The following is a 106,971-nucleotide window of genomic DNA, read 5'->3' as shown; positions in this document are numbered from 1 at the left end:
TACGCTGGCGTAGTAGGGTAGAGGTGATACTCCCACATGGCGCGTCCCAGGTGGCGGATAGGGTGGTCCTAATCGGCTTGCCAGCGGACTTGAGGGAAATAAAATACCTCTCGCGGACCAAACGCACAACCCCCTGTGGATGGGGGACGCAAGCGAAAAATACACCCACGGTATCCTCTGCCTGTCGTAAGAGGCGACTAAAAGGGGCTACCAAGGGATGATTGTATTAGAACCATGGAAGGACTTGTGATTAGTACCACGCAGGGAACACCATTGGTCGCTTTTCCTTGCACGTAGTACCACAATGTTGGCTACCAAATAGGTTTGTGATTAGTAGCAACCTGTGATTAGTAGCAGAATCTGAGCGACACCATGGGACACCCCTGGTTCTGGCTTGCCTATGATTAGTTCCCACTATATGAAGAACACCATGTGATAGTATGAGTCCCTGTGGTTAGTACACTTAGGTGATGAACACCATAGGTTTGCATTGCCTGTCAATGGCGCTGCAATGTGCGAAACACAGGAGGTCTGTAATACATGTGCTAATTTCATTATCTGTGAGTAGTACCATAATGTGTGGAATAACGCGAGTCTACACTACTCTTGATTAGTTCCGCAACATGACAAATACCATAGTTCTACTTTTCTAGCGATAAGTACCATTATGAGGGGCCGATGACTTGGATTTTGGACTCCTTTCGACTACAAGCATCATCAATTCAGCATCATGCTATAGAAGCAGTCCCTTGGTCGGTAATACTATTGTTTTACGCCGGCTTCTGTGCATGTGAAGCACTGTGGGTCGGTTCCACTGATCGTTTTAAATTCATATCCATCCATCCATTCATTCTTCGTCCTCACGTTTTAAATTGTGGTCAGTGGAGGATTTTGGGTTTTTAATTTGTCATTTCATTTCGTACCATTAGGGGCCGATGACCTAGATGTTAGGCCCTTTAAACTACAAGCATCAATCATCAGCTAATGTCATTCCATGCCATCTCTCCATGGCTCAAACATGCTGCTTAGTCGAGCAGCTAATCTCCTTACTCCAGAGTCTTCCCAGCCCAGATTTTGCAATATTTTTGCAACACTACTCTTTTGTTGGAAATCACCCAGAACAAATCAAGCTGCTTTTCTTTGGATTTTTTCCAGTTCTCGAATCAAGAAATCTTTGCGAGGGTCCCATACACTAAAACCATACTCTAATTGGGGTATTACCAGAGACTTGTATGCCCACTCCTTTACATCCTTACTACAGCCCGTAAATACCCTCATAACCACATGAAGTGATCCGGCAATGGCATGGCAGTGTTTTATTTGAAATCCTGAAAGCTTTGTCTTGGCTCCATTTGATCTTTCTCACAAATTCCTTTATGAAAAATTAAGTAATATTAAGTAAGATTAAGAAGTCAAGTGTACATGATCTTATTTTTATTTTATAAAAATTACAGAGTTTTCTCATCATCCTATCTGAAGAAAACTATTCGCCTACTCCAGATCTGTCTGTTCATTATAGTTTTGCCCCGTTCTCTAGTCAGGGTTCAGCCATCTGTACATCTCCAGACAGTGCAATAACTTCAATCTTCACTTTGGCTCCCTGTGAACAGAATACAAATGAACACAACTTCAGAGTTCACAACTTCTAAGTTTATTATTCTAATGATGCACATTAGCAATCCAGTACTACAGCTATTTTGTTCCCAAATATTTTCCAAATTTTAAAAGAATTCAGTGTGTTGCTAGTGTTTCCTTTAAGACCCTTGGAACATCCTAAACAGCAGCCTCTTGTACAAATCCAAATGAGACCTTTTCAAAATTCTGAATCCTTAAGAAGCGTCAAAGTTGTATGATATTTCATGGACTACACTATGTAGACAATTTACTCTGCCTTCTGTAGGCCTACCAAGGAAAAAAAAAATTCTTGCAGATGTCTTATTGCACTGATGACTAAAAGTGACTTCTCCACAACATATTATAGGAAGAAAACAAAATTAAACCCCATCATAAAACAGAAACGTGCATAGTGGTATAGTGATTTTATGTATGAAAAGTGCTCATAAGCAACATTTTTATCGGTGGCCATATTACAAGACTGTCTTCTAAAACGGCCTATTATTGTGCCCTGATACACAAGGTTTACAAAGAAGCAGGAGAATTTGAGACTCGGTGAGCTGAACAGGGCCATAACATTAGGGCCTACAATGCAGGCAGGCCCAGGCCTTTAAGAGGCCCCGCAGACTCCTTGCAAAATAATAAAAAATATACCAGTAGCCTAATGTCACTCTGCACGGAAATGATGTAGGCGCTTTTGTAGCACCAGTCGGATTTTTTTTTTTTTTTTTTTTTTTTTTTTTTACATTGAGGAATCGCCACTTGGTTGCATCTACCAGCAGTTTACTGTGTTGAGTATAAAACAGCACAGCTGTAAACATCTCTCGCAACACCACGACACGCTCCTCAGGAAAGACCTGCTCCAAATTATTAAAGATAATTACAGCAATGAAAATTTATACAAAAATATCACATTTTAGTAAGGAAATGTTACTTCTTGGTGTGTAGTGCACCTGAGATTGTGTTATGCACAAATTTTGCAAAACATTTAACTTTTATCACACATTTGACAACAGCGTATAATGCTAACAAGAATTTGGCGTAATGGCAATCAGTCAACTCAGTTTCGAACGAGCTCTCTTTGAGAGAAGTAAATAAATTACAGGCTTATCAGTTGTGTGGCTTGATATTTTTCAAACTTTATTTGAACAGTTTTTGATTTAATTTTGTTATATTTTTGTGTGTTGTAATTGAATTTTATGCGTAAGAGGAGACTGGGATTTTTTGGACATATCAAGAGGATGCAGGATTCAAGACTTCTGAAACAACTAGTACAACACAATCTCGTCTCAAAAAATACCACAACAGGATGTAAATGGATCAGAGAAGTAAGAGAGGATCTGAAAGAAGTAGCCCTTACAACAGAAGACATCACAAATAAGAAAAGATTTAATACAAAACTCACAAATACAAACCTCCGCTTTACCCTTACATGAAACAAACCAACAACACGCATATTTTCAACCGAGGAAAGGGCACGAAGATCGGAGCGTCTGAAGAAGTACTAGGAGGACCGCAAAGCCTGAACAGTCCCTTCAAAGAGACTGAACGATGGACTGACTAAAGAGATCATATGTGGTCATAAAACAACAAGAAGAAGAAGAATTAAATAAATTATTGTAACAGAGACTTCAGTATCGGCTACAAGCATAGTTCTGTAGTTACTGAAAAATGAAACCAATTAAAGTTAACTATAAACATTTAAGTGGCTCATGGTTGGCAGTTCAGCAGCTTATCCATTGAACCATGGAGGCAGTCAAATAAAACCTATTAAACGTTAATTTATAGTAATCTTACAATAAGGAATAATCCCTTTGTTCATATAACTTGACAGTGTAATGCATTATTTCTACCTGCTGTAATTAAATGAGTTATTGAGTTTCGACATTTTAATAGAGGGGGCCCAAATTTTTATTTTAGCAGACGGGCCCGTATTACATTTGTTACGTCCCTGGAACTGACATATTTATCTTTGCTCTTCAGTTGTGTGGATGGCTCTGCTCTGACCGATAAGACAGTGTCCGCCGGTACTGGGAGGTTCTGAGGGCTGTACAGATTTCCTTGCCTGAAATGATCTATATCCTCCACTAATGTCTCCACCATTTTCCATTGCACTGGTACTCTCTTACTGAAAGGATGTTGGACAGCTACGTAGCCAATAGCACATAAAGTCTTGTTCTTCTTTGTCATTGGAAAATGATTTGATTTTTTTTTTTTTTTTCCAGGGGTAATCAGATGGTAGTGGGGCAATCTGAGCATTCCACTGCATTTCTTCCAATATGGCCTTCACAGCAGCAGTGGTGCGAGGCCTAGCCTTATCATGAAGAAGCAGGGCGTAGCAGATCAGAAGCTCATTCATATTTGATCCACACGGGTTTGATTAGTAGTACTAGCTTATCTGCTGGCTTCTTTCCACACAGACAGCTGAGGTCTGGTTCCTGGTCGATCCCGAGTTAAAATTCTCACTTGAAACATGACGTAGTGTAAGGAAGGCTTGCTTCCTCCTTGTTTTATATTGTATGAAGACAGAGAGGTCTTCAGGTAACGAAAGGATAGGACAGGAAGGTGCAGCCCAGCATTTGCCTGGTGTGTAAATGGGAAACCATGAAAAGCCATATGAAAATGGTAAAATAATTTATATCTGATCGTACTTAGTGCTCGTAAAACTTATTTCTACTGGTTTGTGCAGATACAGAAATATTCTGTAGTTGTTTTACAATGCAGATGATAAAAGCATTATACCAAAGCAGTGAGAGGCGTGAAAGAATGAAGTTGGGGTTAATAGAATGGTTTAAAATTGAGAAACAGAAATACCGGTATGTTGTCCCCCTTGATATTCATTATCATAATGGATAACACTACAGTGTACTCCTGATTATTCAGGCTAATAAAGTGGAGAATGTGCCCAGAAAATCAAAAAGCATGGATAATCCAATTTATTGGCATCAGAAAAAAGTACATGTAGTATGTATTTCAAAACACAACGTAGAAAGAAATTACTTTGCAAAATACTTTGTAATTATCATTTGTTTGCTAGAGGAGTTTACATTTTTCTTCACAATACTGTGCATTTTCCTTGCTGCTAAAATGTCACTGCAGTCATAGTGTCACAACACTAACACAGTGCTGTTGCTCAGAGCGCACCCACTATTGTAATCTTCTTCCTCTGCTTCACTGACTAGGCTGCTTGTAGCCACCGTGCGCACAATGTCATGCGTTAGAAACTTTGCTTACAAGAGTCTATGTTCAATCACTCCTCAATATTTTCTCCCAATCCTTTCATATTGGAGGTTACGTCAGTTATGTCCGAGTTCATCAAATCTTCCTCTGTGAAATCTCGGAAGTAATTCTCTTCTAGTTTTGGCAGTATTTTGCGCCATGTCCTCACTAATGATTCCTTTAAACTTTCCTTGTTTAAGTTTGCTTTAAGTTTTACTAACACACCGAGTAACATGCAATACGGTACTCAAGATTCTACACATTACTGAGATATAAGAATTGCTTCTATTTTGTGAATATTAATGTTCCAAAGTTTTATGATAAGGAGAGAGTCTTATATATTTAAGAAAAGTTAGATGCCAAAAAAGTGACAAACATCAGATATAAAAGCAGAAAAAGAACCCAACAACTCTATTAACCCTGAAAAGCCACACTTCTAACTTAATCATTACATAGTAAAGGTTAGGCCTATACAGATACCACCACCCCTATCATAAATATAAAATCTAGTTATGTTACACCCCTGTGGATGGGAAAGGTAGAACACATCCACAGTAACCCCTGTTCATCCTAAGAGGTAACTAAAAGGGGAACCAGGGGCTCTCAACTTGGAAGGATGAGTCGGTGACCATATTTCCCCTAGCCAAATCTATCCCCTGTGGGTGGGGGCGATAAAATAACACCCACAGTAGCCCCTTCCTATCGTAAGAGGCGACTAAAAGGGGTCCCAGGGGCTCTTTTAACTTGGGAGCATGGGTTAGCATCTACAGGGACCTAGAGTCCTGGCATTGCTTCCACTTGTGCTAGGCTCCGATCTGACCTCTCTTGGTTAACTCGTGTTCTTTTCTGATCTCGACGGTATTAGGTTACGAGGGCTAGGGAGTCTTTCATTTTCACGACCTTCGTGGCCTTTATCGTTCTTTGGCCATTACCTTCATTTTTCAAAGTGTTGGTTCCCTTCCACATTTTCTCTCTGATTAGTGTTATATAGAGAACGGTTGTCTAATTATATGGTACTTACTCATCACCACCATCATCTAGCTGGGCCTGGCACTATACTTGTTTCAGACTCCTCAGTCTCATCTTTCCAATCTGATCTCCCAGGTCAACTCTTGTTCTTTTCTGCTGTTTCTTGTATATCGCACTTTGAAAATAGTTGATGTACAAGAGAGTTAACTTTTTGCCAACTAAGTAGAGTGATATATACCAGGTACTATACTCTACTCATAGTAAAAAGTGTCATAATAATAATGTCCCATAGGGCAGTATTATTGGACCTGTATGTTTTCTTATTTATACATATATATAATGTGATACAAATGGACTAGGAGTAGGAAGGAAGTTGCCATGGGCTTAATTAAGGTACAGCCCCAACATTCGCCTGGCGTGAAAGTGGTAAACCAAGCAAAACCATCTTCAGGTCTGTCGACAGTGGGGTTCGTACCCACTATCTCCCAGATGTAAGCTCACAGGTGCACGCCCCTAATTGCACGGCCAACTCGCCCGTTGGATGATGTTATACTGTATAGAGTAGTAAATGAGTTGCTAGAGGCTTTACGTCGCATCGACACAGATAGATCTTATGGCGACGATAGGATAGGAAAAGCCTAGAAGTTGGAAGGAAGCAGGCATGGTCTTAATTAAGGTACAGTCCCAGCATTTACTTGGCATGAAAATGGGAAACCACGGAAAACCATCTTCAGGTCTGCCGACAGTGGGATTCAAACCCACTATCTCCAGGATGCAAGCTCACAGCCACGCGCCCCTGACCACACCGCCAACTCGCCCAGTAGTAAATGAGTTGCAGGATTGTGAGCGACTGCAGGGGGACCTAGACAATGTTGTGAGATGGACAGCAGACAATGGTATGATAGTAAACTGGATGAAGAGTCAGGTTGTAATTTTTCCAATGGGGAAAATCCTCTCAGTTTTAATTACTGTGTTGGTGGGGCTGATAATACCTAATGGGGATCACTGTAAGTATCTAGGTGTTAATATAAGGAATGATCTTCATTGGGGTAATCATATTGTAAAGAAAGGTTAAAGATCTCTTCACATGGTTATGAGCGTACTTAGGGGTTTTAGTTAGGATGTAAAGGAAAGGGCATATATGTCTCGGGTAAGACCCCAATCAGAGTATGGTTTCAGTGTGTGGACCCACACTAGGACTACTTGATACGCCCGGGATGGCTACAGGAGGATTGTGATGCAAAGAAGCAGCAAGAAAACCTAACCCCACAGAGCCACCTCAGGGGCCTACCCTTGCTGTGATGAGTCAAGACAGATATGAGAAATGTTGCGTCCACTACAAGTAGGTGTGGAGACGCCGCGCCTCCTCAACGGGACACCTACTCTCATGATGACACCAGGATTGAAGAACCAGACTGTGCAGATCAATGGAAACAGTGGAGACAGCTGGAGACCTGAAGGCATTCGAGGTACCAGAAGATGAGAGGGTCTTCCGGCTTGCTGAAACCTTGAAATACCTCACTTTATTTTTTAAAAAATTTGGGTTGAAGTACCAGGTTGTACAGATCAGTGGAGATGGGTGGTACTCCCTACATACCTGAAGGGATTCGAGATACCAAAAGATGAGAGGGTCTTCCGGCTTATTTTTAATTAATTTTTTTCTAGCAGTCTTAACCCTTTATAGGTTAGTGGCTAAATATGTAGCCACCACTTTTGTCTCTATATGCTCAATTTTTCCCCCTAGTCTTCAAGATATTGTGTTAGTGCAGTTTGTGTAATTTTGATCAGACAAGTGTGTTTTGACTGCTTATTATCACAGCTGTTCCAGTGTTGGGTGGCTAAACATTTAACTACTATTCATCCAAGTTCAGTATGTGAAAGATGGTCAAATATTTGTGGACTAAGTGTCCACACAAACCATCTCAAACCATCCATGCAAAAAGGACATGAAGAAATGTGAGCGTTAAGGGGTTCTGGAACTAGAAATATCAAACATAGCACAGATACATTACACTTATAATAAATCAGACACACATACTGTAAGTATTCAATGTTAGGTTGTCAGCACATCAGCATTGTGCAAATACTGTGTGGCTCCTCCAACCACTACTCTTATACCTTCATCTCCTTCACACAATATACATAACATTTGTTTGAGCGCTAGTTGCTTTTTAAATAAAAACAACAAAATTTGGTAGAGCATACCTCTTATATCAATTATCTCAAGGCGTGAGGTGATAAACTCACATATCTGGCAATATACAGGGATATGGATCAGGACAATATTAAATTACTGTTGCATTTCCACAATTGAGGATTGTACATGGAACTGGAATCACTTATTATAATTAAAATAAAACCGAGTTTATGACTATAATTTACGTCACAATGAACAAGCATTGATGTCTTTTAATTTAACAAAAAATATATATAGTGAGATTTGTGGTAATATTAAAAAGAAAATTTAATCTAAACAAAAAAAGCTATTGGCATGAACTTGAAGTGAGATGTGATATCGCCGCTTATTACATTCTTCTTCATGTTATGAATGCATAACATGTCTGATGCTTTCATTACCTGATGTCTGCATACACCGCAGTTGAACTTGAAATTCTTGGGAAAACCTATGAGCTGAAGTCGGGAGCCGTCTGCTGTTATCTTCTTATATAACAAGGAGTTGGCCTACATACCATGTACACGTGTAGGGAGCTCCAATGTAATTACGTCCACTCAATATATTATAAGAAATAGGAAAATATTATTGAAACATCTTGTGAAGTCCATCCTCACAAGAAGATGATGTTTCTTTATCAGCATAGCACCCGTCTCTGCTCGGATACAACCACCACTTGTAGACTCGATTATTACAAGACTTCTTCAAACACAACTCTTAGCTCTGACCATCACTCTAAGACCACTTCTTCCATTTGATACATCTGACTGATATATATGATCTGATACCTCTCACCACCGTTGCATCGACTTTTATAACCTCGCGATGACGACTCATCTCCCTACTCTCTGTTCATCCCTTCCACCTCAACATACAGTAGCTGGCGAATACTGACTCTTGGTCGCAATCACGTGCCCACGCACTGATGTCATCAGTCATGTGTCGTATAAGCGTACCCAAGCGGATTACAGTTGACTATGCTGCATGGGTCATCGGAAAACCTACTTGCACATAACATTCTCAGTTAAACATAGCTTCGATTGCAAAATACTCTGCTAACACATCTGGCTAGAGTTACAAGCCACAGAATGACTATATCAAACCAACAAATCTCACTTACTAATATACAGCATAATTACAAACAAATTTCACTTAACCTATGATTAAATACAATAATATGCGTGATACCTAATTATTACAGTCTAAATGATGAGAAACAGAATATAAAATCTCATGAATCGGGTGAATAATAATAATAATAATAATAATAATAATAATAATAATAATAATAATAATAATAATAATAATAACAACAAATACTGAATGGAATCTGTAACCCTGTTGTACGGTTACAGAATGCCTCCCTCATGAAATAATCGATTAAATGAATCGATTGATTCATGAAATATATACATAATCACCTGAAATCGAGTACACCATAGATACATGTATAAAAATGCCCTTTCAAACTGGGTACATAGTATCATCCATCCGGATGTTCGTTGTTACACATATAAAACATTGATCAATTATCATTTTCTCTTTGATAATACAGTATTATTTACATACAGAGATCACATTTCTTTCTCACTTCTGTCGTTTCAAACGTTCATTTAGTGTCCAAAAGTAATTCTCGAAGACATTTCATTATATAAACTTTCTCCAAGCACTGGAGTTTATTGCACCGCCGTGCTTCACATATTTTCACAACACACGCTAATTTCACTGAAGTCCTGTTCACAATGCCAGCTTCATAAAACATGGTGAATTAACATAGTAATGAGAATTAATCAACAAACTCACATGATATATTTCTTAAGATTTCTTATATTGTATGTGCCTACGATATTTCCTTCCTTGTCTTCTAATGAATAAGCACATTTCCCACTCCATTTCACTACGGTGAAGTATCCCTGATATAACAAGAAAAACTTAGAAAATTGACCAGCTTCTGCTGATGACGGGAGTGGCACTCTGAGTAAAACCTTGTCACCAAGCTCAAATTCATCCAATGTAATCCTACAAAAGTTATCATGAACATAAATTTGTGTTCGTAAAGATGTGTTCTACCAGGCCGGTCACTAAAAACATCACAATGTGATATCAACAATTCACACAATTCGTCCTGACTTTCCGCTAAATTACATTTCTCCACTGTCTCATACAATTCATCTCTAGAATCTTTCTGTATAGACACATGGCAGACATCAATATTTTTCCTAATATTAGGAATTTCACAAGACCCTTCCGTACTAGAACACACTTTATTCGCACTAATTTCTGACAAAACATCATATGGTAACCTGACTTCCCTGCTACTCTTTCCCCAAATAAGATTGACATTACACAGATCAAAATTTAATTTAGCCTTGTGACACGTTAACCAGTCGGTACCTAAAATAACGGCATAAACTAAATTAGGCACAACTAAGCATGGTTGGAAAATACATTCTCCACTTATGTTAATGGGGACAGCTATTTGTTTATTCACCCTTTGAGACTTGTTTCCAACAGCTGTTACGATGAACGTATTCCTCACTGGAATTTCCGCTACATCATACTTCTCTCTCAAAACTTCCTCATACAGCTTGGAATTTACACACGACTTCTCACTACCAGAGTCCAACAAAATCTTAACTTTTCTGCCCCATATCAGCAGTTCAATCGTCGGTGTAACAGAAACACTACTTAAATTACCCTCATTACATAATATAAGATCACTTAACAAATCTTGCCTTATATCTAAATTTAAATTACACTTATAAAATTTATTGTCTACGATTAAGTCGTCACTTAAAACATTTGAATTATTGCTACTTAGGTCACAATCATGTTCACTTACAACTATAGGCTGGTCGACATTAACATACTTATCTACCTTATACGTGAACTCACCATTTACAGACTGTCTCAGTGACCTGTTTATACAGTCCGTTGCGCGTTTAAATTACTTGGTTCGGTTACGACTTGTTGGTTACACACCTCAGTCGGCCTCCCCTGTTGCCTATTTCCTCTAGCTTCATTATTATTATGGCCTGTATTCTCCCACCTCCCAGCTTCTGGTTGATTTCCATAATCACGCCTCCCAGTCCTGAAATGTTCCGAACTATTTTGATAATTTCTCTCCCTGTGGAAATTATTATTAGGTCTCTCCTGATATTCTCTTCTGTAGTTACGATTATTCATAGGCCTGTCCTGATTATTAGATTGGTTACCCCTTCCTTCTACATTCCTATTTAGTGTCCTACTATTATAGCAGCTACTACCTAAAGCATCAAAACTTTCCAACAAAATCTCCATTTCCTCAATAGTCTCCACTCTTTGCATACAAACAGCTTCTCTTATCTATCGGGATATTGCTTAGCCATAAGTCTAACTATATCAGCCTCAGGTCCAATACATTCTAAATTTCTCTACACCAAAACATGAGCCAAAAAATATTCTGTCATTCTAACACCCTCGTTAGAATTATACCTGCCAAACATTACTCTCTCTCTCTCTCTCTCTACTCTGAACACCTTCACTCCAAAATTTAGCTATGAATTTTCCCTTAAATTCAGTTAGATTAGACATCGAGCTTTTATATACCTGAAACCAAGACTTAGTCTCTCCTACGAAGGCATTAGCTAAGATCTCCAATATAGTTTCCCAGCTAATAATATTGTCTCTTAATTGGACAGCAAATTTCTTCTCTACTAAAATAATTCATAAATTCCATCGGGTTGAATTCTTTCCCAGAAAACTTAGGTATATCATGATCTCTAGTAATTAAACCATTATTTACAATTATTCCACGTACATTTCTACTATCATGCACTTCTTTCTGGAGTATTCTCTGGCAACTCAGAAAGTTTTCTTCCAATGTTTCCTCAGCCTTTTCTTCAATTTTTCTTAATTTCTCCTGTAATTTTTCTTCCGATTCTCTCACCTTCTGTGATAATGACTTTTGTTCACTCTCTAGATCACCTACTTCTCCAAGTTTTCTTTCCACATGTTCTACCCTACTAATACATTTCCTAGTTTCTTGCCCCACTGTATTGGTTATCTTTTCAAACCTTTCTTCTACTAACTTATTGATTTCTCCTTTATAAGACTCTATCTTGGCGCCTAATTCATCAATCTGTTTGATGCATGTCTCACTAATTTGCTCTATTTCCATATGGAGATTGCTCCGACCCAATTCCATCTCAGCTCTGATGTCACTACACTCCCTATTTACCTTACTTTCTAAATTATTAATTTGCTTACTTATTTCTAACACCTTATGATCTATCTTATTACTAACATCATCAATCTTCTTATTAATACTATTCATGGCATTACTCTGAGCTTCAATTTCTTCACTAATGACCGCTTCAATTTTCTCACTCATAATATTATTCTGAGATTCAATTTTCTCACTCATAATATTACTCTGAGATTCAATTTTCTCACTAATGATATTATTCTGCTCAGTCATTTTGGACATCAGCAAATTAAATAAACCAAGGTCAATCACCCCTTTACTTTGATCTTGCGTGACAGTGTTTTCCTCAGTCTCTACTATTTTCTGACTTTCAGCAGGTCCCATCTTAATCACCAACTTCCTATTCATGTTACCACCTTGGATTTCCTTGGACACAATAACATCAGCCTCATCACCTGACTGCATATTGCTATCCTTGTCCATCTTCGGTTTCCTACTAATTTTTCGCGATCTCAAAGCTATTTCCCCTTGCACTTCCTCTGACATTACCCCTTAAATACAAACTTCAACAAAATGACCTTCCTAACATTACTCGGTGAATTTAACATGTGCATACTCATTAAAAGAACTGATCCATGTATATTGCCATTCAGAATCACTTTTTCTGAACCTTTCAAGTCCCACGTTGCTGGCGACTCGTTGTGGCTCCTCCAACCACTACTCTTATACCTTCATCTCCTTCACACAATATACATAACATTTGTTTGAGCGCCAGTTGCTTTTTAAATAAAAACAACAAAATTTGGTAGAGCATACCTCTTATATCAATTATCTCAAGGCGTGAGGTGATAAACTCACATATCTGGCAATATACAGGGATATGGATCAGGACAATATTAAATTACTTTTGCATTTCCACAATTGAGGATTGTACGTGGAACTGGAACCACTTATTATAATTAAAATAAAACCGAGTTTATGACTATAATTTACGTCACAATGAACAAGCATTGACGTCTTTTAATTTAACAAAAAATATATATAGTGAGATTTGCGGTAATATTAAGAAGAAAATTTAATCTAAACAAAAAAAGCTATTGGCATGAACTTGAAGTGAGATGTGATATCGCCGCTTATTACATTCTTCTTCATGTTATGAATGCATAACATGTCTGATGCTTTCATTACCTGATGTCTGCATACACCGCAGTTGAACTTGAAATTCTTGGGAAAACCTATGAGCTGAAGTCGGGAGCCGTCTGCTGTTATCTTCTTATATAACAAGGAGTTGGCCTGCATACCATGTACACGTGTAGGGAACTCCAATGTAATTACGTCCACTCAATATATTATAAGAAATAGGAAAATATTATTGAAACATCTTGTGAAGTCCATCCTCACAAGAAGATGATGTTTCTTTATCAGCATAGCACCCGTCTCTGCTCAGATACAACCACCACTTGTAGACCTCGATTATTACAAGACTTCTTCAAACACAACTCTTAGCTCTGACCATCACTCTAAGACCACTTCTTCCATTTGATACATCTGACTGATACATATGATCTGATACCTCTCACCACCGTTGCATCGACTTTTATAACCTCGTGATGACGACTCATCTCCCTACTCTCTGTTCATCCCTTCCACCTCAACATACAGTAGCTGGCGAATACTGACACTTGGTCGCAATCACGTGCCCACGCATTGATGTCATCAGTCATGTGTCGTATAAGCGTACCCAAGCGGATTACAGTTGACTATGCTGCATGGGTCATCGGAAAACCTACTTGCACATAACATTCTCAGTTAAACATAGCTTCGATTGCAAAATACTCTGCCAACACATCTGGATAGAGTTACAAGCCATAGAATGACTATATCAAACCAACAAATCTCACTTACTAATATACAGCATAATTACAAACATATTTCACTTAACCTATGATTAAATACAATAATATGTGTGGATACCTAATTATTACAGTCTAAATGATGAGAAACAGAATATAAAATCTCATGAATCGGGTTAATAATAATAATAATAATAATAATAATAATAATAATAATAATAATAATAATAATAAATACTGAATGGAATCTGTAACCCTGTTGTACGGTTACAACTGCAAAAGGAAATTACTGATGCATGAGGGAAACATAAGCATGAATACCACACAGGGGTTTCTGGGAGCCTGACCTGTATTTGTTTGTCATCAGAATGCCCCTTGCAACTAACAGGTTGGAAAGGATTGGAAGGTCTTGTTGTTGCACATAGAGTGAGGTACTGGCCTAATTTACATGGGTGAACAAAAGTAAGAAAGATGTGCAATGATGTATGTCACATCAGATTTCTCAGACTTCATTGTGGTGTTCTAGGTTAAACTAATAAAACTAACTTGAGTATGAAGCTATATTACTAAGGACAGGTAGAGCTAGGAAGGAGACATTTAACACACTAAAGAATAATCAAGAAAGCAATTCTCAAGAATGATCCCCACAGGAATTGTGCATTCCCACCCTGATACTGGATGGGGGCTGAAAGGAAAGAAATCTGATAAAACTGATATTGATAATGGGAGAGTCCATCTATGAAGATGATAGTGGATAAAGATGTGGAATTTGTCCTTGAATGTTAGCCCTATGTATCCTTTCTGGTGGTTCTTGTGTCCCTACTAACCTGCCATTATGTTTGTCCTTTTTGTGTGTTTATATCCTACTTCCTTATCTTTAATCATTTATGTGGTTCATTATGCTAATCAGGATTTCTGTGTATCTATCCTCCATATTATATCTTTGGGATCTTCCTGGTCAGTATGTTTGGTACTTAACATAATTATCAAGTTAAATTATGAGCTTAAAACAGTCCCCTCCTGTGGAAGTGGACCTAAAATATATCCATTGTGTAATATCCTGGACTCTGTTAGATACTAACTAGAGATCATGTCTGGCCCCACGGTGTAGGGGGCAATGCATCCGCCTGTCACCCGGCGGCCCCGCGTTCAATTCCCGGCTGGGTCAGGGGTTTTAACTGTAAATGATTAATATCCCTGGCCTGGGGACTGGGTCTTTGCGTCGTCTTTAACGTTCCTTTCCTCACATTCAACACTCTACACTTCCTCCATTCAAATTACACGCAGGTTCATATCACATGGTGCAAGTAGGGGCAAAAGATCTCTATAGGTCAACGCACCGAACAAATAGCATTTAAATAAAAATTTTAAAAAATAAAAAAACTAGAGATCATGACATGTTAAGAAAACAGTACTGCTCTTATGGACCTACAAGGAATGAATACACCCCCTCTTGGACAGCCATAATTCCTCGTGATTACGGAAAATTATAATGCAATTTATATTGTATTAAGAAAGAGAAAGGATGAGATTTTTCTTTTCCCGTGAGTTACTAAATAATTACTTAACCTTATCTATTTCAAAAATACATTCGCCGGGAGGAAGCACAATGGTGGGAACAGCCATCACTTTGTTGCCTTGCATAATTTTTCTTTTGAGAGTTGCTCTGGTTAGGTACATATAACGCATAATCCGTTATGCTGTACATCGCCGGCAGCTTATCTCTGTTGAAGACAAGTCATGTGTATGTTTTTTTTAAATATTCTTGTACTGTGCTCTATAGCACCTGTTACTGATGATTTTGATACTGCGGTGTGCAGCGATATATCACGACATTACTTGTACTGATACAGAAATTCGCTATGATTTTTATATGTGCTTGATTTTGTTATTTAGCTGTTGCTTCATATGTGCATTTTATTTTTACAGCTTTTTCCACAAGAACATTTCACTTTTACCTTACTTTTCGAAGGGCGATAGGATGGGACAGTAGTACCCGGTTTTGTCTGGATAAATTGATTAAATGCAATTAACTGCATATAAAAAGTCTGTTAGCTATTTTCTCACCCAATTTGCCTTGAAGTTCAATACTGAGGTTTAGTATGTGCAGTAGAAATATGTACAGTACAGCAGAAAGCTTTGCTCTATGTCTAAATCACTAAAATAAAGAATAGTAAACAAAAAACAATACTGTACTCTTAACAAAAATCCAATCCAAGAGTTGAAAGGGAAAGGAAGAGGAATTATGACCACTGGAGAAAATATGATGTTTTATAGCTGTGGGGATAGAGTGCAAGGTGGCTGATTATCGCTGATATGCATAAGGCAGTCAGTCATATTGAACTTCAAATCTGTTAATGAGAGGATGTGTAAAGTAGAACTAAAAGCTTGCTGCTTCAATATATGGCCTATATATATTTATACGAATGTTGGGGCCTAAGTTATTGCAACAATTTTTCTTACACATTCACAATGGTCACATGTCCTGGAAATCACAACACTCATAGTACACGGACATAGCACAAGATGGCAGTGCATTGGACCGGTACCACGCACAGGGCGATGAGACTGCAGTAGTGAGTCAGGCTCCGTGCAGAATGGATGTGACGAGATAACTTCACGGACGGGCATGGAAACATCAATCATACTCGCCAGACCTGCCTCCGTGCAATTTTGACCTCATCCCCAAACTATCGCATGGGACGTGGTTTGGAACATGAGAGGACATTATCAACGCTGAGAAACATGAAATTGCAAAATTCACACGTGGTGAGCCGACGTCTCCGCATTACTGTCACCATGCAGTAGACAATCTAGGGGACTGCTTTGAAGATTTACTGTTCGACGGTTACTTTACTCTCTGAGAATAAACATTATATAATCTATGGATTTCATCCAGCACCATACGCTCTCCACTCTCATCTGTATAATTCCATTTGTCTGGTAGAGCCCGCATTTGTGAGGAAAAAAGTAGTTGCAATGACTTACGCCTCAACCCTTGTATATGTTTATGCACCAGCAGAGGAAGCTGAGGAGATGGAAAAGGACCTCTTGTATGAGCAACTGGAGCAGGAACTAGCACAGGTAGCAAGGTAGCAAGTGATCATGGGTTACTTCAATGCTAAAGTAGGAAACGAGATTGCTTTTCAGAAAACATGAGGTCTCCAATGATAACAGAATTTGTTTGATTTGATTGATTGATTTTGCAATGGGCAGTAATACGAGTATCGAAAGCACCTGACGCCAAAGAAAATTACAAGGAAGTCACTTGGAGTTCTCCTAATGGAGACACAAAGAACCAAACAGACAATGTACACATAGACATTTTATTATTCATCAACTAAGGATGATGACATGTTAACTGAATCCTTTCTCCCAATCATCTATGAAGTTGATCTGGCCACTGGATATCTTTGCAAATTATGAAGGTATACTTCTTCTGTCTTGAGACAGGCATCAACTGGACATCCACCATGATTCTCTGTCCTGAGCATCTTGTTTCAGTTGTTCATAGCTTCTCCCTAGTCCGACATCTGTTAACATTCCAAACCTTCCTCCTCCTCCATCTTTTTTTCTCTCCATAACCGTCTGTTGAAGACAATTTCTACATAGTATGTTACCCAATCAGCACATTTTCCTCTTCCTTATCATTTTTATCAAGTGTTTCTTCTCTCCTATTTTTCATAGCACTTTATCTGTTCACTTCACTTTGAGACTTTTTAATACTAAAAGGGTGTGGGGTAACAAGCTTACTTTTGACAACATATCATATAAGTTCTGGGAAAAGGAGATTGGCGTTCGGTTTCCCCATTAATTTTGAGGTTAAGATATTTTACTGTCATTGAAATAAAACTATGAATTCGTTTGATAGAACAAAATATATTCTTTAAATAATATATATAAAAAATAGTGAGTCTTGTTGCGATAAAACAGATGAGAATATGAAATTATGAAAGAAACTAGGCATGAATTTGAATTCTTCTTGACCGGACATTTAACAATTTATACGAAATATTTCCCTCACTGTCCGCCTCAGTGGTGTAGTGGTTAGCGTGATTAGCTGCCACCCCCGGAGGTCCGGGTTCGATTCCCGGCTCTGCCACGAAATTTGAAAAGTGGTACGAGGGCTGGAACGGGGTCCACTCAGCCTCGTGAGGTCAACTGAGTAGAGGTGGGTTCGATTCCCACCTCAGCCATCCTCGAAGTGGTTTTCCGTGGTTTCCCACTTCTCCTCCAGGCGAATGCCGGGATGGTACCCAACCAAAGGCCACGGCCGCTTCCTTCCCTCCTCCTTGCCTATCCCTTCCAATCTTCCCATCCCTCCACAAGGCCCCTGTTCAGCTTAGCAGGTGAGGCCGCCCGGGCGAGGTACTGGTCATTCTCCCCAGTTGTATCCCCGACTAAGAGTCTGAAGCTCCAGGACACTGCCCTTGAGGCGGTAGAGGTGGGATCCCTCGCTGAGTCCGAGGGAAAAACCGAACCTGGAGGGTAAACAGATGATGATGATGATGATGATTTCCCTCACTGATTCACTTGACTGTACCTTCAACACTTTGAGTGTAATTACGACGTATTCCTTTGATCTGGTGTTTACTGTAGATGTGTCACGCCTAACTTGGTGATACATCCTTGTGACTGCTTCTTCTCCATATCATCTGACTTCTTTGTAAGTCAATATGGTATTACCTCATAGCAGGTGGTATCCCTCTCTGACTCCATGGTAAGCCCTTGCGTCCATGTCTTCAACTAAGTAACCTCTGTGGAGCCGTGGTAGAGTGTCGGCCTCCGGATCCCAAGATAGCGGGTTCAAACCCGGCAGAGGTAGTCGGATTTTTGAAGGGCGGAAAAAAGTCCATTCGACACTCCATGTCGTACGATGTCGGCATGTAAAAGATCTCTGGTGATACATTTGGTATTTACCCGACAAAATTAATTAAATCTCAGCCATAGACGCCCAAGAGAGATCCGGTTTACTCTAGGTCCGCTAGATGGCAGACAGAGTAAACCGGAACATCGAAATTGACGAGCAGACAGCCAGATGGCGTCAAATCGAAATGTCTGCAAACGGTAGCTGAGGCCATACGATTATTATTATTATTATTTAGTAACCGACCAACTAACTTTGGCCTCACTCTCTCAATGACCAATGATTAATGGCTCACTGAGTCTTCTCCATCTCTCGTTCACACTCGTTGACTGACCGACTGAGGCCTCTTCATCTAGTAGACTTCTTCACTGTTCAGCTTCCATTTAAATAATGACTGACGCTACAATATGCATCCACCTTTCATAGACGTTGGTTGACACAGCTACGTAATCTCCAGAAATAACAATGACATACTCCCACAACGCCTCAAACCGTGAGCACGATGACGTAGCCATGACGTGGCGATGACTTGGCAGAATCGCCAGCATTATTGCACAATGTAACGATGCCATATCCAACATCTGACATATAACAATTCTCACTGTACATGTATTGAGTGTTATTTTACACACACGTATATATGCATACATCTAAGTACAATCCTGCAAGCGACAAGCTTTGCAAAATTGAATTGAATAAGAATTATAACAAAATAATAGTAATCTCACAGATAAAATAATAATAATAATACGGGCATAATAATAATAATAATAATAATAATAATAATAATAATAATAATAATAATAATAATAATAATAATAATAATACAGATATTATCTTGTAACGGGATTTGAACCGTTACAACTTTTTCCATTTTTCTCCACAACCATGTTTCAAAACTTTCCAAATACTTTGTTTCTTTCTTAATTTTCATGTTTTAGCTCCATATAACACCACACTCCACAAACACTTTGCGAACCTCTTTCTTAAATCAGTAGGGCTTGGCTTAGATGTCAAAATACCTCTCACCTTTCTGAAAGCTTCTTTTCCAATAGATATTCTGCTTCTTACTTCTTCTGTACAGCTTCTATTCCACGTTAAAAAACTTCCCAAATATCTGAATGACTTCACTTGTTCCAATTTCTTTCCCTCTAATGTTATATTAACAGCTATCTCCTCTTTTCCTATTCTCGTCACCTTAGTCTTTCCAATGTTGATCTTCATTCCAAACTCCTTGCCCACTCTCTCAATTTTTTCCAACATGACTTGCAGATCTTTTACTGATTCTGCTAATACTGTCACATCTCTGCATATTTTATAGTCTTGATTGGTTCTCCACCAACTACAATGCCCCTTGACTTTTCCAGGGCCTTTCTTTTTCCTGGTAAAGAGAAGTATACACTGGTTCTAATATTATTTATATCATGATTTGTCTTCAATTGCCCAGTTGTGGTAAAGGAGTGCTGTCCACTTCTTAATTCATTTCTTTTAGGTCTGTTGCCTCAGAAGACCACATGTTCAAGGTCCTGTTTTATTTGATAAGATTTCCTCTTTATATAGAAAGACCCAAACAAATAACAGGAAAAACACAATGACAGTTCAGTGTGAGAAGAGGGAGGAATAAAAAAATGTTTAAAAAATACAGTTCTTCCACATCTGTTTCTTCTCAGACTCCAGTGACCTCATTTCTGCTTCTTGGCTTTATCAATAATAATTTTTTTAATGTTATCTGTTTTATGTCCCACTAACTACTCTTTTACGGTTTTCGGAGACGCCGAGGTGCCGGAATTTAGTCCCGCAGGAGTTCTTTTACGTGCCAGTAAATCTACCGACACGAGGCTGACATATCTGAGCACCTTCAAATACCACCGGACTGAGCCAGGATCGAACCTGCCAAGTTGGGGTCAGAAGGCCAGCGCCTTAACCGTCTGAGCCACTCAGCCCGGCCTTGGCTTTATCAGGAGGGTGAACTTCAACACTTACTGAGGGACCATCTTGACGGATCTACAGTCTTGATGTGTGAAGTGTAGGAAAAAAGAAAACACACACATTGTGATTTCCAGCCCCTGTCATTGTATAGCACAAGAAGTTGAAGTAAGACCCTGGGATCCAAGCTATATAAGCGCTATTTCCGTCAGCTGGTGCGACAGACAGAGCAGGACGGGTACAAGACAGTAGACAGTGAACGTGCTGTTGCTATCTCTCTACCTTACTATGAACAACTTTGCTTTTAGCACTTGCCATTACTTAACAAATGGAGATAATATATTTCTGATAGGATAGAATATATGCAAGGTTGGTAGATACAGAGTAGGTCTCGGCCCTCAAGTGGCCATGGCTGGTCCGTGGTTCTACGCCTCTGCATCCGGGAGACTGGACAGGGCTGGACCTCACGGCTGGCCCCAACTGTCGGCTGTCCTGAGAATGGTTTTCCGTTCTCCTGCCCTAAGGCGAATGCCGGGACAGTTCCTAGTATAGGCCACGGCCGCCAACCCTCTCACCTTCTCCATGAATCTCCTTCACCGTAACAAATCTCCTGGCCTGAGAGAAGACGTTACCATCTAAGAGGCACGCCACTCCCTTCAGGGGATGAATGAAAACATTTTAATAATAGTATATATTTAAATAAAGATCAGCAAAATATCTCGCATTCAGAACAGTGCAACACTCAATGTGCCAAAACCGGCAACACTGGCAATCGAGGCCTCAGTGTAGCCAAGCCGTGCGCAGTGACAGACAAAGTACGGAGCTTCAGCACTTCAATGGGCTACAGAAACGTCTCCTGTGAGGGCTAGGCAAAAACTGATCTGTGGGCATATTCAACACTTGAGCCATCTTCACTTCGATTTGTTCATGAAGAAACACACTTTTCCACAGATTAGAAAGCTATTGGTTTTGCATGACCGGGAAAACAGAAGGGCAGGAGGGGGTTGTTCAGTGTTTGCATTTCTTGGGGGGTTTCATTTTGGAGTTGCCGAGTTCTAGTTATCAAGTAAAACTGTTGTCTGCCTACCCAATTTCACTGACAACAAAAAATTCACAGGCTTCCTTACTGACAATAAGGTTCTCAGATCTAATATCAGTATAGATGAACATTCTACAATGTGACAGCTTCCAGCAACCATTAACCTTTAACATTTACCAGGCAAGTTGGTCATGTGGTTAGGAGCGCGCAGCTGTAAGCTTGCATCCGGGAGATAGTGGGTTCTAATCCCGCTGTCGGCAGCCCTGAAGATGGTTTTCCATTGTTTCCCATTTTCACACCAGGCAAATTCTGAGGCTGTACCTTAATTAAGGCCATGGCCACTTCCTTCCAACTCCTAGCCCTTTCCTATCCCATCATTGCCATAAGACCTATCTGTGTTGGTGCAACGTAAAGCCATTAGCAAAAAAACCCAACTTTTTAAAATCCAAATCAATTCATCAACAGGTAGTGTCACAAATATTCATCTAATAATGAGAGATTATTTTAAAGACTTTTAATTAATTACATTTATTCACATATATTTTTACTTTTTATAATATTTTAATATGCATTCAGTACTATAACATGCCAATTAAATGGCTACTAATTTGTAAACATTTCAAGAGTAATTGAATTTTTCTAGCTGAAGATGCTTGGTATGAGCCAAAACTTGTTCTAGTTTATATAACGACTAGACTCCAGATTTTTAGGCACTAATAGGTTAGATTGCAAATTAACTTGATTATTAGGAAGTGTACTCTAGTCCGTTCTTCCATTATGTAGCAAGAGTAACATAAATTCTGATGTGCCATACCCCTAATGTTTATGCAATACTCATAATTAGGGCCCGGATTCATATGCACTAAAAACTCCAAAAATATGCATGCATGTATGCACTAAAAATTTTGAAAATATGCACTAAAAATAAAACAAAATATACTTACCAAATGCATTATTTAATTTTACCTCAGTGTAAAATTGATAAACATGTTTCATTCCTTGTAAAATGATTCATGGCAGTAGGTTATTAACAGTTTTTCAATGTTTTCAGGGGTCAATGACTTTCTGTTGTTGGGCAGAATTAATTTATATGCTGAAAATGATCGTTCTATGTCAACACGCGTAACTGGGCAATACTTGTACACTGGCACCAATTGCTTGGAACATTTTTTTGGCAAAGACTGCCTGATTCTATTTATGTAGTTGCTTATGGATTGAAATGTCAGGAAGAAGGAAATAGCTGTTGTGAAAAGGGTCATTATCCGTCTGCAACACTGAAAGCACTGTTCTTGATCAAGGAAGGCTTCTCGTGTTGCCAAGGGATGTAAAACATATACAGAGTTCATTATATTTTTTATTTCATTCAGAAATCTCAGATAATCGATCACATATAAGAGAAAAATACATCTATGTACGCACTAACATTCAAAATATGCGCTAACGTACAAAATATGTATTTGCATATGTATTTTTAAGAATCCAGGCCCTACTCATAACATAACTATTTTGTCGGGTAGACTATACTTCTATACTTGTTACTAGCTTCGGGAAGTTTGCATTCTAACCTATTACTGGCTAAAACTCTGGACTCTAATTATGACCATTTGAATATGAATGGTCTAATGAAGAAATGAATAGATGGATCTGGAAGTTTATATTCTATTAAGGGACAAATTTGTTTAATTCCGATGGCTTGGGGACTGGGAATGTGTGTAATCTTCAGTATTAGAATGCATCGTAGGAAGGGCCTCATTTTTCTCACAGAAATGCAGGTCGCCTACATGACCTCAACTCAAAAAACCTGCACCAGGCCTCTCAGGAAGCCACATGCCATCAACTTCTTCTTTTTTTTTTTTTTTAACTGATACAAAAGACAGAGGTGCCAACCTCTGACATGGCTCAGAAAATGTTCAAGTCAAGTCCAAAGCATGCTCCTTCCTTCTCAATGACACCCATTTGCTCTTCCCAACAGCAATCTATTCTAAAGTATATCATACTATACAATAACATTTGTACATTACCTGTCAGTTCTGTGTAGCATTCTTTCGCACCCAGCAGCTGCTTTTCAGTGTAGGTTTTCTTCTCCCTGTGATGATATCTTAGTCTTCTAAACTATGAGCAATTCCATTGTAGATGTGCATAATGTAGGCCTCAATCCTGTCCGATTTTTCCTCTCAACACTGAAAACCTCTTTCTGAGGGACAGTTAGTCGGGTACACTTAATACTGCAAATACCACATTACTTTAAGGTTTTAGAGTGGAGAAGCTGAGTAGAGCTCCTTCATTCACAACGCTTATGGGTAGCAAAAAGAAGCAAGGACCAAGTAACTACTCTTGCCAACCCATAAACATTAAAACAAGAAGTGTTAAGCGGCAATGCTCAGAAAGGCTGAACATTTTTCTTCTTTCCTTCATTTCTGTAGAAAATTATATTTTCGTGATAATGTCTCTGTTACACAATAACTTCCCCTTTGACTGCAATCATGAGATGAATTCCATAATAATTGCAGACAACCTGTAATAGTTGCCAGTTCTGAAAAAAAGATACCTCCATGAAACTTGTACAGTGTCTCAATGTAGTCACCAGCACTGTGTAGAACCTGGTACTAGCAAAACAGAAATCTTAGTACACATGTTCCAATGCCTGTGTACTTAGGTCTACCACCTAAAGAATATCTGGAACAATTAAGAAGCATTTCATTTAAGACTGAATCAAATCAAAATCACAGGGGCTTAAGTCCAGAGAATATAGGGATGGTAGAGTATGTCTTAGCCCCACCGAGCATCTAAATCTGCCACCGGTTGCACCACACTCGCCCAAGTATTGTCCTGCAAAAAATGAGAGGATTTTGAAGAAAGTGTCACTGCTTCTTTCATAATGCTGGTCACAGGTTATGTTCCAAAATTGGACAGTAATAATATGCATTCATGGTCTATTCTTGGAGTGCAGTATGCATTAGGATGATGCTATCACAGTTGTTCATCAGAATTGACATCACTTCTTTTTGGGGATAGTGTTAAAATTGCTTGCCATTACATCAAAAAGAAGTTTCAGATGGACCCATAATGTATTGTTTTGGCAACATTTATTACACAATCAAACCACTGACATTTTATTTTTGGCTCTATAATGGGGCCCATGTCTCATCCGGCATAATGATATGCACATTTTTTTTTCTACTGGTTTTATGTTGCACCAAGACATTAAAAAGGTTTTTGGCGACACAAGGATGGGGAAGGTAGTGGCCGTGGCCATAATTAAGGTAAGCCCAAGCACTTGTGCCAACGGCCGTAGGCGTGTTGAAACACCGGATCCCGTGAGATCTCCAAAGTTAAGCAACATTGGACGGGGTTGAAATCTGGATGGTTTGCCACACGCTTTTTGTGAGGGGCAAGGGAATGGAGGAGCGGAAAGGAACGGGCCGCCCTACCGTATGTAAACTCCGGCTCAGGCACACCTCTGCAGAGGTTCAGACCTGCCTTCGGGCAGAATATACCCTTACCTTTACAAGTACTTGTCTAGTGTAAAAAGAGAAAACACGAAAAACCTTCTTCAGGGCTGTCAACGTTGGAATTCAAACCTACCATCTCCTCAATGTAAGATCAGTGCTATGCAACCCAAACCGCACAGCTAACTCACTCGGTTATAGCACAGAAAAAGCCTTCCATTCACATTCATAGCACTCCACGTACGTTCCCTTTTCTACAATTCCATCAAATTGTGCAGAACCCATTACCTCATGTCCAAGTGGCCCTTCAGGACACAGCCTTCAGTTAACTCTTGAATTATCTGGTTTTTATCCATCACCAGCAACCTGCACATCCTCTATATAGGCTGCCAAGCAATGTTGGTCCTACATTGCTGTCCATTATTGAAGGACATCACCTAAGCAGACCCTGCCACTGTGTGGGAATAATGCTAAGAAGATAACAAAAGGATGTCACCTACTGTGCCACTGTTTTGTAAGACAACACCAATTCCTCGCATGCCTTGCAAAGACCTTGATGATTTTGCTGTGGGCACATTCAGTCTTTATCCAACTGCACTGTTCCTCTGTCAAGAACATCGTGACTACTCACCTTTAGAATATCAGCTTACAGGCGATGCTCTTCTTTACAAAACGGCACACGCATGGTGCATGTACATTTCATTTCCTTGCTTACAAACAAAAGTGTTGCTGCTATTACAGAACCAATCCTTGTCATCATCATCATCATCATCATCATCATCATCATCATCATCATCATCGATTCTTCAATCTACCAGGCGGTGCGTGAGGCCAGTGCCCTGCCCGTCACAAACTAGGACAATAAAAAAAAAGAAAGGCGAGTGATAGAGGAGTGTATGTTTACCACTTTGTCCCTTTTATTGATATGGGGTAGAGGATGAGATGAGATGAATTTATATGGAAAGCATTTACGGCTGGATGACTTTCCAGGTGCCAACTTCAGTTGGGGAGCTAATGAAGATGAAATAATAATAATAATTGTATGGCCTCAGCTACTATCTGCAGACATTTTAATTTGATGCCATCTGGCTGCTTGGTCTTCATTTTTGATGTTCTGTTTGACACTAGGCCTACTAGACGGCAGAGTAAACCGAATCTCTCTTGGCCATCTATGGTTGAATTTTAATGGATTTTGTCGGGTAAACACCAACTGTTACAATTAAATTGAAATAACAAATAACGTGTCACTACCAGAGATTTTTCTCATGCCATCATCATATGACGTGGAGTGTTCAATAGACTTTCTTCTGCCCTTCAAAAATCCGCCAGGTTTGAACCCGCTATCTTGGGATCCAGAGGCCGACACTACCACTGATCCACAGAGACAGCTGAAAGAGGAAGATGAAATGAATGATGGTGAGTGGAAATTGGGTACGGAGGTGGAAAGAATCTGCTGTGGCTTATGAATAGGAACTGTCCTGGCATTTGCCTGCACGTCAAAAGCAGAAATCACAGAAAACCATTCTCAAGAGAGCTGGCAGTGGGGATCAAACCCACGCATCTTCCAAATGCAGCTTGGCTGCCGTAGTGCTTTAAATACATGGGACCACTCTGCTCGGTGGTGAATGATAGAGGAGTAACACCTCTTTAAAGAACATAGGTCCAGCTGATCTAGCTGGTAACAAGTATGGAGATTGTCTTTTTGTGTCTTCTTGTTTGTCCTCATCCTATGTCAACCGGCCCATGCGGAACACTGAAAATTTGTTTGGTGTCTCCATTTTAATGAAGAGAATGGGGCTTTCTAAAGAGCCACCACATTTGCTGTTACCTCAAAATAAAAGATAACGAAGTCCCTTCTTTTCCCTACCCTTATCCCAATTACCTGGGGCCGCTCCAGTTTTACAGCTGGATCCCCTTCCTAACAACAACCCTATGTGAGGGTTGTGGTGCTATTGCGTGTTTCTCTGGTTATTGTAGTGAGATGCATGTAAATGAAGATGTGTGTTAAGATTAACACAAGAACCCTGCCCCCCCCCCCCCCCCCCGAGATTAATGATTTAACACTCTCCTTACCAAGCCTGTACTTCTACCCGCATTTTTTCTGAAAATACCCAAGTCCATAGTTTATACAGGTTCCCTCATTTAAATTAATGTTGATTTTCCTGAGCGGCATTTCAACAGGCTTATGCCTGTACTGTCGGCTGGCACCTGATTAGTACTACTATGTGAGGACAACCATGGGTCTGCGTTGCCTGAGAGTAGTACAATTATATGAGAAACACCATGGAATTGTGTTGCCTGTGGACATTACCATAATGTGTGATACACTGTGGGTCTACATTGCCTATGATGAGTGCCATTATGTGAGCGAAACCATGAGTATACATGGCCTGTGATTAATTCCACCACGTGAGAAACACCACAGGAATACCGGTGCACGCGATTGTCCCACTATGTGAGGATCACCATGGGTCTGCGTTGCTTGTGAGGGGTGCCCTTATGTACCAAACACCAAGGGTTTGTGTTACCTGTGAGTGGTGCCATTATGTGCGACATACCATGGGTCTACACTACCTGGGATTAGTACCACCATGCGAGAAACACTGTGAGTCTATGTTACCTGTGATTAGTTTCACTATAGGAGGAACACCACGGTTCTGCTTTACCGCTGATTGGTACCATTATGAGGGGCTGGTAACCTAGATTGATGCTTGTTGTTTAAAGGGGCCTAACATCTAAGGTCATCAGCCCGGTAACCTGGATTTTGAATCCCTTTAGATAATACATATTATCACAGTAATTAAGGTATTGTGAATTAGATCCACTGATTGTTTTTGTTTCATGATCTTTTTATCACCATTCATTTCATTAGGGGCCGATGACCTAGCTATAGGCCCCTTTAAACAACAAATATCATCATCATCCTTACACTGTGGGTAACAACCCTGAACAAGAGATGTCACTCTGAGTTATTTTCAAAGCTACGGTTTTCTCACGACAGGGCTATGGTGCTACCACGCCACTTCTCTGTGCACATGTGAGAAGAAATGGAAGCCAGCCAAAGTTTATCGCGGCATGATACAGTATTGAGGATTGTAGGAAGGCTAATAATACGGCATTTTATACAACATATACTTTCTACAACAAAGATGTATGTTGCTAGGTTATGACAGGTTTGAAGCGTGAGAAGTAAGAAATCAAGCAGGAGAACATCTCATACAGAGACAGGCTACTAGTGTGAGCTGAGCGGTGTTGCTCTGCGTACGCAGCTATGCTTCAAAATCTATCACACAAAGAAACCATGTGAATATGTGCAATAATGTACCTAAAACTAACAAAAATTGTGTACAGCATGGTATAAATTCAATCCATAGTGATAATAAGGGAAATGATACAATATTATGAACAGAACCCTGCACGGATGCGGATATCCACGACGTTAGTGTCTTGGCGGATGCAAAGTGTATGGCAGTGCAGATAATTTTTCTGGTAATTTCTAAATAATGAAGTTTATTGATTTTCACTCAAGTATACTTTTTTGTGGTTAGGCGACCCTTGACAGTGGTATGGGAGAATGGTGATATATATATAAAGAGCCTTAAGACCATAAAGGTTCGAACCCCACTGTCGACAGCCCTGAAAATGGTTTTCTGTGGTTTCCCATTTTCACACCAGGCTGTACCTTAATTAAGGCCACGGCCGCTTCCTTCCCACCCCTAGCCCTTCCCTGTCCCATCGTCGCCATAAGACCTATCTGTGTCAGTGCGACGCAAAGCAAAAAAAAAGACCATAAAGCTGTGAATTTGACCTAAGTCTAACTTGTTCCTGCCCGCAGTTAACGGTAGGAACGAAGAAAGGTCAATACGTCGGTAGATGTCGCAAGAGAAAAATCCCTCATAACCTTGTGACTGTAGGGTTCTGATGCTAGGTATCAGGCCTATTGTATTATGTTAACAGATCTATCTGTTTCAATACCTTGCGTGTAATATACTCTAGTTAAATATCTATAATATCTAGAGTTATCCATTCGTGGATACGGATAACCATCCCCGGATGTGGATAATATTTTGTATATCCGTGCAGGGCTCTAATTATGAACTGAGATCCTGTGTTCGACTTTTTTTTGCGTGACATCATCAATACTACATTCATGATCTTGCTTTCAAATGTGTTTATGTGCTGTTACTTATTTAAGCGTTTGTGTGCTGATGAAGGCTCCAAGAGCCAGAACATGTCCACTTTTGTTTCATAAATAATGTATTTAGATCGTAAAATTGTGTATTGATTAGGTGGTTGATCTATATACAAGGGTTGTCTGAAAAAGTGTGAACCGGGTATATGAGCATTAGTGGGTTGGTCATACTGATATGTAATTTGAAAAAATTACGTCGAGATCTCGCGCCATTGTCATTTTATGAGCTGCTGAATTTAGTGAATCAGATTGCTTCGCCAGCGATTTCAGATGGGCTTTGCATGGCAGTGTTGCTAAATTTCCACGTGGCTTATAATAGAAGAAATAAACTTCTCCAGTGGAGGGATTTGAGCAAGGACTTCCCTGCTGATGGGCTCAGCCCACAGCCAGCACGCTACAGTGGCATTGGCTGAAACTCATGCCGTCTTTCTCGGCATGGCTTTCAAGCCCGACCAAGCCATGAGCAGATTTAGTAACACCGCCTCGCAAAGCCCATTTGAATTTGCCCACGAAGCGATCTCGTTGGCTAACTTCAGCAGCTGATTAAATTACAATGGTGCGAGATATCGACGTAATTTTTTCAAATTACATATCAGTATGACCAACGCTCTAACACTCATATACTTGGTTCACATTGTTTCCGACAACGCTCGTATATATATTTTCTCAAGTTATATATAATCAATACGGACCAATATGAACATGATTACTTGTAATGACATTTCCATGGTTGGAAAAAACCCATAAGATTTGGAATTTGTTAGAAATAATTTTATTTATTTATTTAAGTATTATTGAAGAAGAATAGACCTTCAAAATGGTAATTCCACTGAAGTTTAAAGCATAATTACAATACAAAATAAATCTAAACATAGAAATTGCCTGGTTTTTCGGGACATGTACATGGTCTGGTAGCGAGTGTTAACCAGACCACAGTTAAAATCCCCAAACCAAATGGGTATCAAACCTAGGGCCCTCTGAACTAAATGCCACTATGTTAACCATTCAGCTAAGGACCCATATTAGATAAAAGGTAATGTATATCTACCTTGAAATATCTTGTTTTGTTATTCTCCAACTATAATTTCCACAGGATATATGCTTCTTTCATAAATACAGTACTACAGTGTGTCCCGCTCCCAGCTGGGCCAACAGTCGACATGAACATGCACGCTCCGAGCGGTGTATTCATAACCTCATGCCGACTCACTACATATCCATGAGGCGGCCCTAGTTTCTGCATAAAACAATAGGTAGTGGAGCACTGAAAGTCTGCTATTAATTCAAGAAATTCCTTTACATGACCAGACAATTGGTGTAAAGTGTGCTGTAACTGTAGAACAGACATTAGGCCCCATATTTTTCAATGATACCATAAATTCTGAGAGATAACGCACAAATATTCCCACACCATTTTTTCAAATGTTGACATATAATGAGATAAGATATGGCTGCCACAGCTCATACTGCACATGATTCTTTGCAAGATACAGAGGCAGTTTTTGACAATAGGATATCGAAAAGGTTCCCCTAATCTTACTATCTGCAACTTTTATTTGCGGGGAACCTTAAAACATTACAGAAATAATCCTCACATCATAGATGAACTTTAAAACTTATAACAACTTTTTTTTTTTTTTTTTTTTGCTAGTTGCTTTACGTCACACCGACACAGATAGGTCTTATGGCGACGATGGGACAGGGAAGGGCTGGGAGTGGGAAGGAAGTGGCCGTGGCCTTAATTAAGGTACAGCCTTTGCCTGGTGTGAAAATGGGAAACAACGGAAAACCATCTTCAGGGCTGCCGACAGTGGGGTTCGAACCTACTATCTCCCAAATAGTGGATACTGGCCGCACTTAATATAACAACAGTAATTAGGACAACTGCGCAACAGGAACTTAGGCGTGTGAATAACAATTTCATTAGCAGATGCCATAAATGTTTGAATGCTGAAGGACACCACTTTAAACACCGCCTTTTGAAAAGGGCTAGTACTCATGACCAGTAGCGGTGATTACATTTTTACTCCATTTTATCTGCCTGAAAGTAGGAATTATAAAAAGAATGTGCAAACACTCTGTTGTCTTTTCACCTAATTCTTACCTTTGACCGGGTCAGGAATGGAATTAATAAAGCTCCCATCTAGCAGCGAGGATAGGAATTGTGCCGGCTGCCGAAGCCTATCGCACTCCTCTGGGGCAATGATTAATGCCTGACAGGATGAAATGAAATAATATTGGAGAGTGTTGCTGGAATGAAAGATGACAGGGAAAACCACAGTACACGGAGAAAAACCTGTCCTGCCTCCGCTTTGTCCAGCACAAATCTCACATGGAGTGACCGGAATTTGAACCACGGAACCCAGCGGTGAGAGGCTGACGCTCCCATTTTCACACCAGGCAAATGCTGGGGCTGTACCTTAATTAAGGCCACGGCCGCTTCCTTCCAACTCCTAGGCCTTTCCCATCCCATCGTCGCCATAAGACCTATCTGTGTCGGAGCGACGTAAAGCCCCTAGCAAAAAAAAAAAAGAGGCTGACGCACTGCCACCTGAGCCACGGAGGCTTCTAATTCTTTCCTTTATTTTCTTTAATTATTAACAAAGTACTTAACGGAAATACGCGCAAAATGTTGTTCGTCGCGGCTAACCGAATTGTACAGCGTAACAGCAAGTAGTGGAGACCCACAGAGCAATGTGTAGCATGTGCTGCGACAAAGGATGTCAGGGGGATATTTTTGCCAGTCACCCGCTTGCTGCATGGATTGGTCAGTCTATCAATTTCACTCAGTCAATATGTCTGTTCAGTTCTGTCTAGTGTTTGTTACTTTTTTACTGTGTAGTTTAACACTAAATGACTTTCAAATTATATAATCACACCGTACTTCTATTTAATTGTAATACATCTGTAATTATTGTTCCTTTCGTGAAAGTTTGATTGTATAGTACTTCTATTACTGTACATAAGTTTGTAGACTGTCAACCCGTATGTATCTATCGAAATTCACTCAGAAAGCATAAAAACCTTATCATTTTATGGCTATTTTTTTTTTCAATTTTGATGTAAACTCCCTCCCCGCTGTATCCCTCAGACCCAGATACTTTTTATTTATTTATTTATTTATTTATTTATTTATTTATTTTTGTGCAACCCCCCCCCCCCCCCCCCCCACTTCTCATTCCCAATCGCCGCTACCGTTCATGACAAAGGCTGTTGGGTGCATAAATAAGCAATAAATGTAATATTATCAGTAATAGTCAATAGAATACGTGAGAGGATATGAATGTACTGCTCGGAACAAGCATGTTGTCCCCCAGCCCCGCTGAGAGTGGGACACACTGTAGATTAAATTCAGGTCTTCACGCTCGATAAGCTTTTTATTTCTAGTGATGTACAAACTAATATACAGTTAGCCTAATCATTACACAATAGGGATGTACTTAATTACTATTTCTAAAGGTATTACTATATGCTACATATGGAGTTTGGTCAAAATTTTGAAAGAAAAAAAAAACCATATAAAATACACAGTATGTTAAAGAATTTTAATTTCAGCTCTTTCAAAAAATAAAGTTTATTTTATTTTGTTTGATCATTGAGGATTCTAAAATTGAATTGGCTATTTATTAGACTTCAAACTGCTGTACTATGGTAGCCTAATTGTTAAAGCATTTTTCTCAGACAAAATTTTCTCGATATTTAACCGATTTCAAAAATAAAAATAAATGTTCATTTCTCCACTACACGGAAAAGCATAGAATTATGAATATGTTTTTGGGCTTGGAAGACGAGGAGGGAATACATTCTTTGGTTGTTCCTCTCTAGGTAGATTCTATGACATCCAGGGGGTACAGATAATGAATCCTTTCATTCCACCCACAGGGGAGGTAAAAAAATGCGTTTTGATAAATCGAAAGAAGTATGTAGCATCATGGTCCAACGAAATGGCTGATTTAGCACACAATTTCATAGCCATAAATATTCACAAGATACGTATTATGAGAAAATTTCTGCTGCCTTCGGCAACGTTACCATGTGTAAGAGGCTTGGCTGCGACCTCGATGAAACGCCAGTCAAAAACAGTAGAAAGTAGTTTAAGATACAGTGCCATTTGTAACTACTGTATATGTGACGCTCTCTAGGAAACCATACCTTAAGTCGCACAATAAAAATTTTACGCTATGAAGGAAAAAGGTGAGAAGGGTGAAAAATATAGATTTTTAGATTTGAATGCCATATGTTAGCCTGATCCTTGAACTTCGTGATGAAAGCAGTGACAGAGATGTCACCATATGGAAAAATCTTCAAAATAACTTTGGAAACATGCTGGGCAGTCTAACAAAACCATACCTTAAAGGAGCAATGTGAATTTAACATTTGCAACTTAAGGTGTGGTTTCTTCAATGAAGTTCCTGCCTGCATTGTCTTCTTGTATCAAAATATGAAATATCCAGCTTGTGCATCAATATAATGTAGTTACAATTATAGACTTCATTTACTGGACTGCATATTTTATAAGGGGTAATTTTAACTAAAGTGGACTACCTGCACAGAGGCCCCATCATAGTGCTGTGAGTTGTTTCTTCATGCTCACAAATGCGTCGCATAAAATAAAAATAACATTAGCATGTGGACAGTTATGTCAAATGTAATGAAAAATAATTTCTCTTCTGCCAGTGGGACATGTGAAATTTTCTTGTAACTGGGCTTTTGGTCTTACGAAAAGGAAGTACCGCGTGATATGTACTTCTTCCCTGACAAGATATTGTCTTGCTCATTGAAGATAGCACACCTCAGTCAAAACTTAACAATGCTGTCATCATCGGAAAAGAAACCGGTAATCTGTTAGTAAATGTGTATGACTGGCAACATATGTTCACTGCTCAGGGTAGGGAAAAACATTCCTCACATCACATCTTTCAGTCATTTTACTGTAAAAAAGGATATGCCAGGGGTCATTATGTGTCAACAAAAACTGGATGGTCAAACTGTAATTGTGAAGATTTTCAAGGGAGATAATCTCTCTCAGAACCTACCTAAGAAGTTGGAAATAAAAGGCATAACTGCAGAAAGGACAAAATATCTGTTCGACAACATTCAAGAGTACTGCACAGCAGAAACAAGGGATGTGTAGTGTCCACGGCCAGGCGACATTAACCCTTGAGCGCCTACGGGTGCCGTTTGGCATCGATGAGTATTGCTTCACTATTTTTCCTAATTAGCTATGAGAAGCTAATTAGACAATTCGTTCACTGGTTACAACTTACGGCTGAGATTCCCGCCTAACTATTTGTGCCACTGTTTGCCCATCAATACCACAGAATCCCGATTGTTGAGACAATGAATTGAACAGTGTGTTGTTCTTCGCCGCAATGGCTTACCGACTAAAGTAAGTACCATGTTATTAGTGTTTCCTATCTGTATTTATACATGGTAGAGAATATGTTTGTATCTCCTAGCATCAGCCTGTAATATGCTTTATCACTATTTGTACATGTTGCACTTTCCTTGATTCTATGACGTAAAATATTTGTCAGGTGCCATTTAGCCACGATAGGCGTTCGTCATAGCAATCAATCATTAGTGTTATTTTCTGTATAATTACCTATAATCTGATAGACATATGAATTATTCTATACAATATTTCTGATTGTCTTCAAACTCTAGAACAATAATCTCACTAATATCCAACAATACATACACAATATCATATGTTATATAGTCCGTTACAGATATTTCCCATGTGATTTTCAGTGCTCTAACTGTACAAGAAGTTCTTCAACTGCTCGAAGATGACGATTTTGATGCGACTGGAATATTTATTGAACCACCTGAAGATATGGTACTTACGGATGGAGATTCAGGAGGTGAAGATGAGGGTGGCCTTGTAGATAACTCGTCTGAGAGGCAATTGCGAGCAAAAGCTGAAGTTGTTGCCTGCAAGTCAGCGACTGGGTGGAGATAAAGCCGAGGAGGCTTTGGTTGAAGAGACAGAAGGACCTAAGCCTAAATTCCGGAGAATTAGTCACGAAGCAGCAATATGGGTACCTGAATATTTGGACGAAGAGATTACCATCTTCCCTCAAGCGGATTATTCTTCTTTCTGTGATCACACTCCAGTGAGTATCTTAGAAGAAATACTTGATGATACTGTCATAGTATTCCTTTGAAACCAATGTTCTTGCTACGCACTCTTCCTAAATAAGCCTGATCCACACGTTTCGAAAGAGATGAAAATCTTTTTGGCCGTACTGATTTTGTATGGCTACAACAAGCTGCCTAATAAACGACACTACTGGGAGAATGCAAATGACGTAAAAAATGATGCGGTGTACAATTCTATGCACCGTGATCGTTTCTTGCAAATTATGCAATTCATTCATTGTTCAGATAACAATGCTATGGTTGCAGGAGATCGCATGTGGAAGTTATGCCCCTTCATGGATCTCCTGAAAGTGCAGTTCATTCGCATGTTTAAGGCCGAGAAGTGCCCTCTCTTATGATGAAAGTATGATAGCTTACTTTGGGAGGCACGGTTGTAAGCAGTTTTTAAGGGGTAAACCTATAAGATTTGGATATAAGGTGTGGTGTCTGGACACAGTGGATGGTTTTCTAGTGAACTCTGAAGTTTATCAAGGAAAAAACCAAGCTGAGTATGAAGTGCAATATGGAAAGTGCACAGCCTCTCTTCTTGTGATGCTCAATGAACTTCCGGAAGCTGTGACAGGCCTTCCCTTCAAGCTTTACTTCGATAACCTGTTCACTAGTATTTCGCTAATAAAGGGCTTGAAAGCACGTGGGTACGGTTCGACAGGTACAATTAGGGATAATCGTGTACCAAACGATTGCCCTCTTACAGAATCCGACCTATTGAAGAAAAAAGATCGAGGAACCTATGAGTTCCAGAAGAGTCCTAAGGAGCGAGTAATAGTAGCTCGGTGGGTTGACAATGCAGTGTCACTATGATGTCATCTTGCCACGGAGAAAAGCCTCTTTTAAAAGTTCAGAGATACTCCATTGCAAAAAAAGAGAACTATTCTGGTACCACAACCTGCAATGTTTGGTGCTTACAACTCGTGCATGGGTGGCACAGATCGCATGGACCAAAACATTGCTCATTACAGAGTTGGAATTAGGGGTAAGAAATGGTGGTCGCCTATTTTCACTTGGTTGTTCCCCTGTCCGTAACACCTGGATACTAATGAAGAAAGTAGGAATTGACATTCTGCAGCTTCAATTTCGCCATGAGATTGTGCAGACCTACTTAACAAGATACGGAGTGACCCCTGAAGGAGCCAGCCACTCCCCTGCCGTCCGAGGCAGCGTCACCAGCTCTCAGGAAGTACCACATTATTTACAAAATGCCCGGTTCTAACTGTTCTCTGGGTTCTTTTAGGATTTCAGATGTGTTGCGATATGACAGAATTGATCACTTCGTGCACAATACCGAGTCAAGATGGTAATGCGCATATAAAGAATGCAGTTCCCAGTCCACTACTGAGTGCATGAAGCGTGAAGTAGGACTCTGTGTCAAATGTTTTGCCACGTTCCAAATTCGGAAGCAGTAATGAGCATTGACATAAGGAAGTAAGTAAGTAAGTAAGTATGTAGCTAAATACGCATTAAGTACACCTTGTAAAAAATAAAACAAAATTGCCTTGTTAAGGATATTTCATATTCCTGTGTCCATTCCCTATAATATATTAGTTTCTTAGAATAGTATTGGCAAGTTTCCAGATAATAATGATTTTGTGTGTGTGCTTTGAGAAATAAATCCATCAGTTTGTATTAAATTTATTTAATTTACTATCATACATAATAATAATACCCTTTCTACTCATAAATATAACACACTGAGTGCATGCCAGCAAAGTAATTCCAATACTGTGACAACTAAGCGAGCATTACGTCTATTGACTACATGACTACCGGGCGAGTTGGCCGTGCGGTTAGGGTCACGCAGCTTTGAGCTTGCGTCTGGAAGATAGTAGGTTCGAACCCCACTGTCGGCAGCCCTGAAGATGGTTTTCTGTGGTTTCCCATTTTCATACCAGGCAAATGCTGAGGCTGTACCTTAAGTAAGGCCACGGCCGCTTCCTTCACAGTCCTAGGCATTTCCTGTCCCATCGTCGCCATAAGACCTATCTGTGTCGGTGTAATGTAAAACAATTAGAAAAAAAATACTATACAACTGCTTAGCGGTGCCGTATGGCACCCACCTGTTTCTCGCAAGTAGCGGTACCGAGCAACAAGAAACCTTAAATGCACACTTAAGGAGTAGTTGATAATCACATACATTAGCATAAAAATGGTTTTCACAAGACAAAAATTCAGGTGTTGAAGGGTTAATGCTGCTGAACCTGTGCCAAGTAGCAAAATGGATTGTGTGTGCAAAAGGAAAAGATATATGTAACTAAGAACATTCCAGAAAAACTAGCAATAATTCAGTTTTGTTACTACAGGATACAAGACAGATTAATAACATAAATCCTTGATTGGATTATACCGACTGTGTAGTTTGAGAACCATCTTTTAAAATATTGAACATTATTATTAACATTAGCATTACTACTATTATAATAATTATTGTATCCTCATCTTCTTTGTACTACTGAACACAGAACTTAATATTTTTTCAAGTTTTGAACATGTTTGCATATTTAATTTCCAGAGAATAAAACTCCTAAATATTTATGAAAATTATTTTAATATGAAAAGCTGATATATCTTTATCCAGTGAAACAGCCAAATTTTCTTAAATCCTTAATATATTTTTGACCGGGCGAGTCGGCCATGCGGTTAGGGGCGCGCAGCTGTGAGCTCGCATCTGGGAGATAGTGGGTTCGAATCCCACTGTTGGCAGCCCTAAAGATGGTTTTCCGTGGTTTCCCATTTTCACACCAGGCAAATGCTGGGGCTGTACCTTAATTAAGGCCATGCCCGCTTCCTTCCCATTCCTAGGCCTTTTCTGTCCCATCGTCGCCATAAGACCTATCTGTGTCGGTGCGACGTAAAGCAAAAATATGTATATATATTTTTTTTCAGAGAACAATACCCCATTTTCCAATCAGTTTTTCTCGGAATTCAATAAATTCTGTCTTTCAACCTGAATGTTACATAAAGTGATCTGTTTTTAAGCTAGAGACTTTTGGTTTTCATGAAAATGAACATAAACTTAACTACTATCAAAATATAAAATAAACCAAAAATGAGATTTTACAACTTAAGATATGGTTTCCTGGAGAATATCACATTATAGAAGGCAGATTTCTGGCACACTAATAACATGAGGAAAATGATGATGAAGGCTTGGTACAAACAGACGACAAACGCTGGTTGCCTGGTTACTACATCGTCGGTTTTCTGTCCACGCAAACTTGTCTACACTAAACTGATGATGCTAATTCGAGATAGACCCCAGCCCAAAAACATATTCATGTTAATAACTCTGGCAATGTTGAAGATAACTTCATGATTTCTTTTTTAATTGAAAGATGAAAATACACTGTAGAAATGGCAGGAAAATTATATATTTTTCTTTGTGGTTTAAAAGAAGTTCAAGACAGTGAATATTTTATTCATTTCAGTGTTTGTGTAGTTCTCACATTTCTTCCAATGGAGTAATATTAAATATTTTACTACCACATGTAGTGACATGAAAAGAGGATCTTCTCAAAGAAAAAATAATTAATATACATAGGTTTTTGTGGCTCACTGTATTAAAATAAATATAACTGGATTAAAGCCAATTATATTTTATGAGAGTAAACAAAGCAGAGCTTTCTGCCAAATTACATTAGCCTTTATCAGGGCAACTCTACTTCAAATGTTATTTACTAGGATGAATAATATTTCAGATGCTGATAACTGCTCAAGTAACTAACCCCATGACAGTACAGCCCTGAAGGGCCTTGGCCTACCAAGCAACCGCTGCCCAGCCCAAAGGCCTGCAGATTACAAGGTGTTGGGTGGTCAGCACGATGAATCCCCTCGGCTGTTGGTCTTGGCTTTCTAAACCGTGGCCACTATATCACCATCAGGTAGCTCCTCAATTCTAATCACGTAGGCTGAGTGGACCTCAAACCAGCCCTCAGATCCAGGTAAAAATCCCTGACTTGGCCAGGAATCGAACCTAGGGCCTCCAGGTAAGAGGCAGGCACGCTACCCCTACACCAAGGGGCCAGTACGATAACCGCTCAAGTGCATTAAGAGATCTGAAGAAAAAAAAAGACTACACAGCAGGAGACATATCACAAGCTGTGAAGATCAAGGAGCCTAACAGGGATAGTACAAAACAGGACTACAGAAAAAAGCACAGCGCGACGATCTCTCAGTCCAGTTAGTGGAGGGGGGGGGGGGGGGTAGATATTGTGGTCGTGACTTCCATGTTCTTTGAAGAATTACTATTCTCACTGTCAGAAGCAGATCTCCACATGCCCTGATGAACCCCAACATAATTTGGCGGAAAGCTCAGCTTTGTTTAGTCTCATAAAATATAAGTGGCTTTAATCCAGCCATCATATTTATTTATTTATTTTACTCATGTTCTTTTATGTGGGAGTAATAATCAAACCATGTAAATATTCATTCATCAATCATTAAGAGATACAAGTTTTGCAAAAAGTGGAATCATTCTACTTTTTATAGACCTAACTACTAAATGAAAATAACAAAAATCTATTACTAATGTATACTAGTACCTTAACATGTACAGTATATATAAAACTTCAGTCACTGCATTCCTTGTCCTCTGCAGCAGACATATTCGATCTGAAGCAATTTCTACAGAAATTACACTTGAAGGATTCATTTTCAGTTTGTGATATAAAACTGCATCGGAACGCATTAGTCTCCTTGATTCTTTTATCACACACTATGCAAGGGACAGTTCGCTCCCAAACGTGTGTCCTCATATGATACACAAATCCTTGCTTCGTTGTAAAACTTTTAGCACACTTTTTACACTGGAAAGTCTTCCCAGAATCATGATTTTTTTCATGGTGTCGAAGCTGACCCTTTGTAAAGAAACGCTTTTCACAATCGTCACATTTAAAGTTCTTCTTACGGTTGTGCGATAGGACATGGTGTTGGAGAGACTGTTTTGACATGAAACGTTTGTGACATTCAAAACATGAAAAGAATTTATCAGGGTTGTGAGTAGATAAATGATACTTAAGTCCAGACCGAGTTCCATATTCCTTATTGCACTTTGTACATTTAAATAACTTTCTTGCTGAATGGATATCCGAGTGGTTTCTTAGACCAGTTCTTGTTGTAAACCAGCGACCACAAATTTTGCATCTGAAACACTTATCCTCAGCATGTGTCCTGGAGTGACCAAGGAGTGCCGGTTTGGAGGAGAAACTGCTATCACACTTTTTACATTTGTACTCGCATTCTTCAGAATGAAGACTGCTATGTTTTTTTAGCTTAATTTTGGAGGGGAAGGTAATATGACATATTTGGCATGTTAGGTTTTCTCCAGTATGTTTCTTAATGTGTTTCTGGAATTTTAATTTAGAACTGTAGCCTGTGTTACATTCACGGCAAACGTAAGGCTTTTCTTTTAATGGAAGTTTCTTAATCTTCTCTCTTGGATAAATATTCTCCAGTGTGCTCACACTGTTTTCTTCATGTTGTGTCGCGTTAAAGTCATTCACAACATGATGCATGTATTTGCACCTTTCATCTTCATTCTCCTCTGACAACTGTGCTTTGCAAGCATCCTGTGATAGAAGTAAGGAACCGTACGTTTCAAAACTATTAAACTCCCGCAGTTCATTGTCAACTATTCCATCTTCCTTATTGGCTATATGTTTCTGTTCCGTGTTGCCTGTGTACATTTCAGATTTCAAGTTCCAGAGTGGAAAGGTTATAGGTATAGTATCAGCCGACATCCACTGCGGTTTAACTGGGCGAGTGGACAGTGTTGGAAAATACGTCCTGTCCGCTTCCCATGAAGAAGTGAGGATGTTTTCTTCCTCTGGCATGTGCCATACGGCCTCAATCTTTATGCCCATTTCTGAATCCATCACACCGGTTTCAGATTCCATCATGGTGTACCACCGTTGAAAGAAGAAACTGCAAAAAGAATATATCATTATGAAGAAAGTTTTGGAAAACTAAAACAAATAAGAATATATAATACATAATACTGAAGAAAGAAAAGAACTTCCCAAAGGCAGTGGCGAAGTGTGGAAATTTTCTTTGGGTAAGTTGAATGGAATAAAGACTTTCATGAAATAATAACAACAATAATAATAAGCCAGGCGTGCCCAGGAATTTTTTTTGAGGGGTTCTTCTGAAAACAAAAACTATAGTAACAAATATTTTTTTACATTCAAATAGATTTTATAGAAATAAAAGTTTGAAATATGGTAGTTTTAGAGCAGTACCTTTTACAACTCAGTGGATGAAGTAGAAAGGTAAATTTATAATGATCTGGTGGGCAGAACACGCTTTAACACGTGCGTGCAGTGCAACAGAAAGATTTCTGTCATTGTTTAAAACTGGAGGTGACAGTATGTTATACTGTAAGTATTAACAATATTTAAGAGATTTGATTCTTTTTTTTTTTAATATTCTAGCGGTTCGATAACATGAAAATATTTCTATATGTTTATTGAAATTGATTTATATGGTGCAAAACCCATATATCTCACCAAAATTAAAATTTCCATTTATATTTTCAGTAAATTTGTTAACAATATCCATAGAGTAACATTTAATGATGACAGATTATGTAGGTTAAATTCAACTGTTTATTTTGCAAATAATTGTTTTTATATTATTTCTAATTTATAATTTATTGTAGGCTGTTTCAAAACCTGTAAATGCTGTTTAAATTTCTCAAGTTCACTTTTATTTCGGAGGGGGTTTGAACCCCGCTAACCTCCCCTCTGGATACGGCCTTGCTAATAAGTATAACAAAAATAATGACAAAAATAAGAGAGAGAGAAAAAAAAAAAGAGGAAACTGCAGAAAGAGAGAAAAGGAAAGTTTTAAGAATGGAAGGATTCCAAGGAAGAAGTGGTTTGAGGAGAGAAGAATAAAGCACAGTGCAATGATGAAGGAGTACTGGAAAGAATGGAAGAGGAAACAAGAAGGCAGGATGAACTGAAACTGACATGTGGTCCCTAGCAGGTATCATCGTAAAGAAGAATATGACAATAACAACACAAAATAATGGAAATATTGTGCATCTCAATGGTTAAGTGCAAGTGTGTTATAAATTTTATTATTTAAGTTATCAAATGTTTCCTATCTCTTGTTTGGAAGATGTGGGATTTGGAAATTCCTGAATCGGCTCCTTAACAGAATATGTTTTTTTCTGATTGCCTATCTATCTCTTTAATTAAGTTAGGCCTACTTGGTTTCAATTCTTAGAAATTTAAATTTTTCAGGTCCACCTTTCAATACTTCATAGACTAACACTCCCCCCCTCCCACTTAAAATCTGTGAATGAATGAATAAATAAAATAATGGGTAACATGAGTGGGTGAAACATTATTTAAAAACACTCGGTAAAGTGTCTGTCATAAAATCTTTTTCTGTTCTTGTTAAAATTCACAATATTTTGTGTTTTTAAATAATGTGTCATCACCAACTCATGTTACTCATCAATTTATTTTTCTTCTTCTTTTTGTTTCAGCCATCTATGGGCTGCGATTACGCAACTTCCATTCCTTTCTCAAGTTCTTTCTCCTTCCTCTTTCACCAGTATTCCTTCTTATCGGCTAGGTCCTTCACCTCCGCAACTCTCTGCCAGAAGATTTTTCTTTGTTATAGCTTCTGCCGTGATCCCACATTTTTCTAAGCCTCGGTGGACTTCTTTTACCCATGGTACTTGTGTCTTTCTGTTCTCCTGGAAGGTGACGATCCTGTTGGCGAGTCTCTCTGATTCCATCCTTTTAATATGTCCGCAGAACGTTAATCTCCTCTTTTTCATTGTGGTGGTTATGTTTTCAAATTGTTGGTATAGTTCTTGGTTTGGTCTCATGCAAAATGTAAACTCATCTGATGATTTTCTGGGTCCAAGAATCTTTCTAAGGAACCTCCTTTCTTTCTTTCTTTCTTTCTTTCTTTCTTTCTTTCTTTCTTTCTTTCTTTTCCAGATCTGAGAGTCCCTTAGTGGCTATTATCTCAGCTGCGTATAAACATTCAGGTTTGACTATCGTGCTGTAGTGCTTGAATTTGGCCTGGTAGGAGAGTGACTTAGATTTTTAGGTGTTCTGACATAATCTAAATGCAGTTTCCATCTTTCTTGCATGTTCTTGAATTGGTGCTTTCTCATTCATGTTTGGAGTCAAATCTCTCCCTGGTACCTGAATTTTGTAGCTCTTTTGATGTCACCGTACTTCGTCCTCATTGTCCAGGTTGGGTCAGTGGTATTTATGTTCATGTACTCCGTCTTCTCAAAAGATATTTGCAATCCTGTTTTGTCTGCTGATTCTTTGAGGACTTCAATCTGCTTAGTAGCAATTTGCAAATTCTCTGCAAGAAAGACTATATCATCTGCAAATGCGAGGCATTCAAATTTAAGACCAGTTCTCTTGCGACCTAATCTAATTCCATTTGGAAAGTTGAACTTGCTTATTTCTCTTTGCCATTCCCTGATCTTTCTCTAAAACACAGTTGAACAAAATTGGAGAGAACCCATCTCCTTGTCTCAAATCTGTTTTGATTTCAAAGGGCTCTGACAGTTCTCCTAAAAATTTTACCTGCGACCGTGTGTTTTTTTAGTGTTCGATGAATCAGGGTTGTCTTATTGTCTATTGCAAATTCCTTAAGCACTTCCAATAATGTGTCCCGGTTTATGGAGTCGTATGAATAATTGAAATGCACGAATGTCATTATCATTTTCTTATCTGCTGCTAATGTCTTAGTTTTGATTAAGAAAGACATTTTCCAATGTTTTGTTAAATGTATTTGACTGATGATGAACACAATAAGTTGAAACCTGTACCAAACATAACTGGACTAAAATTACCTCTAATTATGAGTGTTAGTCTATGAAGTATTGAAAGGTGAACCAAAAAAAAAAAATGAAAATTTGTAAGAATTGAAATCAAGAATTTGTAAGTCAATACAGAACTGTAATGAAGTTCATTCTTTGCAATTAATTCAGTTAACTTTTTCTTTCTCTACTGTGTTTAGTAGATGGTTACCTTTAACTGCAAATATTACTAATCTAAATCACATTTATGTATGTCTGAAGATTACATTAATAGTTCCAGTTTATAAGAAAGGGGATAGAGTCCAGACAGCTACCAACCAGTAGCACTTGTGCCAATCTTATCAAAAATAATAGAATATTGTATGAAAATACAACTTTCAACATACATTGAGGGCAACAACTTAATAAATGCTTCCCAGTTTGTTTTCTGGGCAGGAAAATCAACCACTGAAGCTGCAGAATGTGTAATTTCTGAAATAATTCATTTTGAGTCCCACACAAATACCGGTGCCACATATATTGATCGTAGCAAAGCTTTTGATACTGTATCACATGAGGTACTAATTTCTAAGCATTATGGTGTTAAGGGTCTTGAACTAACATAATTAAAATCTTTCCTCACAAATAGAAGCCAAAAGGTAACGGCTGACGATCAACACGCGGAGTTACTCCAAGTAACAACAGGAGTAGTCCAAGGGTCAGTAGTTGGCCCATTCTTTTTTCTTGTGTATACTAATAACTTTCTTGGGAATGTATCAGGCAAGTCTGTACTCTATGCAGGTGACATTGCTCTCATAACAGAAGATAAATAATTCGAAAATGTAGTTAATCAAAACAGGGAGAGGTTTCAGGAGTCACTGACATGGTTAAAAGGGAATAAATTGTTTTTAAATTGCAACAAAACTGAATAAATTTTCTTTCATCTAACCAATACAACTAGGGGGGGAGGATTCCATTTAGACTCAAAACTGAGCTGGAATGTTAATACACAACAACTATGTAAGAAACCGTCTCAAATGATGTTTTTCTTTTTTTCTTTTTCTTTTTTTTTTTTTTTTTACTATATAAATTGCAAAATTAGTATTTAAAGTTGTAAAAGCATTTTATTAAAATTACAGGGCATGTTTCAGGTGCATTAGGCCATCTTCTGCTGTTTACAATAAACTTAAAACCAATATACTAATAGTTAAACATTAATAAATTTCACTCATATGATATGAGGAGCAACCAATCAAACCTTGTAATGAGCATTAATACAAAACTTTTCAGAAGAAGCAAAAAACTGATAGCTCCTAAAGTATTCAATATAATGTAATGCAGTTTTCACAGTTAGTTTCTTATTGGGATGCTGAATTAGATGTCATGCTGCAAGAGATCAAGAATTTATTGGAGATGTTAGAAAGTTAATTTACATTTTGATGAGTTAACCCATATTTTTGTTATCATTATTTCACACTAATTTTAATACCTGAAAATTAAAACTGACAAAATTAGACTTTCAATCACTTCAAATTTACAGCAGGCCCTACCTACTTCGAGCAGTATAAAATTTATATCTACCTGAAGGAATTCAACACATACTGAAATTACTTTGAAAAAACTGGTTCAGTGCAATAATTTGTTGTAGCCAGAATATTATTGTCTACAATAAACTACGTTTATTATATTTTGTGCATTTTATGAGAGGAAAATAAAATGAAAAATATGTCATTGGTGGACATTATATGTCCTGATTCAGTCACTTTCGTGGAAAATATACTGTTTGTTTTAACCGCTCACTTTCAAGATATTATTTCAATGTTGTAATATACAGATGGATATAATCTATATGGGAGGACATGTAGAGAATGAAAAATACTCCATGAAACTGCATCAAACTCAATTTTGTCTGGAGGTGGACATTATACATTTTGATTGGTTGCTCCTCCTCATATATGGTATTTACAAATTAAAAAGTACATGTCAAATCATCATCAGTTGAAGAAGTTGCTAAATGAAATGTAATGAAGTTAGAACAGTTCTATGTAAAATGACAAAGACGTAAATAAAAAGTTCCTTCTGTCCTTAAAATTAATTTCAGTCAGTTGATTCAGTAAAACTGTTGTTCCATTTAATGTAAAAACTTTTAAAATATTATGAATTCACAAATGTGGGTCAAAATTATTCAATGCCAGGCAGACTACTGAGTAGGAATCAAGTGTCGTCCTGTCATGTTTGTGCAATATGAAATAACAGCTCTGTGTTTATGTAATATCATGCCTGTACGCTGCCATGAAAGTAACTGGGCTGACTTACAGTTACCTGAGAAATATTTTACTCAATTATAGTTACAAATTATTTGTCATTAGGAAATTGCCAGCTTTCTTCTTCACATGGGGCTGGAATGATACCAAAGCTTTCAAGGAAGAAGACAACAAGTTACTCCATTTTTTCTTAGCTTAAAGACATTTAAGTGACTAAGTGAGAATAAACAGACTTTCAAAAGGCCACCACCAGCACTGTATTCCCAAAATATTTACAGGTTTACTCTAAGTCAGAGCATCCGATCTCTTGCCTGAATGTCAATGTTCAGGCCTTCAGTTCAGAGGGTCCAGGGTTCGATTTCTGACTGGATTGGGGATTTTAATTGCGTCTGATTAACTGCCCTGGCTTGGGGACTGGGGGTTTGTCCCAACAGTTCTGTAATGTTGGGCGTTATGTGTTAATAAACTGTTGTGTTTTAATATAGCTTGTTTATTACATGTTCAACCTAACACACCGTCCAGTACCAAACTCAACTTGCTACACTTAACCATGATACGCCGATGTGCCTTGATATCTCAATATACGAGGTTACATAACACAACATCTCTCTTTTCTTATCAATAAACAAATATATAATATAAACAATATAATCAGTACAATCAGTAGAATGCAATCAATAAAATCAATACTCTACAATAGGATACATATGTTCAATCAAGTCTTGAAACCTGACCGGCGGTCTTCAAGCTCTGGCACTTGTCTCGTGTTAGTGCCTCCTGCTTCTCAGGTTCTGGTGTCTTACGTTGGCCTTCCACCATTGTGGGTGGAAGCTCCTCTTCCTCTAATGTATTGAAAGCTTCCCTCTGACCTAATGTTGTTGACATTTGATTATGCCTCACGTCCTCCAAGAATCTGCTGTTCCATCTAACAAAGTTTCCTTCTCAAGCTTGGATCACGTACGAATGAGGAAACGCCAATTTCGGGCCCCATTTCTTTGATCAAAATATTGTTCGTTCTACTGTTTTATTTTAAAGTAATTCTTTAGAACTTGGTTAAACTTCTGCTGAGATACCTGTTGGAAAGTCATTGCCGATGGTAAAGTACATCGCAGCTTTCTACCATATGGTAGCTCGGCAGGTGAAAGACACGATTCTAATGAAGTCTCAGGTTGACATCACTGCATTTTGAAAGTATCCTCTTTGTTATATCAACTGCTTTCTCAGCACATCCGTTTGCAGGAGGGTATCTGGGGCTCAATACTTTACATGTGAATCCATATGTACAGCAAAATCTTTTGAATTCTTCAGACACAAATTGGGTGCCTATATCTGAACGGAGAACTAGAGGCACCCCATGACGCACGAACACATTTTTCAATCGCACTATAACTGCCTGAGATGTCAAACAGTCTACGTACACCAGTTCCAGGAAACGCAAGTAGTAATCTTGAATGATCAGGTACCATTTGGTATTATGTTTCAATAAGTCTGCTGAGGCTTGCTGCCATGGATGCTGTGGCAATTCTCCAGGCATCAGGGGTTCGGCATGGGGCTCTGGCCTGTTTTCCAAACACACTGCCGTTGGCTACAATACGTTTGATGTCCTTTGAGCATCCTGGCCACCACACCACCTCCTTGGCCCGTCTTCGGCATTTAACCAGTCCCTGATGTCCATAATGTAATTTTTCCAGCATTTCCTGTTGAAGTTTTTATGGCATAAAAGTCTACATACCTTTCATTAGCAAGCCTTCCACAATGTTCAGCTCTGATCTGTGTTTCCAGAATATTAACTGATTTTTCCCATTTCTCACGTAGAATATTTCTGACAATTTCTTTGCGTTTGGCGTCCTCTTCTTACACTCGTTTTATTTCTTGGAGTTTAGAGTTGGAACATGGCAATGCTTAGACAATGCTACCTGCAAACATCTGTTCATAACTGCCTCCACCTTCTGAAATGTGTGCCACGTGCAAGGGATTGCAGGAAAGACAATCATGGACAGTGATTTATTTGCCTGGCATATATTTAACAACATACTAAAAATTCAACAGACGCATTCTTAGTCTCTGTATCCGAGCAGGAACATCACATAGTGGCTAGCTTCCCAACAACTCTACTAGCAGCTTGTGACTCATGTTTAATTCGAAGGATGAACCCAATAAATAAGCCTGAAATCTCTTGCATGCCTACATCAAAGCCTCGTTTTCAACTTGGGTGTATCGTTGCTCCATAGTAGTCAGGGATCTTGATGCATAACATATAGACAACCAACCAACGTCTTCATGGAACTGCTCCAAAATGGCTCCCAGCCCATATAAAGAAGAATCTGCTGTAACTCTGGTAGGAAAGCATTTTCTGTATATACTTAAGAGTCAGGGACAATGTAAGAATACTTTTGTAGATCCTTTAATCATTCTCAGCTTATTTGAAAGAGGAGTGGCCTGCCACTTCAGCTCCCAATGGAAGATTACCAAATGTCTCAGCTGAGAACAAATATCAATGGCTGGAACCTTGTAAAGCAATGTGACTGCCTTCTTAGCAGCCCTATGGCTTGGGAGCCACCGAAACGTAATTCTGGTGCTAAACTTCCTCAATCCAGTCGGCAGGTACTGGATCCGCTGCACCAGACGGCAACATATCAACAGACTGTAACGAGCTCAAGGATTCTGTACACAGCAGAAAATGCCGACATTCACTAGACAGTGCATACTGCAGAGCTTCAAGGATAGCATAGAGCTCCGATGTGTACATCACTAGACAGTGCATACTGCAGAGCTTCAAGGATAGCATAGAGCTCCGATGTGTACATGCTACAGGTTCTCGGTAGAGGAAAAAAGAAACGTCCTATTATCGATGATGAAATCACAGCCTATTTATTGCTTCTGTCCTCGAACCATCCGTGCAAATAATTACTGACGCTGGATACTGGCTAACAATGGAAATGAGCAGCCTCCGATAAATGGAGGAGTTCGTGTTCACTTTTGGGCCAGTCTGCAGATCCAGGATGATTTCAGGTTGTTGTATAAACCACAGACGTACCTTACTTGGTCGTCTCACAAGACAAGAAACTGAAGGCATATCAAACAATCCGTAAATGCCATCCAAGCATATACCAACCGGCTGTGTTGCTCATGGAAAAACCGCATACAGCTAATTCTTTTCAGTGTGCAATTCACAAGGATAGCTGATTGCAGAGTCATGCAAGGAGGCTGAGGTAGTCTTGGAACAATGACGGGCATGGATTCAGAATAAGTCACAAGAAGACTTGTTCTTCAACACTGCACTGTCACGGCAAGCAGCACCATGCAACATTCTTCCTTGCTGGAGAACCACTGATGACGACTGACAAGTTAAAAGTATTATCACAACTGATGGTAACACAGGCGCAAATATCAAGGACCACACCAGTGTTAGTTGGACGAAATGGCATCCCTTACTGGTGTTCTATGTGATAAGCGGATGCCAAGGGATTCCATATTGGCTTTCCTGCACTAAATGCTCTCATAGCGAGCTTCAGCCTGTGACGTCACCAAGAATGCACTCCTCCCAAGTGTTCCAAGCAATAATGTGAGCACGTGGTCTCCGGTCAGCTGTTTGGGTGCTTATAAAGTGAATGTGTGTGTGAGAGAGAGAGAGAGAGAGAGAGAGAGAGTGTGTGCTTGTGCGTGCAATCCTTTCCCTGTCTCTCTACGGGTTGGGTATGCAGTGAGAAGAATCTTCGTAGCGAGTTTTTACGACCGGATGCCCTTCCTTACATCAACTTCATGAGAGGAATTCATGAGATCAATGACTGTCGTGACATATGATAGTAGGAAGGGAGAAGGTGAAACCCTGTGGCAGCACGTACCCTACTCTTATTGAATTCCACCAAGGTGTCTGCTCTAGGCTTTACATCTCCATCCGACGGACAAATCACCATCAACAGCATCATATGCCCTCACTCCATGTAAACACTGTGGAGAGGTTTGGAATTTAATCCAGGCTTTTGGCACGCAATCTAATGATTAGAAATTGTATACTACCATCTCTCCTACCATGCCGGCCAATATTCTGATGATGTTTTTTCGGCCAACGGGACTCGAACCGACTAACTATGGTGTAAGACCATATAGACTTCACCCCTTAACGATAATGGCCAGCAGGTGGGCAATAATAATAATAATAATAATAATAATAATAATAATAATAATTCAGGTACCATTAACTATTTTTAATACATTTTTAAGGTTTTTGGTAATACCGTGGTCCCGAAATTTAGTCCAGCAAGATATCCTTAGCAAGTACATCTGCCAACACGAGGCTGACGCATTTGAGCACCTTCAAATACCACCGGAGTAAGCCAGTATCGAACCTGCCGAATTCAGCTCAGAAGGCTAGCTCTCTACCCGGACCGACGGAAAAATGATTAGCCAGGTTTAAAAGATATTGGGAACGAAAGCGACACTCCAAAAAGAACTATACAAAAGCGCTCGCTACTGGATTTAAATCTATATACATATGAAATAAGAGTTTTGTCTGTACATTGCTCAGAATTTAAAAAGAATGGCATATCTGTATCAGTCGTGTCCACAGTAACAAGGAAATGCATTTTTTAATTTTCCGTAATTTATGCCTGTCTGTCTGTCTGTATGCATGTAGTACCGGTGCGTGCATCACGAGACAACGCCTGAAGAGAATTTAATGAAAATTGGTACGTAAAGTCGGGGAATATGTCGCTGTAATCTAGGCTATAAATAATTTTATTCGCGCTGGGTGAAATGGTAGTTTAGGGGAAGGCCTAAAATTTAATTCTCAAATATTTATTTTATTAGTGGTACTATCGATAAATACTACACAACTAAAGTTATATAGTATTACATTTCCGATTATTTATGCCTTATACATCTTTACCGTACCGGCTATGTTAACAGAGATAATCAAATTTGTATTTTTGTTGCTGAGTCCATATCAGCGCCAAGTCACGAGAAAATGGGTAGTGAAAATCTGTATGTAAACTCAGGGAATAAGGAACTACAGTCCACGCTATAAATAATTTTATAAAACGCCCTAATATCACAGAGTTTTCCGACTCGGTTCAGAGAGTCCCGGGTTCGATTCCCGGCCGGGTCGGGGATGTTAATAGCTTATGATTAATTCCTCTGGCTCGGGGACTAGGAATTTGTGCATGTCTCTTCGTATTCATACCACACACCACACTACCAACCACCACAGAAACACGCAATAGTGATTACGTCCCTCCATATAGGGTTGGCATCAGGAAGGGCATCCGGCCGTAAAACAGAGCCAAATCCACATGTGCGACGCAGTTCGCACCCGCGACTCCACAGGTGTGGGAAAAAGCGGTAGAAAAAGAAGAAGAAGAAGCCCTAATATCACAGAGTTGAAACAAAACTAAATGTGAAGGCGTCAATACAAAAAGCTCATGAAATTGACTAACGATGAAATTACATTGGCCACAGTTTGTTGTGATGTGCTTTGTGTCTTATGCTGCCACTCATCTCTGATAGATGGGATTACTGCTGCGTACCGAGTAGGCCTATAAAAGCCTGCCTAAATATTGGCGGGAAGTAGATTGGGGGGGGGGGGGGCGGTTAGATCTATCTCTTCTTTAGCATGCCATTCCTCTGGTTAATAAATTTTCTGATGCTACTGGTACCTAACACACTGGTTCATCATAGCATTTCAGCTATTCAATTCCTACTCTGAGGCGCTGATTGGAATGAGCAGTGTGCACATTTAACGGAAATAATGGCAGAGGAGTGTTCACGGCTGTCTGCGGCCTGGTCATTTCAGCACTGGAACTTTGGACTGTTAGATCAGCACCGTAGTACTGTTCTTTAAAAGTGAGAAAATGTGGGGTTTTTCATTTGAAAGAGTACCGTAAACTGGGGTTACTTTGTGACAGTTTTGACGATTTCTTCAAGATAATAAGAATAATATCATTATGTATTAAGGTTTTTCTATATTGTCGTATGCTTCCATGCTTTATTCATGTTTTCAAATAATTTTTATATGTGTATTTACATTTAATCACTTAATATTTCAAGAAGAACTTGTCACAATGTCACCTCGTTACTTTGTGACACAATCTTTTTACCATGTATTTCCATGTTTGGTGCAGATGTCACAAATTTACCCGCATTAAGTCATTACTTAAGACTCTGGCTAAATATAAAAGGAGAATTTCTTTTATAACCATGATAATACAACACACTGTATATTTTTTAAACCCTGAGATATAACCACTTGAAATATCTGCATCATTAAAGAGTGAATAGTTTACAAACTGTTTACTTTTCGCTGTGTTTTGTGAGTTTTGGAATGTCGTAGATTTCAAGTTTTCTCCTTTGTATGGCTGGACTAATTTTATACCATATCTTGTCATCTGCCTACTATATTTCATCCTTGATATCCGCCCACTTCACGGTGCTATCCATAGCACTGACAACTGCACCTTGATACCCGCCCACTTCACGGTGCTATCCATACCACTGACAACTGCACCTTGTTTGTATACTTTCGTTACGATTCTTGGACAATACAGTTACGCGTGTCCCAACAATCTTATTATCGGATTCCAAGATACGATTTTCACAAATAGGAAGTTCTTCAGAGTCAGAATTAAATTCTTCTTCATGCAATGAGTTGTCTTTTGACTCAGTACAGATGTCATCATTGTCATTTTTACTTGAATTCTCGTTTCGGGTGTCGTTAATATTCTTTGAGGGACAGTTCCCGTCGGTGCCACTACAGCTAGGAATCTCATCTACAGTGTCAAAATCTGAAGGTGTCATACCTCTTCCAGGTGGCACATGTATACATCTCCCCTTTCTTCACCCATTATTTGAGATTCAGGTGCTCGATGAAACTTACTTACAGCTTGTTTCACAGCATCACCTTCTACATCCATTGACCTGTTATACATGTGCTTCAGCACTTCTTCCTGGCTTAGAGGGCAAATATTACATTTCCTGCATCAAGAATGTAGATTATTCAGACCATTTTCAACTAGTTCTCAATTAGATCTTAACAAGAGATGGACATTCTTGCTTCAGTATAGTGGAACATCGTTTTCAGACTCTACATTACTAAAAAAGGCAATTTTAGAACACTGGGGTTACTTTGTGGCAGAGTCATTGTTGTCACAATGTTAACCCTTAAACTTCTCCTCTTTATTTTATTTTAACATAAATACCTGAAAGAAAGCTCAAAGCATCATGAGAATCGTGCATTTTTATCAGGGAACATGAAATTATGATTTCCACTAACTCATTAATGTTTTCTGTCACCGACAAAAGTTTCCCGCTATTCACAAAATCACGTGCTCAGTACAATACACCAAAAGGTTCTCTGTTGCCAACAATCCAACACTTAGGACATTATCTTTGTACACGCAGGTAGCAGCATTATTGAGGAGTGAAAACATATAGTGTTCATTGTCAGACCATCGATGCATATCCCGCGAAATATGAAATTATTATATGGCGCGCACCTGTCACAAAGTAACCCCTGCAGTCACAAAGTTTACGGTATGTTATATGATAAAATTGCTTTTAATCGTTACATTCCTAGTGACGTCATTGCATTGACCTATGATGACTTCAGTTGGGAAAACTACAAAAACAGTCTTTCTGAGAATTCCGTAGCGAAGCACGGGTACATCAGCTAGTCAAGAATAATATTTATTATAAATATAGGTTTTAGAAAATTACAATTTTCAAAATGACTACCGGTAGGAATTTTTTTTTAAATAACCTATATTATACAAAGTTATTTAGCTATAGTGAGTCACAATGAAACTCATACACGATCGTAATTTATTTGTTTCGTTATGAATAGAAAGTTGGGTGATTATGGTTTTTTTTTTTTTTGCTATTGGCTTTACGTCGCTCCGACACAGATAGGTCTTATGGCGACGATGGGACAGGGAAGGGCTAGGAGTGGGAAGGAAGCGGCCGTGGCCTTAATTAAGGTACAGCCCCAGCATTTGCCTGGTGTGAAAATGGGAAACCACGGAAAACCATCTTCAGGGCTGCCGACAGTGGGGCACGAACCGGTGATTATGTTTGTCATATTTTTATGTGCAATATCACGTGTATATGTATTATTATACGTATTATACGTATTATACGTATTATTATGTCAGTACTTGTTAGTTATCTTGTTCCTAAATTAATACAAGTACGGTATTGTCTTGTCTTAATAATTTGATGGGCTTCGCGGAATAGCGGTCTACCCAGTCACGGACCCTATAATAAAACCCAAAATATGGAAGAGGCGAAAACGCAAGAGATAAAATTAAAAAGGAGGGTTATAATTCAACTACTAATCTACAACACACAGGAGTAACACGACACAAGGTACAAAGCTTCACGCCAGAGCGACCTGTACTTGACGACTTTCTACCACACGCACATTACCGGGTCAACACATAGGGAAGGGACAAAGGGACATAAATTAAAGGAAAGTGTTGGTGTCAGAAAGAAAATTTGATAAAGCTACGACCGTAGTGGGCGTGGGATTGAGTATCCAACATGAGAATTGGATGGGTAACGCGAATTATTTCCGGAAAAACAGTTTTTTTAGCCTACTAACTTCGAGCAACGGACACTGAAACAAAATATGATTAACTGCACCAACCGAATTACGACATTTACAGAGGTTAGACTCGACCAACTTCATACGAAATCATTGATCAGGCATGCACATATGATTGAGCCGCAAACGGATAATATTAGTAATGTGACGTCTCGTATAATAATTTTTAGTAAACCATGGAGAGCGGGGGACGTTCGGAAGGATCGTAAACAAACTCCGTCCTGTACGACACGATGGGTGGCTCCACTCATCCTGCCATAACTGTCTGATCTTCTATCGACAACCGCTCCAATAATCAGTGAAGGGTAACGCCAAATGGTACCGGTACGCACCACCCTGACCTTGAGCTGTCGCCTGAGCTAAGGCATCCGCCTGTTCATTACCTGTAATATTTGAATGTCCCGGAACCCAAAGTAAGGTAATCGTTTTACCTAGTTGGTGTAGATCGAAACAGATTTCACGAAGATTTTGAATATACCAACTGGACCGGAAACTGGGATTATTTAAGGCTTAGAGCACACTCAGGAAATCGGATGCAATGTAGGCACTATCTAGATGCAAATACTTGATGTTGTAACCGTACAACAGGGATACAGATTCCATTCAGTATTTATTATTATTATTATTATTATTATTATTATTATTATTATTATTATTAACCCGATTCATTAGATTTTATATTCTGTTTCTCATCATTTAGACTGTAATAATTAGGCATCACGCATATTATTGTATTTAATTATAGGTTAAGTGAAATTTGTTTGTAATTATTCTGTATTGCTGCAAGTGAGATTTGTTGGTTTCATATAGTCATGCTATGGCTTGTAACTCTGGCTAGATGAGCTGGCATAGTATTTTGCAATCGAGGCTATGTTTAACTGAGAATGTTGTGTGCAAGTAGAATTCCCGGTGACGCATGAAACTTAGTCATCTGCAATCCGCTTGGGCACGCTTAGAAAACACTTGACTGATGACATCAGTGCGTGGGCACGTGATTGCGACCAAGTGTCAGTATTCGCCAGCTACTGTATGCTGAAGTGGAAGGGATGAACAGAGAGTAGGGAGATGAGTCGTCATCGCGAGGTTATAAAAGTCGATGCAACGGTGGTGAGAGGTAGTCAGATCATATCGTTCAGATCATATGTAAGTAAGATGTATCAAATGGAAGAAGTGGTCTTAAGAGTGATGGTCAGAGCTAAGAGTTGTGTTTTCAAGAGGTCTTGTAATAATCGAGGAGGTCTACAAGTGGTGGTTGTATCCGAGCAGAGACGGGTACTATGCTGATAAAGAAACATCATCTTCTTGTGAGGATGGACTTCACAAGATGTTTCAATAATATTGTCAATTACTTATAATATATTGAGTGGACGTAATTACATCGGAGCTCCCTACACGCGTACATGGTATGTAGGCCAATTCCTTGTTATTTAATAAGATAACAGCAGGCGGCTCCCGACTTCAGCTCATAGGTTTTCCCAAGAATTTCAAGTTCAACAGCGGTGTATGCAGACATCAGGTAATTAAAGCATCAGACATGTTATGCATTCATAACATGAAGAAGAATGTAATCAGCGGCAATATCACATCTCACATCAAGTTCATGCCAATAGTTTTTTTTTTTGTTTAGATTAAATTTTCCTTTTATTAGTACCGCAAAACTCACTATATATATTTTTTTGTTAAATTAAAAGACGTCATTGTGACGTAAATTATAGTCATAAACTCAGTTTTATTTTAATTATAATAAGTGATTCCAGCTCCATGTACAATCCTCAATTGTGGAAATGCAACAGTAATTTAATATTGTCCTGATCCATATCCCTGTATATTGCCAGATATGTGAGTTTATCACCTCACGCTTTGAGATAATTGATATAAGAGGTATGCTCTACCGAATTTTGTTGTTTTTCTTAAAAAAGCAACTGGCGCTCAAACAAATGTTATTTATATTGTGTGGAAGATATGAAGGTATAAGAGTAGTGGTTGGAGTAGCCACAACGTGTTGCCAGCAACGTGGGACACGAAAGGTTCAGAAAAAGTGTTTCTGAATGGCAATATACATGGATCAGTTCTTTTAATGAGTACGCACATGTTAAATTCGCCGAGTAATGTTAGGAAGGTCATTTTGTTGAAGTTTGTATTTAAGGGGTAATGTCAGAGGAAGTGCAAGGAGAAATAGCTTTGAGATCGCGAAAAAATAGTAGGAAACCGAAGATGGCCAAGGATAGCAATATGCAGTCAGGTGATGAGGCTGAGGTTATTGTGTCCAAGGAAATCCAAGGTGGTAACATAAATAGGAAGTTGGTGACTAAGTTGGGACATGCTGAAAGTCAGAAAATAGTAGAAAGTGAGGAAAACGCTGTCACGCAAGATCAAAGTAAAGGGGTGATTGACCTGGGTTTATTTAATTTGCTGATGTCCAAAATGACTGAGCAGAATAATGCCACTAGTGAGAAAATTGAATCTCAGAATAATATTATGAGTGAGAAAATTGAATCTCAGAATAATATTATGAGTGAGAAAATTGAAACGGTTATTAGTGAGAAAATTGAATCTGAGAATAATATTATGAGTGAGAAAATTGAAGCTCAGGATATAAGTATTAATAAGAAGATCGATGATGTTAGTAATAAGATAGATCTTAAAGTGTTAGAAATAAGTAAGCAAATTAATAATTTAGAAAGTAAGGTAAATAGGGAGTGTAGTGACATCAGAGCTGAGATGGAATTGGGTCGGAGCAATCTCCATACTGAAATCGAGCAAGTTAATGAGACAGGCAAAAACAAGGGCATAAGATTGATGAATTAGGCGCCAAGATCGAGTCTAATAAAGGAGAAATCAATGAGTTAGTAGAAGAAAGGTTTGAAAAGATAACCAATACAGTGGGGCAAGAAACTAGGAAATGTATTAGTAGGGTAGAATATGTGGAAAGAAAACTTGGACAAGTAGGTGATCTAGAGAGTGAACAAAAATCATTATCACAGAAGGTGAGAGAATCGGAAGAAAAGTTGCAGGAGGAATTAAGAAAAATTCAAGAAAAGGCTGAGGAAACAGTGGAAGAAAAATTTCTGAGTTGCCAGAGAGTACTCCAGAAAGAAGTGCGTGACAATAGTGTACCATTTCATTGCCCTGGTCATTTAGAATCGCGACATTGAAATCGTCATTTGCCGAGAATAGCGGTAAAGTTCCGTAAATCGTGCGGCAGAAAGTTCGAAGTAATGAAATACAGACTAATGGAATCCATGTGGCCGCTAACATAAGGGAAAATATACAGGCAAACGGAATCCAGGTAGCCGTGATATAAGAAAATTTCACTATAAACCAACAGTATAGTAATGGGAAGGAGCAGTTCACCTGTGGGAACTAGTTCATTTACTCTCGCTCCCAAGAAAGAACTACTTCATGAACTACTTCACCAACTACTTCAAAATGTTTAACTTTCCCGCTAGAGTAATCTGCAACCGCTGAAGTAGTTCGTCCGCGAACAAGTTCTTTCCCATTCCCTTCACACTCGTGAAGTTCTACAGTTCGAGAAATGGTTCTCGAGAGACGAGTAAACACTTCACAGTTCGTGGGAGTGAAGTAGTTCACGAGAACTAGTTCGTTCGCGAACTACCCATCACTACAACAGTAGGAACATTCGAAGATCGTAAAAAGGAAGAATATACACAGAAGATTTCAAGAAGCTACTGTATAAAGAAATAGCAGATTTTAGAGAGAAGATACTAACATTATCGGAAGAATTAACAAAACTACGAAGTCCAAATGTTATATTTCTCGTAAAGATATAGGGTCATAGGCAAATTACACTGCAATTCGTGTTGTTAAAACTGCAATAGTTGAATTTACGTCATCATATTCTCCTCATAAGATCCTAAAGAATATAAGAAGGCTTTATAACTATGGAGACCGTGGAATTAATGTTATATTTATCTATGTTTTTCATGCATGTACGTGAAAACGCTGTGATGGCCTGCTAAATGGAGATGGGATTGGCGACAGACGGGAACCGAACCGGCCCTGCCCGACAACACAAGTCCAGCGATCAAGACTCGGAGATGCCGCAGATATAAACCAGAGATGATCGCCACATAAGAGGACGAAATTACAGCAGTCCCAGCCCAAAACACAGGTAGAATAAGATAAGTTTAAAAACTGTATTTTTTTTTCTTTTCAAAAGTAGATATTTGTGTAGTATCATGTAGTAATTTGTTGGTTGTGTTGATGTAAGGAATGGATCGATGTATCTTCGAGAGATGACTTATAAAGATAGTTTCATCGCGAACGTATTGATAATGCTGTTCAGATGAAGGTGTTTGGTAATCTTCAAAAGCAGATAAGAACTTCCATATGTAGGAAATGTCGCATTCGCCAATGAAGCACTATAATAACGTCTTGTCAGTCGATTTTCAAAGAGTTATGCCATAATCAAGCCGTTCAAATGTACTTGGAGTAAGTAAATACCGGTAATGCAGATCGAATCGTAGGTTACCTAGATCATCATTAATACCAACTTATTGCCAAACGTGAATAAATATGGGTTATATTTATACATATATATTTTGACAAATCAAGTGCATATTGTCAGAAATAGATGTTGTCGATCCATAATATTGTAATTTCATTGGGATATGGAATTATTTAAATCGAGCGTTACATTGAATAGATCAAATGAAGTTTATGTATGCGGTGATGTAAGGATATGATGGAAATATGAGATAGGGAGTGCGAATAATAAATAATAGATATCCTTGAATATTTGTTTGGGGAATGATAATAAATGGAAGGTCGTTTGAGGAAAGAATCTCACGTATAAGTAATTAATGAGAGTGTATGTAACGTAGTGTAGAATTAAGGTTTTATTTAATGCTTAAAGCGACGTAACCTCGAATAATCTATATGTGACGTATTGGCAAATTGAAGATGGGTTTACAGGATGTTAATGAAGTATGGTCATCGGAAATTAATCTCAATTAACCTACAACTCAGGCTATTATGGCAACCTCAAAGAAAATTTCCACATCCTATTTGATATTTAAGTTGATTTAAGCTGAAACACTAGATTAGTGTCGGCAGGTATGAAATTAGTGTCATCGTAATGTTAGCTAATCACTATTAATGGCTTAGGAACTGTCATCTAAGGTATTCCTTGACTTATTGCAAACATATAATTGAATTTATTAAGCGGTGCGACATATTATAACCTGAATGCAAATGTGTTGAGTCTATCTTGAAGACTTTACAGGTTTCGTAGGAATATTTTGATCACATCTAGTCATGAATAATGATATATATGTGTGTGTGTGTTTATATATATATATTAACGTAGGTAGCTATTACGAGCTACAATCATGAAACAGTTCTTATTCTGCGTGTGTTTTCTGAAAGATAAAGTTAGTTGAAGAGCCCAGACAGATAATTAAGCTTACTTACCAAAAGTTTAAAAAAAAAACAGGAAAAAATATTCTCGGATTCTTAAGTTTGAAACTTTGTAAAATATCAATAACCAAAAGTGGATGTATGGCAGAACTCGACATTCTGCTGGAGCTTAACAGTAGAATCTTATATTTCACGAGAATTTGACTTTATTCATGAAAGTTCCACTTTTATTTTACTCTTGTTGTGTCATTTACACAATTTCAAGCTAATTCATTAATCTAATTAATTTCTAAATGTCAATATAAAGAACTACACAATTATAATTTTTTTCAATAAGAGAATGAGAATATGAAGATAGATTGTAATTCATGAAAAGTCAGGATGAATTCATCAAACAATCTTAATCCATGAAAAAGTTTAGGAGAAGAATTATTTGGTAGGATGAGACCATAGGCAATAATGAGGCAGTTTTTTGATTAATTATCATGGACTTCAAGGACTAGTTCCAAATTTTTTTTGTTTGGATGAAATACCAATGTACATACAAAATATTTAGAAAACATTTAGCTCATCTGAAAATATGATATAATTTTGAATAAATATTAATAATTTAGAATTTAAGTGATTTTATATTATTTATAGATTATAAGATTAATTTAAGGTAATATCTTACCTGATGATGGTAATTGAGTTTGAATGTCTCAAGTATTATTACAATATTATAAGTCCACATGTTCAATACAATACAATTTACTTGTAAATTGAGTTTGAAACCGAGTCTTCATGACCAAATATTCCAATCGATGTTCGCATATAATGAAAGGTAGAGAGGGTAATCCCAGTCGGATTCACGGTAAAAAAAAAATGCTGATGTAACTTATTCCCTGAGATATTGTTCGAACATTGAATTTTCTTGATTGCTGAGTAGGACCGAAAGGTGGTATAGGCACTGTAGCACGGCTCTAGATAAATAGTCACCCATAAGAACAGTGCAAGAAAAAAAATTGTTACCCACTCGTAGAGCTCGAAAGGAGAAAGACGCCGCGGGACTAAGCGTTCGATTCAGGAAAAAGGTAGTCGCCCACTAATGGCAAGAAAATTTTTCCCTACTTCGGCTCAATAGAAATGTACGTGAAATAATTGTAAATAATGGTTTAATCACTAGAGATCATGATTTACCTAAGTTTTCTGGGAAAGAATTTAACCCGATGGAATTTATGAGAGTAGTAGAGAAGAAATTTGCTGTTCAATTAAGATACAATATTATTAGCTGGGAAACTGTATTGGAGATCTTATCTAATGCTTTCGTAGGAGAGACTAAGTCTTGGTTTCAGGTATATAGAAGCTCGATGTCTAGTCTAACTGAATTTAAGGAGAAATTCATGGCTAAACTGTGGAGTGAAGGTGTTCAGAGTAGAGAGAGAGAGAGAGAGAGAGAGAGAGAGTAATGTTTGGCAGGTATAATTCTAACGAGGGTGTTAGAATGACAGAATATTTTTGGCTCATGTTTTGGTGTGGAGAAATTTAGAATGTATTGGACCTGAGGCTGATATAGTTAGACTTATGGCTAAGCACTATCCCGATAGAATAAGAGAAGCTGTTTGTATGCAAAAAGTGGAGACTATTAAGGAAATGGAGATTTTGTTGGAAAGTTTTGATGCTTTAGGTAGTAGGTTGAATAATAGTAGGACACTAAATAGGAATGTAGAAGGAAGGGGTAACCAATCTAATAATCAGGACAGGCCTATGAATAATCGTAACTACAGAAGAGAATATCAGGAGAGTCCTAATAAAAATTATTTTAACAGGGAGAGAAATTATCAAAATAGTTCGGAACATTTCAGGACTGGGAGGCGTGATTATGGTAATCAACCAGAAGCTGGGAGGCGGGAGAATCCAGGCCATAATAATAATAATAATGAAGTTAGAGGAAATAGGCAACAGGGGAGGCCGACTGAGGTGTGTAACCAACAAGTCGTAACCGAACCAAGTAATTTAAACGCGCAACGGACTGTATAAACAGGTCACTGAGACAGTCCGTAAATGGTGAGTTCACGTATAAGGTAGGTAAGTATGTTAATGTCGACCAGCCTATAGTTGTAAGTGAACATGATTGTGACCTAAGTAGCAATAATTCAAATGTTTTAAGTGACGACTTAATCGTAGAAAATAAATTTTATAAGTGTAATTTAAATTTAGATATAAGGCAAGATTTGTTAAGTGATCTTATATTATGTAATGAGGATAATTTAAGTAGTGTTACTGTTACACCGACGATTGAACTGCTGATATGGGGCAGAAAAGTTAAGATTTTGTTGGACTCTGGTAGTGAGAAATCATGTGTAAATTCCAAGCTGTATGAGGAAGTTTTGAGAGAGAATTATGATGTAGCGGAAATTCCAGTGAGGAATACGTTCATCGTAACAGCTGTTGGAAACAAGTCTCAAAGGGTGAATAAACAAATAGCTGTCCCCATTAACATAAGTGGAGAATGTATTTTCCAACCATGCTTAGTTGTGCCTAATTTAGTTTATGCCGTTATTTTAGGTACCGACTGGTTAACGTGTCACAAGGCTAAATTAAATTTTGATATGTGTAATGTCAATCTTATTTGGGGAAAGAATAGCAGGGAAGTCAGGTTACCATATGATGTTTTGTCAGAAATTAGTGCGAATAAAGTGTGTTCTAGTACGGAAGGGCCTTGTGAAATTCCTAATATTAGGAAAAATATTGATGTCTGCCATGTGTCTATACAGAGAGATTCTAGAGATGAATTGTATGAGACAGTGGAGAAATGTAATATAGCGGAGAGTCAGAAGGATGAATTATGTGAATTGTTGATATCACATTGTGATGTTTTTAGTGATCGACCTGGTAGAACACATCTTTACAAACACAAATTTAATGTTCTTGATAACTCAACTTTTGTAGGACCGAAATATCCCATTCCGTTAAAATACGCAAGCGCTGTTGAAGAGCAGATTGACATTATGCTAGATTATAATAGAATTGAACCATCATGTAGTCCTAATTTGAATCCACTTGTTATTATATCTAAGAAGGATAACACGGTAAGATTGTGCATGATAATTTTTAGAAGACTAAATTGGATGAATTTGAGCTTGGTGACAAGGTTTTACTCAGAGTGCCACTCCCGTCATCAGCAGAAGCTGGTCAATTTTCTAAGTTTTTCTTGTTATATCGGAGATACTTCACCGTAGTGAAACGGATTGGGAAATGTGCTTATTCATTGGAAGACAAGGAAGGAAATATCGTAGGCACATGCAATATAAGAAATCTTAAGAAATATATCATGTGAGTTTGTTGATTAATTTTCATTATTATGTTAATTCACCATGTTTTATGAAGCTGGCATTGCGAACAGGACTTCAGTGAAATTAGCGTGTGTTGTGATATTAAGTGAAGCACGGCAGTGCAATAAACTCCAGTGCTTCGAGAAAGTGTATATAAAGAAATGTCTTTGAGAATTACTTTTGGACACTAAATGAACGTTTGAAACGATAGAAGTGAGAAAGTAATGTAATCTCTGTAAGTAAATAATACTGTATAATCAAAGTGAAAATGATAATTGATCAATGTTTTATATGTGTAACAACGAACATCCAGATGGATGATACTATGTACCCAATTTGTAAAGGGCATTTTTATACATGTATCTATGGTGTACTCGATTTCAGGTGATTATGTATATATTTCATGAATCAATCGATTCATTTAATCTATTATTTCATGAGGGAGGCGTTCTGTAACCGTACAACAGGGTTACAGATTCCATTCAGTATTTATTATTATTATTATTATTATTATTATTATTATTATTATTATTATTATTATTATTATTATTATTATTATTCACCCGATTCATTAGATTTTATATTCTGTTTCTCATCATTTAGACTGTAATAATTAGGCATCACGCATATTATTGTATTTAATCATAGGTTAAGTGAAATTTGTTTGTAATTATTCTGTATTGCTGTAAGTGAGATTTGTTGGTTTCATATAGTCATGCTATGGCTTGTAACTCTGGCTAGATGAGCTGCATAGTATTTTGCAATCGAGGCTATGTTTAACTGAGAATGTTGTGTGCAAGTAGAATTCCCGGTGACGCATGAAACTTAGTCATCTGCAATCCGCTTGGGCACGCTTAGACAACACTTGACTGATGACATCAGTGCGTGGGCACGTGATTGCGACCAAGTGTCAGTATTCGCCAGCTACTGTATGTTGAAGTGGAAGGGATGAACAGAGAGTAGGGAGATGAGTCGTCATCGCGAGGTTATAAAAGTCGAAGCAACGGTGGTGAGAGGTAGTCAGATCATATCGTTCAGATCATATGTAATAGTCAGATGTTTCAAATGGAAGAAGTGGTCTTAGAGTGATGGTCAGAGCTAAGAGTTGTGTTTTCAAGAGGTCTTGTAATAAATGAGGTGGTCTACAAGTGGTGGTTGTATCCGAGCAGAGACGGGTACTATGCTGATAAAGAAACATCATCTTCTTGTGAGGATGGACTTCACAAGATGTTTCAATAATATTGTCAATTACTTATAATATATTGAGTGGACGTAATTACATTGGAACTCCCTACATGCGTACATGGTATGTAGGCCAACTCCTTGTTATATAAGAAGATAACAGCAGACGGCTCCCGACTTCAGCTCATAGGTTTTCCCAAGAATTTCAAGTTTGACAGCGGTGTATGCAGACATCAGGTAATTAAAGCATGAGACATGTTATGCATTCATAACATGAAGAAGAATGTAATCAGCGGCGATATCACATCTCAATTCAAGTTCATGCCAATAGTTTTTTTTGTTTAGATTAAATTTTCCTTTTATTAGTACCGCAAATCTCACTATATATATTTTTTTGTTAAATTAAAAGACGTTAATGATTGTTCATTGTGACGTACATTATAGTCATAAACTCAGTTTTATTTTAATTACAGTAAGTGTTTTCAGCTCCATGTACAATCCTCAATTGTGGAAATGCAACAGTAATTTAATATTGTCCTGATCCATATCCCTGTATATTGCCAGATATGTGAGTTTATCACCTCACACTTTGAGATAATTGATATAAGGGGTATGATCTACCGAATTTTGTTGTTTTTCTTAAAAAAGCAACTGGCGCTCAAACAAATGATATTTATATTGTGTGGAAGATATGAAGGTATAAGAGTAGTGGTTGGAGTAGCAACAATGTATACTAAGACTTGACGAATTGCAAAAGCCTCCGCCGTAAAAATAGTTGTCTCCGATGGAAGAGAAAATTGTTTGGAAATGTGTAACTCGGGTGAGAAAAAGGCGGACCCCACACCTGGAGGGGTGTGAGTTTTGGACCCGTCAGTGTAGAATATTGGTGAAAGAGAATGAATATCCTGGGACAAAGCTAGACGGACATATTTCCTAGCCCCGTGTGTCCGGGCCGGGCCAAAGGGTTGAGAATCACCTAATGCTGGTAAAATCAGAGCAGGGTCATAATAGAGTGCTTGACAGGGAATAATGTAGTTAGCTATGGACGGGGTACGAATAATAGACGTGCGAAGGGAACTAAAAGAATAATAAGACCAGGCAAGTGCTGGGTAACGCCATGGTGAGGTACCTCTATCTCGATAGTAACGTACTAGTAATGATACTTTAGGGAGGATTGGGTGGGAGTTTAGAGAGACAGTCCTTAGAATAAACTTGGAGGCAAGCAATTTTCTCCTCAGATGCAAGGGGAATTCTGCGGCCTTGACCAAAGTCGCATTGTTGGGGGACGATTGCAGAGCCCCAATACAAAGTTTAATAAATTGTACCTGAAGAGAATCCAGTTGAGCAAGTTTTTGCTTGGCCACCGTGTCGATGAAACCCGAGCCATAATCCAAGGTGGAACGAAAAATATTGCGTTATAACAGGAGCATAGTACTGGGATCCGATCCCCAAGATATGTCGTAGGGCAAAAAATAGAGTTTTTTTAGAAGAGACTTTCCCACAAGATGTTTAACATGAGAGTGCCATAATAATTTCCTGTCGAGGTAAATACCTATAGATATTTAGTCGACTGGACGATCGGGATCGAAAAACCTTGAAATCGTATAGGCGGGTGATCAGTACGCTGGGACCAAGAGAAAAGAACCGCTCGACATTTTTCATAAGCAACTTCTAATTGATGGTCGTGAAGCCAAGTAGCAAAATCAAAAAGCGTCATATGTAATGACGTGTAAATAGCTTCAAGTGAGGGGAGACTAAGATATATCATTAGATCATCGGCGAATTGTATCATGTGAGCACTGCGGGTTATAATTTAGTCTTGGGACATTGAGTAGAGTGTAAATAAAATACGACTGAGAATGTCCCCCTGAGGGAGGCCCGTAGACGTTATACAATATTAGGAAAATGTTTTAATTGAAGCGTTCTGTGCATCAACATGTTCAGGAGAAGATTAACGAAAAGGGGCGGGAAGTTATAATGGAGCAATTTTTGGAAGAGCACTTGTAGGTCAACATTATCATAAGCTCCACGTAAATAAAAAAAGATAGCCAGTACGGGTTTTTTTCCGACAGCGTGCAAGGTTGATGTGAGTTACCAAGAGGTTAATGGCATCAGTGGCAGAGCGACCCGGTAGGAAGGTAAATTGATATTTGGGCAGCAAATTATAAAAATCTAGAGACCATTTTAGTCGTTCAAGAAGAATTTTTTGGAAAATCTTTCGAAGGCATTACCCCAGGTAATATGACCCTACAACTGTCGGGAAGTACAGGGTTTTTCCCGGGTTTCAGTACGGAGACCAAATAAAAATCATTCCAGGTGGAAGGGACTTGAGTCAACTCGAGGCAACGATTGAATACCTGCAGTAATTTCTGGCGAGCCAAGGGTGGTGGGGGGGGGGGGGAGAGGAGTTGCTTTAGTACTGAATACGAGATATCATCCCGTCCAGGGGGTCGAAGTATGGGAAGTATTAATGACCAGATTTAATTCTTGGATATCAACTGGGCTAATGAGCAAAGAAAATTTATTGGAGCTAGGAGGAAGAGAGAAACTATAATGTGGGGCTACAAAATCCGGAGTAAGTTGGTGAAAGAAGCGTAAAAGAGCCTCCATGTTGAAGTGTACAGTAGATGGAATACTAAAAAGACAGTTGGATAGGCCGGCAACTACTCGCCAAATATATTTGGACGATGACTGTCTATTTAGAGAGGAAATGAAGGCTTTCCAAGCCAGGCGGCGTACAAGTATCTCTGATTCTTTGGAATTATGCTGCTGCTCGAGGTCACAAAGAAACTCATACAGACCTTGATGGACAGGTATAAACACCGTACGTTTGACTGCCAAGTGCAATACGAAACGCAGGGGGCAAGTTCAGTCTATCGCCAAGCACTGCGTAGTCAAGACACGTAGTGTAACAATGAGCCGTCAAAACGGCCAGTCTTTGAAAGAAGAGAGAGTAATGTTGATGATTTTTCATTATAAAACAGGAAAATCATTAAGAAGAATTGGGAAAACTGTGAACAGAAGTCATTCAACTGTGGAGTGTATGATAGAGGGGAATCGGGTAATATGGAATAGTCGGCCAATATGGAATACCACGATATCTTGCATGTAAGGTACTCCTCTCAGGTGGAAACTCGTCGAATTACGGTAAATGTTCTTATGATGCTTTGTATTCAGTTTCGACATGCTCGTGAGTGAGGTTAGTGCGTGGAGTAAGAATATTTGTTCTTCATATTTGAAAAGCTTTTGCAGGTAATTCTTTTAAAGCTTTTATTAATTACCAAAACTGAGTTTAGTCCTGGGAAATCCAATATTACATATTGTACAAGAGTTGCTTATATTGCTACACCAGTGTAACTTCCTTGTTGTGCAAAGTTTATGGCATGACGAATCCTTTAATTCAAGCATGGTGTGTCGGGATATATGGAATACTGTTTTAGTTTCAAAGTAAAATGACGTTTAAAATGAATTAAAGTTAATTGCATTAATCCTGGTATATTATAACATTTAATTACCTATAGATCTCAGTTTCTGCATCTGTGACTTTTGTCACTGAATGAACAAGTGACTGTAAAAAGAAAACTCTGAATAATTAGTGTATACAGATTATTATTTAAGTTAATTAACAATTTTATTCTTTCGATTTTTTAAAATTTCTGTACGTCCACCTGTAAGAACATTCCTTAAATATAACTGAAAGAATTTATTGAAGCTGTATTTTAATTTACATATTATTTACCCTACTATTCCATATTAGCCGACTATTCCGTATTACCCACCCAGTGCAACTTTTTGAAAGAAATAATTTGGACGTGAAGACATTAACAATTTACAGTTTAAAAATATAGAGAATCTTGGCTAATTATTTGAATTTTCAAACCATATTTATTTATATTTCATAACTGATTTCGGTAAGAAGTTATACTTCCAAAAGTAAATGGTATTCCATATTATACGACTCTCCTCTACATATAAAAGTACTGTATGTATCAACCGGATTGAAAATAAGGACAAAGTAAGTCAGAAAACAATCTTTAATTCCACAGATGAACGTTGGAAGCCACGAGAGGTTCAGAAGAATCCAATGATTAGTGCTCCAAAACTTGCTGTGATGGCTGAGGAACATACCCGGAAGAAAGTCCATTCAGATACAATTAGGCGCATTATCAGGGAAAGTAATAGACACAGAAGAGTAATTAGGAAAAAAAACCATTGCTCAATAAACTGAGCAGGAAGAAGAGGGTACAGTTTGTTGGGGAGCACATGAGAAAATATTCTGACTTCTGGAAAACTATAATATTTGTAGATGAAAGCATATTCAATCTCTATGGATCAGATGGAAAAGTTACTGTCTGGTGAGAAACGAATGAAGAGCTAAAACCGAACAAAATGCATCCAGATGTCAAATACGGTGGAGGACGTGTTAATGTCTGGGGGTATATGGCAGCTAGTGGGGTAGGGAAGTTAACTTTGACGGGATAATAGATAAAAATGTGTATTTGAACATACTGAAAAAACAATTTGCCTGCTAGTGTTCAAAACTTGGAATACATGACCAATACAAGTATTATCAGGATAACGACTCCAAGCAAAAACCTCACATAGTAAGAATGTGGTTCCTGTATAACTGTCCAAAGATGCTGGAAGCGTCTCCTCAGACACAAGATTTAAATGTTATAATGAACTTGTGGCATCACTTAGAAGTGGCAGTAAGGAAACATAAAAAGTTCCAAGGAAGATGGCCTGAAAACTGCTTTATGTGAAGAATGGGAGAAAATAAGTCCAGCATACTGTGAAAAATTGGTACGGTCCTTGGCTGCCAGTTCGAGAAATGTTAAACGACCAAGGGATATTCAATAAAATACAGGAGTTTATAGGTTTAATTCCGAACTTCAAGGACCTAACACAAGGTGTACGAGTTTCACTGTGATGTCTTTTTGTGTATGTTTGAGAAAAGTTTTTTTTCATTTCCTTTGTAGATGAAGTATATTTACGTTAATTTTGAATACTGTAGTAAAAATTATGAATTGGTTATAAGAGAGTTAAAACCAGCTTGAAATACAAATTATATATTTGCTGGTAAATGATCAACGAAACTGCTGATGTATGAGTTTCATTGTGACTCACTGTAAATTGTCCACCTCTAAATATCTTCTGATCCAATAAAAATGCAGACATTCTGTTTTAAAATTCTGTAATTGTATTAAGGGGCCCATAAAACTGCGTAATTTCCGAAACACCGGTAGCAACTTTCTTTAATGGGGCATACTAATTCCACCCAATAGAATACCTAAGAATCAAGCGACAAGTTCAGTGATGTGCATATTTTGCAAATCCGACGAGTACTTTTGGAGATATTAAAGGGTTTCGTACGTGCAAGGCATTAGCACTAGGCAAGTAATGCGCCATTCGCTACGATGTTACCTGATTCATGCCTTGCTCATAATAGATAGTAGCTCGCCTTTGCCTTGGGCGGACTCTGAGAAGCAACGGTATGTTGTACAGCATTTCGAAGTTACAAAATTTTTGTTGAATTGACGTTCAGTTGGAAAGGGTCGAGATAACACAGTGAAATACTTTACGTGTTTTACTGTCCTCCTTATGAGAACACAGTAAGTTACATTAAATGAAATTAACACCTTCAAAATCCCATTCATGACATTGTCATTGGATAAAATGGATGCAAAAATTAATGGAGATACTTGTTGTCGGCCTCTTTGGCCTTCGTTACAGCCAACATGTAAAACTGATGTACTTGGAACAGGCAATGCTAGAGTTGAGAATAAAATAATTACCAACGGTATGCTAGAATGCATTGCTGTTTAGACAATATGGTTCTGGTATTTTTATTTTTAAGAGCATCGTTTCTTCTCCTCCTTTTCAACCACTTCCACTGTGCAGGGAAATGTACAGTCGCTCAAGAAGGGGTTGAGGTATGTGCGTGAGTCATGCAGCAAGCCCTCTATATCAGAACGAGTGGCGCACCGCTTTCAGTCATATGACACATTCTCTTTGATATGACCGAGCTCGATAGCTGCAGTAGGTTAAATGCGGCCGGTAACTAGTATTCGGAAGATAGTGGGTTCGAACCCCACTGTCGGCAGCCCTGAAGATGGTTTTCCGTGCTTTCCCATTTTCACACCAGGCAAATACTGGAGCTGTGCCTTAATGAAGGCCACGGGCGCTCCCTTCCTACTCCTACCCTTTTCCTATCCTATCGTCGCCATAAGACCTATCTGTGTCGGTGCGACGTAAAGCAACTTGTAAGAAAAATCTGTCATATGAAAGCCTTTAATATCTCCAAAAGTACTTGTCGGATTTGCAAACTGTTTTATGAGCCCCTTAATAAATTATAAGAAATTGAAAACATGATATCTAACTTATATCTATAACGAATCAGAAGATATTTGAGACGGACAACTTAGTTCAATAACCCTGTACGTACTCATAAAAGGGATACTCCCGAACTCCTGCAGGGTCGGCTCGTTTGACTCTGGAAAAGTACTGTATGTCCGACGTTCTTGCACTAGATCTAAAGGCACTTCACTTTTACTTAAAGCAGCCTCAGCAGTTCGTTTCTATGTTGTCTTAGGATGGCCTCCGTCTCTCTTTAGCTCTTCAACAGCAAGAACTTTCTGTACTATAGGGACCGTGCACGCACTAGTTTTTTAGTAGCTAGCGCCCCTAACGGAAACAGCTGCAGTCGTTTGATGGGGCACTCACGAGACCCTTGACAGTGCAGTTCATTACAACCAGGGCAGTAAACTTTGACTTGTGATTGTAAAATAAAGAGGTAAAGCCGGAGAATAATGGCTTCGACTGTAGCAGCGACCGCTATAGTTTATGTAGGCTTTCAGACAATGCAACACTCAGATTATTTCCGGGAATCCACGCTAAAGAAAGGTGAAGATTTAAATAGCAGTAACCATGTCTTTGACGTGAAGGAAAGGTTAGGATAAGAAATATACGGCAAGTGTCTAAGGGAAACGAGTATTAATCAGCCACCATACAACGTTGAAATTAAGGTATTTTACTATATTTTATTCATATTTCGGAAAATTGTTAATTAATTATTTATTCACAATAACTTTAGTTATAAATTCTTGAATCATTGCACGGGGCCATTGCATACACTGAGTCCTGTAAGAATTGTAATCATGAATTTAGAGTCGGATGCCTTTCCCGAAACACAATTCTTTCAACTGAAAATCGCAATTCAGTGACAGTGGGGTTCAAACCACGGTCACTAAAGTCAGAGGCTAGCAGCTAAGCTAACATAGGAAAAGCAAGCCAGTTTTTCTCAGTTATTCTACTATTATAAAGGAGATATCGAGCGGCTTGCTTCAAGTTCCGGCGACTGTGGTTCAAATCCCGACAGATTTTCAGTTTATAAATAATGAGTGAGGAAGGGCAACCGCCCCTTACTTCATGGCGACAACTTCTTCTTGAGTGCACTTCCCCTGCGCAGGCGGGATAAGCTGTGAATGATGATGAGATGGTTCAAGGATTATAACAAAAATATTTAAGTCCTAAAGGTGATGCGATAATTAACTGCTCATTATAAGTATTTTTAATTATTTTCAGATTGACATTAACAGGAACGTTGTTGACGGTGATTGTGAATGCAAAGCAGGTCAGTCAAAACGCTGTAAGCACATTGCTGCTTTGTGTTCCTTTATTAACTCCGAGAGGGACTCCTCCAAAACAACCATAGTGCAGCAATGGGAAAAATAAACCTAAGTGTACTCGTAAGGATCTATATTCGAAAGGAGAGAAGATAGCAGAACTGTTGAAACTATACGTCCACGTTGCTCAACAAACAGAATCATCCACTTTCAATAAAACTTGTTTGTACCAATGAGTAAAACATATTGAGTGTGCCTTCACTGACATGCTTAAAGCCGAATGTGAGAGTGAAAATTACGTAGAGGCAAGTTCCATTCTACAAAACTTTATAGATGATGCTGTAGAACGTAGCGAAATTGAGGATTTGATCAAGTGTCTGAACGAAGTACAAATCAGAATACCCATGCAGTCCATAGGTGCTATTTTGTTACGAAAATGTCCGCAGTTAGATTATCAATCAAACCCGTGAATTATCTCGATTTCTTGCCTCAAGATGTGCAACTATTTTATATCGCAAATGTTAGTTACAACAGAACAGATGTACAAAATTGTATTTGACTCAAGGTTTCAATATCGCTGTGCTGCATGGTTCAAACAAAGAAAATTACGCTTATCTGCCAGCCAGCAAGCTGATCAGATTAAGACATTGAGAAGTGGTGATTATGATCAGATTGCAAGGTCATTTCTAATTTCCACATCCCTTAACACACCTGCGACGAGGTACGTTTGGAACACTGAACAACTAGCGGTGGCTGAGTACTGCAAACTCAATGACTGTTTTGTAAAACAGGTGGGAGTGTGCGTCAAAGTAGAGCAGCCATTGCTGTGTTCGAGTCCAGACGGGATAGTATTTCGTCCCAATGGCTTTTCTCTCTTGGAAATTAAGTGTCCTTTTTTGTGTAAAGGTAAGCCTATTATTCAAGAGAAACGGAGCAATGTACCGTATTTGTATGTGACACAACAAGGTGAAATTAATATTGAAGATAGCCACGTCTACTACACCCAAGTGCAGATATCCATGTATGTTTTGAACCAACTTATGTGAACTGTTTGTATATTCTCTTAAAGGAAGTATCAATGTGAAAATTTTAAGGCATGAGCATTTCCTGTGTACTGCCATTCCCTTACTGGAAAGGTTTTATTTTCAGTATTATCTGCCATTAATTCGGAATATGTCGTTACGGGTACCGGTAGTGTCACAATGAGAGGCACGTGTATGCACTTTTATCGTTTTATTTTGCTCACTGACGTACTTCAAAGTTTTCAATGCAGAAAACTAACAGTAACAAAGATACATTGTATTCGGTCCCAAACGCTTTCAGGGGTTGAAGAGACATTGCTTTCTCTTTTTTGGCCAATGTTGAGAGGCTTACCATGCTGTAAAATCCACCTTATGTCTCATAATAAAACAGGGTTGAACACAACGAGGCTAGTTCATTTTAATTTGAAGGAGAAGTCCCCTTCAATAAATGTTAATGTCAATTCCTTGCTGGGAGATAAGTGAAAGTTTTGTTTACTTTTACACGTTCGACTCTCCATTCTTTCAGTTAACACCGTCTAAAACTAACTCGAGCGCTGGCCTGCAGCTTACCCCATCAAACGTTTTCTGAGGTAGCCGCAAGAGCGCACCACTCGCCATTCGCACGGTCCCTATAGTAGATAGTGTTCATCGTGTCTTCTGACGTGGCCATACCAGCGGAGCTGTTTTTCTTCCTCTCGACGCTGATGGGCACAATTTCAAAAGATCCTCGAACACGTTCATTTTTTTTTTCAATTTGCTTTACGTAGCTCCGACACAGATAGGTCTTATGGCGTCGATAGGATAGGAAAGGGCTAGATGTGTGATGGAAGCGGTCTTGGTCTTAAGTAAGGTTTTGCATTTGTCTGGTGTGAAAATGGGAAACCGCGGAAAACCATCTTCAGGGCTCCCGACGGTGGGATTCGAACCCACCATCTCCCGAATGCAAGCTCACAGCTGTAAGCCCCTAACCGCACGGCCAACTTGCTCGGTGCTTGAGTGTTATACGGTACAGTTACCAGAGTTTCTTAGTGAATCTTGTTAGTTACTCTGTTCGTTTACAGAGGCAACCACAATGCGACCCCTTCCTAGTTCAATGCACGCCTCTAATCTGGATTCCCAGATGGCCAATGAACAACAGAAATGAAGTCAAAAACATCTGCTTGCAACTATTCGTGAGTAATCTTGGCCTATGTGTTGGGACAGTCCTGTTGGAAACTAATTCCGCTCATAAGCAAAGTTTAATTTAGAGGTTCTACAACACAACACAGCACTGTATGTTGGTACACGCTTAGCGGTTATTAACCCAAATACCAACTGTCGATGACGAGGTAATACGCGATGACATACATATTTGATATGGAATGCAACTAAACCGACTTGCCATTGCAATTACGTCACTTCACATTAGAGGTGATAGTAAGATCAACCAACAGCATGAAAAACAACAACATCAATAATAATAATAATAATAATAATAATAATAATAATAATAATAATAATAATAATAATAATAATAATCTGAACTGAAAAGAAAATGAGACACACAAGTTCTAACCCAGGAAGGTGAGAATGAAAATCCACAGCCTATTTTCAGTCATTTGACCGGATCAGGAATGAAATTAATGAAGCCCCATCTACCGGCGAGGATAGGAATTGTGCCAGCTGCCGAAACCTGTCGCACTCCTCTGAGGCAACGATAAATGACCGACAGATGAAATGATACTGGAGAGTGTTGCCGGAATGAAAGATGACAGGGAAAACCGGAGTAGCCGGAGGAAAGCCTGTCCCACCTCCGCTTTGTCCAGCACAAACCTCACATGGAGTGACCGGGATTTCAACCACGGAACCCAGCGGTGAAAGGCCAGCGCGCTGCCGCCTGAGCCACGAAGGTGGTGGTGATTTTTGTTTTAAGAGAAAGTACAGCTGGGCAACCATCCTCTAATAACACTAAGAGGGAAAGAACGGAAATTGTCTGACACTTCGAAGCAGGAAGGTATCGGCCAAAGATATACAAGGGCACGAAGGTGGAAAAGTGAAAGACTCTCTAGGATTCGCAAACCTAATACCGCCGGGTCGGAAATGAACACGCATTAACAAGGGATAAGAGAGATGAACGTGAGGAGCCTGACACAAGAAAGTGGAAGCAATGCCAGGACTCAGCTAAGGGTCCCGTGGTTCCCAACCCACGCTCGCAGTTAAGCGCCCGTGGGGTTCGAACCCAGGGAGCCATGAATAATATTGCATTACTTACGGACAAGGGACCTACTATTAAGATCAGCTTACATGAAACCTATTAATGTGCGCGAAGTCAACGAAATGATAATCTGACAACACTGTAGGGCCTACATTTGAGCTGGACCATAACTGTGAGCCACAAGCGATCCACGAACCTCCAAGAAAGTAATTTCACAGAAAGGCAGTGTGTCGACACACGGCGCACTTCCCTCTCGGACTACAAGAGAAGCAGACAGTACCGTGACAGGGTTTCGTGGTGCAGCAGTGTGTCGACACACGGCGCACTTCCCTCTCGGACTACAAGAGAAGCAGACAGCACTTTGACAGGGTTTCGTGGTGCAGCAGTGTGTCGACACACGGCGCACTTCCCTCTCGGACTACAAGAAAAGCAGACAGTACCTTGACAGGGTTTCGTGGTGCAGCAGTGCGTCGACACACGGCGCCCTTCCCTCTCGGACTACAAGAGAAGCAGACAGCACCTTGAAGGGTTTCGTGGTGCAGCAGTGTGTCGACACACGGCGCACTTCCCTCTCGGACTACAAGAGAAGCAGACAGCACCTTGACAGGGTTTCGTGGTGCAGCAGTGTGTCGACACACGGCGCACTTCCCTCTCGGACTACAAGAAAAGCAGACAGTACCTTGACAGGGTTTCGTGGTGCAGCAGTGTGTCGACACACGGCGCCCTTCCCTCTCGGACTACAAGAGAAGCAGACAGTACCTTGACAGGGTTTCGTGCTGCAGCAGTGTGTCGACACACGGCGCACTTCCCTCTCGGACTACAAGAGAAGCAGACAGTACCTTGACAGGGTTTCGTGCTGCAGCAGTGTGTCGACACACGGCGCACTTCCCTCTCGGACTACAAGAGAAGCAGACAGCACCTTGACAGGGTTTCGTGCTGCAGCAGTGTGTCGACACACGGCGCCCTTCCCTCTCGGACTACAAGAGAAGCAGACAGCACCTTGACAGGGTTTCGTGGTGCAGCAGTGTGTCGACACACGGCGCACTTCCCTCTCGGACTACAAGAGAAGCAGACAGCACCTTGACAGGGTTTCGTGGTGCAGCAGTGTGTCGACACACGGCGCCCTTCCCTCTCGGACTACAAGAGAAGCAGAGAGTACCTTGACAGGGTTTCGTGCTGCAACAGTGTGTCGACACACGGCGCACTTCTCTCTCGGACTACAAGAGAAGCAGACAGCACCCTGACAGGGTTTCGTGCTGCAGCAGTGTGTCGACACACGGCGCCCTTCCCTCTCGGACTACAAGAGAAGCAGACAGCACCTTGACAGGGTTTCGTGGTTCAGCAGTGTGTCGACACACGACGCACTTCCCTCTCGGACTACAAGAGAAGCAGACAGCACCTTGACAGGGTTTCGTGGTGCAGCAGTGTGTCGACACACGGCGCCCTTCCCTCTCGGACTACAAGAGAAGCAGACAGCACCTTGACAGGGTTTCGTGGTGCAGCAGTGTGTCGACACACGGCGCACTTCCCTCTCGGACTGCAAGGGAAGCAGACAGCACCTTCACAGGGTTTCGTGGTGCAGCAGTGTGTCGACACACGGCGCACTTCCCTTTCGGACTACAAGAGAAGCAGACAGCACCTTGACAGGGTTTCGTGGTGCAGCAGTGTGTCGACACACCGCGCACTTCCCTCTCGGACTACAAGAGAAGCAGACAGCACCTTGACAGGGTTTCGTGGTTCAGCAGTGTGTCGACACACGACGCACTTCCCTCTCTGACTACAAGAGAAGCAGACAGCACCTTGACAGGGTTTCGTGGTGCAGCAGTGTGTCGACACACGACGCACTTCCCTCTCGGACTACAAGAGAAGCAGACAGCACCTTAACAGGGTTTCGTGGTGCAGCAGTGTGTCGACACACGGCGCACTTCCCTCTCGGACTACAAGAGAAGCAGACAGCACCTTGACAGGGTTTCGTGCTGCAGCAGTGTGTCGACACACGACGCACTTCCCTCTCGGACTACAAGAGAAGCAGACAGCACCTTGACAGGGTTTCGTGGTGCAGCAGTGTGTCGACACACGGCGCACTTCTCTCTCGGACTACAAGAGAAGCAGACAGCATCCTGACAGGGTTTCGTGGTGCAGCAGTGTGTCGACACACGGCGCACTTCCCTCTCGGACTACAAGAGAAGCAGACAGCACCTTGACAGGGTTTCGTGGTGCAGCAGTGTGTCGACACACGACGCACTTCCCTCTCGGACTACAAGAGAAGCAGACAGCACCTTGACAGGGTTTCGTGGTGCAGCAGTGTGTCGACACACGGCGCACTTCCCTCTCGGACTACAAGAGAAGCAGACAGCACCTTGACAGGGTTTCGTGCTGCAGCAGTGTGTCGACACACGACGCACTTCCCTCTCGGACTACAAGAGAAGCAGACAGTACCTTGACAGGGTTTCGTGGTGCAGCAGTGTGTCGACACACGGCGCACTTCTCTCTCGGACTACAAGAGAAGCAGACAGCATCCTGACAGGGTTTCGTGGTGCAGCAGTGTGTCGACACACGGCGCACTTCCCTCTCGGACTACAAGAGAAGCAGACAGCACCTTGACAGGGTTTCGTGGTGCAGCAGTGTGTCGACACACGGCGCACTTCTCTCTCGGACTACAAGAGAAGCAGACAGCATCCTGACAGGGTTTCGTGGTGCAGCAGTGTGTCGACACACGACGCACTTCCCTCTCGGACTACAAGAGAAGCAGACAGCACCTTGACAGGGTTTCGTGGTTCAGCAGTGTGTCAACACACGGCGCACTTCCCTCTCGGACTACAAGAGAAGCAGACAGCACCTTGACAGGGTTTCGTGGTGCAGCAGTGTGTCGACACACGGCGCACTTCTCTCTCGGACTACAAGAGAAGCAGACAGCACCTTGACAGGGTTTCGTGGTGCAGCAGTGTGTCGACACACGGCGCCCTTCCCTCTCGGACTACAAGAGAAGCAGACAGCATCCTGACAGGGTTTCGTGGTGCAGCAGTGTGTCGAGACACGGCGCCCTTCCCTCTCGGACTACAAGAGAAGCAGACAGCACCTTGACAGGGTTTCGTGGTGCAGCAGTGTGTCAACACACGGCGCGTTTAATGAGCAAATGTACAAAATACAGTACGATAAATAGCAGTCCGCTAGTATAATAAGTACTAGTAACTAGTCCTACGCGCTTACAGTGATACTAAAAGGGATCAGTTTTACAGTTAAAAGCATACTAGAAGAGTAACTAATTTGAATAATTATAAAATAATTAACGAAATGTAAGAAGAGTTCAAAATAGGTATTCTGTAGTATAACAACAAACTTAACCTAATCCATTTATAAAAATATAGTAAAATAGTAGTTTAAGTAAATGGACTACCTTGAATAATTATAAAATGAGAAATGAAATTTAAAAGAGCCGAAATCGGAATTTTACGTATATTGACAAACAACCTAAACTAGTTACGAAAGCATAGTATGATAGTTAATAAACGAAATGAACTAATTTGAATGATTATAAAATGAATAATTACATCTAAGAAGAGTCCAAGATCGTATTATATGTATAGTAACAGACTTGACCCAAACCAGCTTAAAAATCTACTTCAAATTGAAGTTTGAAACATAATTTTCGAAAGTTTTGCACTCGACAAACGGGTCCTGCTTTGAGAAAAAAATGTCCTTTTTCTGTGTAAAAGAAAGGCCTTACATTGCGGAGTACTTAGTTCTTTTAGTAACTTGACTCGCGGTTCGGAATATGTAGCGTCTATTAACGAGTGTCGGTTCATCTTCAGGGCAACGTCACGCGGAGTAGAGGATAAATAAAGCACCCTGCTGTTTCGAAGCATCGATGTGGCTGACATGTACGGAACGAGTGGAGTTTCTGTTCACGCGACGCGACACACAAAGCAATCTCCATAATTTCATAAGGTTCAGGATGAAAATCAGGACACTAACATCGATAAGTTCCAAACATAGGCACCGACTCCATGGGAGCACTTGCCCCCATGCATATAGTGAATGGTACGGGGACGCAATCGTGTTTTTGCTCTCGTAAACATATTTGATATATTCATCCTTGCCCCTGTGCTCAAGACCAAAATTTGGCGCCTATGGTTCAAACGAGTGTACTTGGGTAAGTTCAAGAGGCTAGACCAACCATTACCAAAGACACACTTGTTATATGATGTTAATGTTAAAAATCAAATAGAGAAATAAAAATAAATCATACATTAAGTAAAATACCTACTTTACAGACCATTCCAAAATTAGATAATATTCAATATTATTTGCATAGATTTTTAAGCAACAGATGTGACATTCCCTTTGATATTTAAAAAATAATAATTTGCTGTGATTTTTAAAATTCGGGACATTTAGGGATTTTTTACAAATTCAGTCAGGACGTCGGGTCACATGTTCAAATTCAGGACAACCGCGCTATTTCAGGACGTATGGCAACCTTAATCTCACTGCTTCGAAACAGTGAAGCGTTGTATCGAGGCATTGAGACCGCTAATAGCGCTGGATCAGTGTTCCGAAGCAAACACACACACTCTACAGCGTAGTGCTTGGGGAACAGGTTTGCATAGCCGCTTACGTTATTATACAGGGAGTATAATTTAAAGACTTCCCACTTCTGCTCACAGATCGCGGGAATCCCCAAGCGAGCCATATAGCTCGAGCCCTGCACGGATGCGGATATCCACGGATTTATCCGCTGATATCCGCGAAGTTAGTGTCTTGGCGGATACAAACTGTATAGCAGTGCGGATAATTTTGCTGATAATTTCTAAATAATGACGTTTTTTGATTTTCACTCAGCTTTACTCTTGTTTTTCCTGGTGATTAGGCGACTGGGGGAATGATGATATAGAAAGAGCCTTAAGACCATAAAGTCGTAAATCTGACCTGAGCCTACCTGGTTCCTGCCCGCAATTAATTGAAGGAAGGAACAATAAGAAACAACGTCGGTAGTTGTCGCAAGAGAAAATCCCTCATAAACCTGCGACTGTAGGGGTTCTGGTGCCAGGCCTGTTGTATTATGTTAACATAACTATCAGTTTCAATACCTTGGATGTAATACACTGTAGTTAAATATTTACAATATCTGCGGATAACAATTCGCGGATGCGGGTGCGGATATTATTTTGTATATCCGCGCAGGGCTCTATATATGGCTTGTGTCAAGTTTGGCCTGATAAGTGACAGCTGAAGTATTATTTTAGTAAGGTTATTATCGCGGTGGCTAAGTACACTGTAAAGCAAAGAATATTTTTGGTCGAGCGTTGTTTGTACAAGAAGAAACCAGTTAAAAGGTGCCTTCCAAAATTCTGTAGATAGTTTTCCCGTTCTACAGTACCATCAAAACGTTACATGCAACAACTTGTTCCAAGCGACGTTAGTACATTTTGTTTCAACCTTTTGCTGCTACCACAGCTTCCAAAGGCAAGGGCATCGATTCCACTGGGTTTTTGGTGACTTCTGGTGAAATTTTGTTCCATTCCGTTCTTAAGGCAAATTTAAAATCGTCCTTCTTGATGGAATATTTCCTAATCCACCTACTGAGTTCTTCCCAAAGGTGGTCAACAGAGTTAATGTCGGGGATCGGGAAGTGAATGAAATTGCTTGGGAACATATTAAAGCAGAAATTTTTTCACTATTGCAACGGTATGTTTACGGTCGTTGTCTTGTTGAATGACCCTGCCATGTCTTAGTCCCAGTTTTCAACAGGGATTTTTCTCTAATACAGCCCAGACCGGTTATAACGACTTCGAAGGTGTCTCCAATTAACGATCGATAGTCATTTCTGCGATAGTCGCAAAAACCGTTCTTTGTTGTTGTTGCTAAAATGCTAAAAAGTCATATCTGAAGTAAAATAATTTGCAATACAATATTTGTGAAGTGGAACTAAGAGGAATTTTTCTTCTAATCTTTACACAGTATGTACAGCAATAACATACCGGCCAAATAGCAACAATGTAAATTGATCAATAATGCCGTACACAGTCTTGGGTAATAAATGAGATGTTCTCTCTCAAGAACCTTGGTTCTCTCTGTTCTTCCAAACTGTAGAAATCGTTGAATGTGATACACACTATTCCTTCGCAATGATGACGTATTTTTCCCATTTTGTCTGTCTGACTGTTAGGTCATCAGCCCAGAGGCTGGTTGGATCCTCAAATAGCACCACCAAAGGTTATACGGTTATAAGGAAACCACAAAAAAACCAATGGCAGCACCAACATGCGGCGTACTAGGCAAGATGAGCAGTGAGGTAGTTTGCCATTGCTTTCCTCACTGGGTCAAAAAGTACTATTGCAGCACGGCTGACCCTATGAGCAGCACCTTTCATAACACTCAGATGCACTATATAGTCATGCTCCGAATGTTATTACTCACCACCACCCATAACCCACCTACTTCCATATTGGCACACCCATGGATGTTGACTGGGACTTCGGTGGAAGCTACACTTTACTCTGGCCTGTGCCAAGAGATGGATGCAAAAGTACTGTATCCATCAAGAAATGACAGCAGGCAGTCCCATTTTGTAATCGCCATATTATGTGCAACTTTTCTTCATTATTAAACACTTTCCCTTTCTTTTGCAACATCTTTACAGCGATGCTAGTCTTGATTATTTAACAGATACACTGATTTGAAATCTACTGAAGAGAAGAGTTTGAAAATAAGCTTTACAAACACGTAACAAACAAAAATCAACATTGTACGTTATAGCCAATAAATTTCTCCGAAAATGTGATAAAAATACGCCGTTTTAATACTATATGACGTAATAAGCGGTTTTTAAATACATTGTTTATATAGGATTTTAATTCACGGGTTAGTTCTCGCCATCATATCCAATTTGTTGTTAAAAGCGATGTCGCAATAAACGGTTTCGGCTGTATATACAGATGCATCTATTTATCCATTTTATTTTCAATAAATACTAAATGGTCTACCCCAGCACCAGACATACCACTGCAAAGAAGAATGTTCTCCCACCTCCACGTTTCACTAATGGAAGATTTTTCTTTTGGAAGCTTTCAGTAAGTTTTCTCCAATCTCCATACGTCCTGCTTTGTATCACACTGAAATAAAGAATAGAAGTATTCACTGTTTGGAAGGACGTCACAAGCGCAAGTCCAATCAATCAATCAATCAATCAATCAATCAATCAATCAATCAATCAATCAATCAATCAATCAATCACTGCTGATCTGCATTTAGGGCAGTCGCCCAGGTGGCAAATTCCCTATCTGTTGTTTTCCTTGCCTTTTTTTAAATGATTGCAAAGAAATTGGAAATTTATTTAACATCTCCCTTGGTACATTATTCCAATCCTTAACTCCCCTTCCTATAAACGAATATTTGCCCCAATTTGCCCTCTTGAATTCCAACTTTATCTTCATATTGTGATCTTTCCTACTTTTAAAGACACCATCCAAACTTATTCGTCTACTGATGTCCTCGCACGCCATCTCTCCACTGACAGCTCGGAACATACCACTTAGTCGAGCAGCTCGTCTCCTTTCTACCAAGTCTTCCCAGCCCAAACTTTGCAACATTCTTGTAACGCTACTCTTTTGTCGGAAATCGCCCAGAACAAATCGAGCTGCTTTTCTTTGGATTTTTTCCAGTTCCTGAATCAAGTAATCCTGGTAAGGATCCCATACACTGGAACCATACTCAAGTTGAGGTCTCACCAGAGACAAATATGCTCTCTCCTTTAATCCTTACTACAACCCCTAAATACTCTCATAACCATGTGTAGAGATCTGTACCCTTTATTTACAATCATATTTATGTGATTACCCCAATGAAGATCTTTCCTTATATTTATACCTAGGTATTTACAATGATCCCGAAAGGGAACTTTCACCCCATCAACGCAGTAATTAAAACTGAGAGGACTTTTCCTATTTGTGAAACTCACAACCTGACTTTTATCCCCATTTATCATCATACCATTGCCTACTGTCCATATCGCAACATTATTAATCAACATGCAGCAAGGGTTGTGCAAAAAATTATAGAATAAGCGGGCGTATATAGATTTTAGTTTCCAACTCTACGTGACAGAGCGTGCCGCTTGGGTTACAAGAGGCAGCTCTTTTAGACTGAACACTATAACAATAATTTGCAGGCAGATGCAAGCATCCGACAATTACTCTACATACGCTCTGTAAAAACAAACTTTTTCGGTATATTTTAAAAACACATCACGATATCACCTTTCTCACGCAGAGTGGTAGGCCTATTCGGATATATTTATTTATTTACTTTTTCTGGGTAAGCCTAACTGTGCGGACCGTTAAGCGCCGGGCCCGTCTGCATTGCAGTCCCTAACGTTTCGTCATTGTTTGAATGTGTTAATTCACTAGCAATACTCTTGCCTCAAACAGTACCAGTGGGGTCGTAAATACACGAATATTCTACATTACTAATAGGTTTACTATTGAATTATTGGTATTAGCATTTACACCATTTTCTCCTACTTTCAAAGCATACAGCAAATGGCAGAGATCAAGAGAATCCCTCAAGGCCATTCGTAGCACACGAGGGCAGTATTGCCAACTTAGCGGATTTCCCGCTAAATTTCGCGGAGTTAGAAGACTGTCAGCGGAGAAATATATCATTTAGCGGACAACGGATTTTTTGGCGGAATTCTAGATTTACTATAGCGGAATTTAGTGTTATACCCATTTTACGTTTTTTAAAAATTTGTTCTCCAGTCTGTCTCCGAGCTATTCCGTATTTTTTGTCAGGAGCTAGCAGTCACATGAGGAAAACACGTTATTTGGATATGATGTTATGAGATCAAGGTATCATAAATTTGTAATGTGTTGGGAAAGGTTACTTATCTCCTAGTTGACGAATGTCGACAGATAATGAAACTGTGAGAGTAGCATTTATTTTATGCTATGAAGGAAGACCGTCCCTAGCCTGTTCTCTTGTGACCCTTGAGGTAGGGGATTCACCTAGTTTGCACCCGACACTAACACGCCTACAAGTTTTAGCTCGCCGGATCGCAGGCAGGGTGTTTATCCCAGTGAAACTCACAGATCAGGTGAGTGCAGACATTTACGTTTATTATTATTATTATTATTATTATTATTATTATTATTATTATTATTATTATTATTATTATTATTATTATTATTATTATTATTGCTCATTATTTAAGATCGGATTTCTTGGCGGAATTTTAGCGGATTTTTAGTAGTCTTTAGCGGATCTTGAAAATATTAGTTGGCAACACTGCACGAGGGCTTGGTGGCTCAGCTGACAGGAACGTGGCATTTCACGAGTTATGTAGATATCTTATCAGTCCAGCCTGACTGACATATGTTTCGTTTGTTTATATTGGTTCCATCTGACAAAGTAATCCGCTTCAAACACAGTCTGCCTCAATGGTGCAGTGAGAGGGGTCATGTCCCATTTGCGATCACAACAAAATTTCGATCCCTCCATTTACAGAAGAAAACAAGAATGCGAAGAAAGACTATGGTCGTAATATCGAAAGATGCATTCTGACAGTTCTTAGAGGGAGGTCCGTTTACTGCCTACCTGGGTGGGAAGAAGGTAGGGGGTGTGGTTGCCATAGAGATAAGCCTGCTGGCCGGGTCGAGTTGCTTGGAGGTGCTAAACATCTCGCTTCTGAGCAGTCGGAACGAACAAGTGAGCCGGAAACGAGGGGAAGGAGAAAGGAATGTGGCAACACCGTGCCATGCTCCTCCCTCCAGTCCTATCTGTCAGAATGCTTCTTTAAATATTACGGATATAGCTCCTGTCCCATTTGGGATCAATGTAAAATAATCAGTACCCTATCAGGGTTTTCCAAAGTCCATGCAGCAAGGGGGCTGCTAATTAGGGCGTACTCCAGATAACCGTGTGATAAGACGTGTAGGCTCAGAGATTCTCCCAACCCGTCCCCTCTTTCTCGAACTTTTCTTTTTGGATAATATTAGTCCATAGTTTGCAACATATATATATTCCAGCAGTAGACATCCATCGTTGAGGTAGCTTTTGTTGTTATCTGCGTGATTACTTACGACCTGGAGTTCAATGAGACGAATAGAGGCAAGCCTTGTGCTTTATATAACAGATATGCAATATGCATACTCTTCATTAAATTAACTTGAAAGTCAGGAATGTTTGGTGACATGGGTATGTTTAAAACAGAAGAAATCCCAGTGTAAAGGAAGACTAGTATGTCAAAACGATACAGTGGCGAGAATGATCGATCATCAGTGCGTTCCTGACGAGGCGAACTTTGACGTAAAGAAAGCTATATATCGAGCAAAGAAGAGCTCCCGTGAGGACAACGTGCGAAGAATTCGTTACAAGGACACCGCTGTTCTGCAAATTAAAGAGTACGTTGTACCGAAACAGAAGCCATGCTCAAGGAGTACAAAAAGAGCCAAGGGGTTTCGAGGAGGTTGCTTTTCGTGAGGAAATCCTTAAAATGTCTGACGGGGAAAATTTTTATCCTGGCCGACGACGGTGTAAAAGATAAGTTGTTGGTGTTCGGTGGAGACAAAGGATAGGAAAGGAGATTCTGTGAAGAGAAAATTCTTTCTTTATGGTCGGAACATTCAAAACTGCAGTAGTCAGTTAAATCAAATCTGTTCCATACATGTCGACCTTGGAAGCACAGAAGATGAAACAAACATTGCGCCAGTCGTCTTTGCTCTTCTTCCTAAAATAAAGAAGGAAACTTATTGACGAATGCTACGATTGCTTCTACAAGAATTACCTGATTGGCAGCCTGAGACGGTATATACTGATTTTGAAACGTCGACTATCTAAGCCTTAACGGAAGTATTTCCCACAGTTAATATCCGCGAGTGTGGGTTTCTTTTTCTCTTTTCTTTGTTTACGCAATGTCTCTGGAGGAGGGTTCAGCATATCGATATGACTACACTATACAAGGAAAATGAAGATGTCAGACTGTGTACGAATGTGTGCTGCCCTTGCTCTTCTCAAGCCTGAAAAATGTTGAAGGCTGGCTATATATCCAAGGGCAAGCACCAGAAGAAGCGAAGCTCTTCGAATTCCTTGACTACCTCGTATAACCAATGGCTGCAAAAACCAGAAGTGCCACCTAAATTATGGAACTTCTCCCAGTGAGGTCATAGGACGAATAATTCAGTAGAAGGATGGAATCATAAACCAAGTACTGTACTGTACTTAAAATCTGAAGTTGAGGAATCTAATCATAAGTTTCTCGGGACGGGCTTGAATTTAGATTTGAAAAGGAAAAAGCTGAATAAGGAGTTGGATGGAAGAATAGCAAGGATTACTGGAAAGTACGAAGAAGATTCTGAATTTGGAAAGTTTCCTACGACGATGTCTTACGTTCTGAAACTTGACTAATGCCAAAAGGGCAACATGGTCTTCAATTGAAGACCGAGTACGGTTACCCGTGTGGGTACATGGCGCCCGTGGGTCACTTAACCCCCTGCGCTGAAGCTGATGCGAGGCGACAAGACAGACTCGCTTCAAAACATTTGAGAAGAAGGCAACGCCGTTCTGGCTGGCGCTAGCGATGCGGCTTTTAGCACTATGAACATAGAATTATTTCTTAAACTTATTTTAATCTAAACATATTTTTAAGGTTAAGTTTTGGAATTTTGTACGTCTAATCCCAGCGTACACACCAAATTATCATTTTATTTATACAGGTGAAAGCAGGCTGAATGGCCGCGCGAGTTAACGCGCTACGGCTATGGAGCCAAGCTCTGCATTCGGGAGACGCATGTGTTCAACGAAGGACTATGTGGCTATTTCTAGCCGAGTGCAGCCCTCGTAAGGCAGACGGAGAGGGTGGGCGGCATCTGCCATTTGTAGGTAACTGCGTGTTCTTTGTGGTGGAGGATAGTGTTATGTGTGGTGTGTGAGTTGCAGGGATGTTGGGGACAGCACAAACACCCAGCCGTCGGGCCATTGGAATTAACTAATTAAGGTTAAAATCCCCGACCCGGCCGGAAATCGAACCCGGGACCCTCTGAACCGAAGGCCAGTACGCTGACCAACGAGTCGGACTATCTCCTAATGAACAGAAGCAATATTTTAACTGTGCTATAATAATATCATGTATTTCCAGGTAAACCCTCCTATACTAATCTTTAACGGAAAATGAAGTTCCTTTCTTTCTTCTCTTCCTTGGTGGATTGGATCAAATTTTTCTTCTGTTCTGTCCCAGATATTAGCAAATCCACTGTTTCACATTGTAGATACTTTGGTTTCTAAAGAATTCACTTCTCTGATGAAAAATGCAATGTCTAGGGTCTTAGCAGGTTAGTGCTCTTAGAAGAAGTGGTAAAAAATCTCGCAAAGCCACGCATCACTGCGAAAAATATACATTCTTTCATGCGTGACACGGCTTGAGAGAGGACTGGCCATTATGGTCAAGATTATTAATAGAGATGTTATATGTAACACCAGTCAATAAAAATATTCCATTTAAAACATTAAGAAAAACATTGAACTGAAATTCCATTAACTTCGCAAGAAACCCGCTTGCCTTATTGACTGTACTGTTATTCCAGTTCCCAGGTTCCTCCAAAATACTTTCGTAAAGGAGCACGATATTCTGGGATGGTCTGTACTAAACGGCTAGAATAGTTCTACCTTGTTGGAGCTAACCTATTATAGGAAAACTTTTCTTTAGGATACTGTCCAGCAGGTTAGTGCTCTTAGAAGAACTGCAAAAAAATATACGAAATACGAAAAATATACGACATTGTTTCGTGGGTGACACGGCTTGGGGAGGACTAAATTAAGCTTGTGGGCGTAGCAATGGGTAAATACAGCCTCAGGAAGCACTTCTTTTAATTTAGCTTGCACACCATTCAGCTGACCTGCAAGCACCGCCGATTCATCGAAATTCTGCCAATGCATTCGCTGTCCTATCAGAATTCATATTATAGAAACCAACAAATCTTTCAACAACATCACCATTATGAACGTATCTGAGGACAATAGACAACTGTTCGAAACATCGGAAGACTCATCGATCATAATTTCTACGAATTTAGCTTCCCGAAAGTGGATCTTTATTTCGGCGGTCATTATGGTGCAGATGCTTTGTATTAAGTAGTTCTGTATGGATGGAGAAAGTCCTATAAATACACATTTTCTTAATCCGTTTACCCTCCAGGGTGGGTTTTTCCCTCGAACTCAGCGAGAGATCTCACCTCTACCACCTCAAGGGCAGTGCCCTGTTGTAAGGTATGGGTATGCGTGGATATGACAATCTGAGTTCTCGTACCTCGCAATAGCAGTGTGCAGCTTGTTTAGATCTGCATATCCACGTTTCTTTTCAGCAACAAACAATAAGCAAGGTCAACAGAATAATTTGTTTAGTAACTCAAAGCCAAACAGTTTTACTGAAAGATTGAACGTGCCAACACAATTCTTGTTTTCTGTTTTTAAAGGGAAGGGAAAGGTCTCCCGGATTTAACTATTTGAATCTGTTCATCAAACGAACAGGTAGTCAGTGGCGGTGGGCTCTTAGGAGCACAGGAGCACGTGAACACCCAGTTTTAATACAACTTTACGCATTCATGGATAATTTAAAACTTTCCTTTCTTTCGACCTGATTTCAACAATCGATCGAAAGCATTCGACTTATATCGAAGCTCCGTTACACCGACAGTTGTTCGTTTTGACTGACAGTGCAGCGAGCACACTGGGTAATGCGCTATTGTGCTGAAGACTATACGCATGCGCAAAGCAGATGACGTCATGGTTTATGCACTGATATTCCCATTAGCGAGGAGCACGGTAAGGTACGTGCTTTGCCTAGTGGTGGGGACGGAGCGGAGCGGAGCGGAGCAGTTGTTGTGACGTCATTACCCGGTAGTACCGAGTAAACTACCGAGTGAATGTAATGTGGCGGCACGTTTAAATACGTTATTGGTATGGCAACGTAAATTCAATGCCCTTTTCTCACAACATAACCATTTTGCTGAATACAGCAATGTTGCTTTCTGCTGGAGAAGCCGCCCTGCGCATTTCATCCTTGTGATGCCTCTTGATATAATCCCACAAATTTGATACGCCACCACCCGTCAAGTAAATGCGGCCGCAAAATTTGCATTTTGCTTATTTTTATCACCAGTAATTTCAAAGAAATGCCATGCATCAGACGGTTTTCGTGGCATTTGTGGTACAAATTTCTGTAAAAATTTATGCAATTCCTTAAATTTTCTAAAACATGAATACCATCTCAAAATGGGATTAAATATCAAACTAATGCCACAATGATTATCTACTATGCTTTGTATTATCTACAAACCATAACAAGCGGAGGACATATAGACGCAAATTAAGAAACACAGACTGAATACAGGCATAATACTCTTACAAGGGGTGGCCACGACGTTCGGATCACGGAGTATCTTCAAACTTTGTACACATTTAGTAGTCCATTAGGACAAGATAATGTGCAAGTAGTAAGGTGTACTACTAAGGCGTTCTCGAGAAAATCTGAAGATAAGTTTTCGCGTCGAATATGTACCGGTGCGTTGCGAACATTGCGTGAAACGGTGGTGGTCGAGTGGTTAGCGTTCAAGCTCCGTAAGCGCTGGCTCGCTGGATCGAGTCCCGCGTGTTGTTTTGTTTTTCAACACTGGTCAAATTCTTTCATATACATTACAATTCAAAGGTAATATACTGAAAAAAAGGTATATTTGCATCAACGTTATTGGATTTCCAATGTTATTTGGCTCTTTACTAATGTTTATCATTACAAAAAACATTTTTCTTTCTTTCTTTCTTTCTTTCTTTATCTGTTTACCCTCCAGGGTCGGTTTTTCCCTCGGACTCAGCGAGGAATCCCACCTCTACCGCCTCAAGGGCGGTGTCCTGGAGCGCGAGAGTTTGGGTCGAGTATACAACTGGGTAGGATGACCAGTACCTCGCCCAGGTGACCTCACCTGCTATGCTGAACAGGAGCCTTGTGGAGAGATGGGAAGATTGGAAGGGATAGGCAAGGAAGAGGGAAGGAAGTGGCCGTGGCCTTACATTAGGTAGGGGCCTACATCCCGGCATTTACCCGGAGGAGAAATAAATGGGAATCTACGGAAAACCACTTCGAGGATGGCTGAGGAGGGATTCGAACCCCCATCTACTCAGGTGACCTCCCGGGGCTGAGTGGACCCCGTTCCTGCCCTTGTACCACTTTTCAAATTTCGTGGCAGAGCCGGGAATCAAACCCGGGCATCTGGGGGTGGCAGCCAATCACACGAACCACTCCACGACAGAGGTGGACTACAAAACAAATATATCATTTATAATTATCAACAAGTAAACGGCCCAATGCATAAAGTATTCCTGAAAAGGTATGCCTGTCGCGATTTGTGAAATCCCTCATACCTGACAGTGAAATCGAGTAAGGTACCCGGAACTGCTTTGCACCTGGACGCTCTGACCTGCAATATATATGAAAGAATATGACCAGTGTTGAAAAACAAAAAGTGAAAAGCGAGACTCGATCCAGTGATTACGGAGCTTGAACGCTAACCACTCGACCACCGCCACCTCGTGCTCCTGACTGCAACGCACCGGTACACATTCGACGCGAAAATTCTCTTGCTATTTTCTTGAAAACGCTTTAATAGTACGCCTTACTATTTGCACATTATCTTGTCCTAATAGACTACTAAAAGTTTACAAAATTTGAAGATGATCCGTGATCTCAACGTCGTGGTCTGCCCTTGTTAAACACTTGTCGTGCGCTACACTGTGCTCTGGTCCTCCGCGAGTACTTACAGTTGTAAGCGGAGGGGATCGGTGCTGCGCTCTACCGCTACAACCGGATTACTCATCGGTATTACTCGCTCCGTCCCCACCTCTAGCTTTGCCGTCTTGAGCAATCCTCAAACCAGTGGCAGTATTACAGTTGACCACAAGGGTCCGCCTCCTCCCCTATTACTGTTAGCCACAGCCCCACAGGAGATACTATTGCATTACATTACCGGCAGATTTCGCTAGTAATTCTGAATAGGCATTTTCTAGCTCGTGAACAGGTGTTCGCAATTGCGGGAAGAAGTTTGCTTTACCTTGTGACTGGAAAATCTTTTCAATTAAAATTTATTTGAGTGTTGTGTTTTGCTTCTCTGTTTGTATGGTTTGTAACCATGGTATTCTTTGTGTAAGAGGAAATGAATTCAATTCAGTTAATTTTAACCAGCGAAATATTAACCGTCCGCCTCTGTGGTGTAGGCCCTAGTGGTTAGTGTGATTAGTTGTTACCGCCGGAGGCCCGGTTCGATTCCCGGCTCTGCCACGAAATTTGAAGAGTGGTACGAGGGCTGGAACTGAGTCCACTCAGCTTCTGGAGGTCAACTGAGTAGAGGTGGGTTCGATTCCCACCTCAGCCATCCTCAAAGTGGTTTTCCACTTCTTCTCCAGGCAAATGCCGGGATGGTACCTAACTTAAGGCCATGGCCGCTTCTTTCCGTCTTCCTTGTCTATCCCTTCCAATTTTCCCATCGCCGACCAAGCCCCCTGTTCAGCATAGTAGGTGAGGCCGCCTGGGCGAGGTACTGGTCATACTCCCCAGTTGTATCCCCCGACCTAATGTCTCACGCTCCAGAACACTGCCCTTGAAGGCGGTAGAGGTGGGATCGCTCGCTGAATCCGAGGGAAAAACCAACCCTGGAGGGTAAGCAGATTAAGAAAGAAATATTAACCTATCAGGGTAAGTTAGAAATTATAAGGTTGGACCGGACACACCAGATTTGATTATTGAGAACCTTACAAAAACTGACAAACGCGACTATAGGCGTAAGTTTAAGAGAGAAATGTACGAAACACGCAAATGGCTCTGTGGATGGTGGTCTAGGAGTGCGCCTTTTTGTTTGCCCTGTTTATTGTTCAACAAAGAAAGAAGTGTGTGGAATTTAGCTGGGTGCACAGACCTTGCTCATTTGAGTGCAAAAATAAATTAACATGAAAAGTTTCATGCACACAAAAACGCGAGTATTGAATTCCATATGCTAGAGTTGTCTGTAATTTCCAAGACGAAAAAATTAACATGTGATAGAGCAGAACCCTGATTAACCGAGATAATGTGGAGACTATTGGGTCAATTCGGAAACAATTATTTTAAAAAATTCGACCGGTAAATGCGGCACACATTATTTCCATGCTTCTCGTCGTGCCTAGGTGAACTTCGTGCTATTTAAAAACCAAGAATAGTGCTCGCATCCTTCAATATCCGCAGTGTACTAAAGTTATTATGAATTTTACTTTTGTTCTACACTAACAGATTAGTCTAGTATAAAATTTATCCTCGGTTACAGGGGTTCTACCATATTATTTGTGAAAAAAGAACCATACAAGGAACTTTTGGTGAAGTGATTTATGTACCTATGTTACTTTTTTGCAGATTTGAGACATGAACAAAAATGTTGTGAACCCCCTAAAATTTTTGTCACGAGCCGCCACTGCAGGTAGTGAATGGTTTTTCAAACAGATTTACAATATTATATGTTTTAGACTCACCCTGCGTTAATACCACCTATGCACAAAACAGAATAAAACACTGCACGAGAAATAGCACAGGAACAGCACACAAAGAATGAACTCACTAATCAGCAAAACATACAGTGAATGAACTCATTAGTCAGCCACAACTCAAGCACTCGAGGTAAATCACCCCAATGGCATTGGTCACTTTCATAACCTTGTAGTTTCTAATCGCTACTACTGTCCTAGACTATAAAACACTTTTTATGTCTAGGACAAAACTTAATATTTTCAAAAACCCTACAATTTAGAGATTCGGTATAAATACTAATTAGGTGTAAGTGCAATTTTTAAGGTAGTAGTAGATAACGTGTCGTCTCAAAACTCACGAATTTCAGGAAGAGGATTAGTAAGAACAGGTTTCTCTACCTGGGCCAGTCTCAAAACTCACGAGCAGGGCCAGTTCTTCTTTGAATGGACAAATGTCCACCCTATTACTGATGGGATAATGGAATATTTTTAATAATCGAATAACTTCCATCCAATTATTTAAATAATCGAATGAGTTTCAAATATTATTCCGTTATATCGTCATGAGTTTCTTTTTTTTTTTTTTTTTTCAGTTTAAGTGTGTCGGGTAGACAATCTATTGAAATAAGCGAATAGATGAACTCTTACGAAAAATATAATCTCCAAGTGTTGAAATCAAATGAGTGAATTAACTGTCTTGATCTTTAATATCTCTAAATAAAATTCCTTATTCAAGTAAATGCCACCTTCTGGCTGCATAATGGAACTAAGCCCCAGTACTACCAATTGACAGATTCTTTTAAACTAGCAGCGGGCAATGTACCTACTTTAATTTTATGTCGTCCGGCTGCATGCATAAATTGTTAGCATGCTGGCCTTTGGTCCAAGGGGCCCAGGGGGTCCCGGGTTCGATTTCCTGTCGAGTCGGAGATTTGAACTTTCATTAGTTAATTCCTATGGCTCGGGGACTGGGATTCATGCCGTCTTCAGCATTAAACTTCATCTTAGGTAGCGCCTCATCCTCACAGACGTGCAAGTCACCTATATGGCGTCAACTCTAAAGACCTGCACCAGACCTACCCGAAGGCCACACGTCATTATTATATGAAAGGTAAAAAATGCATTATATTAGCTTTAAGACAACAGCAAAATATTTAATAATAATAATAATAATAATAATAATAATAATAATAATAATAATAATAATAATAATAATAATAATACACCTCGGTCTCTTTCATTCACCAGCCATTATTTTTTCCCTGTGGAATGGGGAGGCAGAATAACATCTGCAGTATCCCCTGCCTGTCGTAAGGGAAGCGTGAGTCACCGCGCATCTCATCCCTCCTGCGGTCATCGCAACCACCTGCTGTCCGGAGTCGTGAATCTTGAGACTCATTAGAATGTTTACTTCAGCTACCAGTTTGTAGTCGTGAGTTTTGAAACTCGTGAATTTTGAGACATAACCGTAGATAAATGTAAATGTAACAAGAAAAGCATTCATGTACAGCAGGGCCTCTCAAACACCCAAAATCTCACGCGTGCAAATCGAGGCGAATGAGCCCCGTGCACTGCGCATCGCTCCCGCTCGGCACGGCTCGGACCAACGCTTCGTCTCTGGGCTACTCGGCTAAGCTCGGCTCAACTCGGCTCGGATTTGGAAGAGGGAGATAGGGGGAGCGAGCGAGACAGGCGTGGGGAAAGAGAGAGACAGCGCTATTGCTCCTAATCGAGGAGCAGGGTCTGCACTCTGGCCAACCAAGCGAAGTCGTCTTTTGCACCGTGCACAGTGCATGCACCAAGCGCATGCACCCTGAGAGGCCCTGATGTACAGTATCAAAATAATACCGGTATGAATTGCAATAAATGATTACTCTCTCTTCAGTTCCGGGTGATCCGCACTGGGGTATGGGTGTATTACCATTCTAGTTTATTCGTATATCTCCTGTCATCGATGTATATAACTGCCCCTGTTTATGAACTCTTTATCTTTCTTACTCTCATTCTTTCTTAATCCGTTTACCCCCGCCCCCCCAGGGTTGGTTTTTCCCTCGAACTCAGCGAGGGATCTCACCTCTACCACCTCAAGGGCAGTGTCCTGGAGCATGAGACTTTGGGTCGGGGGATGAAACAGGGGAGCAGGACCAGTACCTCGCCCATTCGGCCTCACCTGCTATGCTGAACACGGGCCTTGTGGGTGATGGGAAGATTGGAAGGAAGCGGCCATGGCCTTAAGTTAGGTACCATACCGAATAACACTTACTCCTAGCACATCCATGTGTATCCTCTTTGCTGACTCAGTCAGTTCTAGTTTCTTTCTCCCATAAGCCCCATTAATATTGATAGCTCCCATCGAATTCCATTTCGTTCGCTAAGTTGTTCCAAGGAGTCCCTTGCCTGTCAAATGGGAGTGGGACTCCGTTACTCACATAATATAATAATGGCTTGTTTCGATATTATAGACAAATAGGTACCGTATATAAGTGAAATGTCACCAGTTGTGAGGAATCTGTAAAGCTATATCTATATACATAAAATAAGAGTTTTGTCTGTACATCGCTCAGAATTTGAAAAGAATGGTATTTCTGTATCGGTCATGCCCATAGTAACAAGGAAATGCACTTTTTACTTTTCCGTAATGTCTGTCTGTCTGTCTGTCTGTCTGTCTGTCTGTCTGCCTGTATGTATGTATGTACACGCATCACGTGAAAACGGCTGAAGAAAATTTAATGAAAATCGGTATGTGAAGTCGGGGGATGAGCCACTACAATCTAGGCTACAAATCATTTTACTCACACTGGGTGAAATGGTAGTTTAGGGGAAGGCCTAAAATGTAATTCTCAAATATTTATATTATTAGTGGTCCTATCGATAAATACTACATAACTAAAGTTATATAGAATTAAATTTCCGATCATTTATGTCATATATTGTTATCGTACCGGATTTGATAACACAGATATTCATGAATCTGTATTTTTGTTGCCAAGTCCACATCAACGCCGAGCCACGAGAAAATGGGTTAACAGAATTTAATTAAAGTCGGTATATAGAGTCTTGGAATAAGAAACTACAGTCTAAGTTATAAACAATTTTAATCGTCCTATATAAAATTGTAGTTTAGAGGAAGGCGCCTAAAATTTAATTTTTAACCTGTGTTATTGGTCCTATCGAAAAGTACTACATAACAAAAGTTGTATGTTTTATGTTGGGTATTCAGCCCGAAGGCTGGTTTGATCCTCTGCAGCTCCGCCAACAGCTGTCATATATAGCCTAGGCGTCACTGAAGAGGCAAAGTTATACAGAGAATACAATTTCCGACCATTTATGTTTTATTCAATTTTACTGTACCGACTATGATATGAGTGGTATATCAGAGTCGGGAAAAAACTAAATGTGAAGGCCTACAATATTGAAAGCGCATAACATTGATCAACAATGACATTACATTGACCATTGTTTGTAGTGATGTTCTTTGTCTCTTATGCTGCCGCTCAACTCCGACAGTTGGGATTACTGCTGCGTACCGAGAGTATTAATTTGGTATAACAGCCTGACTGAATATTGGCGGGAAATAGCTGGGGAGTTAAAAAATTTTCTTCTTTAGCATGCCATTCCTCTGGTTCATACATTTTCTGATAGCGTACTACTGGTATGTAACTCACTGGTTCATCATAGTATTCCAGCTATTCGATCCCTACTCTGAAGTGCTGTTGTGAATGAGCAGTGTGCACTCTTAAGGCAGAGCCCACCAAGCGGGCCTACCATTACAATGAAACTTCCCCCTAACGCAGTCTTCATATGAGAAAAGACGTTTGGTGATTTCTCCGTCGCGTTTCTAGGGTAACGTTAAGAGCTATGCAATTTAATTCAGTCTTGCTCGCAACGTGTATTCTACCTAACCTACAGTTCTGTATACAATGTAGAATTTCGTAGAGAAGCACGGGTACATCAGCTAGTGTATATATATAAGTCTGTCATTGGTGGAGTCGGCTTTCCGATAATCTGTATCATTACTTGCAATTCCAGACCCAATTACTGTCAACAAGAACTGAAAGTCATGTGGGGGCATTCTCAAGACAATTTTGAAAGTCTGCTGTATCATGAATTAAAGGTTCTTTCCAGACTTAATTCTACTCGCCTTTCTAGTAGTTTTCTTAGCCACATTTCGCGCCTGCGCTTTTCTCTAATTGTACTCACTAAAATAATGAAAGCTGCAGTTGTATTTTCTTCCTAATCCTATCAACTATAACCTCACAAACAGCTATTTTGGTGTAGGCACAATGTTGAAGAAGTTTGTTAACATGTTGAGAAATGTTTTCATTAACATTGTTTGGTGTGGACTAACCATAACACAACATTATTACTCGTGTACTTCTCCTCCAGGCAAATGGCGGTATGGTACCCTTCAGGGTTGGTTTTTCCCTCGGACTGAGCGTGGGATCTCACCTCTACCGCCTTAAGGGCAGTGTCATGGAGCGTGAGACGTTGGGTCGGTCGGGGGTATACAACTGGGGAAGGATTACCAGTACCTTGCCTAGGTGGCCTCACCTATTATGCTGAAGAGGGACCTTGTTAAGGGGGGGGGGGGGGATAGGAAGATAGGAAGATTAGAAGGGATAGACAAGGAAGAGGGAAGGAAGCGGCCGTGGCCTTAAATTAGGTATCATGCCGACATTTTTCTGGAGAAGTGGGAAACCACGGAAAATCACTTCGAGGATGGCTGAGGTGGGAATTCAACCCCACTCTACTCAGCTGACCTCCCGAGGGTGAGTGGACCCCGTTCCAGCCCTCGTAGCACTTTTCAAATTCCGTAGCAGAGCCAGGAATTGAAACCGGGCCTGAGGATATTATTATTATTATTATTATTATTATTATTATTATTATTATTATTATTATTATTATTATTAAAGAAAACCATATCCAAAGGTTCAAGAACTAATTTACTAAATTATTAAAATTATTACCATAATGATTACAATAAATTACCATTACTATTATTATAGACAAACACAATTTTTATATACACGCATTGATGGCAGCACTATTTCCTTCGGAGCCTTCCTGACACGCGAGAAAGATTTCGGGGGGAAGAGTAGGTCTATAGGGATGCCATTACATTTTAACAGCTTCCTTCCATCTTTACTTCAAACTGATATTCCTCAAAATGAAATTGCAGGAAAAGATTATAATCAAGATATGGTCAGTAATGATAGTTTGAAAGACAAGCTTTTTACAAAAGCAAATATAATAACTTGTTGAATATTTATTTTTATCTAGCAAAAGTTAGACTAGTCCGCCTCTGTGGTGTAGTGGTAAGCGTGATTAGCTGCCACCCCCGGAGGTCCGGGTTCGATTCCCGGCTCTGCCACGAAATTTGAAAAGTGGTACGAGGGCTGGAACGGGGTCCACTCAGCCTCGGGAGGTCAAGTGAGTAGAGGTGGGTTCGATTCCCACCTCAGCCATCCTGGAAGTGGTTTTCCGTGGTTTCCCACTTCTCCTCCAGGTAAATGCCAGGATGGTACCTAAAATAAGGCCACGGCCGCTTCCTTCCCTCTTCCTTGCCTGTCCCATCCAATCGCCCCATCCCTCCACAAGGCCCCTGTTCAGCATAGCAGGTGAGGCCGCCTGGGCGAGGTACTGGTCATTCTCCCCAGTTGTATCTCCCGACCCAAAGTCGGGAACTCCAGGACACTGCCCTTGAAGCGGTAGAGGTGGTGTCCCTCGCTTAGTCCGAGGGAAAAACCGAACCTGGAGGATATACAGATTGAGAAGAAGAAAAAGACTAACTTCACACAGCTGCAAATGCTCTGTGGGCTGCCACTTATCATATCGGCAATTCTGTACCCATTTTTCCCTCCTATTTTTATATTTCGGGAATCTAAATAACCTTTACATGAGTGACATTTTACAATTTGGAGTGACACAATAATCTATGACAACTTAAACTCACTGCACTGGATAACACGCAATGGAGATCTTTGGCCCCAAAATTGGCCGTTGTCGCAAAGAATTCTGGGAGCGTGACCAGACCTGTGTATATAGAACATGAAAAAAACTACCCTGCTTCCGCTTTGTTCAGCACAAATCTCACATGGAGTGACCGAAATCTGAACCATGGAACCCAGAGGTGAGAGGCCAGCGCGCTGCCACCTGAGCCACGTTGGCTACTAAATAAATAAATAAATAAATAAATAAATAAATAAATAAATAAATAAATAAATAAATAAATACTCATTTACATTTAAGGCTGTCGCCCCAAAAAAGTTGGAAATCTATCAATCATCTCCCTTGATAGCTCATTCCAATCCCTAATTCCTGTTTCTATAGGAATATATACGTGTATACTTGGCATACGTTACAAATAACTACCGCGATGTGAATATGCCTAAAATACTTTTTCCCAGAGTTGGAGCCTGCCAGTTGACTAGCAAAGCGCTGAACTAGTGATGGGACTATCGAATGAAAACTATCGAATTATTCGATAGTCGTCAACTACCGTTACAATCGATTGTTTCCATTTGCATTCGGACCGCGAATTCCAATTGTTTCCACCAGTCAGCGCTGAAATCGGCCTCCTCTTTCGTTATTGAGTTATTTTATATATTTATATATATAAAATAAGAGTTTTGTCTGTACATTGCTCAGAATTTGAAATGAATGGTATTTCTCTATCGGTCATGTCCACAGTAACAAGCAAATGCACTTCTTACTTTTCCGTAATTTCTGTCTGTCTGTCTGTCTGTCTGTCTGCCTGTCTGCCTGTCTGTCTGTCTGTATGTAACGCATCACTAGAAAACGGCTGAAGAGAATTTAATGAAAATCGGTATGCAAAGTCGGGGAATAAGTCGCTACAATCTTTTCTTGCAAGTTGCTCTACGTCGCAACGACACAGATACGTCTTATGGCGACGATGGGGCAGGAAAGGGCTAGGAGTGGGAAGGAAGCTTGCTTGCTAATTGCTTTACGTTGCACCGACACAGATAGGTCTTATGGCGACAATGGGACGGGAAAGGGCTAGGAGTTGAAAGGAAGCGGCCGTGGCCTTAATTAAGGTACAGCCCCAGCATTTGCCTGGTGTAAAAATGGGAAACCACGGAAAACCATCTTCAGGGCTGCAGACAGTGGGGTTCGAACCCACTATCTCACGAATACTGGATACTGACCGCACTTAAGCGACTGCAGCTATCGAGCTCGGTCGCTACAATCTAAGCCATAAATAATTTTATTCACGCTGAAGAAATGGTAGTTTAGGGGAAGGCCTAAAAAATAATTCTGAAATATTTACGTCATTAGTGGTCCTATCTCATTGAAAACTGGTATACAAAGTCAGAGAATGAGCCACTACAATCTAAGCTATAAATCATTTTATTCTCGCTGAATGAAATGGTAGTTTAGGGGAAGGCCTAAAATGTAATTCTCAAATATTTATAATATTAGTGGTTGTATCGATAAATACTACATAACCAAAGTTATATAGAATTATATTTCCGACCATTTACGTCTTATACAGTTTTACCGTACCGGCTATGATAACACATAAATATACATGAATTTGTATTTTTGTTGCTAAGTACATATCGACTCCGAGCCACGAGAAAATGGGTGAACATAATTTAATGAAAATCGGTATATAGAGTCGGGGAATGAGAAACTATAGTCTACGCTATAAACAATTTGATTCACCCTGGATGAAATTGTAGTTTAGGGGAAGGCGCCTAAAATTAAATGTTTAAATACCTATGTTTTTGGTCCTATCGAAAAGTACTACATAACAAACGTTACAAAGAATACATTTTCCGATCATTTATGTTTTATTCGGTTTTACCGTACCGACTATGATGAGTGGTATTTCAGAGTCGGGAGAACACTAAATGTGAAGGCCTACAATATCGAAAGCGCATAACATTGATCAACAATAACATTACATTGACCATTGTTTGTGATATTTGTCTCTTATACTGCCTCTCAACTCCGATAGATGGGATTACTGCTGCGTACCGAGTATAATAGTCTGACTGAATATTGGCGGGAAATAGCCGGGGAGTTAGAAAACTTTTCTTCTTTAGCATGTCATTCCTCCAGTTCATACATTTTCTGATACAGCTGGTACGTAACACACTGGTTCTTCATAGTATTCCAGTTATTCGATCCATACTCTGACGCTCTGTTTTGAATGAGCAATGTGCATACTTAAGGCAGAAGCTGACTTAGTAGTAGTAGTAGTAGTAGTAGTAGTAGTAGTAGTAGGGCCTGGTCTAGAATAACAATTTAGGCCTATTCCAAACTATAGCACCGCAATTCACTAAATAACTCAAAATTCAACCCTGAAAAGAGCCGTTTCTTAAGGAAAGCTTCTTCCTCTTCACTTTTATTAAATTCTGCATTCATTTATTCCAAATTATCAGTGAAGAGGGGCTTTCTCCTCTGGCTTGGAGGAAAAATTTGCCTCCAAGTCAGATAGATTTTTCCGCCGCCAGTGTAGTGAATTGATATTTTCCGACTCATCGGGTACTCCTAGGAAACAGATTAGTAAAAGGGTATAGTTTTTGCCCTGGGAATCTCCACTATTCGACCCTCATCCTCCTCCCCCCCCCCACCGAAAAAAAGACGAAGAGTGTTCACGAATCACGGCTGTCTGCGGCCTGGTCATTCCAGCTCTGGAATTTTGGACTGTTAGATCAGCAGTGTAATCCTGTTCGTTAAAAGTGAGAAAGTGTGTGGTGTTTTATTTTATCGAGTATTTCATATGAAAGCAGTGTTTTTAATCGCGCCATTCCTACTGACGTCATTGTAATGTATGTTAATTTCAGTTGGGAAAACCACTAAGACAGTATTTCTGAGGATGTAAAACGGCAGGTGGAGAGATAGTATCTACCATTATAATGAAAACTCTTCAACCTGATTGTGACTGATGGTATGCAAGCGGGTCTACATTACAGTGAAAACTCCCTAACTCAGTCTTCATATGAGAAAAGATGTTTGGTGACTTCCCCATCGCGTTTCTAGAGTAACGTTAAGAGCTATGCAATTTAATACAATCTTTGCACATTGTGCGTTAAATAAATTATTATAATACAATCTTGCTAACAACATGTACACTAGAATTCCGTAGCGAAGCACGGGTACATCAGCTAGTTTATTATAAATGAATAGGTAGGCCTATCTGATTAAAAGTTGTATAATGATGAATGCAATTTCATTATTGTACACTATATCAACAATCATGCTAGTTTTTATAAAACCGAGCGAGTTGGCCGTGCGCGTAGAGGCGCGCGGCTGTGAGCTTGCATCCGGGAGATAGTAGGTTCGAATCCCACTATCGGCAGCCCTGAAAATGGTTTTCCGTGGTTTCCCATTTTCACACCAGGCAGATGCTGGGGCTGTACCTTAATTAAGGCCACGGCCGCTTCCTTCCAACTCCTAGCCCTTTCCTATCCCATCGTCGCCATAAGACCTATCTGTGTCGGTGCGACGTAAAGCCCCTAGCAAAAAAAAAAAAAGTTTTTATAAATACTTTCCATATACTAACCATGAACCTCTAATGACTGAACATTAATCTTAAATGAATGGATTTTTTTTAAATGAATAAATGCACTATTACCTGGTAGGGGCTGCCTGGCCGAGGCGGTAAAGGCGTGCTAGGTTCACCCGGAAGGACGAGGGTTCGAATCCCCGTCAGGAAGTCGTAAAATTTAAGAAAGGAGATTTTCACTTCCGGAGGTGCATATGGCCCTGAGGTTCATTCAGCCTACACCAAAAATGAGTACCAGGTTAATTCCTGGGGGTAAAGGCGGCCGGGCGTAGAACAAAACACTCTACCCCATCACATGCCGGGGTTAACAATGGTGGAAGCCTTTACCTTCCACTCCTCCAAGGGCCGTCATGGCCTGTACGGAGGTGACGTTGCTTTGCTTTTACTATTAACTGGTCCTAGGAAAATATGTTGTATTTTCATTTATATAGTTTAGTTTGTTGTATTCAAATTACTTTAATATGTGGTGTCATTACAATAAGGTGTAAACCTAATCTTCGCCTAAAATTACCTAACATTTGTTATTTTATGAGCAGACGATCTTACATTCATTAACTTGTTAACTTGTGGTTAGGGACACAAAAATGCGTTTTATCTGAAACGAAACATAATTACCACTATTACTTTAATCGGGACATTTCATCTTATTTTATAGACCAGCGCATTTCAGTCTCAATATTTCCACTTATATCACTACCAACAAAAGAAACAAGAATCGGTAGTATACAGTAATACAACACTTCACATTTCGGTAGTTACTAGCAAATGACTTATTACTAGTTACTAGTACTACCGCAGTACAAAACGTATATTACTACAGGGTGCCCACCAAATCCAGATTCTGAAATTCCCCGACATTTCCCTGTTTTCCAGATATAAAAAACATGTTTTTCCCTGACACACGACAAAAACATAAAAATTATAAAAGAAGTAATATTAAAATACATTTTGAAAACTTAACATGCAAAAAATAAATTAGCAATTAATGTGCATATTAAATTTCAAAACTTGGAGGTTAAATGAAGTCTAATTAAATTCACTTTAAAGATTTTTAAAAAAATATTACCATTACTGCTTCAGCGAAGGCATTTCTTCTTCCATCACCCTCGGCTTCTTTTCTTCTAATCTTCTAATTCTTTCAGCAATAAAGGGGCCTTTGTCTTATTTTTTCAAAGAATATTCTACTTGCAGTGCTTCACGTTTCTCCCAGGGAGTAAATAATACAGGGAGCTGCCCGCTACACTATTCTCTGTGGCTATCCTTGAAGCAAACGGCCACGAACCCCATGGTTAGCAAAACATGGCAATTCTTACGTTGTGGATATATATAAACTAAGACATTTTCTCGGGAGTAGGGAAACTTCGAATCGCTCAACTATGTACAATCGTTTTCAAAATAACACGGCGATTAACTATAATGACATTTTCTGGCATACAGACCTATTAATGATTTTTTACTAAGCTCTAAGGAAGAGTTATGCCTTTGCTGGCAGGGCCTAGTGTTTACAGTGCACTATGTCTTCTGGTATGGGCTAGAGCAATTTTGTTACTTTCATTGATCTGTCTCTGTCTTATCCTTGGCTTTGACAATATGAAAGTGACTGAGGTATGAGCGATGCTAGTAATGCCATTCCTTCTGCAGCCAGTCCCTGCTATGGATGGTGTGAAAATGTTGCTCATTGGGTCGGTTGGTGTATGCATTTCAGTGGGCTTGGCAGACTGATATGTAACAGCAACTTCTGCCTCTTCAGTGATGCCTAGACCATCTATGACAGCTGATAGCAGAGCTGTTGAAGATCCAACCAGCCTTAGGGCTGAAGACTGAACATACATACAAGGAAAAGTGTTTCTCATGACCAGCAGACTTAAATCTACTCTCTCTCTAGTTGACTATCGGTACTATAGAGTATCTTAAAAACAGGAGATGCAAATCTTCACCAGATATCAGTAAAGATAAGGAGTAAGCTTTTAATAAGGGCATACCGCAATCTGAATGCTTGAGGGTAATGCGCAATAAATCACCAAACTGGGCTCAGCAACACTGCTTACTACGCATTTTGGAGTGGTGGGGGTGGTGGTGAATATTGTTTTAGTAGGAAGTACAACCATCAAGTAAACCATCATCTGACACAGGTGGAAACAATGCAGGACTCAGCTAAGGGCCCTTTGGACGCCAATCCACACTCCGAAGTTAAGATGACCTTAGGCCACTTGGACTGGACGGCAAACCACACTCCAATGGTACGAACCCCTAAGGCCCTCTCCCCCTGTGGGTGGAGGCAGTAGAATAACACCCACGGTATCTCCTGCCTGTCGAAAGAGGCTATTAAAAGGGGCCGCAGGGAATCTGAACTTTGGAGCGTGGGTTGGCGACCATGGGGCCCTTAGCTGAGTCCTGACATTGCTTCCAGTTTCTTTTGCCAGGCTCCTCATTTTCATCTATCCTATACGACCTCTCTTGGTCAACTCTTGTTCTTTTCCGACCCCGACGGTATTACGTATGGAGGCCTAGGGAGTCTTTCATTTTCACGCCCTTCGTGGCCCTTGTATTCCTTTGGCCGATACCTTCATTTTTCGAAGTGTCGGACCCCTTCCATTTTTTTTCTCTCTGATTAGTGTTATATAGAGAATGGTTGCCCAGTTGTACTTCCTCTTAAAACAATAATCACCACCACCAACTTAGGCCCTCTTAGTCGCCTTTTACGACACATGGACCGGACAAGTTGGCCGTGCGGTTAGAGGCGCACGGCTGTGAGCTTGCATCCGGGAGATCGAGCCCCACTGTCGGCAGCCCTGAAGATGGTTTTCTGTGCTTTCCCATTTTCACACCAGGCAAATGCTGGGGCTGTACCATAATTAAGGCCACAGCCGATTCCTTTCCATTTCTAGGGCTTTCCTTTCCCATCGTCGCCATACCTATCTGTGTCGGTACGACGTAAAGCAATTTGTAAAAGTTACGACACGTGGTGGTGATAATTGTTTTAAGAGGGTTTACAACCAGGCAACCATCCTCTATTAACACTAATCAGAGAGAAATGGAGATATCGGCCAAAGAAAGACAAGGGCCATGAATGGGGAGAAAATGAATAACTCCCTAGCCCTCGAATCGTCTTATAGCCTCGGGGTCGGAAAAGAACAAGAGTTGACCATCGGAGGTCGGACATGATAGATTAAAATTAGCCTGGCACAAGTAAGTGGAAGGAATGCCAGGACTCAGCTAAGGGCCCCGTGGTTGCCAACCCATCCTCCCAAACTGAGAGTTCCTCGGGCCCTTTTTAGTCGCCTCTTACGAAAAGCAGGGGATACCGTGGGTGTTGTTCTACCACCCCTCCTCCTCAGGGACTTTTACGACAGGCAGGGGATACCGTGGGCCTTATTCTACCATCCTCATCTATAGTGGGATACATATTTTAGAGGTGGTGGTAGTGATTATTGTTTTAAGAGGAAGTACAACTGGACAACCAACCTCTATTAACAATAATTAAGAGGAAAAATGGAATGGATCCGAAACTTCGAAAAATGAAGGTATCGGCCAAAGGAAGACAAGGGCCACGAAGGGCGTGAAAATTAAAAACTCCCTAGGCCTCGAGTGCTCTAATTCTGTAGGTAAGAAGAGAATGCTTAAAAAAAGTTGGCACTGCATTCTCCTTCAAAACAACTTTCTTCATGGACCGATCAAACAATTCCGGTTTGAAATGTGCTGAACATATTCTGGTGTAAGGAGAAGTTATCCAATTTTCTCTTCTAATTGCCTTAATCCACTCTGTTCTCCTTTCATGAACAGGAAACTTGGGGAAAAATTGACGATAAACAAGTCTAACCTAAAAATTCTTACGAAATGTGGACGGTGCTCCGAAATACTAGCACAATAACAATGGAGGTAATTTAATATATTGTACTACAT

At 39.9% G+C, this 106,971-nt stretch overlaps 1 protein-coding gene across 1 annotated transcript; it reads right to left on the bottom strand.

Moving 5' to 3' along the window:
• Window positions 1-32,682: 32,682 nt before the first annotated feature.
• Window positions 32,683-93,619, bottom strand: LOC136857306 (gastrula zinc finger protein XlCGF46.1). Its single transcript, XM_067135881.2, has 2 exons — window positions 93,540-93,619; window positions 32,683-41,568 (listed from the first exon to the last, which is right to left on the bottom strand). Exon 2 carries the CDS (start codon window positions 41,541-41,543, stop codon window positions 40,215-40,217), a length of 1,329 nt encoding a protein of 442 aa, XP_066991982.2. The 5' UTR covers window positions 41,544-41,568; window positions 93,540-93,619; the 3' UTR covers window positions 32,683-40,214.
• Window positions 93,620-106,971: the final 13,352 nt, after the last annotated feature.

This window comes from Anabrus simplex, chromosome 1 (assembly GCF_040414725.1).
Source record: "Anabrus simplex isolate iqAnaSimp1 chromosome 1, ASM4041472v1, whole genome shotgun sequence".
Lineage (NCBI taxonomy): Eukaryota > Metazoa > Arthropoda > Insecta > Orthoptera > Tettigoniidae > Anabrus > Anabrus simplex.
Note: the sequence above shows the minus strand (reverse complement) of the source record. Positions and strands in the feature narration are given on the sequence as shown.

Coding starts and splice junctions, on each gene's coding strand:
- LOC136857306 (XM_067135881.2), bottom strand. CDS start 41,543: ATGATGGAATCTGAAACCGGTGTGATGGATTCAGAAATGGGCATAAAG.